General features: G+C 35.2%; 6 protein-coding genes and 1 long non-coding RNA gene across 8 annotated transcripts; 5 read left to right on the top strand and 2 right to left on the bottom strand.

Moving 5' to 3' along the window:
* Window positions 1–1,358: 1,358 nt before the first annotated feature.
* On the bottom strand, window positions 1,359–22,740 carry LOC117329775 (protein SDA1 homolog). The gene is made up of 21 exons (XM_033887905.1): window positions 22,560–22,740; window positions 20,855–20,959; window positions 20,309–20,407; window positions 18,918–19,100; window positions 18,067–18,132; window positions 17,460–17,552; window positions 16,871–16,957; window positions 16,377–16,487; window positions 15,392–15,461; window positions 14,996–15,099; window positions 14,234–14,291; window positions 14,028–14,086; window positions 12,657–12,733; window positions 12,300–12,397; window positions 11,909–11,985; window positions 11,464–11,608; window positions 4,432–4,511; window positions 4,066–4,256; window positions 2,618–2,699; window positions 1,906–2,064; window positions 1,359–1,530 (listed from the first exon to the last, which is right to left on the bottom strand). The coding sequence occupies exons 1-21, from the start codon at window positions 22,647–22,649 to the stop codon at window positions 1,486–1,488; spliced, it is 2,079 nt and encodes a 692-aa protein (XP_033743796.1). The 5' UTR covers window positions 22,650–22,740; the 3' UTR covers window positions 1,359–1,485.
* Window positions 22,741–22,941: 201 nt separating this feature from the next.
* LOC117329780 (anaphase-promoting complex subunit 15-like) lies at window positions 22,942–26,721 on the top strand. Its single transcript, XM_033887912.1, has 4 exons — window positions 22,942–23,110; window positions 24,451–24,510; window positions 24,877–25,000; window positions 25,914–26,721. The coding sequence occupies exons 1-4, from the start codon at window positions 22,991–22,993 to the stop codon at window positions 25,916–25,918; spliced, it is 309 nt and encodes a 102-aa protein (XP_033743803.1). The 5' UTR covers window positions 22,942–22,990; the 3' UTR covers window positions 25,919–26,721.
* Window positions 26,722–26,730: 9 nt separating this feature from the next.
* On the bottom strand, window positions 26,731–34,505 carry LOC117329778 (dehydrogenase/reductase SDR family member on chromosome X-like). Its single transcript, XM_033887909.1, has 7 exons — window positions 34,349–34,505; window positions 32,967–33,074; window positions 32,313–32,381; window positions 31,752–31,853; window positions 29,134–29,341; window positions 27,900–28,119; window positions 26,731–26,963 (listed from the first exon to the last, which is right to left on the bottom strand). The coding sequence occupies exons 1-7, from the start codon at window positions 34,473–34,475 to the stop codon at window positions 26,757–26,759; spliced, it is 1,041 nt and encodes a 346-aa protein (XP_033743800.1). The 5' UTR covers window positions 34,476–34,505; the 3' UTR covers window positions 26,731–26,756.
* Window positions 34,506–36,107: 1,602 nt separating this feature from the next.
* LOC117329777 lies at window positions 36,108–44,694 on the top strand. The gene is made up of 3 exons (XM_033887908.1): window positions 36,108–36,174; window positions 39,022–39,121; window positions 42,709–44,694. Exons 2-3 carry the CDS (start codon window positions 39,098–39,100, stop codon window positions 43,792–43,794), a joined length of 1,110 nt encoding a protein of 369 aa, XP_033743799.1. The 5' UTR covers window positions 36,108–36,174; window positions 39,022–39,097; the 3' UTR covers window positions 43,795–44,694.
* Window positions 44,695–50,344: 5,650 nt separating this feature from the next.
* LOC117329776 lies at window positions 50,345–60,789 on the top strand. Its single transcript, XM_033887907.1, has 2 exons — window positions 50,345–50,630; window positions 53,599–60,789. Exons 1-2 carry the CDS (start codon window positions 50,619–50,621, stop codon window positions 55,321–55,323), a joined length of 1,737 nt encoding a protein of 578 aa, XP_033743798.1. The 5' UTR covers window positions 50,345–50,618; the 3' UTR covers window positions 55,324–60,789.
* A 7,391-nt stretch (window positions 60,790–68,180) lies between these two features.
* Window positions 68,181–78,444, top strand: LOC117329779. 2 transcript variants are annotated; one of them, XM_033887911.1, is made up of 2 exons: window positions 68,181–68,356; window positions 71,297–78,444. In XM_033887911.1, exon 2 carries the CDS (start codon window positions 71,312–71,314, stop codon window positions 72,308–72,310), a length of 999 nt encoding a protein of 332 aa, XP_033743802.1. In that variant the 5' UTR covers window positions 68,181–68,356; window positions 71,297–71,311; the 3' UTR covers window positions 72,311–78,444. The 2 variants fall into 2 exon arrangements, with proteins under 2 accessions (XP_033743802.1, XP_033743801.1); XM_033887910.1 differs by having other exon boundaries at window positions 68,181–68,406.
* Window positions 78,445–105,637: 27,193 nt separating this feature from the next.
* On the top strand, window positions 105,638–107,310 carry LOC117330015. The gene is made up of 2 exons (XR_004533303.1): window positions 105,638–106,691; window positions 106,991–107,310. It is a non-coding gene; the product is annotated as an uncharacterized LOC117330015 (long non-coding RNA).
* Window positions 107,311–117,068: the final 9,758 nt, after the last annotated feature.

Here is a 117,068-nt window from a genome sequence, read left to right as displayed (position 1 = left end):
TTAATTTGGTCATACGACTTCTGAAATACATACCGATAGTTAATGTTTTTGCTTTTAAATTAAGAATCAATACATTTGACTGGTGTGACCTTGAAGAAGTCAAGGTTATTCAATTGAACAAACTTTTTTGGTCTATTATATGAGCATGCCACTGTTCCAATAACCTGACCCTGGGCCTCTTGGTTATTGAGAAATCTTTTAAGATATTAACACACTTGATCTTTTTGACCTTGAAAATAAACCATGGCCATTCATTTGAACACCTTTGGTAGCCCTTTATCTCAGCATGAAGCTGACCATATATCACCGCTAAGGGCCTCCTGGTTATTGGAAAGAAATTGTGTTAAAGATTTTAGGAAACATCATACAAGTGTAGATATATTATCACTTAACAATTCTCATATTTGTATGTTAGTTTCTAATTATAATCTTGTTACAATTGCATATGTGATTAATAAAAATATATATAAGAAAAAAATTTTTTTAAATTATGTTACTTCTATGACCCTAAAAGTAGGTCAAGGTAATTGTTTTAAACATTTTTGGTGGCCCTTCATTCCAGCATGCTTCTGCGTGAATATATCACGACTCTGCCTCTTTGTTATTGAGATAGTGATCACAAAAGGTCATCTGAAACTTTGTCTCGGGTTACCTACAAGTTTGAGCTGAATCCCACTCGAGGAACTCGATTGCTGATCCACACTTTGAATATGAGAATTTCAAAATATGAAAAATTTATGGACAGTGCATGATGATGGACAAAGCACAATGGCTATAGGTTATCCAAGCTGACCCTTCAGGTAGGATGACATAACAAGAGGCCCAGAGGGCCTGCATCACTCACATTGATAGTTTAGGAATAGTGGTAAAATACTCTTAGTTATGTTTTCAGTGTTTTCCTACTTTTAAACTGCCTCTCCAAACAATACCCAAATATTGTAAATGTTGATAATCTAAGTTCTTTCTATCACACCTGCATCAACGAAACCGATTAAAATACTAAGACATTCATCACATCTTCTTATAATCTTCTGCTAGTAAGAGTTGGAAGATTTAGATTACGGATTTGAATCGGGATTTCCTGTTCACCTTTGTGAACCACCTTTCGTCCTACTCGACAAATGACCCTCCTCACTGCTCAAACAGAACAACTGTATTTTCCCTTTAAATAACTGTATGTGCTGTTGTGACTATTAAAGATCATATTTTTCTACAACATTAACACTGACTTCCCTCACCAAGTGTGTTCAACACACTTGGGCTTTGGCTAGCAAATTTGCTTGAACATTGGCTATTTGTCAATACATGTACACTACTATATATTTCAAAGACAGAAAGAAAAAAAACAACGAATGAGATCAATTTCACAATCATTTTATCTCTCTGATATAATATCTAGAAATTTTGAGTGATTTTTTCGAAGTACTGACAGCCTGTTGAAAATCATTCCAAGAATTTAAATTGTCCCAAAATATTTTAAACCCCTCAATTCTTTTTCTGTCTACGTAACAATGCTTTGGTCAGGGCCATCTGTGAACAGAAATAAAAATAGGCTTTATAAACACAGCTTAATTATGTGGTATCCCAATATAACAAATCAAGGTCTTTAAAGATTTCTGATATCAATTATTAATAATAATAATATTTTTATTGACAGTTGATTTAGTAGTTTTATCAGAGCTTTTCTCAAAACATAAAAAATTTATTGCCTATGGATTCATTCATTGTTTATAATGTCAAAAGATACAATTATAATTTCCACCAGGCAACGGTATTCAAGCAAAGATCAAACCTTCGTTATCAAAATGATAAAATTATCTCATGAGTAAAATATCATTAATATCTACATGTACATATATTAAAAGTCAAATATCTATTTTTTTTGAAAATTAAACAGATGCTGACCTGTTTGTCCCTGAAGGAACGCTTTCCCTTCTTTCTCCCCAGCTTGTGTTTGACCATCATGAAGTTTTTCCCTCTTGCCTTCTCTTTATTTGTAGTGCTGGCGTTAGGATTCATTTTCTGTGGACCGTGTGTAAACTTCTCTCTACCCTCTCTCCCAGCCTGGAAGTAGAGATATATGCATGGTAAAGGCTACCACTAAAGCAGACATTATGCAAATTCCAGTTTTAATTAATTAGGTCCACGTTTTTTTTAGGAATTAGCAGCTTAAAATCAAAAATCAAAACAAAACACACGTCTGTATTTCCTGATCCCAATGTCAAAACCATACACTTTGGTAGTAACCGCTCACAAAATAGAATATATCTTTCCCAGATCTGTGTCTGTAGAATATATGATGTGTGGAGTGACAATGAAATTCAACACATGGGGTAGGAGGACTAAGTTTTGGGAGCAAAACATTTTTGGATAAAAAATTCATTTAAGCACATCAACCCTCATTTTTTGGATGTACTATTGACAGGAGAAAGACGCGATTCCTCTATACACCATAATATTTTTGCAGAAGGTGGTTTCAAAATTCAATGGAGAAATTCAGCAGAGTGAAAATCAACAATATCAAAAAATCAACAATATCAAAAAAGATCAAACTAACCCTTATGACATCAGATGTCGATATTTTCTATCAACATGCACATAGTGTTGGATATCTTACCATCACAGTGGCCAGGCGGGATTCCTTGTCGTGGGCTCGCTTCTTGTGGACATTTTCAATCGTGGACAGCATCAGTCTGTCACTACAAAATGATAATTAAACTCGTGTCAATCTAAATCTTTCATTACAAACAACAAATTTCACCACTTAAATAATGAAATGTTTTCTTGCTGTAATCATACATATTTTAGTGGTGTCTTATTTTAGTGGGTGACCAAAGCAAGAACATGAAAAGAAATTATTTAGAGAGCTTAACTGATGAGCTACTAGAACTGCTGATTAGGCAAGGAGTAACTGGTAAAAATCGAACAAATAATGCTCCAGTCCAGGAGAGAAGAAATTAAGTTACTGTAAACGTGAAAATTTATGCAAGGAGGAAATTTACGCTAACTACACGGAGTCCTTTTGGTCGCAAAAATTTCCCCCACGCGTATTATTTTGATATCAATTTGAATAATCTCGAACTGCAAAAGAAGGTGGATCGATCGCGAAAATTATCCCAACGCGTATAGTTTACATGTCGAAATAGCGAGATTAACCCTCTTCGAAAATAACCACGGTTACAGTATTATTTTTGGAATTCTCACACTGATAGCATCGCCTCTGATTTTTGGGGCCTGACAGTGGAAAATATGACAGAAATCTATCTATATATCATGATTATATTTCTTATCTTACAGTTTCTGTGGATCATTTTCTACAGCAGAAACTTAGGTGAACAAAGTCATCATGGTGCTAACTCTTAACATTTGCACCTGTGCTAATGACAAATTCAGTATGGCTGAAGCAGCACTTTTACACTATCAGCAGTTATCATGCGAATAGTTTAGTATCTAGCGTTTTGTCGTGCTGCTGTTCATTCTTAGTCTAAATGGAAAACAGGAATTGTTCAGCAGTCAGGTGATCCTATTTTTTTTTTTCCATTTCTTAAGCAACAACAAATTCTAAAACCATAATTTAGCTTTACAACTTATCAGGTACATTACTACTGTAACAGAGCTCATGATCAATTAAATCTTAATCACTGCCTCCGCTAGGGATCGAACCCAGGACCTCTGGCTTACTATACTAGTCTTTCACTCAACCGATGGAGCTAAAGAGATCTCTCTAACCGAGCGGTATATTGTGGCTAGTATTTACAAAGGTTACATACTCCTCCTCCAGGAAAGAACTCGTCCTCGAGTTTCCAGGGGTAAAAGCGATGCTTTTGGAGCAAGGCTGAGTACTTTTCCTGTGTCCTTGCATGGGCGCCAATGTAACAGAGCCCATGAATAATTAAATTGAAATCACTACCCCCGCTAGGGATCGGACCTGGGACCTCTGGCTTACTAGTCTTACGTTCAACCGATCGAGTTAAAAAGATCTCTCTAGCCGAGAGGTATATTGTGGCTAGGTATTTACCAGGGTTACACTACTGACAGTTATATTTTAACCACACACAAGCATACCTGTTTTCGTCGAGGTCCACTTCCACATGCTTTCTCTTGCCTTTTCCTTTACTGGAACTCTCGGTAGTTTTACGGGCCTGGTGATGCTGAATTTGACGGAAATCTTCCTGTGTGAGGATGCGATTTGTGGAGACATCTTCTGCTTTTTGTCGTTTCTCCTCCAGAGAGAGTCCAGCCACTGGATCTTCTGTCTAAAACATAACTTCATAATTAATATATAATAGAATTGAATTACACTACATAGAATTAAAACAAATACATATTTCAGCAATTAAAAATTAGATAAAACATAAATTAAGACACATATTCCAGAAATTACATAAGGAATACATGTTGGTGATGATGCACAATGTCAACAAAACCAACCTGCTCTTCATCAGAGGAATGATGGACATCTATCCAATCATCTTCATCATCATCCTCATCTTCACTACAAGACTCCCATTCTACAAAATAAGTTATTTCAAATTATCATCAATACAACAGTCATATGCAACATTCTTCTAACAAGAGATCCCAGAGGGATCTTGGCGCCCACCATTGAATGATCTTCATAGGTTCCATGTCAGATTGATCTTTTCTCTACTTTTCCCTTCCTCTAAGTCTTACTAATCTGTGTAAATTCAGAAACAGCCCTCTATAGCTAGTACTTTTCAAACAAGGGGTACCTATATATGAAATTTAAGATTTAGCGATAATGGCTGTGTCAACCATGTTGTTTTTGGATTGGTCCCAAAATGCAAAACTAGGCACTGAGGGGAACCTACATATGAAATTTGAGAACGACCCCTTCAGTCCTTTCTGAGAAATAGCGATAACAAACTTCAATTGTCAAAATCCAAGATGGCTGCCTGTCTGCCATGTTGTTTTCCGATTGGTCTCAAAATGCAATATGCATAACTAGGCACCAAGAGGAACCTACATATGAAATATGAGAAAGATCCCTTCAGTACTTTCTGAGAAATAGCGATAACAAACTTCAATTGTCAAAATCCAAGATGGCTGCCTGTCGGCCATGCTGTTTTCCGATTAGTCTCAAAATGCAATATGCATAACTAGGCACCAAGAGGAACCTACATATGAAATTTGAGAAAGATCCCTTCAATGCTTTCTGAGAAATAGCGATAACAAACTTCATTTGTCAAAATCCAAGATGGCTGCCTGTCGGCCATATTGTTTTCAGATTGGTCTCAAAATGCAATATGCATAACTAGGCACCAAGAGGAACCTCCATATGAAATTTGAGAACGACCCCTTCAGTTCTTTCTGAGAAATAGTGATAACAAACTTCAATTGTCAAAATCCAAGATGGCTGCCTGTCGGCCATGTTGTTTTCCGATTGGTCTCAAAATGCAATATGCATAACTAGGCACCAAGAGGAACCTACATATGAAATTTGAGAAAGATCCCTTCAGTACTTTCTGAGAAATAGCGATAACAAACTTCAATTGTCAAAATCCAAGATGGCTGCCTGTCGGCCATGCTGTTTTCCGATTAGTCTCAAAATGCAATATGCATAACTAGGCACCAAGAGGAACCTACATATGAAATTGGAGAAAGATCCCTTCAGTTCTTTCTGAGAAATAGTGATAACAAACTTCAATGGTCAAAATCCAAGATGGCTGCCTGTCGGCCATGTTGTTTTCCGATTAGTCTCAAAATGCAATATGCATAACTAGGCACCAAGAGGAACCTACATATGAAATTTGAGAAAGATCCCTTCAGTACTTTCTGAGGATTAGCGATAACAAGAATTGTTTACGGAGGGACGGACGGACGGACGACGGACCACGGACGCAGGGTGATTTGAATAGCCCACCATCTGATGATGGTGGGCTAATAACAAGAGATCCCAGAGGGATCTTGGCGCCCACCATTGAATGATCTTCGTAAGTTCCATGTCAGATTGATCTTTTCTCTACTTTTCCCTTCATTTTACTAATCTGTGCAAATTGAGACATCCCACCAGTACTTTTCAAACAAGGGAATCCTAGCTATATAAGAAATTTGAGATTTAACGATAATGGCTGTTTGTTTGCCAGGTTGTTTTCAGGACAGACTGGTCCAAAAATGCAATACAAGGGACCAAGGGGAACCTACTTATGAAATTTGAGAAAGATCCATTCAGTACTTTGAGAAATAGAGATAACAAACTTCAATTGTCAAAATCCAAGATGGCGGTCTGTCGGCCATATTGTTTTCCAATTGATCTCAAAATGCAATAAGCATAAAGAGGCACCAAGGGGAACCTCCATATGAAATTTGAGAAAGATCTCTTCAGTGCTTTCTCAGAAATAGCGATAACAAACTTCAATTGTCAAAATCCAAGATGGCTGCCTGTCGGCCATGTTATTTTCAGATTGGTCTCAAAATGCAATATGCATAACTAGGCACCAAGAGGAACCTACATATGAAATTTGAGAAAGATCCCTTCAGAACTTTCTGAGAAATAGCGATAACAAACTTCAATTGTCAAAATCCAAGATGGCTGACTGTCGGCCATGTTATTTTCAGATTGGTCTCAAAATGCAATATGCATAACTAGGCACCAAGGGAAACTTACATATGAAATTTGAGAAAGATCCCTTCAGTACTTTCTCAGAAATAGTGATAACAAACTTCAATTGTCAAAATCCAAGATGGCTGCCTGTCGGCCATGTTGTTTTCAGATTGGTCTCAAAACGCAATATGCATAACTAGGCACCAAGGGAAACTTACATATGAAATTTCAGAAAGATCCATTCAGTACTTTCTCTGAAATAGTGATAACAAACTTCAATTGTCAAAATCCAAGACGGCTGCCTGTCGGCCATGTTGTTATCCGATTGGTCTCAAAACGCAATATGCATAACTAGGCACCAAGGGGAACCTTCATATGAAATTTGAGAAAGATCCCTTCAGTACATTCTCAGAAATAGCGATAAACTTCAATCGTCAAAATCCAAGATGGCTGCCTGTCGGCCATGTTGTTATCCGATTGGTTTCAAAACGCAATATGCATAACTAGGCACCAAGGGGAACCTTCATATGAAATTTGAGAAAGATCCCTTCTGTACATTCTCAGAAATAGCGATAACAAACTTCAATTGTCAAAATCCAAGATGGCTGCCTGTCGGCCATGTTGTTTTCCGATTGGTCTCAAAACGCAATATGCATAACAAGGCACCAAGGGGAACCTACATATGAAATTTGAGAAAGATCCCTTCAGTACTTTCTCAGAAATAGCGATAACAAACTTCAATGGTCAAAATCCAAGATGGCTGCCTGTCGGCCATGTTGTTTTCCGATTGGTCTCAAAACGCAATATGCATAACTAAGCACCAAGGGGAACCTACATATGAAATTTGAGAAAGATCCCTTCAGTACTTTCTGAGAAATAGCGATAACAAGAATTGTTTACGGACGGAGGGACGGACGGACGGACGGACGGAGGGACGGAGGGACGGAGGGACGGAGGGACGGACCGACGACGGACCACGGACGCAGGGCGATTTGAACAGCCCACCATCTGATGATGGTGGGCTAAAAAGGCATTATGAAGAATTCAGGCGATAAAGTGAAGGAATATATTTTGTGATAATGAACAAGAGATCCCAGAGGGATCTTGGCGCCCACCATTGAATGTTCTTCATAGGTTCCATGTCAGATTGATCTTTTCTCTACTTTTCTCTTCTTCTAAGTCTTACTAATCTGTGTAAACTCAGAAGAAACCTCTAGTACTTTTCAAACAAGGGAAACCTATATATAAAATTTAAGATTTAGGCACCAAGGGGAACCTATATATATGGAATTTGAGAAAGATTCCTTCAGTGCTTTCTGAGAAATAGTGATAACAAACTTCAATTGTCAAAATCAAAGATGGCTGCTCGTCGGCCATGTTGTTTTCCGATTGGTCTCAAAATGCAATATGCATAACTAGGCACCTGGGGGAACCTACATATGAAATTTCAGGAAGATCCCTTCATTGGTTTCTTAGTAATAGTGATAACCAGTTTCAATTTTCGAAATCCAAGATGGCTGCCTGTCGGCCATGTTCTTTTCTGATTGGTCTCAAAATGCAATATGCATAACTAGGCACCAAGGGGAACCTACATATGAAATTGGAGAAAGATCCAATCAAAACTTTCTCAGAAATAGCGATAACAAACTTCTATGGTCAAAATCCAAGATGGCTGCCTGTCGGCCATGTTGTTTTCCGATCAGTCCCAAAATGCGATATGCATTACTAGGCACCAAGGGGAACCTACATATGAAATTTGAGAAAGATCCCTTCAGTACTTTCTCAGAAATGGCAATAACAAACTTTAATGGTCAAAATCCAAGATGGCTGCCCGTTGGCCATGTTGTTTTCCGATTGGTCTCAAAATGCTATATGCATAACTAAGCACTAAGGGGAACCTACATAACAAATATGAACAAGAGATCCCAGAGGGATCTTGGCGCCCACCATTGAATGATCTTTATAGGTTCCATGTCAGATTGATCTTTTCCCTACTTTTCCCTTCCTCTAAGTCTTACTTATCTGTGTAAATTCAGAAACAGCCCTCTAGTACTATTCAAACAAGGGGAACCTATATATAGAATTTAAGATTTAGCTATAATGGCTGTCTGTCGGCCATGTTGTTTTCGTATTGGTCCCAGTATGCAAAACTAGGCACTGAGGGGAACCTACATATGACATTTGAAAAAGATCCCTTCAGTACTTTCACAGAAATAGCGATAACAAACTCCAATTGAAAAAATTCCAAGATGGCTGCCTGTCAGCCATGTTGTTTTCCGATTAGTCTCAAAATGCAATATGCATAACTAGGCACTGAGGGGAACTTGCATATGTAATTTCAGAAAGATCCCTTCATTACTTTCTGAGAAATACTGATAACAAATTTTAATTGTCAAAATCCAAGATGGCTGCCTGTCAGCAATTTTGTTTTCCGATTGGTCTCAAAATGCAATATGCATAAGAAGGCACCAAGGGGAACCTCCATATGAAATTTGAGAAAGATCCCTTCAGTTCTTTCACAGAAAAAGCGATAACAAATTTCAATTGTCAAAATCCAAGATGGCTGCCTGTCGGCCATGTTGTTTTCCGATTGGTCTCAAAATGCAATATGCATAACTAGGCACTGAGGGGAACCTGCATATGAAATATCAGAAAGATCCCTTCATTACTTTCACAGAAATAGCGATAACAAACTTTAATTGTCAGAATCCAAGATGGCTGCCTGTCGGCCATGTTGTTTTCTAATTAGTCTCAAAATGCAATATGCATAACCAGGAACAAAGAGGAACCTGCATATGAAATTTGAGAAAGATCCCTTCAGTACTTTCACAGAAATAGCGATAACAAACTTCAATTGTCAAAATCCAAGATGGCTGCCTGTCGGCCATTTTGTTTTCCGATTGGTCCCAAAATGCAATATGCATAACTAGGCACCAAAGGGAACCTATATATGAAATTTGAGAAAGATCCCTTCAGTACTTCCTCAGAAATAGCGATAACAAACTCAAATTGTCAAAATCCAAGATGGCTGCCTGTCGGCCATGTTGTTTTCCGATTGGTCCCAAAATGCAATATGCATAACTAGGCACCAAAGGGAACCTACATATGAAATTTGAGAAAGATCCCTTTAGGACTTCCTCAGAAATAGCGATAACAAACTCCAATTGTCAAAATCCAAGATGGCTGCCTGTCGGCCATGTTGTTTTCTGATCGGTCCCAAAATGCAATATGCATAACTAAGCACCAAGGGGAACCTACATATGAAATTTGAGAAAGATCTCTTCAATACTTTCTCAGAAATAGAGATAACAAACTTCAATTGTCAAAATCCAAGATGGCTGCCTGTCGGCCATGTTGTTTTCCGATCAGTCCCAAAATGCAATATGCACAACTAGACACCAAGGGGAACCTACATATGAAATTTGAGAAAGATCCCATCAGTACTTTCTGAGAAATAGCGATAACAAGAATTGTTTACGGACGGACGGACGGAGGGAGGGACGGACGGACGACGGACCACGGACGCAGGGCGATTTGAATAGCCCACCATCTGATGATGGTGGGCTAAAAAGATCCCTTTAGTACTTTCACAGAAATAGCGATAACAAACTTCAATTGTCAAAATCCAAGATGGCTGCCTGTCGGCCATGTTGTCTTCAGATCGGTCTCAAAATGCAATATGCATAACTAGGCACTAAGGGGAACCTACATATGAAATTTGAGAAAGATCCCTTCTGTGCTTTTTGAGAAATAGCGATAACAATCTTCAATTGTCAAAATCCAAGATGGCTGCCTGTCGGCCATGTTGTTTTCCGATTGGTCTCAAAATGCAATATGCATAACTAGGCACCAAGGGGAACCTACATATGAAATTTGAGAAAGATCCCTTCTGTACTTTCTTAGAAATAGCGATAACAAACTTCAATGGTCAAAATCCAAGATGGCTGCCCGTCGGCCATATTGTTTTCCGATCGGTCCCAAAATGCAATATGCATAACTAGGCACCAAGGGAAACCTACATATAAAATTTGAGAAAGTTCCCTTCAGTACTTTCTCAGAAATAGCGATAACAAACTTCAATGGTCAAAATCCAAGATGGCTGCCCGTCGGCCATGTTGTTTTCCGATCGGTCCCAAAATGCAATATACATAACTAGGTACCAAGGGAAACCCACATATCAAATTTGAGAAAGATCCCTTCAGTACGTTCTTAGAAATAGCGATAACAAACTTCAATTGTCAAAATCCAAGATGGCTGCCTGTCGGCCATGTTGTTTTCCGATCGGTCCCAAAATGCAATATGCATAACTAGGCACCAAGGGAAACCAACATATGAAATTTGAGAAAGATCCCTTCAGCTCTTTCTCAGAAATAGCGATAACAAACTTCAATGGTCAAAATCCAAGATGGCTGCCTGTCGGCCATGTTGTTTTCCGATCGGTCCCAAAATACAATATGCATAACTAGGCACCAAGGGGAACCTACATATGAAACTTGAGAAAGATCCCTTCCGTACTTTCTGAGGATTAGCGATAACAAGAATTGTTTACGGACGGACGGACGGACGACGGACCACGGACGCAGGGCGATTTGAATAGCCCACCATCTGATGATGGTGGGCTAAAAAGAAGATGTGTTTGTTTCTTGGGTTTATTGCCCAATGAACAGCCAGAATAATTTGTTTTTAGCATTTTCTTGTAGTAGATGGTGGTTACTTCACTGAAAACAAGCAGGAGGCCTGCTGCATGATATCCAGAGCAATTAGGGTAAAATGCCTTGAGTATGGGCAGAGCCCCAACACTTCAGGATGGTCTGTGATCTCAGCTTTCATAAGTTACACAAACTTCCTGAGTAAAGATTGAACGCTCACCTCAGATCTAAAAATGAGGTTACAGTTACCTTTAGAGATCTCTGCTTTCTCAGTCTCTCCCTCGCCAAGCTCTACCTCGCCTGACAGAATTTCTGCTCCAGGTACTGCCTGCCGTGTTTTGCGATCACCATAATGCAGCGTCTGAAGTTCCTCTGTGGACTCTGTTGGCTTTCCCTGTTAAAACACATAATAGTAATAATTCAAAGTGTGTCTGAAATGCAAAATTTTCATCACCGCATATATCAATAATTCAGTTTTTAATACTGTAATATGCAAAAAAGAAGAAGAAAAAAATACCTTTGAAATGCAATTGAAAAAGTAAAATTTTAGACATTTTGAGTTAGTAGCTTACTCAAATGTTTTATACTGGTAGCAAACATACCATGTACACTGACTTGGTAAACAGCAGCAAAAATACAAGCCGGAATCAATTGCCTCTGTCTGTATTTGAATAAGCTAGCTAGAGTTACCTACCCTGTCACGCTTGTGCAGCAGTTCAGGATTGACTCTCCGGTAAAGAGCAATCAGAGCCCGAGCTGCCATCATCACAGCTGCAGAATTAACAAAAATAATAAATCAAACTAAATTAAAGTGGAAACATTCATAATATTTTCCATGAAAATTCCAAACTTTTCATACATTCTGAAAAAGACAAGATCAAATTGCAATGTATGAAAAATGGAGGTCAAAATAGTCATTTAACATATTGTGAAGCAAGATAATATTTCTATCTACTGAGAGGAAGACAACATTTAAGGATATTTGGATCTATATGTACACACATCTGTTGTGGGAACAAGTCACATTTATTTAGGTAGCATACAGCCTTAATATGATTTTTTTCTTTTTCATGGCAGATTCTTACCCTTATCTTTATGTGTTTTGTACTGCACAAAATCCCGTAGGAGATCTTCGGAGAGAGCTAGCGGACATCGAGCACTTATCTCCCTTACAGCATTCAAACTGAAAATCAAAACCCGATGTTAGGTTTTCAACAAGTTAATTAAAATAATGTTATCTTCAAGACTAACTTGAGTGACTCAAATAATATCACTTACAGTGTTGTATTCCATTCAAGTGCAAGAATGGAAAACTTTTTATACATTTTATATAGGTCAAAAGTCAAACATAGGTTAGAGTAACCTACTTTTGATTCATGACACCCCACATCACCTAAAGCCCTAAGTTTGAAGTTCCAGTGTATTGTATGAGATGAACTTACCCGACTGCCATCACCTCGCCTGAGTTTCTGTCTGTGATAAAGTTATTGGCTATCACCTTAATCGCACTCTCCAACACCTGAAGTGAGAGATTCTTTAAGTCAACTTTCTCGTACAGAAAATTAACTGACATAGTAACTAAATTACTGATACAAGTATTATTTACTTAGAATGAATATTCATACCCTGCCTACTCTGCTCTCCGGCAGGGTATCTGGCGACGACCATCTACTGAAATTGTCTGTTTATCGTCCAGAGCTACGTTATCGCAGCTATTATTTACTATGATCAAATTGAAAAGGACTACATATATTTCTCTTCTCTGAATCAAATCTTAAGATTATTTTTCTATACAGTAAAACCGGTCTATTACAAACATGTCCGATATGAAAATTTGCTTGTAACAAAAAAAATCTAACTTGATATTTGTGAGACATGAGCTTATATATAGTGTGTATCATAAACTACAATACATGTATCATGAAACTTTTGTTCTATTCTGACCAGGTATTTTGTCAAATCCAACAAAATCATAAAATGGCTGTTCCAGTCAGAGAGTTAATGGTTTGGGAGAGGTAGGATGCTCCACTTTGGTAACCATCAATCAAACTATATACATACATCTGATGACTATATCAATACAGGTGCCTCGAAGCCCCCTCAAATCAAATGTAGAATACCGGCCCTTATTACAACTCCATTGTTATGTCACCAAAACTACACTCAAGCATCTAGGTCTAATCCAATTGCCAAGATATATTTTCGTCCCAATTTCAATATCCAACAAGAATATTGGGTATTGCTAAAGCAAATATCCCTTATCAGCCCTCACTAAAAATAGTAACAGTGAACTGACCTTGACCCAAAAACTCAAAACTTGTTTGAGATATTGTGGTCCTTTATCAGTGTGAAGATTTATCAGAATCCCTCAAGGAATGAAGCCACCAGACTGCTGACAATCTTTGGCATTACGTACATACATACATACAAGACGGATGGAGAGGAAACCTTAAGGAAGGGGACTAACAATAAAACGTCACCCATCACTCAGACTGCCTTCACAATAGATGAAAATACATCTTGACAATCTGGCAGCTGATTGTACATCGTACATTATCATCCCGTCACCCAATGGTGATCAGTAGCCAAGACTCAGTCATTTGCATTCTTTGCTTGGCAAATGAAAACAGACAAAGGCTGATATCTTTCAAAATGCAGCCCAAATCTCAGATTAGACAATTCAATTACGTACATTAATATGTTGTGTCCCACAGGTTGCCATATTAGACATGTTTCTCTGAATCTTGCAAATATCAATTATCTTTAACAAGACAATTTGTATAAAAATATGCCTAATAAATATTCAAACTTACATCCGGAGGAACCAAGTCGTGACTAGCCTGCGCCACATACAACAGTAACCGAGTCACCTCTGAAAACCAAACCAGAATGTATAAATAATCTGATCCCTTAGTGTTAAACAGAACTTAAACACATGCACATGTATATTAACAGCTGCAAGAATTCAATTATGCCAATCACATGAATACGTCATTTCAACCTAATTTTCATTACTTACCTCTTTGATGGGGTTGGAGGAATCTTTGTACAAAAGGATAAAAGTTGAGAAGGAAAAGCTGAAGTTGAAAAGAACATATATGAACATTTGAAATCCCATAAAAGAAACACAGTACAGACAATGGTATTACTGAGATGCTCTGTTTTTGAGGTAAGAATGACTTTATCACAAGCAAAACATTCCAGAGGAATTGTGGCCCCCAACATTGATGATCGTAAATGGCTTGATGTAAATGTTTTTGTTTTTCTTCACTTGAAAACAACAATTCATTATGCTGGATTTTTTAAATCCTTTTCAGAATATTTTCCAATCTAGAATGTTATCTAATCTAAAATGTTATCTAATCTAAAATGTTATCTAATCTAGAAGTTTATCTAATCTAGAATATTCCATTTAAAATGTTATCATAATATCAAATCTAGAATATCATTCAATCTAATAAAGAATGTTATTCAATCTAAAATGTCATCCAATCTATTGAATAGAATAACAGAAGTTAAAATCACATTTTTTGCACACTAAAAGCATTTACAACTACATGAACAAAGTATGTAGTCTTTAAACCTTACCAAGACCAGAGTGGTCCAGAATCAATAATATTTTATATACATTCATAAAGTCTGATAAGAAAAATAGGAAAAATGCATATTGACTGACAAGACAGTTGTTGTTAATTAGAGTGAAGGTCTTTTCCCTACCAAAAACCTGAAATATAGCTGTCAAATGTGGGAAAGATAGGTAGGTAGGTTTAAACTAACTCACCCCATGGATACCGATGAGTCGTGAGATAAAATCTATCATCATCAGTTTCACTTCAAATCTCTCGTTTGTTGCTTCTAACTGTTTTAATAACTTCTCACTAAAATCTAAAATTCAGAAATGACAGTACAATGTGATATTTCAATGCAAAATTATTTTGATATACATTTTTTTATACAAGTGATATATCTTTCACCTACATGTATATCAAATAGCTATGAAAATTATCTAGAGCAATTCTTCACTGATTCAATGGCATCAAATTTGTTACAGACAACAAATTCCTTTCATTTACTGAAAAGCAGAGAATCTTCAAAGAAGTTAATGTGAGCCATGCAGACCCATTACTGGGCAACTTGTCAGCTTGAGTATCATTTCTATTTCATTTTCTTTTTTTACCTTGTGGATCATGTAGAAGATGAAGAGCAGAAAAATTAAAAGATTCACTTTTATGCTTCTTCTTAAATTTCTGAAAACAGAAATAAAAATAAAATATGATAAGGATAAGAAAATAATTACTTTGCATAAAAACACATGTAGGGATTCCAACTTTCCGTATGCCAGATGCAGTCAATGGGAACATGTTAATTTCTGTCTCAACTTGTTCAGATATTCAATGGCAAACGATATGGTAATGATCAAGAATGATAAGTGCAAGATCGAAATAGAACAAATCTTAAAGTGACTATACATGTAACTGTAGATTCTATACTCATCAAAAATCAATATCCTTTCATAAATAGTGAAATGGCATATCAGAGCCTATATCATACAAAATATTCTATAAATATATGTTTAGGAGTTATACAACACTTTTTATCTCTAATATCTCTAAAAATGCTACATCCGAAAGTCTAATGGAGTCCCATGGACTCGAGTGACAAATCTGCAGTTTTCTGCTTAGAAACAGAAACATATGCATTCTTGTAGTACCTTCTGAATTAGTATTTTGCACTGATTTCAAAACAAAACAAAGTACAAAATACGGTTGGAGACAATTTTATTTTCTTGTATTTGAAAAAAAGTAAGGGAAAGTCTTACTCTTAGTTGCACTCTGTGAAAATATCTTTTAAAAATCTTTTGCCTGATGAAAATTCCCAACTGAGATTTTTACATTTATAGTCACTATCAAATTCAACCCATAGATGTGTCTATATATGTATTGACACATCCATGGGTGAATTTAAGCTTAGTGTAGCTAAAATTGATATTTTTTTATTACATTTATTTTTATTTATTATTATGAACTGAGGCCAAATTTATTGTAAATGACAGAAACTTCACTCAGAGAGCAAAAAACATTTAATTATTTCATAAGCTGCTTCGAAAATACATCTGTATGCGTTCCACACAGCATACAACTGCAAATTGAAACGTTCTTTACCTTCATGGCTTGAAGTGCCCTTTCTAATTTTTTCTGTCGTTTTTTCGTCTTTTTTGCCACTCTGTTCCCAAGTATAAGCTCCTTTGATGTCTTTCTTGATTTCTCTTTTTTCTGAAAACATTAAAAAGAACATTTCCCTGACAATTCAAGAGATGACAAGTACCAGGTAAGTCAAATGACAACCGATATATACTGGAAGAGTATTTCAAAGTGCTTTTAAATTGCAGTTGTTCCAGCCAGAACTAATCCAAGGGTATCAATTTTGCACAACACTGCATTTAAATTGTATATAAGCATTCTGTAGTAAAAATGTGAACAATTTGACACATTTGTTTGAATTATCTTTATTTGATAATTCATGGTATAAATGTTCACTAGGAATTGGTTTTTGTGCTAGTTAATGACTCCAAATACAGAGAAATTAAATCTCCAACCAATATTACCAAATATACAGTAGGTTAAATCTAGACATTCCTCTTTCACTTTTTACTGACCTTATCAACTTCATCTTCACTGTCACTCTCTGCAGCTTTCTCTCCCTCCTCATGGCCAAGGAAAAATTTCATTGCAGTGACCAATATCTACAAAAAAAAATGTAGAAAGTGTTCGGAATGTTTAAATTAACATTATATTGCTAAAGTTGTACACCTTGGACACTTTACACAGGAACATTTATATCGTATTATGTGTCCCTGCTTTACAGAAGCAGGTTATAGCTACACTGAATTAAAAACATTGGTAACTTTGGAGAAATAAGCTAAAGCTACAGAATTAAATACCTTGGTAATTTTACAGAAACAGGTTTTAGCTACTGCACTGAATTGAATTATAAATCTGGGTAACTTTAAGGAAACAGATTATAGCTTCTGAACTACAAAGCTTGGTAACTTTTAAAGAAACACACTATAGAAAATGAATTACAAACTTTAGAGAAACAGATTATAGAATCTGAACTACAAACCGGCAACGGGCAATAACTACTGAATTACAAACCTTGGTAGTTTTAGAGAAACAGGCAGTAATTACAGAATTACAAACCTTGGTTACTTTAGAGAAACAGGCTATAGCTACAGAATTACAAACCTTGGTAACTTTAGAGAAACAGGCTGTAGCTATAACGTTGACCGTCTTGGTATCATTCCATATATTTCTTCTGTATAACTCTATCATGACACTCTAAATTAAAAAAGAAAATGATTTATCAAATCACTATTTCAATAAATGACATTATGGCACAGGGATTCATGTGCACATATTCAAATTTACATTTTCCAGACATGTTAATACTACTGACTCCAGCGGTAGTCTACCGCTTTATAGACTGATCTTCCACCTGACGATTTACTGTTAAAATCTTCCACTTTATTGATATTTCTACCACAATAAGATAATTCCTTTCAATTTTGCAGCTTGGCTTGGGGAAAGCCATATTTGTTGACACCGAACTAGTTCTCAACGGAAACCTTTCGATGAAGCTGTTCGGAAATACTCCCCATATGAAGTACTTAACATAATATAAGAGCATATGTATTGGCTGGGGTAAAATTAAGAGCGGAAATATATCATAGTGGGTCTTAATTATATATATAATAATAAGGGCAGTTTTCTTTTATCCAAGTCAGAATGAAGATGGACACAATATGCTATCAGGGCATAATAGCAAGATAATTCCTAAGACAGTCTAACTTACCAGTGACATTTTGGCAGCTATCACATTGTTGTCCTTCAGCATTGTGTACATGAAGTTCTGCAATGTCTTTGTTAGAAATAAAATTAAAAGAAACAAGATAAATCACAGCATATTTAGACAGGGCAGTAAAATCATTCATATCAGCTTTGTACGTACAAATCTACAAATCTAAGTCTTTTCTTGATTAAAATGTTTCCTCTACTCAGCAGGTCAAAAATAATTTTCATTTAATGAAAATATGCTATATACATGTATTCTAAAACGAAAACAAATAAATCTCACATTTTGTGATTATTACAATAAATTTTGAGAGTTGTGTCCCTTGGACAATACAGGCATACCCAGCACAAAGATATCCTTCGGTCAACCTTGTGAAAACCCTATCTTTTTTTAAAACGATAAAGTTGTTATAAAATCCACACCTATTCCAACTGAATTATTATTACAGAGACATTCAAATTCAACACACAGCTAGTATTGCTATTGGTGTGAATTTGTTATGTCATTGAAATTGTACCTTGTAACATATTGCACAAGTTGCATTCAAACATTACGTGATAATGTTAATACTAATATACATTTATCCCCTAAATAAGCCCAAAAGACCAAAAAATTAAATTTTGACTTGAAGTACGGAACAGAATTACTGCTCAACAAAATAGTGTTAAATTGTGAACCTTTTTACAGAACTATAAATTAAAATACAGGGATGGGCTTATTTTTTGATAAATATGGTACTCAGCAAAACACCCTGGTATAGAACAAATTAAAATTTGGTAGTGTCAATATTTAAAATGAAGACATCTACTCTTGAAAATATTAGATTATAAAGAAATATATTGGGTACTCACTGTGTTCAGCTTGGCGTTTTTGTGCTTAAAGTTGACGTTTTTTATGTCGCTGACGATGTAAGAGTAGAGAGTCTTTCTTAGTAGTTTATCCTGGCATCGGAACAATTCAAAGAACAACTCAAGGACACCAGTCGCTGGGATTAGACTTTTGTTTCTCAGCAGGATCAGTGCCTTACAAAAAGTCTGCGCAAAGATAAAACAGATTCAAATTTATTCATGATAAGAGCATTTTGGGGGGAAATATTAATATTTGGCCCCATTCCCAACTGAAATAATGTCAATTTAAGCCAAATTCTTGAAATCTGCAGTTTACTCCTTAAACTTTCCTTCTTAATTCTATAAACATTTACCACTAATCTGGAACACATGAGGAACCCTGAAACATCCGCTGGAAACAACCAATTTTAAAAGTGATTATTATATTATTTAATAATTATTATGCACAAATATTTTAGTATAATCCTTTCAACAATCACAGGAATGTTTAAAGAAACAAAAGAAAGGTTTTGCCATAATTATATATTTGATACATATTGTACCAGAACAAGCTATTGTCAAATTCTGTGTTAGTAAGAATTACAATTTTGCTTTTAATTCAATCATTTGTATGGAAGTTTCACATCTTATTTCGATTGAATATACATTTTAATAATGCTCAAATCAGCAATTTTGAGGATTCAGATATTTCAGTCCTAATTAAATTGGAGTTTTTTCTGTGCAACTTGCTTGGTATATAAACATGAACCTCTTAGAATTTGGCTCATAAAAACTTTGGAGATGGGATTTACAACTCACCTAAACAACCCTGCAAAACATTACTATTACTTATTTCCCTAAAATGTTTCATGCACATATATACATGTAAACACATATACTGGTTCAATAAATGCTGAATCGCTGATGTTTCTTACAAATATATTCTTGGTACGTAACTTATACACATGTATGGTATATTGAATGTAAAGTTTTAAGATGCTACACCTCCAGCAAATTAATCAAGACTGCGATAGCTCAGTTAATTATTAACCTCTGGTGAAGGTCCGATATATGCGTGGTTCGATACTCCCTACCTATGACAGCATGACAAGCTGAGAAACGGACCGGTCTGGTCTGTGCTGTCACATTTGTGTCCTTGATCATGATGCTTTACCCTATAACTGCTCTGGATGGTATGAGAGGGCCTTTGTATGTAACTTTTAGTTTAATTTTAAAATTCTTAAAATGATTGTAAACAACGTTTTCAGGAAGCAATTATTATTTTCTGTTTGTTGTTGTTAAATTTAGATATACTTCTATACCATGGGTGCTAGGTTATGCATTTTTGCATTTAAAAGAAGTGTACAATTAAAGCTCTCAGTGATGTAAGATCTTTAACTAAAAATAGAACAGACCATTCTCATTGTCTTGTCCAGAACAGTGGCATGTCTTCTAAGTAAATCCTGTAAATGTTGTGGAAAATCTGACACCTCCTCTGGATAACATTGTGAAACCTGAAAAAAAAAACCAAAAAGTTATAAATTGAATTTATCTGCAAATAACCTACCCACTAGGGAAGGGGCCGGGGCTTATTTCAGGGTAAGTACTATATATGTAAATGCATATTCATTATCTGAACACAAAAAGAGAAAATAAACATGTGCATACAGTAATCAGGAAACTGGTTTTCAATGATGATGTTCTTTAAAATCTTTCAAAATCCACAATTCAGCAAAGAAATTAATCAATGGGGTCAATATACCTTCCTTAATATATTTTAACATTTGTTTTGGTCCATTTGATTTTCCTAATTATATATTTCCATTCTGAAATAGTCTCACTTGAGTTCCTATTCATGTCATAATACTATGAATTATTGGAACATGATCATGACAATAAAAGATTTATTGATTCTCTCATACAACATACAATGTACATTAGCATGAAAGGTGTGTTCTCACCTGTGCAATGAAAAGCACCAGCTCATCCAAAGTCTTTGTGTAGGTTGAAGGTTGAAGATGAAAAATTTGTAAATTTGACTCGTAATGTCTGTACTGTTGCATAAACTGTAAAAGAGAAACACATATATGTAAGACATTAACACATAACAGTTTCATATATAAATCTGTGCCTGCTGCTTATATATTGGGGAAATATCTAGTTATATATTCAATTTTAATTGGCTAGAATATAGATAACTTCCACTCAGCATAATATTATATATATTCAAGGCAAAGCAACACAACCTAGTCCTTACAAGCGACAGTACACATCGATCAGTCATTATGTATTCATTGTATATATGATTCCATTTGATTGGCATTTCTCAGAAAGTTGATCATTAGATCACAGACTATCCTGTGCTGTTGTGGTTCATTGGTTATATCCCTGGACAAGACATTTACCCCCAACTAAACTGGATGGTATGAACCATGCCTCTTGTATATTGTTTAGTGAGATATCCACCAGCATCTAAGTCCAACAAGGAGATCCAATCTCAAAGTACAAAACAAACTAACAACCTTACAGGGATTTTTCTCGCTGGTTTGAAATTGTTTTTTTTTGTCTAACTTCGAGGGGAAAATGGTGAATCTGGACAGATTTTTTCAGGAGTAAAATTCAAATTTTGGGAATTTGACTTCAATATGAAATAATTTCAATTGGGAATATAATGGGGCCCCAAAAAATCTTAGAAAAAGCCATGAGGCCAGTGTGATACATTGTACGCTTCTTTGGATCCACAGCTACGTATATACATACATGAAGCAAAAAAGAGACATTCTATTGTGTTTAATAAGTTATTGATTTAAATATCAAATCTATAAGTGCATAAATATGTACCTGCAATTATATGTACTTTTGTAATTATATTGTCATTTTCTTGCTTTCCTTTTGTTACACCATTTCTTTATGACCTTTTTTGTAAAGACATCAGCCTAAAGCCTGATTAAAATGTTAGCATGACCCAGCATTACAGAAATATTCTGAATATTATGTACTAGAAGCTGTGTAGTGGTTGGAATGGAATACACTTTTATGTACGTCAAAGACCTAAATTAAATCTGACGTTGCTGTATAGCATTTCAATTGTGTTAATTTATTCCAATATTCCCATTTGTATACCTTCCCCTATCCGGGCCCTATGGATCAAAGGGTGATTAGCTTAATCACTTGATTAGTGAAAATCTCATTTTTACTTCAAAACCTTTTAGTGTGTGTATTCCCCCTGTCCTTAAAATGGATAGGTAAGAAGAGACTGACAATGGTTATAGTTTCATGAAATTTTGTCAAGTTAGTTTAACCATAGTATATAAGTCTCTGGTTTCACCAGAAACTATTTTATCAGGATTGTTGTTAAACTGTGATTATAGTATATAATCACCTTTAATTTTGAACAATTAACGATCATAAGTACTTGTATCTGGTAACTGACACCAGAGTTAAAATTATCCTCGATATGTACTATATACAGATAAGTATATATCTAGGATAGTTTTAACTTTGGTGTTAATTACCAGATACAAGTGCCTGTGACCCTGTTGTAATGTAAAAGACTAGATCATGTAGTCTACACTACAGTAAAACAGTTGGCAGCTGCAATTGCTACACCAAAATATCTGCTAGCATATTTCCTATCTACAGAACAAGTATATTATGTATACAAACCTCATCTTTGTACGATCCAGGATCACGCTTGATAAGATTTTGTAGCTGCGGCAAATTACTTGGTAACTTATTTCGATTTTTATCTGACATTTTGTTTTGCACGTGTTGATTCTATACCGGAAGTTTTGAAATGTCATAGAAAGTGGAGCTAGGAGAAAAATATATTTATTTTCGTATTATGGTTTTCAAACTTTTTCTTTTGCCTATGAAACAATTAGGCCCACATGAATGTCTTAGTATTAATGAAACAATATAAATCGAGTTGTGCCGTATTGTTTTTCTTCAAAAAAGAAAGATCGAAAGTTTTTTTAATCATTAAAACCAGAGACCTATATAGAGTATATAGGTCTCTGTTAAAACGTTTTGCACCATTCATAACTTTTCAAGCTTCTTGGTGACATTGATAAGTGGCCTTTCGGGGATTTCTTGAAATGGCGATGAGATTTCCAACACTGCTGCCTGGTGCAGTAGATCCATTGTGGTTTACTGTTGACAGACCATGCGACGATGAAAACGAACTATCCGAACTAGAGGAAGAACACAATCTCTGGGTAAACTTGTACTGTTTATTCCTATTCGATCGGTTCTCTTTGTATTAACATTCATCTATTATTAGACAGATGGATGTCCATCTCTTTCGAGACGGACTCAGAATCGTCAAAAACTTACCAGATTTGATCGTAGAAGCAACAATACATGTATTATACACATACAAATATATGGCCTACAATTGTAGCTAGCATCCCACAATATTGGAGTTGTGGCCCTTTATTCACTGATTGGAATACACGGGCACCTTTCTGTAAACCTAATGCATCGTCTTATTAAACACGATAATTATGGTTTGTTTTTTAATCGGCACATAAATCTTGAGATGATCATGACAGTTTTAAAAAAGATTTAGATTAAAAAATTGTTTCCTGTATTTTTCATTTAATTTTCATACATCTGTAGTTATCAGTTCACTCAACCCAAGCAAATTAAGACTTCCAGTGGGCATGCATGGCCTAATCTCTTGTTCTGACTAGTGTGATGATCATCCACTGCACATTGGTGGTTTGGTGTCCAGCTTTGTATCCTTCATCCACACCCAGCATGAAAATCTTTCTGCTGCCTTGGCCATCCTCTGTACTGCTGAACTTTTTGTCCTGCTAAACACTCCTACTGCAGATAGCATTCTCCACACAAACTGTGCAGAAAGACTTTGCATCCAACCTCAATTGGGTAGCTCCATGTCTGCCATCCTCTCTCCCTGCACTCCATCAGCAATTATATAATTAATGCTTCATACTTAGCTCTCTTCCTTTTAGTGGGCTGTACTGCACCTATCCTCTCGTGGGACTGTCATCTATATGACAATGAACCATATCCGGTCTTAGGTTGGTTAGTATGGTGTCCGGAAAAATCAGTCTCTGGTAAAGGTCTACAGCCAGCTTTCAGTCGCCTGTCCTACTAAGGATTCAGGAAGTTTTTTCTAATCTGGATGTTTCACCTTCCTTCACAAACCTGATCTGTGTTTGTCTGGACCTTATTTGGCTGGGCTTGCTCTTCCGTTATCTTTCCATTATGTCTGTCTCAGCTTCCTTAAGACTTGGTTGTGACGTCATTTATATATACAGTATATATATATATATATCGGTGCCGTAACCAAGTCTTATATTCTTTATAGTGGAGAGAATAGAGAAAAACATAGCATGACGATTTATGATTCTAAAAACTGAGACAAATAAATTAAACATGCTCCTTCAGATAAATGACATGTACAGAGACATTATTTCACACTTGATAAAAGTCCCATTGACCCACACCCTCCTCCTTTTACACTAAACTCCTATGGAAATATGTACCATGGACCTTATCTAATAAACATTGTTTTGTGTTTCCTATTCAGCTTGAGAGTATAGCAAAGAAAGACAGCAACATCATACCGATTGGGAAAACTGCAGTTGAGGTAAATTCTTGAGTATTTCCACAATGGATGGAATATTCGAGCATGACTATACTAAAGTAAAATTTATAAATTGATGCTGTTTGAAATTGCTATAAAAACCTATCTGTGTATTTTGCACAAAAAAAAACAAAAAAATGACCAAAAACGTTAACAATGTGTATGAGGTCCCAAAATCTATGTATGAAAATGAAACAGTCAGACAGATTATTACAAAACATTGCTTGAAATATTATTCTAATAAATTCTTCATGATTTGCTCATTTTGTGTTTGTAACAGGTTCAGGTTCATGCAGTAGTCTTACTTTATTTGCAGATCATGATCAATGATTATGGAAATAAAATGTAATGAATTCTTTTGTTCTTTAGAATCTAGAGGATGAAGAAGAGGATGAAGAAGACGACGAAGGTGACGATGATGACGAAAGCGACACTAACGATGATGACCTAGATATAGATATGCTTGATGAAAGAGATTCAGGGGACGATGCAGGTTTGAAACTTTTCACAGACCATGATTTCAATGTGACACGGCGGTATATCATTATGGTGCTAGAGATCGCAAAGATTGAACAAATATTATATGTTCAGACTGCCAGGTATAACACTCGCCGGCTGTAATCTACATACTTAACCCCAGTAGCAAAGTTTTAATGATGTACTGAAGACAGTATGTTTATCTTTTAAATTCTGTAATTCTTATGGGTACCATCAGGGCATCCAGTAGACCCTTGAGAGTATGTTTTTGACTCTCCAAAATCAGATCTTGACTCTTGAGTTTGAAGGAGCATGTCTATTTGAGATAATGTTTTGACCCTTCACATTTCTGAGAAAAGATGATTTGACTTCTGAAATTGCTAAAAGTCAAGGGTCAACTGGAAGCCCTGACCATCTCTACCTGACTATAAAGACTACCTGTCTATGTAGGACAAGAAATCAAATTTCAACATCACTGGTCCATGGCACAAGTTCATGATTAAAAGCACTGGTCCAAAGTTGACATGATGGTCCAATATTCTGGGTAGTTGGGCGACACAGTGGTAACTCGATGGCCTTTTACTAGATTGCCGGGGTTTGATTCCCTGATCGGATGTGGAAAGATATAGCGGTTTTCTGCCAGACAACTTAGGTTTTCTCAGGGTACTCTGGTTTCCTCCAACAGTAAGGTCCCTGGTGCAATTCCATCAGGGCCCACAAGAGTGATTAACAAATATAAGTTGATTAACTGGTTAACTTGTTTCGAAATTGTTGTAAAATATTATATTTGAATATAATAGTCAAAGGAAAGATTTAAGATGTATCTGTATCTCTCATTTTAATGAAAGCCCCTGTTCCTGTCTCTATACCGTCATATAATACATATCATATAAAATGTAGGTTTATTCATCTGTTGTTTTATATTGCAGGATAATGGGATCTACTGTTCCAAAGAAAATGGTATTACTAGTATAATGGAGTTCTACTACTGTACTTCCAGGATGAGCAGTTACGATGAACATATACAGATACAAACTTTGGTAACACAATTGTCAAATAGTGAACTGGAATTCTTGTACAGTGTGGTGATGACATGTTACATCTACTGAACTCATCCATATTTATTAAATGGTCACTGGTTATTCAACATGAAGACAATGTTCTCATTAGAAATTGTTCCCAGAAAACAGTAAAAGCTGTTGTATCTTGATCCTTGAACAGGATATTTAGTGGAGAGCACGAGAGACTCTGAACGAGCTACTATCTAGTTGTAACGAAAAAAGGTCACTTTCACAAGTTACTTTTTAACTATACAATTCACTGACAGGGTATGATCTGCATCTAAAGGTTACAGAGAGTAATTATGTATGTATGTGTATGTAACAATGTATGTATGATGAAGTTAATTATGTACATTTGGAATGCATGTATAATTATGTATGTATGTGCAATTACGTATGTACATGTATGTTGAATTATGTAAGTGTCTTAACATTTGTGCAAAATGTAAATTCATGTGCAGAACATATAATTATGTATGTCATAACATGTACCAGGTAAATATGTATGTTTGTGCATTTATAAATGTATTTCTTTGTAATTAATGTATGTGTAATTATGTGTGTGTAATCATTTACAGCACATTTTATATGTAAATGTGTGTATACATGTGTAACTACCTGGTATATATTGTAAGATTTGCACAATGAAAAATAAATATATATAAATCAAAAACAAGCCAAAGAATTTTTTTGTCATTTCCTGTTTTATTGTTAATCCTGGTTTCCGTAAAATGTTCTATTCACAAATGTTTGTAGAATTTCTTCTGATTTCTTTAGTAATCTCTCTTGTAAGTCTTTATTATAGGAAAGTCCTTTCGAGGAAACTTTAGAACAGTTGTCATAGTAACCACCACTGTTTCCCTCTAAACTGTCCGATAAGGCAAGAAAGAGGATTCCATCTGCTCCCTGGACTGGTGTCTGAAAATATAATACAAATAACGTGAATCCTCTTAATATACCTGGTAATTATCAATTAATACACTATACAGAGGTCCTATCATTATGACGGAAGATTTTTGTGAAACGTTTGCCTGCTCCAGCCTGGATGGAAATAAAGCAAACCAGAACATTTTATGTCAAAATGGCAGGAACATTAAAATATTTGTAGAGCTGACTAGGTAAATTTGTAACTATTTGAGTTTTTACTTTATTCTCAAATACCCGAGGGTCTCGGGTCAATCCCAGTTAGAGGCACACTACTTCTTTCCCTGCTACATTTGGTGTTGTTGACCACTCCAAGTGCAAGATAAAGGAGACTGAGGGGCTTCATTGATAACCCAGTTGATGTACATTCCAGGACACGCACATTTAAATAGTTTAGCAGGTTTTAGTTGTAAATAGTGTACACAGTAATATGGTCACCCTATAGGTTCGCACCAGAGAGAATTCCCCTTTAGCTCAGTTGGTAGAGCAGTAGACCAGTAATTCTGGTGTTGCAGATAAGATCCCCTGTGGAGGCTCACTATCCCTTTTCCAGTTACACTAGACCGATTCTACTACCCAAATTAGGTATATTCCTCAATGATGGTGTTTTCCCATTGAATAAAAACAAATTCCCCATCAAGAAAAAATCCTATGAAACTTGGAATTTTTTCCAAAACAGGGAAGATCCCCAAGTTTTTATGAAATATGTTAGAACTATCGCAAAGAATACCTGTAAAATGTTTAAGTTTAAAGACTTATCCAAGAAACTGCAGCCCTTAATTTCGCCTAAATTTCATAATGGGTAGTATATTTCCCCAAATCCCAGATTAACCCTGCACATATATCGAACAGTATTATTGTTTAATATTAATATTTCATTGTGGTAATGAAAGTATTTTAAGTACAAACATGGTAGTTAGGTAATGTTACCTTGTAGGTAAATCTGGCCACCAGGTCTAGTAGCCACTTTATCCCCCTGTGTACATGTCTATACAGGGGTGTGTTGACGATTCCCGGATGGACTGCATTTATAGATATTTTAGATTTGTCTCCCCTTAGTTTACTATCCATTGAGTATGTAGCTAAGACAATGGCCAACTTCGAGTCTGCATAAGCTGCATGTGGCGAGTATTGAGACCAGTGGATACATCTGTTTGGGAAAGAAACATCATATCAAATTTATGATTTGTTATGTGTATAATATGTAATATGATTTTGCCAGACCGATGCCAAAAGATAAAGATAGACCTCTGCGACACGTAAAAAAATAATGAAAACGGCTATGTGGTTTATTGTAGCCTGAATCATGCAGTCTTATCAGTTTTTAACACCTAGGGTTTAAATTTCCTCCTTTTTTAGTGATTTAGATTCTTTTACAGTTTCAAAGTATATCAAACAATTGAAATATAATAAATTATTTTAAAATTTAGTTAAAAATATATATCAGATTTTATATCCAAAAATATTCCTAGATCTGTATTTCTATATAACACATATTTGCCCTTTGGCACCAACTCTGTTTACCTGTTGACGTAGATGATCTGATATTAACAGAACATGTTGTACATGATTATCTAATATTGTCTCAGGCTATATGACAGACGTCTTATGTGTTATCATGTATCAATCAATCATACTCATACCTAAGGACTATATAAGGTTAGATATTGTGGTACCATTTTGTCGGTTTCCAAGGACTGTACTGAGCAGTTCTACACACGTGAATAAACCAAGATATAACTACTTGGACTCCGTCTTCCTCTCTTACACCGTACACAACATTCTACAAGTGACTACAAACCCTGTAGTTCACACAATTTCTGAAATTTCAATACATTTATTTTTAATTCTGGAACCAAACACTAATTGATATCATTACTGATCCGAAAAGCGTACACAATGTGATTGATAGTGACAGACTGAACATTTAGAGTTCATTGATAAAAACTTGAAGCTTGTAACATAATCTAAAAAAAAACAATCGTTTCAATTTTCACAAAAAATTGTATTATTTTGTTAAATTTTGCCAAATATTCAAAGGCCTGACAGAATGCAAATGCCCAGAGAAAAAGTTTTTTAGTAATCTAATCTTGAGACCCTTAACTTCCTAACACTATATTGTTCTTAGCTTCCTTTCAAACTATTCCAGAAAATTCACTCTTACTTTTCTCCAAGTCTTTCAACATCAATGCTTCCTACACACTGTACAACCGATGAGACATTTATAATTCTTGAGTGGGAGTTGTCTGTTCCTGATTCACATAGTTTCCATAGCAACAGTTTTGTAAGGTAAAAATGTCCCAAATAGTTCACTTGAAAATGATACTCCATCTCATTCTCAGTCTCTTCATAAGGAATGAACATCACTCCAGCTGTGAGGAAAACAAAAAACAAGTCAATACAGGTACTTCTCCAGCAATAAGCCCTTGCCTGCCAATAAGCCCATATATGGTAATAAGCCAATGACTATGAGCCCAATACATGTATATATTTATTGTTTTCAGTAAAATTGCCAAAATGTTATATCATTGTCATGTAATAGGTTTCCTTGGACTTTAAATCAGACAAAATATGCTGGCCCCCTGGGCTTATCACGGGATAACTACTGTAATATGTTAAAAGCCATATTGAATTTTAATGCATTCAAATATAAGTAAACCCATGATCCGGCTGTCAGATTTTGATCAAATATAACCATTTCAACCTCTTTCAATAATTATGTTCATGAAAGCAAAAAAAATGGCAACTAAAAAAGTAATTTAAATCACTGTGTGTGACAGAAATGTTTGTAGACATCTCACATTATCAGGGCTCAAAGTGGATATTTTCACCAGGTGGCCTATTAGGCTACCAAGTCATAAAATCTAGGCGCCAATTGGAAATGTTAGTCGCCTGGCCTTGCTGCCTTAAATTAAACCAAAAAAATGCTTAATTCTTTAGATGAGTATAACATCTCTCTGTAACTTTTTTTATTTTGAATGGCTTTTAAGCACCGACTGCAACCTTTGAAAGATTAACAAATTGCATTTACAGTTTTTTTAGTGGTCAGGGAGGCGCCTTATAGGTAAATATTAACTTTATATTCTAGATCAAACAAGGAGCCGCAAAGCTTGGCATTATCCCCTGCGCCCCGCAGTTGGTATGAAAACCCAAATACATGTATATATCAAGCTCAAAGTAAGAGTTATTAAGGAAACAGTTATTTGGTATTTTTGATTAAGTTTCCATGGTGACAGAAAAAATACCGAAAATGGAAGGTCCGCAATAGCAAAAGGCACAACTAGTCTGATATATTCAGAAAGTTTCAAGGAGCTGCGATGAACAGTTTTGGAGTTAATTTTAGCTCGGAAACAAAAGGAAACAGTAATTTGGTATTTTTGATTAAGTTTCCATGGTGACAGAAAAAATACCGAAAATGGAAGGTCTGCAATAGCAAAAGGCACAACTAGGGCACTAGTCTGATATATACATAAAGTTTCAAGGAGCTGCGTTGAACGGTTTTGGAGTTATAGTCCGGAAACAAAAGGAAACAGTAATTTGGTATTTTTGATTAAGTTTCCATGGTGACAGAAAAAATATCGAAAATGGAAGGTCCACAATAGCAAAAGGCACAACTAGGGCACTAATCTGATATATATAGAAAGTTTCAAGGAGCTGCGTTGAACGGTTATGGAGTGATAGCCCGGAAACAAAAGGAAACAGTAATTTGGTATTTTTGATTAAGTTTCCATGGTGACAGAAAAAATACCGAAAATGGAAGGTCTACAATAACAAAAGGCACAACTAGGGCACTAGTCCGATATATACAGAAAGTTTCAAGGAGCTGCATTGAACGGTTTTGGAGTTATAGTCCGGAAACAAAAGGGAACAGTAATTTGGTATTTTTTATTTAGTTTCCATGGTGACAGAAAAAATACCAAAAATGGAAGGTCCGCAATAGCAAAAGGCACAACTAGGGCACTAGCCTGATATATACCGAAAGTTTCAAGGAGCTGCATCAAATGTTTTTTAAGTTATAGCCCGGAAACAAAAGGAAACAGTAATTTGGTATTTTTGACTAAGTTTCCATGGTGACAGAAAAAATACCGAAAATGGAAGGTCCGCAATAGCAAAAGGCACAACTAGGGCACTAGTCTGATATATACAGAAAGTTTCAAGGAGCTGCGTTGAACGGGTATGGAGTTATAGCCCGGAAAAGAATCTCGGACGGACACACGGACGGCCGGACGGACGGACGCATGGACGGACGGAGCCCAATTTAATATCCCCCGCAAACGCGTTTCGCGGGGGATAATTAGATTTTGTTGGCCATGGGTAAAGTTTGAAAGGTCTGCTACATGATTGACTTGTAGTAGACTGGTCCACTGTCTCTAGAATATCAAAATCATGTATATAGGTAAAAGTGTTGCGGTTCCCGCAATAATAAAATAGCTGGTTTTGTCAAAATTTAACATAGGCATATACGAGGGGAAATATTTCCAAAATACTGAATTTAGTATTAATACTGAACACTTTCATCCATGTATGGAAGATTAAGCTTCGTCTTTAAGATATGATTGATCGGATCTTAAGTTTAAATCAAGCCGGAGATAATCTAGCATATTTCTGACAGTTGATCGCCTTGTTAATGATGTTTTGCAATTTTCCTCAGAAATAGTCGAAAGTACTTAATTTACGTTTACATAGAGAGTCAGGTACAATCTGAAATATGATCTATATTGCTGAAGTTATTCACAAGCCTTTGAAAATGATCCTGTCATCTTTTGATTGGTCTGTACTTACCATTGTTTATCAGAATATGTAACGGGAGTCCTCTAGCTAGGAAATTGTCAACAAACTTGTTAACAGATTCTAGAGACGCCAAATCTAGGACCAGAAAATCCACTGAAATTTAAGAAAAACTGTTGATGGAACACATTTTCAAATTACATGTATCATTAATTCAACATTCTGTAGATTATAGGATGAAAGGCCTAAATGTTACTGTGTATTTCCTTCAACAGAAGTAAAGAAAATTATAAACTATATCTTAAAACAATTGCAAAAGAAGTTATATAAATCTATATTAATCACTCCTGTTGGCTCTGATGGAAGCCTGAGTGGTCTTATAAATTACCATAAAAATATCCATTATCATCATCATCATCATGGTATAGTTACTAGGGTTGACCGTTGGGCCAATATTGTCAAGCTTAGGAGTACCTTTATGTTGTAATCAGTACTAAAAATCACAGAAACTTGATACAAATTCCTATCCCAAGTTCTTTATATGTGTATTATATAACTAAAAGCATATGCCTAAAGTAAAGTAAATCTTTTCTTTTAGAAATTAAAAAGATTTACCTTTAGCATTAGGAAATTCTTCCCGGATCTTTGCAATAGCCATCTTCCCTTCAGTGACACATTTGCTTGCTAGAAAATATATCAAAAATATCAATAAGAATCAAATAAAACAGTTGAATTGAATTCTGAATTCATTAAATATATAACAAGGTTTTAGGGATTTCATGTCTTTAAAAAATTCATAATGCACATAAAGACTGAAAAAAAAATCATTTTTTTTGTTTTGTTTATTGTCTCTCTTTGATAGGTAAACTGGATTGATTTATAACAAAGGAAAAGATATTTCATAAGTTAGAAAATATAAATACTGTATCAGTGATTTCTGCAAAGAGTTATCTCCCTTTATTGGACCAGCGTTTCCTGGGATGATAAGCTCTATACTGTATTGTTCTGAATTTTCTCATTATGATAGCTTAATTAAGAATAAAATATTCGTGGGAACGATGCCAAATTATTTAAAATTAAAGAAATCATTGTTTGGGGAGGGGTGGGGAATCTTTTTTTTTTTTAATTTATATTTGAAAATGAATGAGTATGCATGTGTATGATTATTTTTTCTCCATCCAATTTAAAGGCTGATCTAACTAATATCTATTCTCCCAGGATAGAATCTAGGTATAAAATTATGGTCAAAAACTGTCAGAACCGGCTTACCTATGAAAACGTGGACGTTCTTGGCTACTAAACCTTTGGAAACTTCAAATCCAATACCACTGGAGCCTCCGGTCACAATGGCTACTTTGCCTGTGTGAAGGTGTAGACCTATTTGGGGAAAAAGAATATTAAACAGTGTTAAACATAATTGTTTTCATATAATTTTAGAAATTGAGATAAATTGAGGCAAAATTCCTGACTGCTGAAAGTATAAGATTAAGCCACCTTGTAACTTCCCATTGCATAATGACTTATAGAACTTGCATGTACACATACACAGATGCAAAATTATATTCATGTGTAATTTAATTACTTTGTTTAATTTAAATGCAAAGTAATGTAGAGAAAATACAGAAATCACATGACTACACACTTATCGGAAAGATGACATTTGTCATAAAATCATTATTCTAATGTTGGTAATGCGCTATTTTTCATTCATATTTTCACTATTATGAATTAATAATTAACTATTGTATCACATATATATGAACAGATTGTCAGGGAAATCATACAAGCAAAAATTTGCGAGTAGACAAAATTTCAACAAGCATGCATCTACAGCAATTTAACTGGCCTTTTTTCTAGTTATAAAAAGATAATTTCGAATCCTTGACAACTTGTAGCATAAGTATTATAATGTTTGACGCACCTATGATTTATGAACATGCTAAATTTATTCACAGATTTATAATTTATTTTCAGACAGGCTATGATACCCAATGGCAATGAAGTCCAGGGTTGTTCGCTTTGAAATGTTTCTTATCTTGGTGATGTGGGAGTCCCAGTTGAGCAATCTCTGTATGATACATCCTACTACAGCTAAGCCCCATCAGCCTTTGAGCTATTCATAATTGAGGTGACTTAATCTATGTAGAGGAACTGGACTGGGGTGAGTTGCAGTGGCCTGGCCGAGTAGCTTGAATGGCTTGAGGTCCCTGGTTGGAGTCCCTGTCTGGTCATTGCAATTTTTCCTGTACTGTAACATGTACATCATGTATAAATGTTACGATATCGGAAAACTGCAATGACCCAGACTAGACTGGGATTCGAACCAGGAAATAGCTAGAGGAACATGAATGATCTTTTTAAGCCGAATTGCATAGACTACCTATATCTAGTCTAGTTTAATGATTTGATCTCGTGGACATGTCTAGTTTTATATTATAAAAATAGCCAGCAATGCTAATATATATACTGTACAGTAGCGTTACTGTATATGTCTAGTTTTATACTACTATATAAACACTGTACACAGTACTTATTTAAAAATATTTTAAATAGTATGATATGTGTCTACTGCATGTCTACTGTGTTAATGTAAAATGTGCTTAGTAAGTCTACTGTTTTGTTTTCAAGCGTCATTGGCAAATAAAACGAACCTTTTGCAGTTTTGTGTCTCTGCAAAATTTGTCTCACAAGAACTAGTGTGCCGACGACATATATCTTCAGCAAAGCCCATATTATATACAAGGTGCCTGTAAAACACTGCAACCGCGAAACGGCCATCTTTGTTTGGGAGTTCCTTCCGATATGTTCACATCTATTTATAGACGCACGGAACAAATGGGAAATCCCCCATGGACTGTGGCCCGGACCGCGGTCCAAACGGTTGACCGCGGTCCAAACGGTTGGACTGGTTGAACCAGGGTTGTTCGTTATGAAGTAAGGACGGACCTGGTGATTTTTTTAGACGAGCTTTGACAAAGACTTCCAAGGCCTGCATTAGCATCTGGAGTTCCGTCAAGATCTATGTCTGAAATATTACATTAAATCAGACGAACCGGTTTGTGCAAGATAGAAGTTATTCTTAGTCCCTGACATTTATAAAAAAAAGATGATTAATTTGATATGTACAGAGACGTGTGTTATATTGGTCTCTGCGGTAAATGTGTCGGATCTAATAGTTTGGATAATAAAATGCTTATATCAATTTGTGGTAAACAAAAAAAAAAAAAAGCAAAAAAAAATATCAAAAAAAGAAAAGAAAAAGATTTTAGCCAGACCGGGATAGAGTTGAGTAGAGAGAGGGCTAGTCTAATTTATACATTACAGCAATTGTATTATGAAATTTCTCGAATTAAATTCCGATTAAGCTTTTTTGGAATGGACACGTACGTATATCTTTCAATCTCAATAGCGTGGAGGGACAGAAAAAAATAAATACGTGTAGTTGAATATTATTTTGTTAAATAATTGAGACCATATGGGCATACAATGGACGTCCCTGTTGAGATGCACGTTGTTTAGAATAAGTTGACAATATGTTGGTGATCACTTCTCATGTAATTGTACTGTTGAATAGTTATATGCATACTTATGTTGTTGGAGTAGCAATTACCTTTTTTATATACTCTGGTATGTCAACAGCTAGGGTGACGGAGTGTAGCCTTTTCCTTTGGGGTTCCAAACGCTCAATTTCTTGCGTCTGTAACTGCAGGGCATTGGTGGGATTATAACTTTCGGTCCTAAAAACGATCATTATTAAGACATTATTATCAGGATTTTTTTTTTCATTTGTTGTTGTTAATTAGATTTTTTTTTGACCGCGGGTGGACAATTTTATGCATTTTGGGGGCAGGCAGTGTATAGGTTGTCGGCTCTTTATATGATCACTCCTGTCGGCAGGCCCGGATGGAAACGTGCGAGGGGATGGGGTCTCACTATGGAAAGAAACCGGTGTACAAACACGTGTTGAGAATCCATTGCATTTTATAGGATTAAAGTTAGTTATCGATGCAACAAAATTTTATTGAAGTACAAGATGTATTGATATGTATCTGAAAAAAATATGTTTAAAGTATTTAAGATTTAATGTTTAATCTAACATACGAAGTCATGCAGAGTTAAATTCAACATTATGCACATGACCACCCAAATAAACTGTACTCCAAATATTTATTACTAAAAAAAAACATCACATGTAGAGGCTTTTCAGAAAACGTGTTTAGTAATAACAGAGACCTATATACTAAGGTATGAACAGGTAGCCACAGTGTAATCCAAGACTAAGACATTCTCTGGTAATAAGCAATTTAATTTTTTAGACAGTCAGCTTGAATTTAACACGAAATCACGCGTTTAGATCTAATTTAAAGCACCATTTCAACGAGAGAAGCGTCGCGACATAACATCGGGGAAAACTAACTAGCATGCACTGCTCACCAGCACGAGGTCAAGCAGCGAAGAACGTGTGTGGAATACACGGGTAGGTTGGTTGGTTATATTAGAATGCAAATATGTATAGAAAATAACGCTAAGTTTTATGACGAATTTCAGCTAGATTGAGATAGTAAATTAACGTTGATATCACCAACTGTAATGATATATGGGTGTTATCGGGTATCTCATCAGTAGTCCACGCATGGTGCATCGGGCGCCAGCTAGAGTCATTGACAGAAGCAGGTGTGTTTACATCACAAATCATATTCGTGTTAATACATTGTCAAGTCTATAATGGAGTTATACGTGCAGACATCTGGTCTAGACAACATGCATTGTATATAGAAGATACTATACCATACAAGAAGTGAGGTTCTTGGAGGTTGGACCCCGGGGGAGCTACACTGGGAGAATTTAACTTGTATGTCGGATATACCAATATTGTGTTCAGGGGGAATTTCGGGAAACCATTCAATATCCTCTATACATATAGTAGATATATGGACCGTGGCTTGGACATGTTTGCCAAGTGCTAGTGACCTCGGCCATGGCCTGAGAAATAAAGCAATATATTTTAAACTTGTCTTCACTATAATTGAAAGGCTTTTGGTCCATATGTGGTCTGGAGCATCCTTGGATGAAGGTGGACCTAATTTTGTATAAATCATGGGTCATACCCCAAGGGTAGAGGGACCAAACTCAATAGGGAAAATATAACAAATTCTTCAAAACCCTTCTTCTGTAGGAATGAATGATTTGGTTCAATTATGGTCGTTCGTCCGGTCGTCAACTTTTTCATTCTAAGAATTTCTGAATAAACGAGAGGCCCTGAGACCCGATGTCTGGCACGGACAAAAAATGCAGCATAAAAATTTTAAAAAAAAAAAGACTTCGTCTCTTGATATTGGGCCTCTAGCATGCTTGGATGAAGCGCTACGAAGCTTGTCCAAATAAATGACCTTGACCTACATTAAAGACTTCTTCTCAATAACCAATAGGCCCAGCGGTCAAATGTGCTAATATCTTAAAAACAATTTATTTTCGAGAACCAAGAGGTCCATAGGCCTTCTGGTGACACAGGGGTTAAGTATGGTACACACTTCAAACAACTTCTCAGTAACTAGGCGGACCTTTGACCTTACAATGGGCCTGTAGCATGCTAGGATGAAAGGCTACCTGATTTGTTCAAATGAATGACCTTGACTTATATCCACTTTATCCAGGGCCACAGACATTTGGCAAACGGTATGCATGGATGAAGAGATATCAATATAAGGTGTTGATATTCAAATGAATAACCCTAATGTATTTTTAATAACCGTAATGTATTTTTAATAACCCTAATGTATTTTAATAACCCTAATGTACATGTATTTTGAATAACCCTAATGTATTTTGAATAACCCTTATGTATTTTGAATAACCCTAATGTATTTTGAATAACCCTAATGTATTTTCAATTTCACACAAGTGAAAAAATTATTAAATTATAAAGGTTGATAAATAATATGATATATTTAAAATTATACCAGTTTCTTCTTAATGACCAACAGACATAGGTGTGTTCAATGGAACATGTTCCTAACTGTATTCCTATGTATTATACGTGTATATATGTAATTATGTCATTAATGTATGTTATCCTGTATACAGTATTATCCACAACAATCAACTATCAATTTCATTTCACAAAGATTTTATATGATTTTTTTTTTTCAATTCAAACTTTATTAGCTCAATTATTAATTATAGGTTTAGTATCTGTTTTATTTTCAGAATTGTTTACACAATGTAGAATTTATTAGTTCAATAGGTATTGGGTAGCAGGCTAATGCTTATATAAGCCATCTCACTCAACTATCAATGAATTCTATTTTACAAAACAAACCCAATTTCTTGGGTAAATACTAGGTGAGCGATACAGGCCCATTGGATCTTTTTCACCTATTCTGTTGCTTTTGGGAACATGAAAAAAACTTTAAAAAAATAAATAAAATAGAATTAATAGAATCTTTCACCCTTTATGGGGTAAGATCCCCCCTATCTCATCCCAAAAATGGGTGAATGATTATATTTTCTCTTACCCTGTTTTCAAATCGTAGTGTGAACCAAAACCAAACATATGTAAACAATAACACGTGGACGGCGGATGGCTGTTGGAATAAGGCTGTAGCAGACGCCTTACACCTTACGATGTTGATTTCATATAAAATATAGTTCCGATTAGCTTGTCAAAAATAACACCAAGCACTCAGTTAACTCTGATAATTAATACTTAGTTTAATTTCTTTTGTGAATACTATTGATATTTAGCATTCAAAAGTTCCGGTTCAGGTCATAGTGACGTCACCCTAAGGAGAACAAGAGCACGTTCAAAGAGCACGTGTAGCTTGTCTTTTCCCTGTGGTGAGATTTTATTATCTCGCTCCGGTAAAACTGCGGATATCCATGTCCAGGGTGAGAGAAAAGTTTGTCCTGTGTCAGAGACGCATACTATATTTGTTATGTATTGTTTGCTATGTTTTTCATGCGAAACCCAAATGTTTTTTTTTTTTTTTGTAATTTATATTTTATTCAGTTAAACATATATTATCAACAAACACAAGACATCTACATTTTATGGTCATTAACACCTTTCAGCACTGATGTGTATTTCTATTATAATTTACTACGCACAAGCTTACACACACACATACACACCCACACACACCCACACACACCCATTCTCTCCCCCCCCCCCCCCCCCCCCCCCCCCCCAGAGTCTGCTAAGCTACGCTATACCACCGTACTGACCGAGTGACATAGGAAACGAAGGGAGGTAACTCTGATGAATGAGAATGACCCAAATGTATAACGGGACTAATTTATCACAATTTGTCACTTACACTTGTAGATGGACCTGATAGAAGTATAATAGGAAACGGTGTGTCAGTAATTTCCACGTGAATGTTGAATGTGATCGATACGGAATGTGTCTAATCAGTAATATGAAGGTAAGTCACATTTTAGTTGCAATTCTATAATTCTATCAAACGCAACGAATCTTCATTGCGAGTAGCAACTTGCCATGCTCATTTGTACACAAGTCTGTGCCGCGTCCCCGAATCACAGCTGTTTTGGTTAATTGAGAAGGAAATGAGATTCTAGGTAAACGGCCTGCCGTGTGCAATCGTAAATACATTTGATTTCCGTACATTATTCAATTACGTAACTCAAAATTAACATATTTCATTGGTTGATATAAATGAGATAATTCACAATACTGATGTCCACCCTGACGTTTTTACCAAGTATTATTGTTATCCATTTGTTTGTATTCTGTTTACGAGAATAAACAATTGACATTGTTTTGTACACAATTGAACAGGTGTATCCCGTCACCCTGAATCACAGCTATTTTGGTGTAACAAATGCTACTAATAAACCGCTAAAATGATTGTCATACTATTTGTTAATCCCTTCAGTAACTATATAAATATGTAAAATGGTGTTAAGTACTGTTAACCTAAAATTGTTGAACCCATCACGTTCGATGTCATTTCTCAAACGATGATAGAAATTCTATTCCTTATCTAATATTTGCAAGGTTTTTGAACTATTTTTTTTTTTATTATTAAATCTATAACTCTTATTTGAAAATCTATTGTTTTACAAAGGTCTTATTAGGTTTCTGGAAAGACATTCAATGGCATATCAATGACTACGTTCTTTTTACTCCGATTTGGAAGATCGAAATCTGCCGTGTCACTTCCTTGCCCCACGGCAAAATAAAAATGTAAACAAAAAGAAAATGAAGTGAATTTTGCTAACGATAAAAGTCAAAATTAGTGATGTTAAAATCAAAACATTATTTAGGGGATTTCAAACTACACCGCCTACAATACCGAGTTATCAAGAAGAAAACTCGATATACCACTTTTCTCTCCATACCCTTCAAAATTGCAACTCTGATCACTTAAAATGTTTTGGAAGATCGGGTTATTGAAATAATGCACAACAATAAACACTGCAAATTTCGATCTTCCAAACCAGAGTAAATAGAACATATTTGAATTTTTTTTTTAAATCTACAAAATAGCATCAAAACTTTTTAAAGACATTGAGCAAAACGTTGAAGCCCTGATTCCCAGCATGCCTAATTTCCAGAGCCGTTAGACAACAAATTCTGGATGAAATTCCGTAAATGAAGGGTGTGTTGAAATGTCCACTATGTGATATAACTATATACCAAGTTTGTTTAGATAGTAGAAATATATATATATTCTGAGCAACGGATCTAAACGCATTGTAGACGACGTCGCCAAAGCTTGTTGTAAGAAATGAAACATACACGTAGCCCAAAAGATATGGAGACACATGGATATGATGTATATTTTGCTCCCTTGTCTCGTGATGGGACCCTTACTGACTATCATTGTTATTTTTGTATTAAGATTTCTATTTGACAAAAAAAGAAGAATGGTGATCTGTGTTTTAGCTTTATTTTGAGTTTGATCTAGGAAGTAAAATGACTGTCAGTTAAAGTTTTGTATTACGATTTCTTATTGGAAAAAAAGGCCATTCAGTGATGGGCGCCGTGATTCCTCTTGGATCTCTTGTTAATGATGAAAAGTAGATTACAGCACTTGAATTTGAAACCGATCGATTTCCAACCATAAGTGCTCTATAAGCCTATATTCCATATCTCAAATCAAGTTATCATTTATCCATGAAGCAAAGTTTATCAACCAAATTAAAAAAATACCTTATACACAGTAATTATGTACCAAAATGATATATATACTAGCAGAAAAAGAAACGCAAGGTTATTTTTGATAGTTATTATATTACACGATTCTTTGATGATGGGTTCATGGTGTGGGTTTCTCGATGGTTTCATCATTACTGATTGCATTTTGATGGTTTTTATTGTCACAGACATCTTTAGGTGATTATCTTTAAGCACCCCACGCCGTTTCCTGGTACAAATCAGTATCGCGTGTGCCCACCCCTGGCATCAGTCGCTGCTCTTACTCCTTAACATTGCCCAATCAAGGTGTTCAACTCCTGAATAAGAGCCTGCCTAAGTTGAGCGACGTTATATGTCAGTTGCCGCACTTCCGAACCCTCCTGTCCAGCCCGTCCCCCGAATGCTCGATTACGACATATCTGGACTGTATGGTGGCCAATCAAGAACTGGAACGTTTCGAGCCAGAAAGTCACGACAAACCCTAGCAACATGGGGGGGGGGGGGGGGGGGGGGGGGGGGGGGGGGGGGCTTCGCGCTGTCCCGCTGCAACGTAAGGTTACGTTGATGGATAAGAGAACGTGTAGTCTCAAGACCTGATCCCGATATCTTAATGCTGTAAGATTACCATGGATTTCTACGAGATATGTTTTCACGCCTTTAGATATCGCTGCCCATACCACAACATACCCTTCCTCGAATCTGTCGCTTTCCGTTACACAAGCGTCAGAATGTTGCTCACCACGACGTCTATAGACACACTGTGGCCCATCTGACCTGTAAAGCAAGACTCATCAGCGAATAACACGCGTCTCAATTGGGCCAAACAAAATAGATTAGGTGCATGTGAAAGCAATCGACGTTGGCGTTGCCTCTACGTATGTGGTGGACCAATATAGGGATGTCGTGGCCTTAAATGAAACTCCTTCAACCGAATCTTAACCATTCTTGGACACCTTGGCCCAGTTGATTAGCTGAATCACTTGATTAGTGAAACTTTCATTTCTCATTTGTTGAAAAACCTGTGAGTATATCGTCTTGAAATTATGCCAGTTGGAAGAGAACTACGAATTACAGAATTTCATAAAGTTTTGTCAAGTAAGTTCTACCAGAAATTATTATATCAGGATTTGAAAAAAAAACGGTGTTAAACTGTGATTAGCCTAATCACCTTTTGAACAACTGGGCCCTGGCCGACCATGAGTGCCGACAAATTGACGTGTCGTCTCCGTCGCCGTCTGAAATCGGTTACGGATGTAATATAGATTTTGCCTTTGTCTTGACATCGCGACGTTATGCGCGGGTTTCCGCTGCTCTGATGGACGCCCAGCCTCCCTGTACCTCTGTGACGCCCAACGAAACGGGAACTTTTCTCGTGTACATGATATTGCTGGCCCCTTCATTATCAGAGCAATAAGACCCTACCCCTGTCGATTTCACTTAATCACGACATTTTGCTGTACAATCATCGAAAATAAAGTTATGTAACTGATTTGTACTGTTTCAGCGCATACGGTGCAAATGTACCTCGGATGCACGCTTTCTTGAAAAATCTGGTAAAAAAGCATGCAGCGTCGAGCGGGGTCACGGTCGACTGCAGTTTAACTGAAGAACATTTTTACAGTGCACAGAGATAGCTCAGTGTGAAACTAAATGGAATTTAGACAACATCTTTAAAAGTTATATTAGAAAAACAAAATTTGCGTATCTTTTTTCCGCTAGGTTAATTTATGAGATATCTGATATACATGAACTTCATGAACATTTTAAACTACCAGAATTTGTTATTTGTTAATACACATCCTCTCTATTTTCAAATATTGTTATCGATAATTCCTTTGTTTCTTTCAACAGGTCAACGTTTACCTAGTGATGTGTTTTATATTGGGAGGTATGCTGGCTCTCCAACTTTTCTTTCAAATGCGATGTACGGACAAAGAAAACTTTGCACCAAGTCCCCAGTATTCTGATATCTGCACCGAGACAATCGACATTTCATCAATAAAAGTAAACGTATCAAACGTCCCTCGAATGATATTTGATGTAGCCATGCATCTCAAAAAGGCAAGGATACACGCAAGAGGATCTAAAACACAGAGGGCATTAACATATGCAAGTGAGCGTATGGACACAATACTGAAAGGATTTGGAATCTCCTTTGAAGACGCCACAAAACGGAAAGTTTATGAACCCAGTAGTATGTGTCCCGAGTATTATGTTGATAAAATGAATGGTTACAAAATCAGGAAATGCTCCCATGCAAAGCCTCTAGAGGAGATAGTGACATTTCTTCGTCTTGACCATGGCTCACCAACAGACAAAGAGTTTATTAAAGATACTTATGGTGAAAACATCCCAATGATAGTTGGTGACTACGGCGGGAATGTTAAGGAAAAGAGTAATGTACGTGTAAAGCACATGACATCTACGACCACAGAAGGGGATGCGTTGAATATATTAATGGAAGAAGTGAAAACCAAATATACATTAGTTTTACGAAATGTGACTGAACTCGACTCAAATGCACGAATCGAACGACTTGTGCGTGAGATTGAGAGTCTAAATGTTAACGCAGTAGGCGGGGCTATTAGAAATTCTGATAATGTTTGGAGTTTAGGTTGCCATCAGCGTGTCTTCCGGAACTACACGGTGGTATACGAGGAAGGATATGACGAGTCAATGCACGACTGTGTGTTTTGTGATCACGTGGACGGACCATTTCTGATAAAAACCAAAATATTAAAACAAATCAAATTTGATTCTAGTTTGAAACCTATGGGATCATACGAGGATTTCTTTATGAGACTTAATACGGAAGTTGCTCTGTGTGCTGACTCCTTGTTTGATATGGATTTTCCACGCCGTAGTGAATTGACAAAAGACTGGGAGAAGTTTGGACGCAAGCGGAATCTTTACAAATTAAGTTCTCTTTTGGACTGACTATACATTTTGGATGTAATTACGCGTATCCATGCAAAAGACTGAAAGGATTTATTAGATCACCGTGCTGTATTCAGGAACTGGCAGATTTAAGTTATAGTTTAATGGACATGTGTGAAAAAATGAATGGATCGTTTCAGTTGAATGCTGGAACAGTCCTCGGAGCTGTGAAAATGTACAATGTGATCCCATGGGAAATAGACGCAGATATCAACTTTTGGTGTAATGATTTCATGAAATTGAAAAATGCCAGAGGAAGACTGAGTTCCAGAGGAATACGAGTTATAGTGGAACATTTAAGTAATTGCGCTCCATCAGCCGTTCCTGCGCAATTGCGTGCTAGTTCCAAACACTGGCAAATTGATATCTGGTCACGTGATACGATGGAATCATACGAAGTAAGGTCTAAACACCGAAATTTGACCAGAATTCCACATAATGGACGTTTAGTGAACGGAATGAGAAACCCAGCATTATTTGCTCGTAACATGTATTCAAATATCTTCAAGCACAGACAACATTTTAAAGAAGTAGGGACTAAGAAGATTTACATATTTTCAAAGTGTCCGAAAGGGGACGCGCATGATTGCATAGACAATTATCATACAGATGGAAATATCCAGTTCCGTGACCCGATACCATAGAATCGCGGAAGGCTTCAATAGGAGTTAATTAGTTTCAACTGTATGTTTGTAATTGAAGCATAATCTAGTATCAAACAATGTTTAATTGAATACAAGTACATGTAGGTAATACACGACGATTTTGATGTGCCAATCGGATGTTTTAATTACCAATATTTTACTTCCGTTGCAAAAATGCAAATCACGAAGTTCAATGCTGTTGTAATTGTTATTGATATCAAGCGATATTCATATTAAAGTTTAGTTTGAGATTCCATGGTTATCAACAATGTTTCTATATGGTTCATCAATGTTTGCTAGATTAAGATTATTTTGTAAGTAAAATAATCTATGTTAAAAAATTAGAGAATCCCGGCATAATCACGAAACCGTTATTCCAACCAAAAATTGATCGAGGGGAAAACTATGTTATGGATTTCAATGGAAACAACTATTCTAGAAATCGATAAAGAATTGAATATACATATATATTGATTTGCATGAACACCATTAGAAACGTACCAGGATAATAAGACAAATTGTTCCGGAATGGTAAGCGTCTTCTAAATCATCGACGACACACGTCATACAAATCTAGGTAAAATATGAATACAAGTAAATAATTTCCCCGAGATTGAGACATACAATTTGAAAATTAGCCCCAAACATAGTATAATAATATCTTTCCGAAAAAAAAACTGTTAAGGGGATTGTTTTCTAGTTTTAGTCATTCAAATTATTAAGGTATATTTACCATTGTATGGCACTGCCACTATATAACCCTACCAATTCAGTTGCGAGTTCACCAGCCTATGAACTGCCAACAGGAAGTGATCTCTGCTACTGGTAAGCGCGGGAAATTTGAATTTGAAAATTTTAAAACAAAAATCGCATGACAAATAAAAAATCGCAGATGGTAAATATAAGAATTAAACGGCTTTCAGTTGGCATTCATATAGTCAATATGAATTCCAACTGGAATGCCAACTGAAAGCCGTTCAATGCTTAAATGACGTCACAGCGGCCATATTAAATTGTTGACGTAATAATGCAATAACACCTTCATACCAGGCCCTATAACGTTCACTATAGACAATCGTCATATATTTGTTAACTGTCGAGAGATCAAGTACCCACAAAATTGTTTCAGAAGTTTAAGAAGACCTTATTAACACGATACAGTACAATTACATTAAAGGGTCAAATAAGTCGGACGTGGATTTTATAATTGAAGCAGAAGCGATAATATATTTATCCAGACAAATTAATACACGGTCAATGGTTATCTGCTACGTATTCAAATAAAGTGCAACATGTTGCGCCCTCTGGCGGGAACAGATCTAGGATTGGTTGCAAACACATCCAGACGATCGACTGGCTTCACGTAAACAACATGCGTGCCAAACGATTGTTACGGCCGGTACATTCACCTAACGCAGAAAATATGATTATTATGGGGAAATGTTGCCACTAAACGCAACGGAAGAGGATAGTTACTACTCTACCAGAACATTTGATATCTATCGCTAACACAAACCTTTAGTAAAAAAGGAAATTAAGAAAAAGACCTTGTTATTTTATGAGTGAAACAATATCATTTATAACATGTTCATTTTGTCTATATCATTAGTATTGTGTAACATTAATTTTTGTCTTTTTAGTCCAGTGAAAAAAATTGTACACATTTGTACTGGAAAAAAACATAACAACATTCTAATAATCAAAGTCCTGTCCACGGTCGTTACATATGGTATAAATACATGTATATAATGTGTACAACGATATAAAGGACATGATCGACGTTCTTGACAATATGTATCAATCATGGGTTTGAAAAGTGTGTCTCATCGCTGTCATTATTAATCCTTGTTAATGTCGGGTATTGATGTTTACATATAGCAAACAATTTAATTTATAATGAATTAGGACGTATACATATATGTTTCTGAAAATTAGATGGTTTACAAAACTGGAAAGTTGGGCAGTTTACATTGTATTTCATGAAAATCCTGATATCACGTTCACATCATGGATACAATGACTATGGTGGCATGGATCTGCCATCACATAACGAGATAATTTTGTCAACATAGCGAAATAAATATACCATATAGCGAGATAATAAAACGACATAGCGAGATAAAACAACCGACATAGCGAGATAATTTAATGCGTTTATGAAGTCGCTATCTCGACATCTCGCCGCATTAGATGCTACTACTGACATGGATTTTGTTCCCTCCATTCGGAAGTTCAGCGCGCCAGTGCACACGAAGCTTGGACCACAGGCGCTTGCATAGAAAATGCGATTTTCAAAAAAAAAAAAAAAATGATATGACAGTGGTATGTGTAATCTGTTGAGCTTAACAGATTACACATACCACTGTCATATACACATGTATATAAAAAAAATCGAAAATCATATTTTCTATGCAAGCGCCTGTGGCTTGGACAGGTGTTGGGACGTTCAGCTTCCCTGTCCAAGCCTCGTGTGCACTGGCGCGCTGAACTTCCGAATGGAGGTCACGTGACGTTGACAAGAAAAAAATCCATGTCAGTAGTAGCATCTAATACGACGAGATGTCGAGATAGCGACTTCGTAAACGCATTAAATTATCTCGCTATGTCGGTTGTTTTATCTCGCTATGTCGTTTTATTATCTCGCTATATGGTATATTTATCTCGCTACGTTGACAAAATTATCTCGTTATGTGATGGCAGATCCATGCCACCATAAATGACAGAAGTTCGGCTAAATAGATTTTGATGTACATGGTGTGTAACTCACGTTGCTCACCACAGGGGTATATAAAATGTGTTTGTATGCCTGATAATTAGGTTTACTCATAACAAAATATCCGCTTTTCGTATGAAGGTAATGGAAATACATCTATAAGGAAGATACGTGTCCACACACGTTTTCGATCCCCCTGACTGCTATACATGTTTGATGTCAAAATCATAATTGCTATACTTGTTCGATAAAATGCATTGAATATCAAATCTCAATAACGGGATAAAGGCAATTTGCTGTATCAAGTTTTCTGTATAAAGTTTATTGGATTTTAGATGTATAAACTCGGCCCATGGGGCAATATTACGATTATGATCATGATTTTCATATATGAAGATCTAGACTATTGAATTGGACAACAATAGTATATATCTCTGTCAGGACAAACATTTCATATAGAATATTTTCAATTAATATGATAACATCATGCAAATCAAAAACTTTGAAACGTGGTTACTCTTTTAAAAAAATAAATATGACTACGGATAATACCTGCTCTAGTGGGCTGATTCTAAAACATGTGTTGTATATTGTATATCCACATGAATCGAGTATTCTTAAACTAAATAATTTATCAATAATATTTGGTCTCATGCTAATTACAATGTAGTATGAAGGCTACTGTTTCTATGAGTACCTCTATATTGATTACTTAATTGTGTGACATTCGATTTCTGTGTAAGACCTATATACGGATTCGGATGTTATATATACATTTTTGGAATTATATATTTTTGATGTCTCTTAAATTGGAGGTGTGCATTAAGTAGGTTTACAAAATTTTGAGAGTACAATTGTTAAAAAGAAAGAAAAAAAAGGTACAGCAGATTATTACTTAAGCCTCAACCTATTTTTTACGAGAGAAAAAAAGAAAAGAAAAAAAAGAGATGGAAAATAGACTTTATGCAGGTCAGGTTACAATAAATGTGGTAGTTTATTTCAGCAGAACTAAATAAATAGCTATTGTAACAACTACACGTTATAGCAAATGATCAAGAAATTGTGGACGAAAAAAATAGCATTATAGAGAAAGTTGTACAGATATTATCAAAATGACATGTTTTCTGACGTTTTAAAACATTCTACTGTATGAATCTTGCTTTTACTGAAAACTTTCTTTATTTTTTGCATCTTTTACAGTCTGAACAATAAATAAAAATAAATTGTTTAAAGAATTCAGATATCCTGAAAATTCTTGCACTGTTTTACCTTTATGAAGCCATATAATGGAGAGATATAATAAGTAGCCCTCTGGTAGAAAAATGTCACTTGGTTAGCCTACCTGACAACATTAATCCGTAGTAGATTATTACCCTTAAGGACCCCCGTAATAACCTTACCTAGTGCATCATATTTCCCTAAGGTATTTACATTTGTGTACGAATGCAAGCATATTTCAACCATGATGTAGTAAGAACAATACCAAAACAGGTACGTATTAGATAAGAGGATAACAAAAGTTGTACAGAACAAAAACAAACCAGTAGCCCGATCAGGATCTTGGTAAGGTATTGCTTTCAATTCCGTCCTTGTTGTCGCAACCGCTTAAAAAGTCACATCTGTCATATTCCTTTCCAAACAGTAATACTCCATATTTGTTTCATACATTTACTGTCTCCGTTTTCTATGTAACACGTAACTCAGTTTGTTTACACTCATTATCGGGTTTGCGCATGCTCAAAAGTAGTGTGCAGAGACGGCTTGCATTGGTGTTTTAAAACCCATAGACTATATTTATAGTATATATATATACTCGTGCATCTCTGTATCTCAGCTATGAGGTGATGAATCAATGTTGCTGGGAATATAAACAAGTAGTTCTTTTTCCAAATGTCAAGGTCACTGGGTCAAAGGCCAGAGTTCAGTTTGTGTCTTTAATAATCTTTAATAAATTTGTTCAGACCTTAAGGGTCAAAAGTAAAGAACAAGAGTTTAATACAGGTATTTCCATTTCTGTAAGCCCAAAAGATAAGGAGTAGGATGTGTATGATGTAAAGTTTGCTCCCTATACACATGGCAGTGCCCTTGCTGACCTCTCGGTGTATTAGCCTCATTTGGAATTTGACCAAGAAAACAAAATGGCTGCCAGTTAATTTTTGTGTTAAGATTTCTAATTCAAGAATGTTCTTCGTAGATATCTTAGATTTCATATGTAGGTTTTCCTTGATTCAGGCTTCATACTGTATGTAGATTACTCTTGGTGCCAAGTTATGCATATTTCTAATTCACAGAACAATTGCTTCTAATATGACTCCTACATTTCTTACGAGGGCTTCCTTGTTATCAGACCATTAAGGCAGATACATTACTATACATAGAGCAAAAACATTTATTCAATGGTGGGCGCCAATATCTTTCCTCGATCTCTTGTTGAAAGATGAAAAAGTAGATTATAGCACTTGAATTCGAAAAAAGGTATATATTCCGTACAGAAGAATTGTACATGTAAACAAGGTGTAACACTCGAAAAACCGGAAGTTGGGGTTAGAACACAAACTTCAGTAACGTACCTTGGTTTACAATCCTTAAATATCAATGCATGTTATTTTTTTGACGTAAGACAATAATTTGATAATGAGAAGATGGATCAAAAGCGATCGTGATAGCCGACGATGCATCGACTGTGGGACGGAAGTAGTCTACATATTTTAGAATGGTATTCATGGGGCAATCTGATTAGTCGACAACTCTATAAACAATACTAACTCTAATTGTCGACCAATGCAAGTCTACTTCCGTTCCGCAGTCGATGCATCGTATAAATAGGGTCTATATATATTTTTTTTTATCTTTTTATTATAACCAGAAGCAGACGCCTCTGATATTAGTGTTTTATTATCATATTACCACGCTTTCTTTTTTTCTTTACAGGTGTGTTATATGCAGTGATCATTGTCAGGCTGAATTTCTTACATAGCTCCAACTGCACTCGCGCCATATGTTGCTAAAATAGGACATGTACGTTTGACCTGTTGATGGGTATGCATATCGACGACAGAAATCATGCAGTAATAATATGAAAACAAACGTTTCTATAGCGTAAATTCCCCTATGTTACCTTATCCCTCTATATTTGAAGTCTCTTGTATACCTGAAATCGATTTTAAAACATTATATCATTTTACAGGGTATGTGTGTCGCCTGTGTCACACAGCTGTTAACCAATCAGCACAGTGATGTTAGAATTACAGGAAGCGAGGCCCGGGATGACGTGTTCCTTGCTGAATTACTTGCAGCACGATACCCTTTTGTTGGAGCTGTGCAGTACATCACGGAAGATCCTACTTCATAATGTGACACAAGGACATTTCTCAAGAGCCACGTAACAACTTATTTTCTTCATACAGAAGCGGAATACTCCAGGAGAGGTGATCGTATTTACTCGTGCTAAAATCATCTAATGAAAAATGTCTTTAAGGGTAGGTATATTATGATGGATTTCTCATTATTCCTCATAATCGTCTTAGTTTATCTCTATTATTACACATAATACCTGTAATTTGTAATAACCTGTCACTAGATAAAGGAAATAGTACCACTTGGTTCCAAACCTCAATAAAACCCTTAAATTTCCCCTTCATGAAATCGGTTTTAAAGAGTTCTATAAAAGGAGATTGAATATTTTACACTTTTGTAATCGTAGCAATGTAAGTAAGCTTTTATTATGTTATTTATCCGTGTCAGTCTAACTGACGTCCAGCCTGTCGATGTAGACATGTTATTCGGGACGGAAACATTTGTTCATTGTCCATTAAATACTCTACCAAGAAATACGGTTCTCAAATAACCTACCCCCGGGTGGCAACAGCAAACATCAATAGGCTGTTACAATGCACCTTTTACCGTTTTGTTTGGTGCATCATCTAGTGACTTAAGAAAAAAATGTATAAATTACATAATACATCTATCGTTTGTACAGGTGAATACAGATGAATTTATCACAACAGGTAAGACCACTGTGGTTATTTATAGATGGCTTGGGTTTAACATGTACCCGGTCAGTGATATACGACATCAAAGTTTCAGACTCCGTGTACGCCAAAGTTTATAAATGTTACCAACATTTTTTTTTCTTTTCGTTGAGTATCTATTTCACTTTCTTGCTGCACCGTACTGCTCGTCAATGTTTAATGATGAAGTTCAAAATATTCACATGCACCTAAGGGTAATTTTGTATATGAAAATAATGTTGAAGTTTAAACACGAATAAATATCTATACATTTGTACAAAACTAATCATATAATATATATCAAAATGTTTATTTGGATATGTTGTTTCTTTAATTCACCAATGATTTGACATACATGATAATAGACGTTGCGTAAATGTAGCAGAAAATAATTAAAAGTCATACAAATAATCTAACCTGGGAAATAGCCTTCCTGTCAGTGTCGATAGTGTGTAATAAGAACATTTTTGATGTTTGAAATGCCTCATTATATGCCATATGCGTGTGCTATCATTTATAGACACATCAGAGCAAAATGGCATGGCTAGTTGTGCAAAATATGTGAAACAAATAAGCTAATCGACCCCCGCCCAAAAACAACCCCCGAAAAAACCGACCCCACCTTAAAACTCAATGTAAACCCCATCCAAACGAACCAATACTAATATATCTGATGGAAACGTAATATGAAACTTATAGTGAGAACACATCCTTAACAAACAAACACAGGGCTATACAAATGCACGCGGATTTCATCAATGCTTATATTTTTTCAAAGATTCCTTTACAAACGTTGACTTTTGAGTAATTTGCAAGTGATACAAAATGTTATCAACAGTATAAATAGACAATTGAGTGTCAGTAACAATTTATTTCTATGTAAAGACTCCTAGAAATGAATATATCAATTGATTACATATATATCTTTATATATATATAAAAAAAAAACTAAAAACAAAACTACAGGAAAAGGGAAATTAATTAATATCCTGTCTATTTTTAGCCCGGTGGACATTTTTCAAATCGCCCTGCGTTTGTTGTTCGTCGTCAGTCCGTCGACCGTCGGTCCGTAAACATTTTTAATCGCTATTTCTGGAGAAGTACTGGAGAGACTTTTCTTTCTTAAACTTCATTGGTAGGTTTCCCTTGGTCCGTTGTTGTCGTCATATGATTTTGAGTCTAATTCGGAAAACGAAATAGCCGACAGTCGGCCATCTTGAAAATTGACAATTGAAGAATGCTATCGCTTTTTCCTCAGAAGTCCTGGGAAGATTTTTCTCAAATTTCACAGGTAGCTTTTCCGTAGTCTGTAGTTGTTTATATTTGATATCGACAGTGATCCAGAAACAAAAGGCCATATTGGATTTTGATAATTGAAGTATCTTATCAAAATTTTGAGAGGAACTTTGAAGATTTTCTCAAAATTCATTGGAAGGTTCCCTAGTCTTTTAGAATTAAACAAGCAGTTGGGTTATGTTGTCAAAAGTCAAGGTCGAATTTTGTATCTTTCTTTTGATGACTATTATGTTAAGACATTATGAAGCAAAATAAGGAAGAATTAAACAAGTAGTCAGCTGACTAAATGTAAGGTCACTGGGTCAGGGGCCAAGGTCATATTTTGCATCTTTTTACTGATGGACGTTTTATTCTGGCAAGACGAAGCCACGTTGGTAAGAATATTTGGTAAAGACCTTATGAAGCAAAGTGGATTGGAATTAAACACGGAATCAACTTCAGATATCAAGGTCATAGGTTTAAATGAAATAAATTGGCCAAAGATAAAGGTCACTGGATCAAAAGTAAAGGACATTTGGTTGAAAAGGTTAAGGACAAAGTGGATCTCTGACACTGGTTGTTAGCGGGAAACGTAATTAGAATAAAAGTGAAACAGATCAAATCTTACGAAAAAGTTTTATACAACTATTTCCATTTCTGTCAGCCGAATAATATGGAAACTGATGCGTATGGTGTATAATTTGCTTCCTTGCCATATGATGAGGCCATTGTTAACCTCTCTGTGTTCTAACTTTATTTTGAATTCGATCTAGATAATAAAATGGTAGGCAGTCAAAATTTCGTATTAAAATTCCCAATTCCCGAAAAGGTCTACTTCGATAGCTTTTAGAGATAACATGTACCTACTAAAAATGTACATATGGTTCTTCTTGAATGAAGCGTCCTATGTAGGTTTTCTTTCGTCTCTAGTTTTGCCTATATGGTTTTTAGTCAGATTCAGAAAATTCTTCTTAAATGTCTTTAATATGCCTCTTAGCTTTCATATGAAAGCTTTCATCTGATCAGATCATTATCAGATGATTAACGTAGAGAGAAGATCATGCTTAGAACAAATAAAGATAATCAAATGGTGGGTGCAAAAATCCATCTTCAATCACTCCTTAAACATTGTAATGTTGTTTTTTTACGTTTCTTTTAACAGGTCAGCGTTTACCTAATGCTCAGTTTTGGAATAGGAAGTATGCTTTCTCTCCTAGTTTCCTTTCAATTGCGTTGTACGGACAACCAATCCCTTTTTCAAAGTTTCAAGTATTCTGATACCTGCACCGAGACAATCGACATATCATCAATACAAGTAAACGTATCAAACATCCCTCGACAGATATTTGATGTAGCCATGTATCTCAAAAGGGCGAGGATACACGCAAGAGGATTTAAAACACGGAGGGCATTAAAATATGCAAGTGAATACATGGACGCAATTCTGAAAGGATTTGGAACCTCCTTTGAAGACGCCACAAAACGGAATGTGTATGAACCCAGTAGTATGTGTCCCGAGTATCATGATGATAAAAAGAACAAAATCATGAATTGTTCTCACGCTAAGCCTCTTCAGGAAATAGTCACAGTCATTCGTCTTGACTATGGCTCACCTACAGACAAAGAGTTCATTAAAGATACGTACGGTGAAAACCTCCCAATGATAGTTGGTGACTACGGTGAGAATGTTAAGGAAAAGAGTAATGTACGTGTAAAGCACATGGTATCTACGACCACAGAAGGGGATGCATTGAACACATTAATGAAAGAAGTGAAAACTAAATATACATTAGTTTTGCGAAATGTGACTGAACTCGACTCAAATGCACGAATCGAACGACTTGTACGTGAGATAGAGAGTCTAAATGTTAACGCAGTAGGCGGGGCTATCAGAAACTCTGATAATGTTTGGAGTTTAGGTTGCCATCAGAGAGTATTCCGGAACTACACGGTGGTATACGAGGAAGGATATGACGAGTCAATGCACGACTGTGTGTTTTGTGATCACGTGGATGGACCGTTTCTAATGAAAACAGAAATATTAAAACAAATCAAATTTGATAATAATTTGACATCAATGGGATTATACGAGGACTTCTTTATGAGACTTAATACGGAAGTTGCTCTGTGTCCTGACTCCTTGTTTGATATGGATTTTCCACGCCGTAGTGAGCTGACAAAAGACTGGGAGAAGTTTGGACGAAAACGGAATCTTTACAAGTTAAAGTTTTCTTTTGGACTGACTATACAGTTTGGATGTAATTACTCGTATCCATGCAAAAGAATAAAAGGATTTGTAAGATCACCGTGCTGTGTTCAAGAGCTGACAGACTTAACTTATGGCTTCATGGACATGTGTGAAAAGATTAATGGATCGTGTCAAATGAATGCTGGAACAGTCCTCGGAGCTGTGAAAATGTACAATGTGATCCCATGGGAAATAGACGCAGATATCCATTTTTGGTGTCCTGATTTCACGAATTTGAAAAATGCCGGAGTAAAACTGAGATCTAGAGGCATACGAGTCGGAGTGGAACATTTAGGTAATTGCGCTCCAAAATCCATTCCCGCGCAGTTAGGTGCAACGTCCAAACACTGGCATGTGGATATCTGGTCACGTGATACGATGGAGTCATACGAAGTAAGGTCTAAACACCGAAATTTGACCAGAATTCCATTTAATGGACGTTTTGTAAACGGAATGAGAAACCCAGCATTATTTGCACGTACTATATATCCAGATATATTCATGCATCAACAGCATTTCAGAGAGGTAGGATTAGGGAGGGTTAAAACATTTTCAAAATGTCCGAAATTTGACAGTCATGACTGCATAGACAATTACTATGAAGATGGAAACATTCAGTTCCGTGACCCGGTGGCATAATTTGTTTAAGTTACGAAATCGACCATGATCCTTATCTCGAAAAAAGAGAAAATCACAAAGTGGATTTCTTATTTAACTTTCATTGATATCAAATCACATTTCAATATCTTCCTGAACATCTCTAGGAATTATGGACTGCGAAGATTTACATATTTTTAAAGTGTCCCAAAGAAAACGAGTATTATTGCATTGACAGTTACTATACAGTCAGAAATGACAATGTTTGACTGAATACAAGTAGTTCAAATACGATGATTCTGATGTGACAATCGCATGCTTTACATACATTTTGATTACATTACAGTATGTTAACAAAAGTAGATCACGCAGTTAAATTCTGTTGTAATTGTTTGATGTTTACTTTGAGATTTGATTATTGTCAACAATGTTTCGGTATGGTTCACTATTGTTTTCTAGATAAAAAAAGGGTATATTAGTTTGTTAGTGAAATACTCCAGGGAATACCGACATAATAATGACACCGTAATTCCAATGAAAATCGGTCGAAGGGAAAATATATGATAGGTTTGCATGACCCTCAATCACTTTATCACTTAGTTGTACCCTACCCCAGTATGCATAATTGTATACACATATCCCTATATCTGGTAGCTGTACACGAACGCCTATATAGTCTAGCTGTACACACGTAGCGGTACCTGCATTTCTACAGTGTCTATCTCGTAGTTGTATCATTATACTACGTATTTGTACATGAACCTATATGTATCTGTTCACCATATCGCATAGTTATCCACATACTACCTAGTTGTCAACGTGTCCGGGTGTCGTTTAGTTGTACACGTATCCCCTCTGACACTTAGTTGTAGTACACCAGTCCAATACTGGGTAATTTTACACGTAGTCCTATATCGCGTAGTGAAATATAATAAATTATTTTACAATTTAGTAAAAAATATATATAAGATTTTATTCCTAGATCTGTATTTCTATATAACACATTTGCCCTTTGGCACCAATTCTGTTTACCTGTTGACGTAGTTGATCTGAGATTAATGGTGCATGTTGTACATGGTTATCTAATATTGTCTTAGGCTATATGACAGCCGTCTTCCGTATTATCATGTACCTATCAATCATATACACTCATACCTAGGACTTAGTACTATAAAAGATTAGATGTAATTACTATATGAGACAGTCGGTTTCCAAGGACTGGACTAAGCAGTTCTACACACTTAAATAAGCCAAGATACAACGACTTGGACTCCGTCTTCCTCTCTTACACCATACACAACATTTCTACAAGTGACTACAAAACCTTGTAGTTCACAGTAGTCGTACATGAAACCCCGTAACACCTAGTTGTAATACATCTATTCCAATACCGTGCAGTTGTACACGTTTTCCAATATATCTCATTGTTGTACACGTTTTCCAATATATCTCATTGTTGTACACGTTTTCCAATATATCTTAGTTGTACACGTGTTCCAATATATCTTATTGTTGTACACGTTTTCAAATATATCTTAGTTGTACACATTTTCCAATATCGCTTAGTTGTACACGGTTTCCAATATCGCTTAGTTGTACACGTTTCCCAATACAAATGTATATCTTAGCTGTACACGTTTTCCAATGTATCTGAGTTGTACACGTTTTCCAGTATATCTGAGTTGTACACGTTTTCCAAAATCGCTTAGTTGTTCACGTTTTCCAATATATCTTATTTGAACACATTTACCAATATATCTTAGTTGTACACGTTTTCCTATATCGTTCAGTTGTACACGTTTCCCTATATCGCTTAGTTGTACACGTTTCCCAATATCGTGCATTTGTTCACGTATCGTATCGTGAAACCTTGTACACTTATCCTTGTTTCGCGTTCCTGCAATCATATGTATATATTACATAGTTGTACACTTATCCCTATATGGCGAAGATGTTCACGTATCCACTTATAATGTAGTTGTTCGCATAATCCTGACATCGAGTATAGGTAGTTGTCACATGGATCCTATATCACACATTTATTCATGTATCCTAGTATGACTAAATATTGTATATTTTTACATAAACCTATCTGCTCAACATTTTTATGTTGTTCAATTACCATTCTCTGTATACCAGTATGTTTTTTTCTCTTTAATCCAGAACTAAATTAAACTTGCAAATATGTTAATTCATGCATTTATCCCAATACTGTGTAGGATTACAGACAAGTAGTTTCCTGTTTTGATACATGTTTTAACTATAAATATACCTGCTAATTTTACCTATTGTACTTTTGTTTTGTATATAACACTCATATTGTGTAGAGGTCTTATGTATAAAAATTGTACGTATCTACTAGAATATATGCACTTATACTCTAGATTATTCACTGGTTTGTTAAGTGTTGGATTGATGTTATAGAGACAATATGGAAGTTAAAAGTTAATTGAATGTGTATTCAGTATTTGTTGGCCAAGGTGGTCAGATCTCAAGAATTGATAATGCAGAAGTTAGTCAAAAGAATTATCTCTTCTTATTACCTCTTGAAGTGGAATTTGCATTTTTTTTAAATTTCTAATTTGATTTTATTCCAACTACACTTGGATACAGGGCAAAGCTACACATTTTCAAACTACCTAACTATCATTTATATTCATATTCCTTTTGTCATGTTACCATGTTATGTTTTTTGAACATTTTACTTTTTGCTCATATAACTTTGATTTTCTAAATGTTAGAAATAGGTATGTCAATCAGCTATTAATATTGTCATGTTACTTTATGCTTAACTTCTGTAGAATGTGAAGTCACATTCTCTTGAACCAATTTTACTATAATGCTGACGTGTAATCAATTTACGAAAATCTTACAGTGCTGTCCATATTAAAAATCGCTTTACCATCTTAATTTTTATCTACTTAACCTCTGTCACGTTACCCTACTGTCTCTTTTTCTCTTATTCTTTGAATACATGTTCTACCCATTTAATCTTTGGCAATTTGCAATACATTTTGTGTTGTGTAAACGACAACGCAACAAATTGAATATGTACCCAACTCAATGTAAACACACATCGACAAGCAGCTACAATTTCTTTTAAATCCTTAAATTTTCATTTGATCCATATGACACTTTTTTTTTAAATTACGTTTTTCACGTCACTTGAACAATGGTCATCTAAATAGAACAGCCTAATTCGGGAAACAATCTACTATGAAAAAGATTCAAAATATGTTCAATGAATACCTTTGGGGAAGTCCAATAGCAAAGGTCAAAGGAGATATTATTGTGAAATGTTATGAAGAAGGTGGCTTGAAAATGGTTAATATCCAACATTTTGAAATGGCCTTAAAATCAACATGGATTAGAAATATTTGTCTTAAACATTCAAATTGGCAGACACTTCTTTTTACAAAAATTAATAGAAATAAGCTTTTAACGTTAGGAAATAGATATATTGAATATAATATCAAAAATGTACTTCATAACAAATTTTGGATTGATGTTTTTAATGCGTGGAATAGATTAAGAGGGAAAATTGAAATATTTATGCCAGAACAAATATTATCTCTACCAATTTGGTATAATGATTTAATAAAAATAGGTATTAATACTGTATATTATAAGCAATGGTTTGATAAAGGTGTGATTTTTATAAATGATTTACTTAAAGAAGATGGCAGCTTTCTTCAATAGAATGAATTTAATGAAACTTTTAATTTAGATACTAACTTCCTTGATTATAATGGTATTAATTTGGCAGTTAAACGATTAAGATGGAATTTTGAAAAAAAACTTAAATTACCATTGATACCACTGTATATTGATATTGTTATTAAAAGTAAAAAAGGTACAAGGATATGTATAATGTATTGAATAAAAATAATGTATTGCCTACAGGACAAGCAAAGTGGGACACCATATTTGGAAATACACCTATTGAGGAATGGAAAACAATATACAGATTGCCTTTTGACACAAATAAAAAATCAAAACTACAATGGTTGCAATTTAGAATTAATCATCATGTCTTAGCTACAAACACTTATTTGAAAAAAGATTCATTTGGTTCAGTCTGATTTGTGTAATTTCTGCTTCATAGAAAAAGAAACAATACAGCATGTACTTTGGGAATGTAATAAAGTCCAAAATTTAATTATGGCTTTCCAAATTTGGGTGCAAGCTACTTGTAATGAGACATTTAATGTATGTAAAAAAGATTTCATTTTTGGTAAATTAGCACAAAACCCACACCAAAATAACAGAGCAAAAAATATTATAATACTAAATATGAAGCACTATATTTATTGTCAAAAGTATTCATGTAAAGCTCTTTACCTACCCACTCTAATTAGAAACCTTAAAACTTCATATAACATCGAGAGATACTTGGCAAAAAAATATGACAAGGAAGCTACTTTTATTGAGGATTTCAGTGCTTACCATTCAGCTTTTAGAAAATAAATATACCAATTACAATAAGGTAGTGTCTTTCATTATGAAATAGATTTAAATTTACCAATGTAATTAATTTTTATACTTTTTCAATTTGCTTGTGTTTTTGTTGGATTCGTATCAACCCTTTTTTCCCCCCGATTAAATGTTTTATTAGCAATAGTCAGTTATTTTTTGTCACCCTTTCAGAAATTGCCTTTGCTTTCGTCGGAAATCTCGTTCCTTCTTCTCTTTTCTTTGTATTTTCTTTTGTAACTCAGCTTCTACTTTTTATCCAAACTATCCTCCAATCCCATTTTTCAATTAGCTCCAGTCAATATATTCATTTGTTGATTGTTTCAATTCTACATACACTATACTGCCCAATAATTAAGAATGTAATAGTAGATTTAAAATATGAGTATTCATAAGCAATGATTACATCTACGTAATTAAGAGAGTATTGATGTATATGTTTGTCTGGAACAAAAAAAAAATAGATGGCGTCGTGGTGTCATTGACGACATACATCATACATAATAGTTCGGAAAGAAAACAACGCAATCAATTTCTTTTTTCAATGTTTTTTTATATATTATAAAACAAAAATTAAAATATTTAGACATTGCTTTTTATTTTTGTGAATTGACAGTTCATCATTAATATATATATCCAGTCCCAGAGTCAGAGCACAAGACGCTCTTATTTTGTCACCTACTATTGGTTGATAGCAACAGCTGTTTCACAGCATCAAAAACTGTTTTAAATGTTTCAACTTTAATAACTAAGGTATGAGTTTAGATTTAGGCAAATTCTCGCCCTTTCCCTTCCCTATCTATTTTTTTTTCTTGCAATCTCATTTTTAAATTATTAAATAATGCTGTTTCTATCTTAGATTTTTGAATTTTTGCTAAATAAGTCTCCTTTATCCTCTATTATTTCTGCTAAGGAAACACACGTTTATATATAAGTTTAACAACTTGTTTCTGGATCCCATTTCACTTAAATGATAGTATATTGTTTGGAGTGTTCAAACCTACGAAATAAAATACGGTTTATACTAAACCATAATGCATGTTCAATAACTTTTCCACTAACTGTTTGGATGGTAATACTTTTTAGACAATGTGGTGTGGTATAAATTAACTATATCTATCCCATAACTACGCCTGTTTCACAACTAATGTGCCACGTGATGAAATTTATGACAGTGTATGATTGCACCAGACAGAAATCTGCTAGATTAGTGCCCATACTGATGTTCGATAGAATTCCACGTCTACCCTTAGACTCAGCCTTCGGAGTGGATTTCGGACAAAAGGAAACATCATTATCTGCTTGTGTAGATCGTCTGCGACAACGATTGGAGAAAGCCTATGAGCTAGTTTCAGCCAACGCGTTCAAGAAAAACTGAAAAAGAGCTATGACATTGGAGTCGAGGAACCACTCTCACTATCGGTTATAGTGTGTTGGTAAAGGTTTTTGCCTTTGATGGTAGACATAAGTTGGCCGAAGATCTACCATTTACCTGACCTTTGACCTTACCTATCATAATTTCAAAAATCAATGTTTAGTGTCATTTTTACCATCTTGAATCCTCCTTCACAATAGTCCTGGGTTAATACATCCCTCTGTATTTATCTATTCCACATCAAAAAATAAAGAGTACCAAGCTAAGATTATTCAAAAAGGATTGTCTGGATTTGGCAATTACATACATCATTAAATTTAGATAACAGAATAGATATGATGCATTTTACCTTTTTGAGTACTCCATATCCTGTTTATTCATTTTTTGCCAAAATTAAGTTTTAGATTGACACTTAAACCTACACCAAGAAGAGTAAATATCACCATTCCCATTTTAATATTAATTCCGGTAGGAATTTACTACATATTTTGCACCCTATCCGAATAATGTTTTTTGTCTCTATTTAATTACAAACCAGAGATTTTGCAAAAGTATTATATTAAAAAATGGATCCCCATTACTAACATTTATGCCCTCTTAATTCTTCTTTTACTTTTTAGTCTTAATTTGTTTCTTCTCAGCAGACTGAAAACAACGATCATGACTTTTAGGAGACCTAACTGCAAGTGGTATATTTGAAGGATATGAAGACTGTGGAAAAAGATAGTTTCTAGAGTTACACAGTGAAGCGTGTTTTAACATTTTGATTTGATTTGAGAGAGAGTGTGTGTAGATTACTAATTTGTCTGTCCTTTCCAATTGCTATTTATCTTCTCCTGTATTTGGATATTTTCTCGGCGTGCGGTTTTTATGGACAGTGACAGTGTATTGCTTCGATTTTAAAGGGTTCGAAATAAAAATGTGTACGTGCAGTCGCCAATTCACTGGCCGATCCGATCCGACACGCATAACAGCATTTTTTTTGCAGCGGCACAGGGATACGTGTGTTGCAGCACATTACTATATACACATTACAGAGGGTTGATATAGGAACTTTGCCTCATAACTCCTCGGAATGATTTTCACTGAATATGTTTCTGTTCTGTCCCAATGTTCACAGTCAATCCCTATGTCCAGCTTGACCACTCGATTTAGTTGGGAATCCCCCTCTAAATTTAGCGCGGAAATTATTTTTAAATCATTACGTGACTGTTTTGAAATCTTGGCAGCACAAACACGATAGTTTACAAGGCGATATCTATATTCCATTTGGGTTAGTTGGATAACGATATTATACAGTGGTTTAAATGTTAAATAGCACGTTCTGTATATATTACGGCACACATATTTATGTGTAAATAAGTGTAAACATTGTTCATATAGTATAGTGACAGTAGCGATGTACTGGTACAGACTGTATAAATATTACCGAGTTTGTGGAACTATTACAGAGTTTGTGTTAATATTTCCTAGTTTGTGTAAATATTACTGACATTGTGGAAATCTTACCGAGTTTGTGTAAATATAACCGAGATTGTCATGACCTACTATCAAAGAATCAAGCAGAATACGAGCGGCGTCCGTATCACTGCTGTTTTCATGTTTGAACTGTTACAGTCTATTGTACTGCTTCCCAAGTTTATTAAGAAGATTTACATGTTTTCAAAGTGTCCGAAAGGGGACGCGCATGATTGCAAAGACAATTACCGTACAGATGGAAATATCCAGTTCCGTGACCCGATACCATAGAATCGCGGACGACTTCAATAGGAGTTAATTAGTTTCAACTGTATGTTTGTAATTGAAGCATAATCTAGTATCAAACAATGTTTAATTGAATACAAGTACATGTAGGTAATACACGACGATTTTGATGTGCCAATCGGATGTTTTAATTACCAATATTTTACTTCCGTTGCAAAAATGCAAATCACGAAGTTCAATGCTGTTGTAATTGTTATTGATATCAAGCGATATTCATATTAAAGTTTAGTTTGAGATTCCATGGTTATCAACAATGTTTCTATATGGTTCATCAATGTTTGCTAGATTAAGATTATTTTGTAAGTAAAATAATCTATGTTAAAAAATTAGAGAATCCCGTCATAGTAACGAAACCGTTATTCCAACCAAAAATTGATCGAGGGGAAAACTATGTGATGGATTTCAATGGAAACAACTATTCTAGAAATCGATAAAGAATTGAATATACATATATATTGATTTGCATGACACCATTAGAAACGTACCAGGATAATAAGACAAATTGTTCCGGAATGGTAAGCGTCTTCTAAATCATCGATGACACACGTCATACAAATCTAGGTCAAATATGAATACAAGTAAATAATTTCCCCGAGATTGAGACATACAATTTGAAAATTAGCCCCAAACATAGTATAATAATATCTTTCCGAAAAAAAAAACTGTTAAGGGGATTGTTTTCTAGTTTTAGTCATTCAAATTATTAAGGTATGACGTCACAGCGGCCATATTAAATTTTTGACATAATAATGCAATAACACCTTCATACCAGGCCCTATAACGTTCACTATAGACAATCGTCATATATTTGTTAACTGTCAAGAGATCAAGTACCCACAAAATTGTTTCAGAAGTTTAAGAAGACCTTATTAACACGATACAGTACAATTACCTTAAAGGGTCAAATAAGTCTGACATGGATTTTATAATTGAAGCAGAAGCGATAATATATTTATCCAGACAAATTAATACACGGTCAATGGTTATCTGCTACGTATTCAAATAAAGAGCAACATGTTGCGCCCTCTGGCGGGAACAGATCTAGGATTGGTTGCAAACACATCCAGACGATCGACTGGCTTCACGTAAACAACATGCGTGCCAAACGATTGTTACGGCCGGTACATTCACCTAACGCAGAAAATATGATTATTATGGGGAAATGTTGCCACTAAACGCAACGGAAGAGGATAGTTACTACTCTACCAGAACATTTGATATCTATCGCTAACACAAACCTTTAGTAAAAAAGGAAATTAAGAAAAAGACCTTGTTATTTTATGAGTGAAACAATATCATTTATAACATGTTCATTTTGTCTATATCATTAGTATTGTGTAACATTAAGTTTTGTCTTTTTAGTCCAGTGAAAAAAATTGTACACATTTGTACTGAAAAAAAACATAACATTCTAATAATCAAAGTCCTGTCCACGGTCGTTACATATGGTATAAATACATGTATATAATTTGTACAACGATATAAAGGACACGATCGACGTTCTTGACAATATGTATCAATCATGGGTTTGAAAAGTGTGTCTCATCGCTGTCATTATTAATCCTTGTTAATATCGGGGTATTGATGTTTACATATAGCAAACAATTTAATTTATAATGAATTAGGACGTATACTTATATGTTTCTGAAAATTAGATGGTTTACAAAACTGGAAAGTTGGGCAGTTTACATTGTATTTCATGAAAATCCTGATATCACGTTCACATCATGGATACAATGACAGAAGTTCGGCTACATAGACTTTAATGTACATGTTGTGTAACTCACGTTGCTCACCACAGGAGTATATAAAATGTGTTTGTATGCCTGATAATTAGGTTTACTCATAACAAAATATCCGCTTTTCGTATGAAGGTAATGGAAATACATCTATAAGAAAGATACGTGTCCACACACGTTTTCGATCCCCCTGACTGCTATACATGTTTGATGTCAAAATCATAATTGCTATACTTGTTCGATGAAATGTATTGAATATCAAATCTCAATAACGGGATAAAGGCAATTTGCTGTATCAAGTTTTCTGTATAAAGTTTATTGGATTTTAGATGTATAAACTCGGCCCATGGGGCAATATTACGATTATGATCATGATTTTCATATATGAAGATCTAGACTATTGAATTGGACAACAATAGTATATATCTCTGTCAGGACAAGCATTTCATATAGAATATTTTCAATTAATATGATAACATCATGCAAATCAAAAACTTTGAAACGTGGTTACTCTTTTAAAAAAATAAATATGACTACGGATAATACCTGCTCTAGTGGGCTGATTCTAAAACATGTGTTGTATATTGTATATCCACATGAATCGAGTATTCTTAAACTAAATAATTTATCAATAATATTTGGTCTCATGCTAATTACAATGTAGTATGAAGGCTACTGTTTCTATGAGTACCTCTATATTGATTACTTAATTGTGTGACATTCGATTTCTGTGTAAGACCTATATACGGATTCGGATGTTACATACACATTTTTGGAATTATATATTTTTTATGTCTCTTAAATTGGAGGTGTGCATTAAGTAGGTTTACAAAATTTGAGAGTACAATTGTTAAAAAGAAAGAAAAAAAAGGTACAGCAGATTATTACTCAAGCCTCAACCTATTTTTTACGAGATAAAAAAAGAAAAGAAAAAAAATAGATGGAAAATAGACTTTATGCAGGTCAGGTTACAATAAATGTGGTAGTTTATTTCAGCAGAACTAAATAAATAGCTATTGTACCAACTACACGTTATAGCAAATGATCAAGAAATTGTGGACGAAAAAAATAGCATTATAGAGAAAGTTGTACAGATATTATCAAAATGACATGTTTTCTGACGTTTTAAAACATTCTACTGTATGAATCTTGCTTTTACTGAAAACTTTCTTTATTTTTTGCATCTTTTACAGTCTGAATAATAAATAAAAATAAATTCTTTAAAGAATTCAGATATCCTGAAAATTCTTGCACTGTTTTACCTTTATGAAGCCATATAATGGAGAGATATAATAAGTAGCCCTCTGGTAGAAAAATGTCACTTGGTTAGCCTACCTGACAACATTAATCCGTAGTAGATTATTACCCTTAAGGACCCCCGTAATAACCTTACCTAGTGCATCATATTTCCTTAAGGTATTTACATTTGTGTACGAATGCAAGCATATTTCAACCATGATGTAGTAAGAACAATACCAAAACAGGTACGTATTAGATAAGAGGATAACAAAAGTTGTACAGAACAAAAACAAACCAGTAGCCCGATCAGGATCTTGGTAAGGTATTGCTTTCAATTCCGTCCTTGTTGTCGCAACCGCTTAAAAAGTCACATCTGTCATATTCCTTTCCAAACAGTAATACTCCATATTTGTTTCATACATTTACTATCACCGTTTTCTATGTAACACGTAACTCAGTTTGTTTACATTCATTATCGGGTTCGCGCATGCTCAAAAGTAGTGTGCAGAGACGGCTTGCATTAGTGTTTTAAAACCCATAGACTATATTTATAGTATATATATATACTCGTGCATCTCTGTATCTCAGCTATGAGATGATGAATCAATGTTGCTGGAATATAAACAAGTAGTTCTTTTTCCAAATGTCAAGGTCACTGGGTCAAAGGCCAAAGTTCAGTTTGTGTCTTTAATAATCTTTAATAATTTTGTTCAGACCTTAAGGGTCAAAAGTAAAGAACAAGAGTTTAATACAGGTATTTCCATTTCTGTAAGCCCAAAAGATAAGGAGTAGGATGTGTATGATGTAAAGTTTGCTCCCTATACACATGGCAGTGCCCTTGCTGACCTCTCGGTGTATTAGCCTCATTTGGAATTTGACCAAGAAAACAAAATGGCTGCCAGTTAATTTTTGTGTTAAGATTTCTAATTCAAGAATGTTCTTCGTAGATATCTTAGATTTCATATGTAGGTTTTCCTTGATTCAGGCTTCATACTGTATGTAGATTACTCTTGGTGCCAAGTTATGCATATTTCTAATTCACAGAACAATTGCCTCTAATATGACTCCTACATTTCTTACGAGGGCTTCCTTGTTATCAGACCATTAAGGCAGATACATTACTATACATAGAGCAAAAACAGTTTATTCAATGGTGGGCGCCAATATCTCTCCTCGATCTCTTGTTGAAAGATGAAAAGTAGATTATAGCACTTGAATTCGAAAAAAAAGTATATATTCCGTACAGAAGAATTGTACATGTAAACAAGGTGTAACACTCGAAAAACCGGAAGTTGGGGTTAGCACACAAACTTCAGTAACGTACCTTGGTTTACAATCCTTAAATATCAATGCATGTTATTTTTTTGACGTATGACAATAATTTGATAATGAGAAGATGGATCAAAAGCGATCGTGATAGCCGACGATGCATCGACTGTGGAACGGAAGTAGTCTACATATTTTAGAATGGTATGCATGGGGCAATCTGATTAGTCGACAACTCTATAAACAATACTAACTCTAATTGTCGACCAATGCAAGTCTACTTCCGTTCCGCAGTCGATGCATCGTATAAATAGGGTCTATATATATATATATATATTTTATCTTTTTGTACTAACCAGAAGCAGACGCCTCTGATATTAGTGTTTTATTATCATATTACCACGCTTTCTTTTTTCTTTACAGGTGTGTTATATGCAGTGATCATTTTTATCCGAAAACCAAAAAAAAAAAAAAAAAAACTTTGTGGATAATCAATATAATATATAGAGACACACACATATATACATGTATATATGTATTCACATATGTATGTATATTAACTATGACAACGTATGTAGATAAATTTAACCATATTATTTAGATATGATCAAAATGCATGGCGCTTATATCAGTGCAAATTAACAGCTATACAATAGGTAACAACACTGTTAACGCTTAAATTATAATGCATAAAGCTCTTAACAAACATTAAAAAAACTATGAATTAATCGATATCAAATATGCGTCAGGCTTAATTTCTTACATAGCTCCAACTGCACTCGCGCCATATGTTGCTAAAATAGGACATGTACATTTCCCCTCTTGGTGGGTATGTATATCGACGACAGAAATCATGCAGTAATAATATGAAAACAAACGTTTCTATAGCGTAAATTCCCCTATGTTACCTCTTATCCCTCTATTTGAAGTATCTTGTATACCTGAAACCGTTTGTAAAAGAATATATCATTTTACACGGGTATGTGTGTCGCCTGTGTCACAGAGCTGTTAATCAATAAGCACAGTGATGTTAGAATTACAGGTAGCGAGGCCCGGGATGACGTGTTCCTTGCTGAATTACTTGCAGCACGATACCCTTTTGCTGGAGCTGTGCAGTACATCACGGAAGATCCTACTTCATAATGTGACACAAGGACATTTCTCAAGAGCCACGTAACAACTTATTTTCTTCATACAGAAGCGGAATTCTCCAGGAGAGGTGATCATATTTACTCGTGCTAAAATCATCTAATGAAAATGTCTTCAAGGGTAGGTATATTATGATGGATTTCTCATTATTCATCATAATCGTCTTAGTTTATCTCTATTATTACACATAATACCTGTAATTTGTAATAACCTGTCACTAGATAAAGGAAATAGTACCGCTTGGTTCCAAACCCCAATAAAACCCTTAAATTTCCCCTTCATGAAATCGGTTTTAAAGAGTTCTATAAAAGGAGATTGTTATTTATCCGTGTCAGTCTAACTGACGTCCAGCCTGTCGAAGTAGACATGTTATTCGGGACGGAAACATTTGTTCATTGTCCATTAAATACTCTACCAGGAACTACGGTTCTCAAATAACCTACCCCCGGGTGGCAACAGCAAACATCAATAGGCTGTTACAACGCACCTTTTACCGTTTTGTTTGTTACATCATCTAGTGACTTAAAAAATGCATAAATTACATAATACATATATCGGTTGTACAGGTGAGTATAGATGAATTTATCACAGCAGGTACGACCACTGTGTTTATTTATAGATGGCTTGGGTTTAACATTTTTTTTCTTTTCGTTGAGTATCTATTTCACTTTCTTGCTGCACCGTACTGCTCGTCAATGTTTAATGTGAAGTTCAAAATATTCACATGTATATATGAAAATAATGTTGAATTTTAAACACGAATAAATATCTACAAATTTGCACAAAACTAGTTATGGAATATACCAAAATGTTGTTTGGACTCTTTAATTCACCAATAATTTGACGTAAATGCTAGTAGTAGTTGAGTAAATGAAGCAGAAAATAATTCAAAGTCATACAAATAATCTCACCCGAGAAATAGTCTTCTTGTCAGTGTCGATAGTGTTTAATAAGAACATTTTTGATGTTTGAAATGCCTCATTATATGCCATATGTGTGTGATATCATTTATAGACACATCAGAGCAAAATGGCATTGCTAGTTGTGCAAACGAACAAATACCAATATATCTAAAATATTATTCTGATGGAAACGTTACATGAAACTTATTATTTAGTGAGAACAAATCCTTAACAAACAAACACAGAAAACAGCGAGCACAAGTAACTTAATTCAATTGATCAATCAGAAAGGGCGATACAAACGCACGCGAATTTCATCAATGCTTATATTTTTTTCAAAGATTCCTAAACAAACGTTGACTTTTGAGTAATTTGTAAGTAATACAAAATGTTATAAACAGTATTCATAGACAATCGAGTGTCAATAACAATTTATTTCTATGTAAAGTCTCAAAAAATGAATATATATCTTTTTCATATATCAAAACACAAACGACTAAAAACAAAACAACAGGAAAAGGGAAATTAATTGATATCCTCTCTATTTTTAGCCCGATGGACATTTTTTAAATCGCCCGGCGTTTGTTGTTCGTCTGTAAACATTTTTCAATCGCTATTTCTGGAGAAGTACTGGACAGACTTTTCTTAAACTTCACTGGCAGGTTTCCCTTGGTCCGTTGTTGTGATCATATGATTTTGAGACTAATTCGGAAAACGAAATAGCCGACAGTCGGCCATCTTGAATTTTGACAATTGAAGATTGTTATCGCTTTTTCTTCAGAAGTACTGGGAAGATTGTTCAGAAACTTCACTGGTAGCTTTCCCTTGGTCTGTAGTTGTTTATATTTGATATTGACAGTGATCCGGAAACAAAAGGCCGTCAGAAGGCCGTCTTGGATCTTGATAATTGAAGTATCGTATCACATTTTTTTTGAGAGGAACTTTTCTCAAAATTCACTGGAAGGTTTCCCTAGTCGTTCAAAATTAAACACGCAGTTAGGTTGTGGTGTCAAACATCAAGGTCGAATTTTGTATCTTTCTTTTGATGAATATTATGTTAAGATATTATGAAGCAAAATAAGGAAGAATTAAACAAGTAGTCAGCTGACTAAAGGTAAGTTCACTGGGTCAGAGGCCAAGGTAATATTTTGTATCTTTTTACTAAAACGAAGAGTCAACTAACCAAAGGTCAAGGTGAAAGTGTCAAATGCCAAGGTCGCATTCTGTATCCTTTCACTGATGAACTTTTGTGATGACATTATGCGGCAAAGTTGGTAAGAATTAAACAAGGACACAACAGACAAAATGTTAAGGTCATAATTTAGAAGTCAAAGTTACTGGGTCAGATGCAAAGGTCACAATTTTTATGTTATCACTGATTTACATTTTGTTGTGTTATTACATATTACAAATTTTGAAAAAAAACCTTATGAAGCAAAGTTGATTGGAATTAAACACGGAATCAACTTCAGAGATTGTTCGTGGGAGACGTAATTAGAATAAAAGTGAAACAAATCAAAGCTTACGAAAAAGTTTCATACAGCTATTTCCATTTCTGTCAGCCGAATAATATGGAGACTGATGCGTATGGTGTATATTTTGCTTCCTTGCCACATGATGAGGCCCTTGTTGACCTCTCTGTGTTCTAACTTTACTTTTGAATTTGATCTAGATAACAAAATGATAGGCAGTCAAAGTTTTGTATTAAAATTCCCAATTCCCGAAAAGGTCTTCTTCGATAGCTTTTAGAGACCATATGTACCTACAAAAAATGTACATATGGTTCCTCTTGAATGAAGCGTCCTATGTAGTTTTTCTTTCGTCTCTAGTTTTGCCTATATTATTTTCAGTCTGATTCAGAAAGCAAAAATACTGTCAGTTGAGGTGTAGCACTGATAATTTTAATTAACACAAAATTCTCCTTAAAAGTCTTTAAGATGTCTCTTAGATTTCATATGAAAGCTTTCTTCTTATCAGATCATTATAAGATCATTAAAGTAGAGAGAAGATTATGCATAGAACAAATATAGATCATTAAATGGTGGGTGCAAAATCCATCTTCAATCACTCCTTAAACATTGTAATGTTGTTTACGTTTCCTTTAACAGGTCAGCGTTTACCTAATGCTCAGTTTTGGAATGGGAAGTATGCTTACTCTCCTAGTTTCCTTTCAATTGCGATGTACGAACAGCCCATCCTTTTTACAAAGTTTCAAGTATTCTGATACCTGCACCGAGACAATCGACATATCATCAATACAAGTAAACGTATCAAACATCCCTCGACAGATATTTGATGTAGCCATGTATCTCAAAAGGGCGAGGATACACGCAAGAGGATTTAAAACACGGAGAGCATTAAAATATGCAAGTGAGTACATGGACGCAATACTGAAAGGATTTGGAACCTCCTTTGAAGACGCCACCACACGGAAAGTGTATGAACCGAGTAGTATGTGTCCCGAGTATTATGTTGATAAAGCGAAGGGGTACAAAATCAGAGAATGTTCCCATGCTAAGCCTCTAGAGGAGATAGTCACCATTCTTCGTCTTGACCATGGCTCATCTACAGACAAAGAGTTCATTAAAGATACGTATGATAAAAACATTCCAATGATAGTTGGTGACTACGGTGGGAATGTTAAGGAACAGAGTAATGTACGTGTAAAGCACATGACATCTACGACCACAGAAGGGGATGCATTGAATATATTAATGGAAGAAGTTAAAACCAAATATACATTAGTTTTAAGAAATGTGCTGGAACTGGATTCAAATGCACGAATCGAACGACTTGTGCGTGAGATTGAGAGTCTAAATGTTAACGCAGTAGGCGGGGCTATCAGAAACTCTGATAATGTTTGGAGTTTAGGTTGCCATCAGAGAGTGTTCCGGAACTACACGGTGGTATACGAGGAAGGATATGACGAGTCAATGCACGATTGTGTGTTTTGTGACCACGTGGACGGACCATTTCTGATCAAAACCCAAATATTAAAGCAAATCAAATTTGATTCTAGTTTGACACCAATGGGATTATACGAGGATTTCTTTATGAGACTTAATACGGAAGTTGCTATCTGTGCTGACTCCTTGTTTGATATGGATTTTCCCACGCCGTAGTGAGCTGACAAAAGACTGGGAGAAGTTTGGACGAAAACGGAATCTTTACAAGTTAAAGTTTTCTTTTGGACTGACTATACATTTTGGATGTGATTACTCGTATCCATGCAAAAGAATAAAAGGATTTGTAAGATCACCGTGCTGTGTTCAAGAGCTGGCAGACTTAATTTATGGCTTCATGGACATGTGTGAAAAGATTAATGGATCGTGTCAGATGAACTGTGGAACAGTCCTCGGAGCTGTGAAAATGTACAATGTGATCCCATGGGAAATAGACGCAGATCTCAATTTTTGGTGTCCTGATTTCACGAAATTGAAAAACGCCGGAGTAAAACTGAGATCTAGAGGCATACGAGTCGTAGTGGAACATTTAAGTAATTGCGCTCCAAAATCCATTTCTGCGCAGTTAGGTGCATTGTCCAAACACTGGCATACGGATATCTGGTCACATGGAACGATGGAATCATACGAAGTAAGGTCTAAACATCGAAATTTGACCAGAATTCCATTGAATGGACGTTTTGTAAACGGAATGAGAAACCCAGCTTTATTTGCACGTACTGTGTATTCAGATATGTTCATGCATCAACAGCATTACAGAGAAGTAGGATTTGGGAGGGTTAAAATATTTTCAAAGTGTCCGAAAATTAACCGACATGACTGCATAGACAATTACTATGAAGATGGAAACATTCAGTTCCGTGACCCGGTGGCATAATTTGTTGAAGCTACGAAATCGATCATGATCCTTATCTCGAAAAAAGAGAAAATCATCAAGTGGATTTCTTATTTAACTTTCATTGATATCAAATCACATTTCAATATCTTCCTGAACATCTCTAGGAATTATGGACTGCGAAGATTTACATATTTTTAAAGTGTCCCAAAGAAAACGAATATTATTGCATTGACAGTTACTATACAGTCAGAAATGACAATGTTTGACTGAATACAAGTAGTTCAAATACGATGATTCTGATGTGACAATCGCATGCTTTACATACATTTTAATTACATTACAGTATGTTAACAAAAGTAGATCACGCAGTTAAATTCTGTTGTAATTATTTGATGTTTACTTTTAGATTTGATTATTGTCAACAATGTTTCGGTATGGTTCACTATTGTTTTCTAGATAAAAAAGGGTATATTAGTTTGTTAGTGAAATACTCCAGGGAATACCGACATAATAATGATACCGTAATTCCAATGAAAATCGGTCGAAGGGAAAATATATGATAGGTTTGCATGACCCTCAATCACTTTATCACTTAGTTGTACCCGTACCCCAGTATGCATAATTGTATACACATATCCCTATATCTGGTAGCTGTACACGAACGCCTATATAGTCTAGCTGTACACACATAGCGGTACCTTGCATTTCTAGTGTCTATCTCTTAGTTGTATCATTATACTTTTACACGTAGTCCTATATCGCGTAGTTGTACATGAAACCCCGTGACATCTAGTTGTAATACATCTATTCCAATACCGTGCAGTTGTACACGTTTTCAAATATATCCTAGTTGTACACGTTTTCCAATATATCAATGCTGTACACGTTTTCAAATATATCTTAGTTGTACACACGTTTTCCAATATATCTTATTGTTGTACACGTTTTCCAATATCACTTATTTGTACACGTTTTCCAATATATATTAGTTGTACACGTGTTCCAAGATATCTTATTGTTGTACACGTTTTCCAATATCGCTTAGTTGTACACGTTTTCCAATGTCGCTTAGTTGTACACGTTTCCCAATATATCTTAGCTGTACACGTTTTCCAATATATCTGAGTTGTACACGTTTTCCAAAATACTTAGTTGTTCACGTTTTCCAATATATTTTATTTGAACACATTTACCAATATATCTTATTGTTGTACACGTTTTCCAATATCGCTTAGTTGTACACGTTTGCCTATATCGCTTAGTTGTTCACGTTTTCCAATATATCTTGTTTGAACACATTTACCAATATATCTTAGTTGTACACGTTTCCCAATATCGTGCATTTGTTCACGTATCGTATCGTGAAACCTTGTACACTTATCCTTGTTTCGCGTTCCTGCACACATATGTATATATTACATAGTTGTACACTTATCCCTATATCGCGAAGATGTTCACGTATCCACTTATAATGTAGTTGTTCGCATAATCCTGACATCGAGTATAGGTAGTTGTCACATGGATCCTATATCACACATTTATTCATGTATCCTAGTATGATTATATATTGCATATTTTTACATAAACCTATCTGCTCAACATTTTTATGTTGTTCAATTACCATTCTCTGTATACCAATATGTTTTTTTCTCTTTAATCCAGAACTAAATTAAACTTGCAAATATGTTTATTTTATGCATTTATCCCAATACTGTGTAGTATTACAGACAACTAGTTTCCTGTTTTGATACATGTTTTAACTATAAATATACCTGCTAATTTTACCTATTGTACTTTTAATTTGTTTTGTATATAACACTCATATTGTGTAGAGGTCTTATGTATAGAAATTGTACGTATCCACTAGAACATATGCACTTATACTCTAGATTAATAAGTGCCAATTATGTTACTCTTATCACTGGTTTGTTAAGTGCTGGATTGATGTTATAGAGACAATATGGAAGTTAAAAGTTAATTGAATGTGTACTCAGTATTTGTTAGCCAAGGTGGTCAGATCTCAAGAATTGATAATGCGGAAGTTAGTCAAAAGAATTATCTCTTCTTATTACCTCTTGAAGTGGAATTTGCATTTTTTTTTTTTTTATTTTTAATTTAATTTTATTCCAACTACACTCGGATACAGGGCAAAGCTACACATTTTCAAACTACCTAACTATGATTTATATTCATATTCCTTTTGTCATGTTACCATGTTATGTTTTTTGAACATTTTACTTTTTGCTCATATAACTTTAATTTTCTAAATGTTAGAAATAGGTATGTCAATCAGCTATTAATACTGTCATTTATAAATGATTTACTTAAAGAAGAGGGCAGCTTTCTTCAACAGAATGAATTGAATGAAACTTTTAATTTAAATACTAACTTCCTTGATTATAATGGTATTATTTTGGCAGTTAAACGATTAAGATGGAATTTTGAAAAAAAAAAAACTTAAATTACCATTGATACCACTGTATATTGATATTGTTATTAAAAGTAAAAAAGGTACAAGGATATGTATAATGTATTGAATAAAAATAATGTATTGCCTACAGGACAAGCAAAGTGGGACACCATATTTGGAAATATACCTATTGAGGAATGGAAAAAAATAAACAGATTGCCTTTTGACACAAATAAAAAATCAAAACTACAATGGTTGCAATTTAGAATTAATCATCATGTCTTAGCTACAAACACTTATTTGAAAAAAAAATCATTTGGTTCAGTCTGATTTGTGTAATTTCTGCTTCATAGAAAAAGAAACAATACAGCATGTACTTTGGGAATGTAATAAAGTCCAAAATTTAATTATGGCTTTCCAAATTTGGGTGCAAGCTACTTGTAATGAGACATTTAATGTAAGTAAAAAAGATTTCATTTTTGGTAAAATAGCACAAAACCCACACCAAAATAACAGAGCAAAAAATATTATAATACTAAATATGAAGCACTATATTTATTGTCAAAAGTGTTTATGTAAAGCTCTTTACTTACCCACTCTAATTAGTAACCTTAAAACTTCATATAACATCGAGAGATACTTGACAAAAAAAAATACGACAAGGAAGCTACTTTTATTGAGGATTTCAGTGCTTACCATTCAGCTTTTAGAAAATAAAAATAACAATTACAATAAGGTAGTGTCTTTTATTATGAAATATATTTAAATTTACCAATTTAATTAATTTTTATACTTTTTCAATTAGCTTGTGTTTTGTTGGATTCGTATCAACCTTTTTTTCCCCCATTAAATGTTTTATTAGCAATAGTCAGTTATTTTTTGTTACCCTTTCAGAAATTACCTTTGCTTTCGTCGGAAATCTCGTTCCTTCTTCTCTTCTTCCCTTTATGTTCCCTTCTCTCTTATCTTTGTAATTCCTTTTCTAAATCAGCTTCTACTCTTTATCCAAACTATCCCCCAATCCCATTTTTCGATTAGCTCCAGTCAATATATTCATTTGTTGATTGTTTCAATTCTACATACACTATACTGCCAAATAATTAAGAATGTAATAGTAGATTTAAAATATGAGTATTCATAAAAAATGATTACGCAATCAATTTCTTTTTTCAATGTTAAATATATATATTATAATAAAAAAAAATATTAAATTATTTAGACATTGCTTTTTATTTTTGTGAATTGACAATTCATCATTAATATACATATCCAGTCCCAGAGTCAGAGCACAAGACGCTCTTATTTTGTCACCTACTATTTGTTCATAGCAACTAACAGCTGTTTCACAGCATCAAAAACTGTTTTAAAGTTTTAACTTTAATAACTGATGTATGAGTTTAGATTTAGGCAAATGCTCGCCCTTTCCCTTCCCTATCTATTTTTTTTTTTTTTTTTTTTTTTTTGCAATCTCATTTTTAAATTATTAAATAATGCTGTTTCTATCTTAGATTTTTGAATTTTTGCTAAAAAAGTATCCTTTATCCTCTATTATTTCTGCTAAGGAAACACAAGTTTATATATAAGTTTAACAACTTGTTTCTGGATCCCATTTCACTTAAATGATATTTTTTTGTTTGGAGTGTTCAAACCTACGAAATAAAATACGGTTTATACTAAACCATAATGCATGTTCAATAACTTTTCCACTTACTGTTTGGATGGTAATACTGCAACTTTTTAGACAATGTGGTGTGGTATAAATTAACCATATCTATCCCATAACTACGCCTGTTTCACAACTAATGTGCCACTTGATGAAATTTATGACAGTGTATGATTGCACCAGACAGAAATCTGCTAGATTAGTGCCCATACTGATGTTCGATAGAATTCCACGTCTACCCTTAGACTCAGCCTTCGGAGTGAATTTCAGACAAAAGGAAACATCATTATCTGCTTGTGTAGATCGTCTGCGACAACGATTGGAGAAAGCCTATGAGCTAGTTTCAGCCAACGCGTTCAAGAAAAACTGAAAAAGAGCTATGACATTGGAGTCGGGGAACCACCCTCACTATCGGTTATAGTGTGTTGGTAAAGGTTTTTGCCTTTGATGGTAGACATACGTTGGCCGAAGATCTACCATTTACCTGACCTTTGACCTTACCTATCATAATTTCAAAAATCAATGTATAGCCTCATTTTTACCATCTTGAATCCTCCTTCACAATAGTCCTGGGTTAATACATCCCTCTGTATTTATCTATTCCACAACAAAAACTAAAGAGTACCAAGCTAAGGTTATTCAAAAAGGATTGTCTGGATTTGGCAATTAAATACATGATTAAATTTAGATAACAGAATAGATATGATGAATTTTACATTTTTGAGTACTCCATATCCTGTTTATTCATTTTTTGCCAAAATTTAGTTTTGGAATTTCGTTGAGATTGACACTTAAACCTACGCCAAGAAGAGTAAATATCACCATTCCCATTTTAATTTTAATTCCGGTAGGAATTTACTACATATTTTGCACCCTATCCGAATTATGTTTTTTGTCTCTATTTAATTACAAACCAGAGATTTTGCAAAAGTATTCTATTAAAAAATGGATCCTCAGTTACTAACATTTGTGCCCTCTTATTTCTTCTTTTACTTTTTAGTCTTAATTTGTTTCTTCTCAGCAGACTGAAAACAACAATCATGACTTTTAGGAGAACTAGCTGCAAGTGGTATATTTGAAGGATATGAAGACTGTGGAAAAAGATAGTTTCTAGAGTTACACAGTCAAGCGCGTTTTAACATTTTGATTTGTTTGTATTGCTTTGTTTTATTTTATACTGTTCTGATTTGAATTTTATTCACTGTTGATATATATATATAGAGAGAGAGAGAGAGAGAGAGAGAGAGAGAGAGAGAGAGAGAGAGAATTACTAACTTGTCTGTCCTTTCCAATTTATATTTTTATAACATATTTACATGACTAATAAGCTTTGTATTTGAATTGTTGCAAGGTATAAAATGAATAAATAAACTGCCGGTTCGGACCCGTGTTATGTCATGTTGTTGTAAACCCCCCATGAATTCCCCTCAACTTTAATATTTTAGTGTACTACATGTATTATATAACCACACATTCTTTTTAATCACATGTGTATTATATACAGCGATAAGTGTTATTTGAAAACCAGTAGAAAATCAATTCAGTATTGGTGGTGGGTAATCAATAATATATAGTTTTTTTATATACCGATTGGCTAGCCAGGAATACCCGCAGCTTATACCGCTGCGCCACATCCACATTCATAACAAGAGGCCAAGGGCCTCGTAGCTCTCTGGACGTTGATTTGAAATCCAGCTTGTTTGTACATATACAGTTACGTGCCAATTTTAGTCTTTCAATTTTTTTTTAAATTTTGCTATATATTCTTTGTATTTTCAACTTTTTCAATGAATTTTCCTGACTTTGTGTATTGATCGTTTTTAATGAAATTTTGTACTCTTATAGAGATTTATGTCCTGTTTCATCTCGTAATATTTTCACTGTTTTCCGATGTATATGACTAGAGAAATCATATTTTTTTTACAATACCTAATTTTTTGAACGCCATTTTGACGTTATTTTAGTAACGTCATATAGAGAAATGGCGTCACACGGAAATTATCCGTATAGACAATTCTGTATTGCCCCCTATATACTCAACGGAAAAATAAATAAATATTATGAGAAGAAACTATGGACATTTCTTCATAAAATGACGAAATATTGTCAAAATCCGTTAACAGAGTAATGTTTCATATCAGTGTTTGCCAGGGACGTATACGTATATCTCGCGAGACACTCTGTACACTGTAGCAGACGACATAATGTGTATAAAGTAACACGCATAACAGCAATTTTTTTGCAGCGGCACAGGGATACGTGTGTTGCAGCACATTACTATATACACATTGCAGTGGGTTGATATAGGAACTTTGCCTCATAACTCCTCAGAATAATTTTCACTGAATATGTTTCTGTTCTGTCCCAATGTTCACAGTCAATCCCTATGTCCAGCTTGACCACTCGATTTAGTTGGGAATCCCCCTCTAAATTTAGCGCGGAAATTATTTTTAAATCATTACGTGACTGTTTTAAAATCGTGGCAGCACAAGCACGATAGTTTACAAGGCGATATCTATATTCCATCTGGGTTAGTTGGATAACGATATTATACACTGGTTTAAATGTTAAATAACACGTTCTGTATATATTACGGCACACATATTTATGTGTAAATAAGTGTAAACATTGTTCATATAGTATAGTGACAGTAGCGATGTACTGGTACAGACTGTATAAATAGTTTGTGGAACTATTACAGAGTTTGTGTTAATATTTCCTAGTTTGTGTAAATATTACTGACATTGTGGAAATCTTACCGAGTTTGTGTAAATATAACCGAGATTGTCATGACCTACTATCAAAGAATCAAGCAGAATACGAGCGGCGTCCGTATCACTGCTGTTTTCATGTTTGAACTGTTACAGTCTATTGTACTGCTTCCCAAGTTTAATTCTAGGATTGTGTTTGACCCATTTCTATATTATTTTCTTCATTGCGGAAGCTGTTATCGTTTTCAACCGCAGTCGATTCACATTGGAAGCCATTTTTGTGTCCATGTGTTTATTCAGATTGTTGATCAGCGAATTGTGACAACCTTTTAATAATTGATAATTGATGTTTTTATGTACCTACATCATCGAATTCGAATGGGTATTGTTCAGAAGATTATTTTTTTAAAAGATATACCCAATAATAAGATAAAAATACAAAATAAATATTGGTTTACCGTGAGGTCCCTTTAACTTTGTTCCGTTTTTAACTGTATATCTGCATTTTGCATTGACCGCTACATTGACCAATCACATACTTCATCTTGACCAGTAACGCCACCTGTCGCGTCATATCCGGGGCCAAAACAAAATTAGACGGCTATGCCGAAAAAGGGGTTTCAATGGCACAGTGATGGTCGGCCCGATACCCTGACATGATCGTAGCGACAAGTCGTCTATTAGATGATATGAATACTAGATCGTAATTTATATACATATATGGGAGTTAAATGTGATAGATATTCCTCAAAATACAACTACGACAGAAAACTCAAATCTTAACCTTCGGATCAACAACACATAGTGTATATGATGTAAGATTTCCATTGTACTAATAATCAGATATATAGCATGGTAACACAAATGACGAAGGAAGTATGACTCCTGTCCTGCCCCGACCTCGAATTCTTGATCTACAGCATATAATCGCCTAGCCAGATATACCTGCAGCTTATTTCGCTGTGCCACATCCAGATCCGTAAAAAAAAACCTGACATGATCTATGAGATTATATACATGCATGGATGCTAATTATACACATATCATACATATCAAACTCTGTTAAAACTACATCAGGAAAATAATCTTAACCTTTGGATAAACAACACATAGTGCATATGATATATTGTGCTAATGATTTAAACATAGTAACACAAACGAGAAAGGAAGACAATTGTATGAATCGTGTCCTGACCTGGCCTAGAACTCATGAACTACAGCATATAATTACATAGAGAGAAATACCTGCAACGTATTCCCCTGTGCCACATCCACATTCAAAGTAAGAGAGACACGTCATCAACAATTTTATGCAATAAAACAGCCTAAATGTGTCGCCTTTGTTAATACAGCAGTGAACCAATCAGCACAGTATTGTTATCGCTGCATGTAGATACGTATACATACATGTAACATAACACAAAGATTGTTTCTCAAGAGTCACGCAATTACTTGATTCATGTATAGAGGAGCAATGATACTCCGAGGGAAGTGATACTATTTACCTGTGCTTAAATCGTCCTACCGACTGTGTTACCGACCGAACTTTCCATTTTAAAACGCAGAAGTCGATGTAGTAGCTTTATTCATTTGTACCTGTGAGTTACACAAACCAAACAGTTTTTTTCACTTCCGGTGAATTTGATATATCAAAAATGTCTTCAAAAGTAAGTATACTATCATGTTTGTGTGTCTGTGGTTTTCGGTTTGTTTGTTTTTTTTGTTGTTTTTTTTTCATTTTTTTTTTTCATTTTTTTCATTTATTTTATTCTTTTTGATAAAGTAAGGATCTATCTCCTTCCGACTGCTTATGGGTGATGTGTATCTCCAACTATCTGGTGTATCGTCTCCCTCGGATCAAATTTACATATGAAGTTGTTAAAGTACAATGCACCGTTTGACATTTTAGCATTGTTGGGAAAGGACAAATAGTTCACCACCTTAGATTTGAGGTCAGGATACTAGCAGGTGACAATGGACAGAAAAGACAAAAAACAAACGTTTGCAGGTCAAAAAGGATTATTGAATACACTGTTATGCCTTTTGGGTTATCTAATGCTCTGGCAGTATTTCAGTATTAGAGTACTTCAGGGCTACACGGATTTTGCTATTGCATATCTGGACGATATCGTGATATTTTCTTCAAAAATGTCAAAACATCTGAAACATATCCAACAGGTGTTTTCCAGGTTCTCCTAGTTTAGACTTAGATCCAACAGTCGGCAAGGTTGCTAGTTATCAAATAGAATCAAATCCATTTGAAATTAGCAAGGAGCATCTACTCACCAAGTGTCGTTAAATTCAGAAGATATTAAAACCTGTATCAATCCCGCTATGAAATATTGTGGAACAAAAAGTCCTGTATACCCACTCAACCTGAGTAAAATAGCTGTGTTTGATCATTCACGAAATCAATAAGAACATTAAGCTCAACTGTAGAAGCGAGGTCACACCTAATAGATTTTGCACATGGCTGAATATTTAACAAACGGGATGTAGCCTACGGCTACACAGACTTAACTTCGTTTCACGATAGTGTGCAAACATAATACTTATGGGACATCGTTATTCAACCTTTCGGTATAGTCCGTTTAAATAACTCGTATTCAACTTCAAATGATTTTATAACACTACTACCCATCTCCCAAAAATAAAGCCAATATAATAACATAGATTCTTGAAATAAACTAATCAAAACGAACGAAGAAATGCCCCTTTAATGTGACATATCTTTAATATAGTCAGCGTCGTCCGATGTCAGGTAGGTAAGTCAGCGTGTTTATAAAACAGTGTTGTTTCAATATTAATTAAAATGGTGATAAGTTATTGGACGTGAGCTCCTTGTGACAAGACATTTTGATTAGTTCTTCATTTACGGACCTGTTGTCGTGACCTTTCATCTTCTCTAACAAATCTAATTCCACATTTCAGCCCACTCGACGAGCTGTGTTGTCTTCTGGCAAATCCTGTCTATGTTTGTTTTTTGCATGCCAAATTTATTTCTTTTTCTTCGTCACAGATGACCTGCTGTCCAGGTAAGGTAGCAGTTTAATAGTATTTTCATTCTGATTACGAACATAGAGAAAAAACATAACAATGTATATATGTATAACATAGTAACACAAATGACGGAGGAATACAAATGTATAACTCGTGCCCTGACCGGGTTTCGAACTCACGATCTACGGTACCCAATTGCTAGCCAGAAATACCCGAAGCTTATACCGCTACGCCACATCGGCGTTTTAATTAGAGCTGGCAATAATTGTTACAGATTTTAACAGATTTTCTTTAAACTTAGTAACAAGATTTGCTGCCACAATGGCTCAGTCAAGTTTCGTTGCCTTTTTGCCGGACTTAATTCCAACTGCGTTATTGCCCTTTGATTAACTAAAAACGTCGTTTTCTGTCGTTGTCGTGCAATAATTGGAACAATTGTAACAGGAATTTCTTCAATCTAAAAAACTTCAAAAATGACCCCATGACTTATAAAGAACGTCGCTATCTGGCGTTTCCGTGATTCAACTGCAACAAAATTAATGTTAACGGATTTTCGTCAAAATATATAGCAAGGTTAAATGACCTAAGTCCTAAGCCAAGCCCGATTGTCGCTTCTGCTGGACGTATTTTTGGCACAGTTATGGTCCCTTAATACAATAACCGCAACCAGTTTTTCCTATTATCATCAAGCTTAGAAACAGAGTTTTCTTCCCTAACTACTGAAAAAAGTATTTACCAATCAATAGGCCTTCCAAATATTTTCCGAAAAGCTTTAAAAATTCAAAAATCTCTAAAACTTAGAAACAGGATTTAAGGTATTTCTCTTTAAGGGCCGAGCCAAATTTGTGATAAGGTTTTGTAATGGCAGTGGAGAAGTCTTGCAAAATAAATTTACTTCATCCCGTAATACACGTTTGATAAGGCATCTAACTTCTGTATCAGCCTTTACGTTACTCTAGTGCCCAGTAATGAATTATGGCTCCACATAATTTATCATTCTGTCGAGCAATAATGACTTGTTTACTCCTAACCTCAATAATGTTTACCTTCAATGTGTAGGAAAAGCGGGGTTCGACGTTTAGTATAATTGTGTAAAATCCAGTCTTCAAACATAGTATTATTCCATTAACATCATTTAAACCATTAGTATAAAATATAATTATAAATTACAGCGCATCCAACCTTCACAATCGTCGCATTTCAGCATGTGCATTGAACTCAACCATAAAGACACTATTGTTCAAGTACAAGTTTGTAAAACCATGTATATTAATTGACTGCATTGCCGTGACTAATATTGCTTGAATAACTTATACTTATTATGCACGGATATGTAAACAATATGCACCCCAAAGATCGCAAGCTAAGTTGAGATTCATTTTACAATGGTAAACTAACAATATCTTTATCACAAATTTTTTATATTTAGATGTACATGTATAACTACTAAACACTGATTCAAAATATGTAAAAACTTACCGCAATTGGTCGTATGTGCTTGCTTTTACATTTAGAATTATATTAACCTATCGGTACCATCTAATAATCAGACCCTTAACGGGCAATCAAAATTTGTCTTGGAGGAACGATATAAAAGAAAACCCATTTATTAAAAGTAAAGAAAACAGTAAAACCATAAATATGTAGCTAGCATATATGTATAACTATACACTACCGAATATGCCATAACATATAAACAAGTACGTATATTCATACAATTCACACCGCTGGTTACTAAAATTAGCTGATCGTCTGTCAATCTTGCATCTAATTTTTGGTGTTTATTCTTCAAACACATATCAGATTCATATAGTTTTCTAATTTCTCAAAAACGTCATCATTGTTATAATCACCATAATATCTCCTTAATGCATTAAGTCAGTATAGAAGATGCCGTTCTTGCATTGAAATGATAAATAAACAATAAACAACTTAGAAATATGCAGCTGACAAAGTAAACATTCGTTTTCAAATTCCTCATATGGACTAGCGGTAAAATGTATAGTATTTTCAGGAGGAAGGTATGCATTTCTGAATACGGAATTTTCGCCCCTGTTAAATATGTTTTCTTATTCACTTTGAACCAACTGGCGTAATTACTATCTATACGCATAGAACATATATATCAGTTAGATATGTATCAACTCATGAAAAAAAATTCTCAAACATCTTTTTTATATTCTGTTATACACAATATATCATAACTTTCAACTAGCTCAATAAATCTTGGGTATTGTGTTTTAGTAAGTAAACAGCTAATCGAATCCTGTTCGTCACGGTATTATGATGCGGTTCAGAATATGCACATTTACCTAATATTGTTTTCAAAGGCAATAAGAATCATAAAATATATTGAATAATTAGTCTGCATCCAGATTTTGGTATATCTTTACCGAGATTTCGGTAGCCTTCTGCCATTCTCCTGACACTTTTGAGCCCCTAGCATCTTACAGGTCCTAGAAGGACGAATCAGATGTATATTGGTAGTTCGTAGTTCGTTCTGCTCTACTGTATCTCTTTAACGCATTGTTTCCGTACTGCTGGTCTTGAGTATGGACAGAATGGAAGCAATTGAGGACGACTCCATTTCTGTAACTTTGATGAAATATAAATAATTCCTTATAGGTTTTAGACAATATATAATTACCGAATTAGTTAAGTGGATTTCCTATGATCGAAAAAGGAATATTTTTATTTTATTTGTATCTATATATTTTATTTTTTTTACTTTATTTCAGCTTTACTCCTAGATTTTCGTAAGATTAGCTTGTTCTTTTCATATAAAGCCAAGTTCAGACATGCATTAAATTACGTAGTTTTGCAATATCCTAAAAGTCCTAAAATTCATATGGGATGCAGTACATATTCAATCTATCTCTACCATAGTCAGATAAACACGAGTACGATTCTATATTCTATTTCTATACATCATTATGTTTTCTTCGTTTCTTTTCACAGGTCAATATTTATCTAGTGATGTGTTTTGGACTTGGAAGTATGATGGTTCTTCAAATATTCTTTCAAATGCAATGTACGTGCGTTCAAAACTTTGCAGAAAGTCCCAAGTATTCTGAAATCTCCAACGAGACTTTTGAAGTTTCGTCAATAAAGGTAAACGTATCAAACATCCCTCGACAAATATTTGATGTAGCCATGTATCTCAAAAAGGCCATGATTCATGTAAGGGGATCTAAAACACAGAGGGCATTAAAATATGCAAGTGAGCACATGGACGCAATTCTGAAAGGATTTGGAACCTCCTTTGAAGACGCCACAAAACGGAAAGTGTATGAACCCAGTAGTATGTGTCCCGAGTATTATGTTGATAAAGCGAATGGATACAAAATAAAGGAATGCTCCCACGCCAAGCCTCTAAAAGAGATAGTCACAATTATTCGTCTTGACCATGGCTCATCTACAGACAAAGAGTTTATTAAAGATACGTACGATAAAAACATCCCAATGATAGTTGGTGACTACGGTGGGAATGTTAAGGAACAGAGTAATGTACGTGTTAAGCACATGCCATATACGATCACAGAAGGGCATGCATTGAACACATTAATGAAAGAAGTGAACACCAAATATACATTGGTTTTAAGAAATGTGACGGCACTTGATTCAAATGCACGAATCGAACGACTTGTGCGTGAGATTGAGAGTCTAAATGTTAACGCAGTAGGCGGGGCTATCAGAAACTCTGATAATGTTTGGAGTTTAGGTTGCCATCAGAGAGTGTTCCGGAACTACACGGTGGTATACGAGGAAGGATATGACGAGTCAATGCACGACTGTGTGTTTTGTGATCACATGGATGGACCATTTCTGATAAAAACCCAAATATTAAAAACAATCAAATTTGATAGTAGGTTGACACCAATGGGATTATATGAAGATTTCTTTATTAGACTTAATACGGAAGTTGCTCTGTGTCCTGACTCCTTGTTTGATATGGATTTTCCACGCCGCAGCGAGCTGACAAAAGACTGGAATAAGTTTGGACGAAAACGAAATCTTTATAAGTTAAAGTTTTCTTTTGGACTGACTATACATTTTGGATGCAATTACGTCTATCCATGCCAAAAACTGAATGGATTTATTAGATCACCGTGCTGTATTCAGGAACTTGCAGATTTAAGTTATAGTTTAATGAACACGTGTGAAAAAATAAATGTATCGTGTCAATTGAATGCTGGAACAATTCTCGGAGCTGTGAAAATGTACAATGTCATCCCATGGGAAGCAGACGCAGATATCAACTTTTGGTGTCATGATTTCACGAAATTGAAAAATGCCGGATTAAAACTGAGTTCGAAAGGCATTCGAGTCAAAGAGATACAACGAAGTAGTTGTACTGGATCTCCAGCAATATTTGAAGCATATAGTAAAAACTGGAAGGCGGATGTCTGGTCACGTGATACGGTGGAATCATACGAAGTAAGATATAAACATCGGAATTTGACCAGAATTCCACATAATGGACGTTTAGTTAATGGAATGCGAAATCCTGCATTGTTTGCACGTAATATGTATTCCAATATTTTTCGCCACAGACAACATTATAATGAAGTCGGACATGCGAAGATTTATAAATTTACAAAGTGCCCAAAAGTGAAAGATCATGATTGCATAGACAATTACCATACAGACGGAAATATCCAGTTCCGTGACCCGAAAGCATAGGATTGTGGATGGCTTAAACATATACAGGTACAAATTAATAAATCAGTGTTATTTTTTTAACGCAGACTTCACCGTCTACAGATAAGATTTTTGATAATTCCATCAACCCTCGGAATGACTCGTCAAAACAAGTCCTTAGTAAACCTAATTAGTCACGCTTTACTATTTCATCTATAACTTAAGTCGGATACATGATTTGTTTATACATGTTTCTACCACACTACGCCGTGTTATTCCACTCTCAAGTCATATTATAAGTGTGCCGACTGTTTGATAAATATATGTCATATAACACTAGTGGTATATGACCTTCCGGTCTATTGATTGGTCAAGCATTCTAACTTTGACCCAAGCTGCAATTGTTATCGACGTCATCAATAATCGAATGACGTCACCGGTACACTTTATGTGCATACGCGAAATTTATACTTGGCCACGTTTCCCTTTGATTCAAGCCGATATTATTGTGGTAGAAACAGGTCACACGACTCGTAATTGTTGGATATGGGATTTATTTCACACGAGTAGGTTATTTTTTAAAAGTTGCAAAAGACATTCAAAGCTCGTGTCGCGTCTTTTGCAACTTTTAAAAAATAACTTACTCGCGTGAAATAAATTTCATATCCAACACTTACTCGTTGTGTGACCTCTATATAATTAGAATTGTATTATTATGATTTCCATGGAGAAAAAGAGAATGGATAAAGAGGTTTACATTAATTATATATGATCCCACTAATATGTTTCTCTCTTTTTATTTATTACGAGATTAAGATCTTAGGTCACGTGAGACGAAGTCTTCTAATTGTCTTTGTTCGGCGTCGTCCTTTCTGCGAGATGCGTTGTCCGTTGGGTTTCCGTAAACAATTTTTATTTTTAACTTTATCTTACATATCAAAGAGTTAATTTCAATGAAACATTCCATGACCATATGTGAAAAGATGTGTTTTATATGGTTCCAAGCCCACAGAAGCCAATATTCTTATCAAAACCCAGATAACGTAGAATCAGATGCTTTTCATTGATGAACAGGTCTTGAGATGCTTAACCAAATTACCGAATTATCAGTATGGGATGACATTGTATTTGCCGCCAATCTCTTTATGTTGAGGTATGCACATTTCTAGTTACCTGTACAAACGATAAATGTTATAAGATTTGAGCGGAACGATCTGAGGTAAAAGCGTTCACCTTCGTGAACACGTTAAGAAGCCAATATATACAGATAACATGACACTATAAAATACTACATACATTATTCATTAATGTTTATCAAATATAAAGAACAGGGCGCTCTTTAAACTGTAACTACAATTAGATAGACTCAAGACAACCTTACAATTATTGAACAACGGGGCGGTGTTATCATAACACGCCCTACACGGTACAGCCTACTTTGCTAGCTATGAGCGACGTCTCGTGAACACTAAATACAAACTACAATATATGTGGGTGTACAACACTAGTATACCTATGACCACTAGCCCTACTCACAAACTAATACTCTGAGCAACTCACGACTACATCAACGTAGTCGTGACACAATAGCTACGAGCTGTGAGGCTCGGACGATAGCTATGCCTAACCTCATACAATGTTCTGGTCGTATCTCCTGTGTATACGACACTGACCAAGGAAAGGCTTTTCCAGCCACTTCTATATTTCAGTGTCGATATACCAACTTAATAATTTAACCTATGATGGAGTTCTCACCAGACGAATGACCAGCTCCAGAATAAGACGCTACACCCTGTGTGTCGGCCTTTTTATAGAGGAAAACAACGCCCTCTGTTATAGATCACAAGAACTAGTCACTGAAACGCTTACACGATACTGCCGATAACAAAGCATCTTACTGACGCTGACAATAACAACACACTAACGGAGAATACAAGCGTGACACATGTAACAAGAGGGTAAGATCTGTTTTTGCCACAATCTGATGTTTTTGCTCACAGCTCCACGTTTACAAAAACAATGGAACACCATTTTCTTTACGTTACGGATTGGTCTGAAAGAATTTGTAGCAGGTTTCAAAAAATGATGCATTTTGGCTGCTCATTGGTCCAAGTAACGCAATAATGAAGTGTTATCAATCTTTAATTCACACTTTCTGTTTCCTACACTGTATGATATAGGTTTTAAACATGATCTTATACGGCTTTGCCTAAAATAGAACAACTATTATTCGATGGAACCGGCCTCGCTTCATAAATGGAAAACCAAATCTAACAAATCGTAAATATTATTTTATTTTGTTCTTAACCGTATGACATAGATTCTGCAAAACAATATTAAACGAATTTGCCGGGGATCTTATAACAGAATCATTTGTTCACAATAATGTAACAGATTATTGAATCTACTACAGGTGATTTACTTCGAGCTTCGCTTTTCCATCGTTACAAACGAATGTTACTGAATAACCTTGTCGCCGATCAATTACATTGAATCAAACCAAAGGCATTTCAACCCCGGCATTCCTTATATTTGGAAATTATGTACATGCATATGCATATATGAATAGCTTTGATATTTCATATACATGTATTTTTCATGTCCGAGAAAAAAAATTAAACAAAAAAGAAGAATGACAACACCACTGGTTACGATGTGTACTCGAATATGTATATCAGATTTTATATAAACTAAGAAAACATGCATTATGATAATATTCACCAATATATTATATAATTTTTTCTCTTGAAATCGATCTTTTCGGGAGGGACGGATACAGATATCTCCATTTGAATATGATCAAATTTTTAGTCGATTAAAGAGGAATTGAAGATCGTTTAAACATTTTTCAAACTCTGAATTTTTTCTTATAAGGTATAAATTTTAAAATCGATGTGTGGTTTAGAATTTAAAGGACTAGTCAGTTCTGAGGGACTCATTTCTCCCATCTTAATTATGTTATGTAAATCCTTCTGAAAGGTTGTCATGTTTGTATCTCCATTTGAGATATTTTCTAAGCACTTAATTGGTTTATGTATTCTTGTTCGATAGTTACGATACATAAGGTTTTATACAAGAATAATCTGGTACGGCGATGTCTTTGGGGTATTAAGAGCAGCTCAGCCTATCAGAATATCGAAATTAAACAAAGGTATCCACATAATCTGAGAAACCAGGCCTTTCCATCACCAATGTCTGTTTTAGTTAATAGGAAAAAACCTCTGTCAGAACAAAGGGCATCAATAATATTCTGCTTTATTAATTAAACCCATTGATATTAAATTTCTGAAAGATGTTTTCGAGATTCTTCGTCGCCGCTATTGTTGATGTAAAGAGTATGCATTCCACATCAGATTGGCTGAAATGCCGATAGGGATTGTAACGGAGCGAATCAAATGGCCTCTATCGAAACGAGGATTTTTTTACTGAGTTGACCCACATGGGATAAGTGTAGCGTAATGTACCGTGGGTATCCGACGATCATGCGTCCCGTTGAATAAAAGGAATTTACACTGTATACCCAATTGATAAGTTTCATTGTAACACCCGATAGTCATTACAAAAAAATGCAATCTATTCTCCTGTTAGAAATACATAACATGAAAGTAAAACGAGTATAATCTTTTACACGTGTCTCACACGTGTCACACAAGCAACTGTGTTACTGCGTTCGGCTTTCTCTGTGACACATTGTTTACAAGCATCAATCGAGTTGTTTTAACAGTGTTTTATATCCCATCAACATATATTTATAGTACATTTTACAGTATTCGCTCGTGTATCATTACATCTTGAGCTAATTGCATTATGCATATGAAGAAAGTACCGTTTAATTGATATCAAGTGACAGCTATGGTCACTTTAAATAACGATTAAATTTTTATAAGAATTTTCCTTGTGTATTATAAACAGTCTTCGTCAGAGCGTCGACACTTTAATTTAAAATTACTGTTTTGCACAATATAAACATCATTCCTACCGTAGGTCTATACATTTCATTGTGTTTCACAGCTAGCTGCATATTACCACAACAAGAGAATATGGTAAGCGATGATAATAAGCCTTGTGTATCGTACGGTAATGAATGTATGCGCTTAATAGTGCAGGAGACATCTACAGCTTGTGTCTATTATATATTTCCATCAACTGTCAGATATGAGAATGAGTTTCGAATGTGATCTCCTAACTGGGATCGTCTTAAAAGTATATAGTCTTATTAGTAAGAATTTAATAGCTTATTATTGAAAATGGCTTATTTTCACGAAGATTTACGTTGACAATGTTGAACATTTTAAGTTGAGGATGTCGCCTGCTATGCGACGTTTATAAATATATGTATGTGTGTATACTTGCAATCCAAAGTTTTTAAATTTATAGAAATAAAGTAGAATGATGCAATAGCTAAGTCTCAAAACATCAACATGCATATAAATAACCGGCCACTCAAGTTTGGGGGGGGGGGGGGGGGGGCGATATTAACACGGATTCTTAGCATAGAAAGAAATGAATGCGTAATAAGTTGTATAAGAAATGTGCATGGTATTGTACAATGTATCTAGTGGCCAGTCAACAAAGAATTGAAATTACCTTTTTCAACCGATGGTAGACCGGTTATGGAAATCATACCATTACAATGAACATAATATCTCATGAATTTGACACATGGAATCATCAAATGAATATATTGCATTGCTATCAAATGAATCAGACGGAACATGTGTTATTCACAAGAAAAGTATATCTTGATTATTTATAAACATAAACTAGGGACTCAAATGCATTGATAGCTTAACATACTTTTCATTGTCGCAAAATTGCAGTGTATACAACAATATGTTAAGCTGCCATCGTGTTTTCTTCCTTATTATTTTTCTTTTAAGACTGGTCTATTTTCAAGGTGATTGATGTAGCAAAATAAAATAATGAACATCATCCTTCCCTTACAGATCTTCTGTAATGTAATTGTTTAATTATTATATTTCAGAAAACTTTAAATAACAAGTTCGTAAATTTAGCCTTCTACCAGGTTAAGGTCTCACTGACCATGTCATAGCACACATTTCATATGACTGACATGTGACCCCAATCTTGTATTTTTGTCGTATCAACCAGTCTTATGGCTTAATACAGCGTGACGGCTTATCTCTAGACTATCTTATTTTAAAGAATTTTTTCTCTTCGAGATTAAATTTTTCACCCTATACAGTTTGAAATCTTGGAAGATTTATAACAGCAAACCACGGCATAGGATTATTTTCTACCGCCGGAATGATGTTTTGTTTTTGTTTTTTTGTTTATTAAAATAATATTTTTTTCAAAGCAAAGAAATATGTTAATTCAGTAATGTTTAAGTTCACACGTACGCTTATGTTGTACCCTTTCTGTCAGATTTGTCCTCCTTTGACATTATTTGCCTTCTTTTGTCCCAATTTGGTTGAATTTCTATGAACCAACGCATACACACAACCGTAACAGGTCGGAAATGAATAGTACTGTGAGAAGCAAATGAGAATATAATTATGTCAAATTTTTAAACATCTTTTTTTTAAACTTATCGTGGAATCATTTATCATCGTTTGTCCTTGTTTGTCCTCCATTGCCTCTGTTTGTCCTCTTTTGTCCTCATTTATCCTCGTTTGTTCTCTCTTTTTCCTCCTTTGTCCTCATTTATCCTCGTTTGTCCTCCTTTGTCTTTCTTTGTCCTCTTTTGTCCTCATTTATCCTCGCTTGTCCTCCTTTGTCTTTCTTTGTCTCTGTTTGTCCTCATATATCCTCGTTCTCTCTTTTTTCCTCTTTTGTCCTCATTTATCATCGTTTGTCATCCTTTGTCTTTGTTTGTCCTCTTTTGTCCTCATTTATCCTCGTTTGTTCTCTCTTTTTTCCTCCTTTGTCCTCATTTATCATCGTTTGTCCTCCTTTGTCTTTGTTTGTCCTCTTTTGTCCTCATTTATCCTCGTGTGTTCTCTTTTTTCCTCCTTTGTCCTCATTTATAATCGTTTGTCCTCCATTGTCTCTGTTTGTCCTCATTTATCCTCGTTTGTTCTCTCTTTTTCCTTCTTTGTCCTCATTTATCAACGTTTGTCCTCCTTTGTCTTTGCTTGTCCTCTTTTGTCCTCATATATTCTCGTTTGTTTTCCTCTCTTTTTTCTTCTGTGTCCTCTTTTGTCCTGATTTGTCCTCTTATGTCCTCCTTTGCTTTATTTATTCGCATATTGTCATCCTTTGTACTCATTTTGTCCTTAGATTTAAAGGTTTGCAATTTTGAAAAGATTGTATCTAACTGGATGTATTTCAAACTAAAACAACATCTTTTGGTTAAGTATTGTATTTAATTCCGTCTATTCTGGACTCTCTCTATTCCGTAATCAAGCCTTGTTTCAGGGTCATGTTTCTTCTTCACATTACTCTGTGCAAACCGGGGTCGGCTTCGTTCTGGTCCAGTGTGCAGATGTGGCGTTGTAAGCTGTCGGTGGTTTTTATTCCTATACAACATTCAACGAATCAGGAGGACCCATTATAATAATCTAAAAATGTACATAGACTACTTATACCTCCAGAGCCGCCAGCACTTCCTGGTACCGGTTACTCGCCATGTTTACGATGTTGTGACAGAAACAGGAAGTGAGTTACACATCAAGTCTGGTTTTGACTTGGATGTGGCTATTTGAAGGCGCAGCAGTGATTGTGAAGCTGACCTATTACAAACTGCTTGCGGCGAGCGAGATTTCCTGTCGAGGGCCCCACGATTGTGGAATACCCTGATGAGAACATGAGTAGACCTTGATTAATGTTTCCGCCATTTGCACTCCACAAACCGGTGTTATGTAGCGTTACCTTATCGACAATAAAGCCGACGCCTATCCAGAATATTCGTAAAACAATATCAAACATGGGCTCACCTATTCAGTCATTTACGCCCAGATTCAGATTCAATGTTTCCTTATGCCAAAGGACGGAGAGTAGACTTTACATTGGTATATGTGTATATAATAATAGTACAATAAAATTACAATGCTATACAATGTGATATATGACAATAAATCTAATAACTTCTGTAACTATTTTCATTGTATTCTATTATATAAATGTATATCAATTAAAATGATATTAGTATTGGAGAATATGTTTTTGTACTTTTTTATCTTTTATTTTTTATTTATTTATTTACTTATGTTTTTAATTTTTTGTTATTGTTTTTTTTTTTATTTATTTTTTATTTATTTATTTATTTATTTTATTTTTATGTTTTTGTTAATTTTTATATTTTGCCCTGTGTCCAAAGACAAAGAAAACCTCTCTCCTCTGATCCAAGGTAGCATTTTTCACCGTGTTATATATGCTTGAAATGCTGCGTGCTTTATAAATTTGCTTTATGCACAGATAGCTTGCGATGACACAGCATTATGGCAAAATATTTGGGCTCACCTCTGTTGGTGGTCTTAAGTATTACTTTTTTAAAAATGAACATGAAAACGCACAAGTAAAAAGCAAATGTGAGGGGCAAAGTTTCGCCTAAATGACCGATATAATTGTATATGGAAATGCAAATAAGTTATTATGTCATGTCATATAATATTTATCAGCACCATCATTATGCAAGTGAGATACCTAAATAGTTTAACATGTAAATATAAATCTGGAATATATGTTGTATCATAGTACATATAATTTGCTGCCAAAAATACTATAAAGTACTCACAAAACTAAATAATTTACTGTTTGTTATTACTAGTGACCCCATTCCCTTTATTCGCTCGTTTGAAGTTCAAATGATGTGAAATTCATATCCAATTAAAGTTTGAAGTTTTTTTCTATCGGATAAATGCTGTTATTGTATAAGTTTAAAGGCATATAAGAGCATACGAGTACTCGAAAGACAGTAACCCCGACATTTACAGTACACTGGAGACCCCACCTGGGGAATGCCCGCCTTTTTACACCTCGAATCCTACGCCATTCTATTTTCAGTAGGAGTGTATATTTCTGATTTCCAAACCTCAAACCCTACTCTTTATTTATAAATGTATTGGGTATTACTATTTGCTTAAATAGTATTAATTAATATTTTTATAATAGTTTTAATATTTCTGTGTTTATAGGCTGTTAAAGTGCTACATCACTGACAGCGTATACAAAATACATTTACAGTTGAACGTTCTTGTATTGGAGTCAGTGGGATCATGAAAAACCTTCAATATATCCCACTTATTCAAGCTAACGTAGTATACTTTTTTAGAGAAAGTTTACTGTTGATAGAATATTTATTGTCAGAACTAAATTTTTACTACGGAGCTAATCAAGGTTGTTGAGTTGTTTGACTGTAATTAACATAAACAAACCAAACGTATCTGATTTGCTTGTGTTCTAATAAAGACTACCTATAAGTCCGAAAGTTACGTACCAAATAAAGAGGCAGAGCATGATAGATTTTTTATGATGCAATTAATTATTTTTTACTTTAAATTTCAAAGATACCATTAGAAGGTCAAAGTTTTGAGGGTAGTAATAGCATAGATTATGTAACTGTATTCTATAAAATTACACAACATCTTATGAGATGTAGTTTCTGTATTAAAACTTTCGTAAAATTAAGGGACACTTCTACTAAGAAATGAAAATGAGAATATATTCCAAGTGGTGGCCTGGTCTGAATGATTTAGGCAGTGTGGTGTTTGTTGTGATGTTTCCAGAGAGAGAGGTTTATATATAATGTACTCAGAATATATTAATTAGAATCTCAATAATCTTTTTGATATTCCTGCCGATTGACCACCACGGATTTTACAGAAGTATTGAAGAGAGCAGTATTGTTAGTAATCACTGTTATAGGCGAGATGTATTTTATATATAAACACAATGTCATGTTCACTTGCAATTGTTTTGTAACCAGGACTCGGTTTCATCAATATTCATTAATCTGGGAAATTCCCTATTACTTGAATTTATCTATAGGAAGGACTTGCAGAATTTCCAAACTAGTTTCTTGCTTAAATTTGACGTTAATAATTTCCTTCTGGAATTTATATATATTAATATATACAGGTATGTTTGTAATTTCCTTCCGGAATTTATATATACAGGTATATGTTAGGAACATTGGTGAACCTTGGCCAGGACCATTTTTAGTTGTATTTTTTTTTTTTTTCTTTTTTAAGTATAGAAATTCTATTATGTATTTGATGGAGGTTGAATTTAAAAAAAAAAACGTTTTAGTAAAACTGATAAAATACACGCTGTAGTTTTTATGGTAGTAAGATTGCAGGACTTTCAATTTACATTTTTGCTAATTTTCAACAAACACTTTATTTTGAAGACAGACAGTAAATTCTGTTCAATCCAGCCAGCCGAATTCAGTTTTCAGAATTGTCTTAAACATCCATCCCTCTTGCAAGTACACAATTTGATTAAGAAATGCATTTGACACTGTTTGCTTGACTATTTAATGTCCTACCCTATATAACTGTTTTTGTACCAACAAATGATGCTCAAAAAATATTTTCCTAGAAGTTTATTTATAATCAAACATACTTTCTTCCTAGTGTACGTAAGACAAAGCCCCAGGGAAGCGAAATTCCTAATTTTGGTAAACCATGCTTTGATGTGTGTATTCTAATTAGTCTGTGGTTTGGTTGTTCCATGGTTTGTTTTCAATACATCAGTGATACATATTATGGCAGTTGGAATGTTAATTGTTTTATAAGTGACACGCTTTACTTTCAGACTTTTTTTTTGTTGAAATGTCTTGAATATTTTTCGCGGAAATTTTTGTATTGTTCTTCAGTGATGTTAGAAAGCCCTGGTTGTGTGTATGGTAGAGCACACTTACGTAAATATGAGAAAAAAAATCTGTTCCCCATTTGAGGATGAGAAAGAGGATTTTACTTTTGAAAGAAAATCATTATTGACAACACAGGGACATGACAACAAACTCAAAACCCATGGCCTATGTATACATATATGTCATATATTGGTCGTGGTTTGGGATATGTACAAAGTCTTTGTGATTGAAAACTGAGAATTTTAACACCAACAGTTGAGATCCCTATCTCTTGTTGAAGGAGGTGAAATACTGTGGATCATACTCGTAATAACATTACTTTCATTGTATAATATAATGAACATAGAACAGCAAACGTATATATTTTGGCGGTAATCATATTTTGCCGATTTTCAACATCTAAATTACGATTGTCTGTGTGTGTAGATTTTGTTTGTACATGTTGGAATACGAAGAAATGTCCCAAGGTTTTATTTATCAATTGTCATTTCATCAGTGTGCTAAACCGTTTGAATTCGGCTACTGCAAACGTACATATTTTAGTGGTAATCTTATTTTAGCCATTTTCGCTCTAGACGCATTCCGCTCGATTACGATTTCTCTAAAGGTAGTCTCATATTATTTATTACTCCGCAATTCTGTTTCAGTTCGTTCAAAATTTGAGTACGCAAAAACTATGTACATATACCACAATTTACGACGTCTATATTTTCGTAGAGATGCTACGCATATGCGATCTGTGTACAACAATTGGTTTCAATCAAAATCCAATTTTAAATGTTCTAATTTTCTAATTTTGCATTCACGTACAAAGATTGCGACGTGATTATGTGCGGGCTGGTCACATCACTTCTCTCTTTATTAAAGCATGTATAATGTGTGGGTATACAATAAAAAAGAATGATAAAACTCGCATAGACTTCTGGTTTGATCTGTAACTTGAAACTACATACAAAATGGGTATTTCGCTCAGCAAACCGATTCCTGGCACTGTCCGTTATGGACAGGTGACCGCTATATAAGGTGTCCGCTATAACAGGTGTGACTGTATATGAAACAACCTGAATCATTGGTGTTTTTCTCATTTTCTCGGTGCAAATTCTTTCGGTTATGTTTGATACGAGTTGATCATCGGGTGTATGTTAGTAGTAAAATAGAGATTTGTATAGCAAGAAGACTATTAAACACTTAAACCTTTGTTTATTAAATTATATATTTCATTGTTGTTACGATTACATAATGTATTCCATTTTGGTACTTCATCATTTTCATCTTACTTCTGAGATGTGATGAGGTTTGAGGACTAACCTCTGTGATGTGATGGGGTCTGAGGACTTACCTCTGAGATGTGATGAGGTTTGAGGACTTACCTCGGAGATGTGATGAGGTTTGAAGACTTACCTCTGAGATGTGATGAGGTTTGAGGACTTACCTCTGTGATGTGATGGGGTTTGAGGACTTACCTCTGTGATGTGATGGGGTTTGAGGACTAACCTCTGTGATGTGATGAGGTTTGAGGACTTACCTCGGAGATGTGATGAGGTTTGAAGACTTACCTCTGAGATGTGATGAGGTTTGAGGACTTACCTCTGTGATGTGATGGGGTTTGAGGGCTTACCTCTGTGATGTGATGGGGTTTGAGGACTAACCTCTGTGATGTGATGGGGTTTGAGGACTAACCTCTCTGTTGTGATGCACACTAGCCATGACAACTAAATTTGATACAGTGGTACGCAGCTAAAACATAGAATGTTAAGCAAGATCAATCTGTATGTCGACCAGTGAAATAATTGTCTGCTAATTGAGGCAGGTTTATCTTCCCATGAAAAAAAAAAAAAATTTTGAGGCGGTGCCTTCTTGTGGTAGATGGTGATGAACTCACTGAAAATGTGAAATTTCTTACCCATGAATACAAACACGGTAGGCCATGACAGTCCGTGATTTCAACTTCGTGAGAAACGAAACCATCTCGAATAATGACACGCCTTGGATCTTTAGCTTAGATTATATTCAGATGCTCCTGCCAACTGAACTAGCGCGACCGTTGTAAATGGGGTTAATGAAATATATTTTACTCAACGTTTCGATAACTTTTGTGATCTGCACTTCCTGAAATCCACAAGGCAAATAAATGATCATTGGATATTAAATGTTATATTTTCTTCATTCAGAGATTTCCACTTTGCTTATTAAAACTAGTTTTGATTTCCGATTTCCTGTGTCTACAATAGACAATCTGCCCACTTCTATCGTTAGCTTAACAGTTCATAGAGGATTTTACACGTCCATGGAGTTCTGACGGGAGACAAAGAAGCACTACTTGTGTCCGTGATTCAATATTATGCTAGTATCCACTGCTGAATGGTGGTTACTGAGTATTATATAGTACATCTTGTACCAGTCTTGTCGACGAATTTCCAACTTTGTCCTCAACAACTGAAATATCTGCTATTCAAATTCATGTATTTTTATCCACGTTAAGCCAATTTTTTTTCTCTCTTTCAAAAAAAACCAAACCCGGTAAACACAAAATGATCGTGCCAAGAAGAGTCCAGCCTTCCCACGACGTACCTTAAAGAGAAAAATAAACAGATTTGCCTCTGAAATAAGCTTTATCGCGAGGTAGAAGAAAGCAATTGTAAATCTGGCAGTCTTTAAGTGACAAGATCTTCACCACATAATATGCCATGGATATATCTATTAAATACAGTTCGTCATTAACCATCACAAGAAGTACGTTATGTAAAATGTGAACGTAGTTTCACTAGAGGACACCATTGCCCATGAATTCAAAACCTGTAATAGGGACTGCATCAAAAACATGCATTTACATTTTAAAGCAAAATGTGCAATGAATGTTCTTTTCGCAAAGAAGAAGGGCGATGATACCTTATCCTGATATAGTATGATTATTATATAATCAAAAGTTTTACATGAAAGGTGTCACCAATGATGTAGAAGGCGCTAATCTTTCCGAAACTCACTGTGATTTTTACTCATTTAAGCTTAATGTTAATTTTAGAATATTGCAGTATGTCTATAATTAAAGATACTTGCCAATGTTAGGGATTGTTTCAATGGCCAAGAACACCACACTGACGATATTGTTGACAAGGGTTAGGACAAAGTTGGTGATGCCCTCAGCCACGGGATATGTTGTTTCACAGGCCATCTCAAAGTAGACGGGGGTGGTGGCTGTGAGGGTGACGGACCCAACTACGGCGGTTATGTGGAGGGAAATTACAAATTCCGAAACAAAATGTGCGGCAAAAATGGCATATGAAATATGTGCAAAGAAGAGAAAGAAGAGGAAAAACTAATGTCTGCTTGAAATTACACAATCTCAAAATACAGTTTGCAAAAAAAAAAAAAAAAGAATCTTGATTTAGCGAAAAAAAAAACAAAAAACAAAAAACAAACCGAAAATGTCGCGAAAAATGTGACGTAACAATACGGTTCTTTGTGCTTCAAAAAATCATCATAATCGTCGATGTCAGTTTTTAGTTTCATTACATTTCAAATACAATCCCAAACTATCAGAAAGCCGTATTCTGCGTACAAACAATGACAAATTAACTAATTTTGTAATATCATTAGCTAGCTCATTTTACATATCTTTTGAAAGATCTATAGTTTCCCCTTCAAAACCTCTTGACCCTAGCTTTGCTGAAGAGTCCTAGAAGTTCATTAATAGACATAATATATATGTTCCTCATATTCATTGGGTGTCTTTTGTACAATCCTCTGCAATGACTACGTGAATGGCAACATTGAAGTAACGACTGTTACTATACCATAGGATTCCGGCAATATCCGGGAGAGAAGCAGGTTCATCCACAACGCAAAGGAGAACACATATGTGCATCTAATTCAAATAAAAAAATTCTTTAATTGAAAATGTCACGATATTTGGCCTACCACGCCAGGTAGATGGAATTATCTATCAAGTTCATGCCAAAGAAGCTGTTGGCTAATTTTCCTATATATAGATATGTATATTGTTCTTTTATTTGAGCCTTTTGAAATATATGTGTTGACTACCGACAACCGAAACTCGCCAAACTTCCGGTTATAACACACCTGTTTTTGGCGGCAGCGAGCTCAAAGGGAAGTATAGCGATTGAAGTTTAAGTACGTATATAATTTTAGCCAAGACTTCCGGCTTTGAAACCTGAAGACCAACATATGCCAAAGAGGAAAGAAGTGGTGGGGGCATAAATAAAGATGATTTATCTACAATTTGGTTTCAATAGACGGCTGTCGCCAATGAAAGAAGGCCGTTGTAATATACAATGGCCAGACTAAACATGTTTAACTGTAACTTTATTTGTGAATGCTTTTTTTTCTGTTTTTGTGTGCTTACTTGGCTACGATGAGAGACAGGAAAATCCCACACACGACTGAATACATGCCGATCAGACCAGCCTCGTTCTGAAACATCGATATCCATTGTCTTTAATAAAATTTGTTTATTATGTATGTACATGTTATTGATGAGTCGGAAGACTCAAAGTCAATAAAGAACTTGAAACTTGCTACTGATAATAAAGTGAAGAAAAAAAAAACATAAAACAAACAAAAAACACCACAAATCTAAATTGAATAATAGACGTATCCTGGATTAGATTAATGATACCCTCTTAAACATCAAAATACATTCCGTTTCGGGTGATAGGCAATGAGTTGTGTCATGATTGTATTTTACTAAAATGGCTTATTGGACATTGTTCGTTAAATAAAATCGTGTACAGGGGAAAGTTTTCATGTGAAATTTCCTTTTTTACATACATTGTGTATTTTATGTAGCGGAAATAATTCAGTCTCGGGGTTAAAACAATGAGGATTGTATTGGCAGATCAGTGAGGTAAAGAACTGTGTATATGTTTCAATTATAGTGACTCAACCTCTTTCCCGTGAAAATGTGGGAGTGCGCTTACAAGGTCGAAAACGGATTAGGTTTGAAGACTAACCTCTGAGATGTGATGAAGTTTGAAGACTTCCCTCTGAGATGTGGTGAGGTTTGAGGACTTATCTCTGAGATGTGATAAGGTTTGAAGACTTACCTCTGAGATGTGATGAGGTTTGAGGACTTACCTCTGAGATGTGATGAGGTTTGAGGACTTACCTCTGAGATGTGACGAGGTTTGAAGACTTACCTCTGAGATGTGATGAGGTTTGAGGACTTACCTCTGAGATGTGACGAGGTTTGAGGACTTACCTCTGAGATGTGAAGAGGTTTGAAGGCTTACCTCTGAGATGTGAAGAGGTTTGAGGAAATACCTCTGAGATGTGATGAGGTTTGAGGACTTACCTCTGAGATGTGGTGAGGTTTGAGGACTTATCTCTGAGATGTGATAAGGTTTGAAGACTTACCTCTGAGATGTGATGAGGTTTGAGGACTTACCTCTGAGATGTGATGAGGTTTGAAGATTTACCTCTGAGATGTGACGATGTTTGAAGACTTACCTCTGAGATGTGATGAGGTTTGAGGACTTACCTCTGAGATGTGACGAGGTTTGAGGACTTACCTCTGAGATGTGAAAAGGTTTGAAGGCTTACCTCTGAGATTTGAAGAGGTTTGAGGACTTACCTCTGAGATGTAATGAGGTTTGAAGACTAACCTCTGAGATGTGATAAAGTTTGAAGACTTCCCTCTGAGATGTAATGAGGGTTGAAGACTTACCTCTGAGATGTGATGAAGTTTGAAGACTTCCCTCTGAGATTTGAAGAGGTTTGAGGACTTACCTCTGAGATGTGATGAGGTTTGATGACTTACCTCTGAGATGTGATGAGGTTTGAGGACTTACCTCTGAGATGTGATGAGGTTTGAGGACTTAACTCTGAGATGTGATGAGGTTTGAGGACTTACCTCTGAGATGTGATGAGGTTTGAGGACTTACCTCTGAGATGTGATGAGGTTTAAAGACTTATCTCTGAGATGTGGTGAGGTTTGAAGACTTATCTCTGAGATGTGATGAGGTTTGAAGACTTACCTCTGAGATGTGGTGAGGTTTGAAGACTTACCTCTGAGATGTGATGAGGTTTGAGGACTTACCTCTGAGATGTGACGAGGTTTGAGGACTTACCTCTGAGATGTGATGAGGTTTGATGACTTATCTCTGAGATGTGATGAGGTTTGAGGACTTACCTCTGAGATGTGATGAGGTTTGAGGACTTACCTCTGAGATATGATGAGGTTTAAAGACTTATCTCTGAGATGTGACGAGGTTTGAGGACTTACCTCTGAGATGTGATGAGGTTTGAAGACTAACCTCTGAGATGTGATCAAGTTTGAAGACTTCCCTCTGAGATGTAATGAGGGTTGAAGACTTACCTCTGAGATGTGATGAAGTTTGAAGACTTCCCTCTGAGATGTGATGAGGTTTGAGGACTTACCTCTGAGATGTGATGAGGTTTGATGACTTATCTCTGAGATGTGATGAGGTTTGAGGACTTACCTCTGAGATGTGATGAGGTTTGAGGACTTACCTCTGAGATGTGATGAGGTTTAAAGACTTATCTCTGAGATGTGGTGAGGTTTGAAGACTTATCTTTGAGATGTGATGAGGTTTGAAGACTTACCTCTGAGATGTGGTGAGGTTTGAGGACTTACCTTTGAGATGTGATGAGGTTTGAGGACTTACCTCTGAGATGTGACGAGGTTTGAGGACTTACCTCTGAGATGTGATGAGGTTTGAGGACTTACCTCTGAGATGTGATGAGGTTTGAGGACTTATCGCTGAGATGTAATGAGGTTTGAAGACTTACCTCTGAGATGTGATGAGGTTTGATGACTTACCTCTGAGATGTGATGAGGTTTGAGGACTTACCTCTGAGATGTGGTGAGGTTTGAGGACTTACCTTTGAGATGTGATGAGGTTTGAGGACTTACCTCTGAGATGTGACGAGGTTTGAGGACTTACCTCTGAGATGTGATGAGGTTTGAGGACTTACCTCTGAGATGTGATGAGGTTTGAGGACTTATCGCTGAGATGTAATGAGGTTTGAAGACTTACCTCTGAGATGTGATGAGGTTTGATGACTTACCTCTGAGATGTGATGAGGTTTGAGGACTTACCTCTGAGATGTGACGAGGTTTGAAGACTTACCTGTGAGATGTGATGAGGTTTGAGGACTTACCTCTGAGATGTGACGAGGTTTGAGGACTTACCTCTGAGATGTGAAGAGGTTTGAAGGCTTACCTCTGAGATGTGAAGAGGTTTGAGGACTTACCTCTGAGATGTGATGAGGTTTGAAGACTAACCTCTGAGATGTGATAAAGTTTGAAGACTTACCTCTGAGATGTAATGAGGTTTGAGGACTTACCTCTGAGATGTGATGAGGTTTGAGGACTTACCTCTGAGATGTGATGAGGTTTAAAGACTTATCTCTGAGATGTGGTGAGGTTTGAAGACTTATCTCTGAGATGTGATGAGGTTTAAAGACTTACCTCTGAGATGTGGTGAGGTTTGAGGACTTACCTCTGAGATGTGATGAGGTTTGAGGACTTACCTCTGAGATGTGACGAGGTTTGAGGACTTACCTCTGAGATGTGATAAGGTTTGATGACTTATCTCTGAGATGTGATGAGGTTTGAGGACTTACCTCTGAGATGTGATGAGGTTTGAGGACTTACCTCTGAGATATGATGAGGTTTAAAGACTTATCTCTGAGATGTGACGAGGTTTGAGGACTTACCTCTGAGATGTGATGAGGTTTGAAGACTTCCCTCTGAGATGTAATGAGGGTTGAAGACTTACCTCTGAGATGTGATGAAGTTTGAAGACTTCCCTCTGAGATGTGATGAGGTTTGAGGACTTACCTCTGAGATGTGATGAGGTTTGATGACTTATCTCTGAGATGTGATGAGGTTTGAGGACTTACCTCTGAGATGTGATGAGGTTTGAGGACTTACCTCTGAGATGTGATGAGGTTTAAAGACTTATCTCTGAGATGTGGTGAGGTTTGAAGACTTATCTTTGAGATGTGATGAGGTTTGAAGACTTACCTCTGAGATGTGGTGAGGTTTGAGGACTTACCTCTGAGATGCGATGAGGTTTGAGGACTTACCTCTGAGATGTGACGAGGTTTGAGGACTTACCTCTGAGATGTGATGAGGTTTGAGGACTTACCTCTGAGATGTGATGAGGTTTGAGGACTTATCGCTGAGATGTAATGAGGTTTGAAGACTTACCTCTGAGATGTGATGAGGTTTGAGGACTTACCTCTGAGATGTGATGAGGTTTGAGGACTTACCTCTGAGATGTGACGAGGTTTGAAGACTTACCTCTGAGATGTGATGAGGTTTGAGGACTTACCTCTGAGATGTGACGAGGTTTTTTGGGACTTACCTCTGAGATGTGAAGACGTTTGAAGGCTTACCTCTGAGATGTGAAGAGGTTTGAGGACTTACCTCTGAGATGTGGTGAGGTTTGAGGACTTACCTCTGAGATGTGACGAGGTTTGAGGACTTACCTCTGAGATGTGATGAGGTTTGAGGACTTACCTCTGAGATGTGATGAGGTTTGAAGACTTATCTCTGAGATGTGGTGAGGTTTGAGGACTATTTCTAACACGCCTGGCCATGCTTCTTGTATACCGACTGACAGACCATACGAACAGGCGATTACCCAGAATACACCATTCCTATGTAATAAAGTAACTACTTTTTACGTCACAATTATTAATATAAACATTAAAGGAAAAATAAGCGATATCTTCATATATTAACAAAAGAAACCCAAAAAGAAACAAAAAAAACAAAACAAGAATAAAAAAACAAAGAACAAAAATTATCAGTTAAAATATCTAAGAACGTCCATACCACAGGGACTTTGCGCGAATTCCCAATCCAAGGTCCATATGTACTGTTTGTAATATAAATAGTGGCTCGTTAGGGTCAAATATCAAATCTCGCATTCTTGCAATCGTCGCGATTTCGCTCCCTCGCCGTCGCGACCTCGGGTCGAAAACGCAAGAATGCGAAAACGCTACGGCGAGGGAGCAAAATCGCGACGGCGAGAGTGCGAAATTAATCTCGCGTTTTCGCATTCTCGCATTTTCACTCTCTTGCCGTCGAGTTTTTGCATTCTCGCATTTTCGCTCTCTCGCCGTCGAGTTTTCGCAATCTCGCATTTTCGACCTAAAGTCGAGAGAGCGAGAATGCGAGATTTGATATCTGGCCATAACGAGCCACCATATACATGCATACATATATATGGACCGCAGGTTTTTGTGTCATGAGGCCTCTCTCAAATTATATGCATGCCTAACATTCCTATCTCAGAACGAGGCTAAGTGAGTACAGCCACCGTAGCAACGCATACACAATGGCTTCCAGTCAAGCTACATGTAGCAAAAACAACGTTATTGTGCACCAAATTGTGTATCCAATGGAAGTTATGGTGATTCTATTCATTTTCACCATATTCCAAAAGATGAGGATATCAAAAAGCAGTGGGTTGTAAAAATAAGAAGTGATGAAGGGCCATTATTCAAGGTAGGTTAGCCTTCACCTAATACATGTAAACGCATACTATGGTCAATCATTTTCCCTTTCTTGTTATTTTTTCTGCAAGTGATCAGTACATGTCAAGACATATATAAAACAACAATTGCAAGCAGTTCAAGTATTTCGTAAAATATTTTATTAAACATAATATAAGTGTTCAGTTTAATACCGTAAATATCATAGTAAATGTGCAGGTTGCTATATATATATATACGTATATTATAGATTGCATACATATAACAAATGGATAATATACATGATTTTGATAAATCAAATACATTTTACAGGTATTAAAGTCACCAGTCGTTTGTTCCAAACACTTTAGGCAAGATGACTATAAAAGCTGGACACCTGTGAGGAAGCTTTTAAAGCCAGGAGCCATTACATCAGTATTTAATTGGAATGATAACCCAAAGACCAGGCGAATTTTGAAAAGGAAAGGTTGGGTGGACATGGAGAGGAGGGATAGTCTGTAGATAAAGGGAGACAACTAGTTGGGTGGACTGGGGTTGTCTAGATCTAGATGACAAACGTTTTATGCATTGGTTATCTGTATCAAAAGTGAACGACACAAAATAAATGCATTGATATATTTACATTGATTTGATGTGGCGAGTCATTTTTTTTCTCTGGAAACGGTAACATTTCCCTGTTACTTCACAACCTGTTCCGACTGGTTGTACTATAAAATTTACTATAAACCTTACTATACAAGTCATAAGTTACATAATATATACAGGTAGAATAATCTGTTTTCCATTCTGGTCATGTACAAGTCTAGTATACTGGGTGCTTAATGGAGTAAATAAGGTTTCCATTTTCTATTTAGAGGACTGACCCTAAAGGGCTGTAAGGACTAGGTGCAGTTTGAGATAAGACTTTTTGTTTGTATAAATGCTTATCTATAATTACAATGAAATTAATGACAAGGTGGGATCAGTGAGGGGCAGCTGTGAAATGTAAACAGACTGGACCCTAGTACAGTCCCTAAGGCAACACGGGGAGAGCAATTCGAGATGCTGATAATGAGGTTGAGGAATGGCATCCCCCTTATGTAATTATTTGTTTCTTGTCCTCAGACATTCTGACACCCCATATATATTACATGTGGCAGTGTTAGTAAAGGGATGAGTACCAACATTTTAATGTTGCTTGGACTTGACAAATATAAGAGGACAGACTAGGCACTGAATTTGGAAAACCACTACACATGAACATAGGAATATATATACTGTATATATATAATTGCAAACTTACCTCTTAGCTCTTGGATATTTCCTTGCTAAAACACTTCAGTCCTTTATTCATGCTCTTCTGTCCAGGGGATTTTTGGGTTTTTTGTTTTTGTTTTGTTTTTGTGCTTGGATATAGTTTTAAACAAATGAAAAGGTAAGTGAAGTAATTAAATCTAAATCTATATCATTGTATGATGTAGCCATAGCTGCACATGTATTTAAGCATTAAACTGTCTTTTTATGGATTATATGGTCTATATAGATGCCAGAGCTTTGCAGACAATCTTCATAATGCGCGCTAGCGCATTATGAAATGATTGTCTGCAAAGCTCTGGCATCTATATAGACCATATAATCCATAAAAAGACAGTTTAATGCTTATATTTACCTTTTCTATATTAGTTTCTTTTCTATTTCAACTTTAATTTTCATTATAATTTGAAATCTGACTTTTACCGACGTTTCCATTGTCAGAGGTCAACAAATTGAACAGCCTATTGTGATTCACGTGCTGATTGGCAAAAAAAAATTAAAAAAAATAGTGCGTGGAAATAATTAAAAAAATACTGAAAACATCATCAGATATTTTAATAACAATATTAATAATATTGGTAGTCAGTATTTCAGAATATACGGATGAATTATTCAGTTTGTTAACGATTTCGGATTTAAAAAAAAAAAATTACCATCCGGAACAATTATGCGGATGGAAATTTCACCCGTCACCACGCGCACGCAACGGCTGACAGTATTGACAGAGTTTAGCTATGAAAGTTGAATGCGCAGTGGGAGAAAGTGGAATTCGCCAAAAAACCAGATGTAAACATGTTCTTTGATTGCATGGAAACCTGATTACAGTTTATAGTAGCTACAACAGCACCGGTGTCGGGGATACGACCAATGAGAGAAGTGACAGTGGCCGAGGGAGTTAGACGAGCATCAGCGACAACGTTGCTTGTGACGGGTACCATGGCTGTTTCAGGTTTAGGATGCGCTAGACACGATAATGCACCACTTGATGCTTTCTTTTGTGAAGAAGAAACTGTTCTATTGTACGACCGGAGAGAAGCCTCGTTCTTATGATTTGACATAAACATGATGTGTCGGGTTTCAAAATTTTTGTCATTCAAACACTGGATGGCGGTGGCACGCAAACAATGTGGTGTGTAATGATTTTCCACTCTGGCCCCGGAACAAATATCTGTCAACATATGGTTTATTAAATCTTGTTTTATTTCCATTTTCGTGATTGTTAACCATTCTTACCTTTATTTTCGTTTTACATTTTAAGATTTGTTTTCTGGTCTCGTACTCTATCCGATAGCATGATGAGCAATGATAAGATGCCATTTGTTTACATTGGTTGCAAGTAGTTCCGGGGGATCCGGTCGCGTATGAATAACACCCGAATGCACGATTTGGGTGTCAGTTATGCATAGAATGGTGTCACGCTTTGGGTGTCAGTTATACTCTCATAGACTGCAAATTTGTTTAGTTTGTTTATATCATGGCTTTGCCATCCAAATGTAAATATATTACTAGGGACGCTTCCTCACTTAGCCTCGTTCTGGTTTAAACATGAATATTCATGAGGCAATATTAAGAAGGGTCTAATTTTTTTAAACGTTGTTTTAATGGAGAAGTTTTTTGGTTTTGTTTTTCTAAAAAAAGTTGTTTATAAAGTAGTAAAAGTAACAAAAAATGAATAACTAGTCTAATTAGAGGAAATTATGTAATAGTTACCGTAATAATGTTTTGCAGCCCTGTATGAAATTTAGCCTCTCCGTAGAAGCCGATATACTTGGAGGCTTGCAAGGTTTGGCGGGAAAGTAAACAAGTAGTAATAGAAAAATACCAACAGCCCAACCGAATTCTGAAAAAAAAGAGGGAAATATTGACACTTAAAACATACACAATACAGTAGACAATGTATGACTGTTGTAAGTGCTGATACGGTACCCACGAGGTGATGGATGCGACTCCAAAAAAAATCGAAATAAATTTTCTGGAAAGATCTTTTCAGATAATAAATATATTAAATGTAATCGTTGATAAATCAGTCTGTCGTCACTGGATACATATATCAGCTCCGCGTGTGGCCTAAGTCTCCAGGGGCCGCGGTGGCCGAGTGGTTAAGGTGTCCCGACACTTTAACGCTAGCCTTCCACCTCTGGGTTGCGAGTTCGAAACCTAGCTACGTGGGGCAGTTGCCAGGTACTGACCGTAGGCCGGTGGTTTTTCTCCGGGTACTCCGGCTTTCCTCCACCTTCAAAACCTGGCACGTCCTTAAATGACCATGGCTGTTAATAGGACGTTAACCAAAAAACTAACCAGTCTCCGAGTTTAGCCGTAACTAAAATACCACGGATAAATTCATTAGTGTAGCAATTGTTTTCCATTTTCTTTCTTACTTTTTTTTCCCTTTTTTTTTTTTTTTTTTTAACTTTGTACAGCATTTAGAATGATAATTTGTGTTGACTTTACCTTATTTTGTACGCTTTGAACACTTTACATAATGTCCGAATATGTGTTCAATAACCATACGTACAATACTTTTCCTGTGGGAAGGGCCATAAAAGAAAGAAATCAAGACCAAAAACCTGAGATCAACCTTGTATTTCAGTCGTGTTACAGTAAACACCGTAAGGGGTGATCATTGCGACAATGGGTGATGTTTTCATGACGATATGTGTAGGTAAAATACATTTATATATAAAAATACAGTTGAAGTCAATTTAATTTAATATAAATGAAACTTTCAACTGTACAGGCGGTCATAACATGTAGCTCGACATTTGTTCTAGATTTAAGTTAAAAGTTGGAATCATAAAGGTTCATTAATGTCCTATAAACAGGTATTCAAACAGGTAGATTTATAGATTTATGTGTAATAGAGTATAGCCACTAGCCCAGCCAATACCTCTGGGTGGCGAGTTCGAAACCTACGTGGGGCAGTTGCCAGGTACTGACTGTAGGCCGGTGGTTTTCTCCGTGTACATCGGCTTTCCTCCACATCTTAAACCTGGCACGTCCTTAAATGACCCTGGCTGTTAATAGGACGTTAAACAAAATAAACCAAACCAAACCCCGCGGCTACAAGTGTACCCTATATCAGACCACGGACATTTGTAACTTATGATTAGCCCCTGATTAGACATACTTGCGCAGACCTACGTTATGAAAAGTAGATTCATGGAAATATTATGTATCCGTATAAGTTTATGTAGATAATTAAAGATATATTTTTATTTCATTCGGACTAATATGTATTACGTAATTTACATTGCGATATAAAGCTAAAAAAAAGTAACGTCTTTGATACGATCTTTGTTTGTTTGGTTTTGTTGTTGTTGTTGTTGTTGTTGTTGTTGTTGTTGATCGTCAGACCTTACGATTCTGCACAGATTTGCGATTCATTTGCACAGCTGTGATATACAATTGCACATTGCACAACTATGGGCACGATGCATGCACGATATGCAGCGCCACAACAAAAGCATTAGCGATATTCAAAATGGAAATCGTCATTGAAGGGGGCATTTACTGAATGTAAAAATAATATAAGCAGCCTTAAAATCGCTGTACTCACCTAATATTTGGTGAGATGATTTTTGTACCTAATTACTGCTAATTTCTGATGTTATTCGAGATTTCGACCGATTTCCTGCCAATTTTTATAGACAGCAGACGACACTTGTCTTTCTAAATTGCGGTCCGTCACACTAATTATCGCTATGGGGAAAATTCAAAAGAGATTGCTACGTAAAGCGAGAGTTATCTTTCTTCTACCGTGCGAATGAAATACAATGTCTGAAAATCTTGGTTGTGAAAAATTACATTTAGATAAGCTTTTAAATCTGTCCTCATTTGTTTCTAGTAATTTGATATTGATTTCGATATTGACTCAAGTTTGACATGTGCTTTAAGGCAGTGTCTCAATACTAGAAAAGTTTAGTATTTCAAAATTACCAGACCCCGTTTTTACCATTTAACCTAAACAAGGAAAATCTGTTCGTCCAAAATGATGGCATATGGCTTGAGTCTTGGTATGACGAACGGGTGTTTATCAGTTTGTGTTTACCATTTACGCTATCGAAAACTTACAACTTGGGCCTACATTTCCGCTTGCATATCTGTTATAACAACAGTCTACAGGTTATACAATTCCTCGGTTGACCTTGGACAAAGGCGATAACTGTATCTAAGAGCCCTTCAAAGGACGGTTAGATTGTATCGAGAACTGTGGTCAGTCAAGCGTGTCAAGTTAAATTGTATACGTGTACACAGCGTGACTTAATTATACATCATATTACCGATAGTGTGTACAATAAATGTGTGTTTGTAGAATGGGGCCGCGGTGGCCGAGTGGTTAAGGTGTCCCGACACTTTATCACTAGCCCTCCACCTCTGGGTTGCGAGTTGGCAGTTGCCAGGTACTGACCGTAGGCCGGTGGTTTTTCGCCGGGTACTCCGGCTTCCTCCACCTCCAAACCTGGCACGTCCTTAAATGACCCTGGCTGTTAATAGGACGTTAAACAAAAACAAACCAAATTGTAGAATGGAGGAATGATATTCATAGTCGATGTAATGATAAAAACAAACCATGGGTGCATTTGAAACCGAGGTGTACATACATGTCTTGTAGACACAGGATTTATAAATGATAGTCCATATATATCTATAGGCCATCGGCGAATTAAGTATCGGCCGAGGACGATCGTTTTTACAACATTACGATATTACCTACTATATTTGTGTAACTGTTCCATGTTCTATGTCTATATGTGATCGTATGTAATTTACCTGTGTCTTGATAAAGGGGCAGATTTCCTCGAAAATTCGACAATTTACTTGTCTGTACTGTCGTTATTACTACAGTATAAAGGGAGATAACTACTCCAAATTTACAAAAGTCCAGAGGTCCTTACACTAGTTATTTTTCCCAACAATGAATTAGTAGTGGCATTAAGAGTATTGTATTGTAAAGCAGATGAGTACATTGTGTATTATTATAGTACACATAAGGGGCGATAACTTTCCCCAGATTTCCACCAGTCTATAGGACAAATAAGGGGCGATAACTTTCCCCAGATTTCCACCAGTCTATAGGACAAAATTAGCTATTCCTAGTGAGATAAAGAATTAAAATGAATCTCTGTATAATTTATGAAGCTTGGTGTTCTTAACTGTGCATATTGTAAGTAAACATAACTTTTTAAAAGTATGAATTTATATGCTATAGTGTAGAGGTTGCCCGTTATTATCAATTAATATTCTACTACATTCATATTTCCCAGATTTTCACAATTCATTATACGATGTAACACTTCATGTGTCTACGTGTGCTTAAATAAACAGAGTTCAACCCAGGTTCTAATTCATTCGTTTATTACACCAGGATACGAGACATACCGCCACCAAATCGTTAAGTCAGGTACAGCTTCAGCATTACACAATGCTAAATACAATAGTACAAACTATGTTCAAACGGAGGCATCAGTATAGATGTCCATTCATGACGTTATTGGAGCATTCTGTCTTAGCCCTCTCCGTGCTCTGTGTGCTTTGTCCGCTCTCTGTCTCTCTCTCTCTCTCTCCCGGTTCTCCCGGTTCTCCCGTTCTCCCTAAGTCGAATTGGATGTAGATATCACCGAGCAAGAGCTGTTATTGGCTATACGTAAATTGAAAAGAAACAAAAGTTGTGGCGAGGATAAAGTACTTAATGAACTTTTTATTGATTGTAAAGATATACTGTCTCCATTTTTTATTAAACTTTTTAACTCTATTTTTCAATCGGGGATATTTCCAGAGGCTTGGTCTACTGGTGCTATTACACCTGTTTTTAAGAAAGGTGATGCTAATAATACAAATAACTACAGAGGTATTACTCTTGTTAGTTGTATGGGTAAGTTGTTTACATCCATACTGAATGAGCGTTTAGTCAAGTGGAGTAATGAGAATAATATCATAACAGATGCACAATTTGGTTTCAGAGCTAATCATTCTACCGTAGATGCAATATTTGTACTTCAAACATTTATTAACAAGTATTTAAATAAAAAGGGCGGAAGGTTATACTGCTGCTTTGTCGATTACAAGAAAGCGTTTGATCTGATTGAAAGGTCTCAATTATGGAGTAAACTAATAAGACAAGGTGTGAGGGGGAAAATGTTACGAGTCATTCAATCATTATATAATTCAGTTAAATCTTGTGTGAAACATAACGGTTATTACTCTGATTTCTTCTCCAACACAATCGGTCTCTTCCAAGGAGAAATCCTCTCCCCGATTTTGTACTCATTATTTGTAAATGACTGTGAAATGCATTTTATAAGTGAATGTTGTCCATCAATTGAACTTAACTTAATCAGTATTTTTCTTCTTATGTATGCTGATGATACAGTGTTATTTGCCGACTCTCCAGAGAATTTGCAACAGGTCATAGATGCTCTCAAATCTTATAACAATAAATATAGTCTTATTTTGAACACAGACAAGACGAAAATAATGGTCTTTAGAAACGGCGGGAATATTAAAAATAACGAAAAGTGGTTTTACAATGAAACTGAACTACAAATTGTAGACCAATTCAATTATCTAGGGATGCTTTTCAATTATAATGGTAAATTTTATGTTACCCAAAAGCATGTGGCTGAACAGGGCAATAAAGCATATTACGCTATATATAATAAGTTCAAAAATCATGATTTCAACATTAATACCCAATGTTCTGTGTTTGACACATATGTAAATAGCATACTTAGTTACAGTGCCGAGGTATGGGGTTTCCACAAAGCCTTAGATATTGAAAAGATACATATTAATTTTTGTAAAAAAGTACTTGGTGTGAAAAAAAGTACATGTAATAATTTAGTATATTGTGAACTCGGAAGATTACCATTGTCAACATTCAGAAAACTTCGTATAATTAAGTACTGGTTGAAACTGAGAAATTCATATAATTGTATATTAAGAAATTGCTATGAGGAAAGGATAAGATCAAATGACAGTTGGATTTTAAACATAAGAGCAGAATTAGATAAATTAGGATTATCTTATCTTTGGAACAATATAACATGCAATGATAGGAAAGCTTATAAAATTATTGAAAATAGATTTTACGACGTTTATCGTCAAGAACTTTTATCAAACATACAAGCAATTCCAAAGGGTTTTCTATACCGACATCTTATCGATAATTTTACACTACAATTTTATTTAACCAAACCTATTAGTAGTTCTTACCAAAAGAATATAGCACGTATTAGACTTAGTTCACACAATTTAAATATTGAACAAGGACGGTATAGAAACCGTCCTAGAGATCATAGGATATGTGAAGTATGCAATTCTAATGATGTTGAGGATGAATTTCATTTTCTTCTAAGGTGTAACTGTTATACTGATTTAAGGCAAAAGTACATTAAGTCATATTATTACAGACGTCCCAGTGTTTTTAAGTTGATCCTTCTATTAAATACCCGGAATATTGGAGAATTAAATAAGTTAGGCAAATATATATCTTTGTGTTTTAAGCGCCGAAATAATTATATCTAATTTTGCCTCAAGATAGGTTGATACAAACATATCAGACCTGTACTTTCATTTAAATTTTATATCAGTTTAAAAGACATGTCGAATGGTTGAGATTGTATAATTATAGGATAAAAGGTATATATCAGTGTACTTCCTGTCTACAAATCAGTGGTCCTTATAAAGCTAATATGTAAAATCGTATATGTATATACTTAAAGTAAGGATTGGCACTATTTACCGTTTCTATAGTACTAGTATACTATATCATGCTTGTATTATCAATGAAACATATTGTATACTATATTACTTTATTATGCATTTATGATAAATGTATATGAATATTATCTATACTTAATAAATATGTCAGCGTTCATATAGATTTTATCCTGGGGCTTATATCGAGGATTTGTATGAAGAATTTCTTTTAAAAAATCCTGAAAATTTTGTGGTCAACGTAGTGAATGTTAAAATATCAGTGCATAAACACTGTGATTATCATTTAATATGAATTTAAGTAAATGTAATGCATTGTGCTATTTTTTAATGATATACCATGTAATGTGTTCTTCTACATCAAGATATATATATTCTTGATTGATATAATGATTGTCCATCACTATCTGTACTATTGTATTATTGTATATGTATATGTCTACTCTCCAATGTGTCTCGTAACACAAGGAAATAAAATAATCTGAAATCTGAATCTGATGGGCGCTGTTTTTATAGGAATCGTGACGTAGATGCCACGACAGCGCCACGTCTCCCCATTACCTGACCAAAAGTTGACCACGTAGCTGGTCATCTGACCAGCGGTCGAGCTTCGGTCACCTCAACATGATAATTACTTAAAATGGGATATACGACCTACTAATGACATTCTTCAATAGTTAACAAAAGGTCGTGCCATCCCCGGGACATTGTTCACTTAGCACACCATACCAGCACTTGGAGTTAGATTGCTAATTGACACGCAATGCAACGTTGGCTATCAGTACTCAATTAGTACCAATTATAAACCCCCATCAATTCTGTCCCCACTATACTGATCATGACTATGACCAGCAATATTTAACTTTAACAATTAACAAATAAATAATTAATCAATTATTACGTAATCAAGCCTATTGTGTTACAACGGAAAAGTAAGAAACAAACAATTATGTCCACACATATGATCTGCTCACTTTGTCATGTTATAATTGTAACATAATTAATCAACATAAAACTCAATATAAATAAATAAATATAATTACGCAATTCAATTACGCAATTATTACGTAATCAAGCCTATTGTGTTACAACGGAAAAGTAAGAAACAAACAATTATGTCCACACATATGATCTGCTCACATTGTCATGTTATAATTGTAACATAATTAATCAACATAAAACTCAATATAAATAAATAAATATAATTACGCAATTCAATTACGCAATTATTACGTAATCAAGCCTATTGTGTTACAACGGAAAAGTAAGAAACAAACAATTATGTCCACACATATGATCTGCTCACATTGTCATGTTATAATTGTAACATTGCTGTACAGTTGTTTGACCTCGTGTTACACACTCTCAAGTGTGTCAGAGA

The sequence above is a fragment of the Pecten maximus genome, chromosome 6 (assembly GCF_902652985.1).
Source record: "Pecten maximus chromosome 6, xPecMax1.1, whole genome shotgun sequence".
In the NCBI taxonomy this organism is placed as follows: Eukaryota; Metazoa; Mollusca; class Bivalvia; order Pectinida; family Pectinidae; genus Pecten; species Pecten maximus.
Note: the sequence above shows the minus strand (reverse complement) of the source record. Positions and strands in the feature narration are given on the sequence as shown.

Bases quoted from the DNA above. Each gene is read 5' to 3' on its own strand.
- LOC117329775 (XM_033887905.1), bottom strand. From the start codon at position 22,649: ATGTCAGATAAAAATCGAAATAAGTTACCAAGTAATTTGCCGCAGCTA. The intron at 12,398-12,656 runs GTAAGTTCATCT...TTTGATTTTCAG, and splicing joins GGCGAGGTGATGGCAGTCGG to TTTGAATGCTGTAAGGGAGA. The intron at 4,512-11,463 runs GTAACTGTAACC...CTTATTTTGTAG, and splicing joins GAAAGCAGAGATCTCTAAAG to AATGGGAGTCTTGTAGTGAA.
- LOC117329780 (XM_033887912.1), top strand. From the start codon at position 22,991: ATGGCGATGAGATTTCCAACACTGCTGCCTGGTGCAGTAGATCCATTG. The intron at 23,111-24,450 runs GTAAACTTGTAC...TTTCCTATTCAG, and splicing joins AGGAAGAACACAATCTCTGG to CTTGAGAGTATAGCAAAGAA. The intron at 24,511-24,876 runs GTAAATTCTTGA...TTTGTTCTTTAG, and splicing joins TTGGGAAAACTGCAGTTGAG to AATCTAGAGGATGAAGAAGA.
- LOC117329778 (XM_033887909.1), bottom strand. From the start codon at position 34,475: ATGGCCGTTTCGCGGTTGCAGTGTTTTACAGGCACCTTGTATATAATA. The intron at 32,382-32,966 runs GTAAGCCGGTTC...TATATTTTCTAG, and splicing joins GAACGTCCACGTTTTCATAG to CAAGCAAATGTGTCACTGAA. The intron at 26,964-27,899 runs GTAACATTACCT...TTATATTTTCAG, and splicing joins TGGCCAGATTTACCTACAAG to ACACCAGTCCAGGGAGCAGA.
- LOC117329777 (XM_033887908.1), top strand. From the start codon at position 39,098: ATGTGTCTAATCAGTAATATGAAG. The intron at 39,122-42,708 runs GTAAGTCACATT...TTCTTTCAACAG, and splicing joins GTCTAATCAGTAATATGAAG to GTCAACGTTTACCTAGTGAT.